The 141,983-nt window shown below is 44.8% G+C and overlaps 3 protein-coding genes across 4 annotated transcripts; all 3 read left to right on the forward strand.

The window, feature by feature from the left end:
* Positions 1-5,876: 5,876 nt before the first annotated feature.
* On the forward strand, positions 5,877-32,199 carry LOC146599308 (alpha-2-macroglobulin-like protein 1). The gene is made up of 36 exons (XM_085298874.1): positions 5,877-5,935; positions 6,541-6,727; positions 7,730-7,892; positions 8,266-8,318; positions 8,577-8,594; positions 9,086-9,245; positions 9,839-9,923; positions 10,860-10,974; positions 12,298-12,412; positions 12,828-12,937; positions 13,449-13,616; positions 14,015-14,245; positions 15,135-15,198; positions 15,962-16,107; positions 17,083-17,232; positions 17,660-17,776; positions 18,336-18,483; positions 18,955-19,072; positions 20,787-21,012; positions 21,136-21,262; positions 21,546-21,667; positions 22,200-22,254; positions 22,965-23,048; positions 23,453-23,629; positions 23,824-23,905; positions 24,271-24,427; positions 24,661-24,735; positions 28,185-28,347; positions 29,007-29,221; positions 29,436-29,651; positions 30,161-30,285; positions 30,558-30,648; positions 31,087-31,149; positions 31,378-31,480; positions 31,573-31,614; positions 32,176-32,199. The coding sequence occupies exons 1-35, from the start codon at positions 5,877-5,879 to the stop codon at positions 31,611-31,613; spliced, it is 4,329 nt and encodes a 1,442-aa protein (XP_085155000.1). The 3' UTR covers position 31,614; positions 32,176-32,199.
* A 3,922-nt stretch (positions 32,200-36,121) lies between these two features.
* On the forward strand, positions 36,122-61,000 carry LOC146599309 (alpha-2-macroglobulin-like protein 1). Of its 2 annotated transcripts, none has more exons than XM_085298880.1 (36): positions 36,122-36,413; positions 38,407-38,590; positions 39,613-39,775; positions 40,762-40,814; positions 42,593-42,613; positions 43,020-43,179; positions 43,222-43,223; positions 43,603-43,685; positions 45,576-45,687; positions 46,693-46,807; positions 47,169-47,278; positions 47,821-47,988; positions 48,241-48,471; positions 49,146-49,209; positions 49,614-49,759; positions 50,060-50,209; positions 50,463-50,615; positions 51,178-51,262; positions 52,098-52,197; positions 52,370-52,595; positions 52,725-52,851; positions 53,417-53,538; positions 53,995-54,049; positions 54,630-54,713; positions 55,754-55,930; positions 56,074-56,155; positions 56,896-57,052; positions 57,385-57,459; positions 57,856-58,018; positions 58,482-58,696; positions 58,833-59,048; positions 59,150-59,274; positions 59,579-59,669; positions 60,353-60,421; positions 60,709-60,811; positions 60,960-61,000. In XM_085298880.1, the coding sequence occupies exons 1-36, from the start codon at positions 36,349-36,351 to the stop codon at positions 60,998-61,000; spliced, it is 4,293 nt and encodes a 1,430-aa protein (XP_085155006.1). In that variant the 5' UTR covers positions 36,122-36,348. The 2 variants fall into 2 exon arrangements, with proteins under 2 accessions (XP_085155006.1, XP_085155005.1); XM_085298879.1 differs by having other exon boundaries at positions 36,355-36,413; positions 52,083-52,197.
* A 28,166-nt stretch (positions 61,001-89,166) lies between these two features.
* Positions 89,167-121,494, forward strand: LOC146599310 (alpha-2-macroglobulin-like protein 1). The gene is given in 37 exon segments (XM_085298897.1): positions 89,167-89,234; positions 89,833-90,010; positions 91,942-92,086; positions 92,756-92,808; positions 93,176-93,196; positions 93,686-93,845; positions 94,459-94,547; positions 94,934-95,047; positions 96,377-96,503; positions 97,339-97,445; positions 98,293-98,457; positions 99,279-99,512; positions 100,764-100,827; positions 101,363-101,508; positions 102,040-102,192; positions 103,328-103,504; positions 104,805-104,910; positions 105,442-105,550; positions 105,645-105,858; positions 106,060-106,186; positions 106,331-106,452; positions 106,633-106,684; positions 106,995-107,078; positions 107,683-107,856; positions 109,033-109,114; positions 109,212-109,368; positions 110,785-110,859; positions 111,619-111,772; positions 115,548-115,741; positions 116,099-116,258; positions 116,261-116,301; positions 117,547-117,668; positions 118,487-118,577; positions 119,290-119,358; positions 119,608-119,710; positions 120,966-121,007; positions 121,469-121,494. Coding segments are annotated over 37 exon segments (4,305 nt in total).
* Positions 121,495-141,983: the final 20,489 nt, after the last annotated feature.

Genomic DNA, 141,983 nt, shown 5'->3' on the forward strand with positions numbered 1-141,983 from the left:
ATTCCTACTGCCTTAATCTGCACAGTTATGTTAATCTCTTCTGCAAGGCATCACTGACAGAACAAGAGCAAAAAGCTATGTGACAATTCTTTGAACAAAGCAAATGCTAGAACCGCAGGAATGGTGAAGAGTACACCAGCCAGCTCTCTGCAGAAGCTGTAGAAACAGATACTAGAGTAACTGCTTCCTAAGAAATGCCTGTAAATAAATGCTTCTAAAAGCTGGAATTTGAATCATGCTGCTTTCTCAACAGTCACATCTGTCCACACTTGCAGAACAAACTGAAGCCAAAACTCAGGTGCTCTAGGGATTATAACAGTAGGGCATGCTAAGACTGTCTCAACAAGTGACAGATCCGCAAAACTGCAGAACCAAGGACTGAAACTGGTGCCAGAAGGCACAAGTAAATGAATCTTAAGGTCCCTTCAGAGCCTGGTTCTGTATCTCTTCCTCCTCTCCATCTGAASAAGCAGACTCAGACAACTTCACCATAATCCAAGATGTTCCAGTCAAGAACCTGAAGCCAGCAGTGGTCAGAGTCTACGATTACTACCAGCCAACTGAGTTATGGTTCTATATATGTCAAACAGTAGGCAGCCTAGGCCTCCAGCCTGATGTGAAGAGCTCCTGTGTTGTGGGAGATGTGGCATTTGGGCTGAAATAGAAGGAGGAGAAACTCAGCAGTCTGCGTAACTGAATAGTAATGTGAATCTTGCTCCTGGAATGTGATTTCCCTTCTACATTTGGTGTGCTGTTTCACTTAAACAATTGACAACTCTTGCTAGGGGTGACCCCGAGCATCCTCTGGTGCAGAGCCTCCATCAGAATGAAAGCAGGGGACAGAAATATATGAACTCATTTTTTCCTCTTTCAGGAGATGAAATGAGAAGAAACAACTTATCACAAAAAAATCCTATTTATTCCATTGYATGGACTTCTTAGGTCAAAGGGAAAGAGAATTGTCATATCCGGACTGCTCTTACATGTCTCTGGATCAGAGGACTAATATTGTCTTGCCTGATAGTTAAGAGGAAGAGAAAGGATTGAAGAGACCCTCTTTGATTCCTGTATAGAAAAGAGAGAGCTAGTGAGCTGTGAGTGAGAACTTGGGGAGTTCTTGGGGAGCCAACTGGTCAGGGTGAGCCCTTTAGATGTTACCTGTTTGAGAGTTATGAGCATTATGAAGAGAAGAATCAGGAGCATGTACCCAGTGAGGGGAAAAAAGAAAAGAATTTTAGTTCATATACAATCTCCTTGCCAAGGCTGACTTGGGGAATGCCCTTGAGAATTATGCTGAGGGGGTGGAAAGTAATAAGTGCAGGGGTAGAATTCAGAAAGGGGTATATTGGTCAAGTGGAATTCTGCACTGTGTCTTAACATTCAATATCTATTTTACAATGATGCTTGGCGATGTGCCTTTTATTTTTAAATTTCTAGGCTTTTGTTCAGTAATCATACGCATGTCCCTATTACTTGCTGTGTGGTTACTGCCCAGTCTATATGCTCAGTCTTACATTAGATGGAAATGGCATGGTAACAAGAATTTTAGGAAATATCTTGACTTTGGCCTCCTGCCCATGTCTGGCAGTATCCAAGGTATTCCACAAATGTCAGTCCTACCAAGCTGCTGCAATGTGTCAGATTAGTTTACTAGAACTGTTTTCCTATACAATGACATTTGATTTGTGATGCCACCAAGAAGGAGCTGCTTGGGTAAACAGTCTAAGATGCCACTTAATTGAAAAAGTAGATGGCTTTCACAAAACAAAGGATCTCACATAACATATGAAAAATATATTACAAGTTGTGTCTGCAAGGCAGGCAAGACAGAGTTGGATACCATTGTAGAGAGACACTGAAGGTTCATAAAAGGTTAAACAAGGTAGATTTAAAGGACTTGCACTCCAAGCTGTGCGGGGAGCCTAGGGAGCTCTCCCCTGTGGAGGAGTTGCAGATGGGAGGCTGCTGGACTCAAAAGTTGGATGGATGGGTCACACATCCAGGTGGTACTTGACTCATATCCTTACATCTACTAGAGCTCTTTCCTTATCTCAGCTGTGATAACCTCGAGTAGCAACTGTCTGGGAAGCAGTTCAGACATTGTTGACAAAATGGAATATGCGTGCCTGGTCCTGATGGGAATTCGGTCAGTGTGTAATTTCACATGCTGGGCCTGCTGTCATGTACTCTGCCAGTCAGTGACTCCTCTACAGATCTTCTGTAGGAGAGCTTCCAGGTAGTGGAAGCTCTCCACCACAATTATTTTAACAGAACTTGCTTTATGTAGGACCTAAAACTTTCTCACTAGGTTCTGGTTTGGGTTTTGATTCTTTGTTAGCACTAGTGATGATTCGTAAGCCAGAATTTTCAGACTGGACATCTTTAGTGGTTTCTAAATCTTGTGGTTTTGGTTGCTAGAGCTTACCAGCTTACATCCCGTTCTCAACTTCCATGAGTGTCAGTCATTTGACACCTAGATTTGAATTTATAAGTCAGAATGTTGTAATTCAAAGAAGTCACCATGCTTGGAGTGCTGGTGAGACTTCTCATATTAATAAGATGAAAGGGAGAGATGAGGCAAGAACCAAAACTTTGGTACTGAACTGAGAAAGTTCTGGAGGTAAACTGTTTTTCTGGTGTGTGTGGGTCTCTGGATTCTTTGGCTAGAACTGAGCTGTGCTAGTTATTTGTGTTCTTTTGTGAAAAATATGCTCCATAGCAAAGCTGCAGCCTTCAGCATTCACACCTGTTCTTTTGGAGAGAGATTCATGGTTTGTCCATGGTTTGGGAGCCTTCTTGTGAAGGTTTCCACACTTGCTTGCAATCTTTATACAAGTTTATTAATTTGGGCCTAGTTTCATAATTCTTCAAAGTTCAATTCCAGTTAAAGAATTCTAAACCTGCAAGCTAAAGGCTTATACTAACATGCTGGGCAAAGTTTTCAGAACATGGGATTAATCCTGATAAAGGCTTCTGGATTTGTCTCCAAAATTCAGCTGTTTGAATGGTCTCAGCATAGGTGCCAAGCACTGACAGGACAATTTGCTCTATACTGCCTTTAAACTCTCTGACTGAATCTGTTCCTATTTCTTTTGCTGTGTTTGTCCAGGTGTGCTCTCAAATTCTTGCTTGGTTTTGGGGCAGTGGATGGATTCTGCTGTCAAAACAACAGAAAGTGGGGGCAGCGCTCTACCTCAGGATTATGGAGACATACTTTGAAGGCACTCCATTATGTTAGGTATACTGTGTAGGCTGCAGAAGCATAATGGCCCCTGCAGGTATTACAAACCCTGAATGGATTCTAACATAGCCTTTCAAGCAGAAGGAGGCCCTAGGCCTGCTAGAAGCAGTTGGTGACTGTCTAGAGGAGAATGAAGACTGTTACTGTTTCTTTGATGACTTTTTCTGCCCTCCAAGCTCTTTAACAGGGTGCATTCTTTAAAGAAAATGATGGCTTCTTCCTTTCTTCATAGTCTCCTGTCAAAGCACTCAGCAGACATCCGTTTTTCCCCAGTACCTCTCACAGGAAACATTAATGTTATTGCCTCTTTATTTTCTTCAAAGAGATTAACACATAAGAGTGGTCTGCTGTGATGCTGTTGCTCCTGCCCCTGATTCTTAATTACAGCATATGTCTTCCTTGATCATAGTACTAAGTGTCCTCATTTTCAGTTCTATTTTTGCTTCAAGTCCTCTGTGGAGAACAGGAATCTATCTGTTCCTGCTTTGTCAGCATGTAGTATTTCCTTTGCTCCAGCTTGACGGCATCTTTTCATGAGGGACAGATCCCTTCCTTCTCATGGGTTTCTTGGGTGAGGACACAAAGGCACTCTTTTAGTCCATTTACAGAAAGAAACTGCAGAGCTAGAAACTGTGCTCAGCCTTGATCAACTTTGTCTAGTTCAGAGACACTGTTCAGATCTGTGACACCTGTGCAGCTGTCAGCCACTGCCTTCAGCAGGTATCCTTCAAACCCATCCTGCTGTGACCAAGAGCTAGATTTGCCTATGTCAAGCAAGGAATAGAGAACGCACCTGGGCAAACAGGGTAGGAGAAGCATGATGGGGCAGGGTCAGAGAGCTCTGTCCAGTGCCAGCCTAGGTAGGTGCAACTCCTGTCACTCACAAGCAGTGACAAGCAGCAGCTGGTTCTTTCTGGCTATGGTTTATTGATTTCAGGTCTGGCTGGTGCTTTTTGTAGGAAAGTCCCATATTTTAGGCAAAGGGGCAGTTTAAAGGAGTTCCTGCAGTTCTCACTAACATGATCCTCTTTCATGAAGAGACAGGAACAAGGAGAATGTGTTCATCAAAAGACAGTAGCCAGTCTTTCTCACCTAATAGCATAGCACTGATTTAAACTAACTCAACAAACCAACTTTTCTGAAATCAGTTCAGAAAAAATACCCAGAAGACAGAATGAGCAGTGAAGTATACATCCAAGACTAAAGCAGTGCTAGCACTAACTACACCCATGTATAGTATATACACTATAATGTATAGTCTTTATGATGTTCTCTTGCTCTAGAGTGGTCCAATGTTAGAAACAAAATGGAGATCAGTCTTTCCAAATCCATCTGGAAAAGAATATGGAGAGCTTTGGGAATGGTGATCCCAAGGATACGTGGAAATTCCTAAGCATCTTGGAACATGGTTTTACTGGACAAAGAAATCCTAACCACTTGCTTGAGAAATACCAGGTTAGGAACTTTATATGGAAAGCTTAAGCCACATCAACCCTATTACATTAAACAGTGCTGGGAAATATTTCCAGGCACAGAACCTTAGCTCTCTGTATTATTAGGACAGTCCCTGGTACATCTGAGCCTGGGCTATCTAACACTCTCACACAAATCTCTGACACAAATCTCTGACATGATTCAGGAGTTAATGCAATTTGTGGACAATACAGAACAGACAGTTTACATATGGCCATACTGTTTTGGAGGCCACGATGGTTTAGCAGCATGATTGACTATCCTTCTGTATAGGTTGTCCTCAGTGCTAGGGAACAGTATTTAGTATTTAATTTATGATATATAAATAGATTCTCATGTTCAAAAAACCCTAGATCATTCAGACTCAAAAATGAACAAAGAAGAACTGGAACCAGCTCCTGAAATTGTTGAAGAAATGAGAGACCTCTCCTTGCAGATGTTGCCATTGCTAATGGATGTGGCAGGGAGCTGGTGGAGAGCTCTCTTGGCCAGTAAGTGTTTCATTTTTCTTTGAATGGGTGCAGAGAAGGAAACGTTAGAGTACAATCATCATAAACTAATTAGCGGGTGCTGGCTGGTGGCAGTGTTGATACTGTACTATCCTGYGCATGAGCAAGGAACTGCTCCATGTTCTCAAGTCTAACAGGATCTCTAAATCCCCAGGGAGATCCATAAATCCATAATCTGACCTCATGAAGCTGTTGAGCCCTCTGACCTGAACAACAGCACTACCATCTGTGTACTGCTGGCTGCACAGCAGCAATCCATTTTCAGCTGAAACAAAGGGACATGAATGACAGGTGATCAGGACCTGGCCTGGGTCACTGAGCAGCAAAGTTCTCTCTGTTTTTTTCCATGAAAATGGAGAAAGGTCTCCATAGGGGCCTTGTAGAAGGGGATGTTCTGAACTACCAGTACTACCAGTAGGTGAATGACAGCCTAGACAGGCTTCTATTGGCTACGGGATTTTGGCACAGTGTGCCAATCTCTACTGCTGTGAGTATAATTTCAGGAGAGAGAAAGAGGTGGGGAGAAGCTGGCTCCTCCCTCATCTTATCTCTCCATTTAGGCTGTCCTAGAAAGAAATTATCCCCCCCAAAACAGCCACAGTGATCTAAGAGGAAGAGGACCATTGGAAGTTGGGCAGCAAGAGTCCCCAAGGATGTGGATAGTCATCCACCTGAGCTTTCTGCTCCACCTTGCAGCTGCTTTTCATCAACTGTGAGTGATGCTGAACTTCTGTTTTAGTCTCCTTCATAAAGGCATCAGTTTAGGTAGATAACCACATTCCATGTAGTCAGCTATCCTGCTTCCTGCTCTATCAGATCAGCCCAAAGGGCAGCTGAGTTTCTTACCATGTCTTCCATGACTTGAATCAACTCTTGTGAGTTTAAATATAAGCTTTTCTGAGAGGAGGAAGGTGGGCGGAGGCTTCCATGTCAACTCTTAGACCCAGGTACATTTGTTTCTCCAATTGCTATGCAGATCATATTACTCGTATCTAGACGGCAGTGCTATGAGGCCAACTCTACCCGAAGACTTTAGATGCCAAGGAATTTTTGGGAGGAGTTCTGGAGATGACTAAAGTAAAGAGATTGAATAGAACATAAGGCTTTAGATCAAGCAGAAACTATTTCTTGAGTAGGCAGTAAAGCAATCTTCTCAGTGGGATCACTTGCTTTTGAATATTTACTGCAGTCTTGGCATAGTGCTGAGGAATTCTCCAGTGGTGGGCTGCCAGTCACTGTGCAGCTGGGAAGCACTTTAGCATCTCTGAGCCCTCATATTAGTGTCACTGCTTGTGTCTTCTTCTCCCCCTGCCCCAGACATTACCTGGTGGTGATTCCTGCAGATCTCCGCTACCCATCCACCCAAGTTGCCTGCCTCCATATCACCTGTTATAAAGCAAAGCTTCAAGTGAATCTGGTCCTGGAGCGCTCTACAGGACGTGATTTGTTAGTGCAAGAAACCATCCAGAATGAGAAGAAGACCTTCATGTGCACTAAGTTCTGGGTGAGCCATCCTAGACAAATGCTATTGTTGATTCTCTTTACAAGAACTATAAATACACCATAGTTTTCTCCCAATCAGGTTCCACTTTGCCATAGAATGAGTCTGCTAGGAGAAGAGTGGGTGGTACCTATGAAGAGGTAGCCCAGTACAGCATCCCTTGGTCAACACTGATGTCCTCCTCTGAATCTAACTTTTGATTTCATTTGTTAAACTCTACCATCCTTCTAAATACACAAGAAGAACCTATCTTTTTCTTCTCCCTCTGCTCCAGACTAGATGAAGTAGCTTTGGCTCTTCTGTGAAGGATTTACACAACTCCATAGCTAGAGAATGGGGAAATGGTGACTTGCATATCTCTTTGGAGAGAAACAGCAACAAGAGCAGTTGGATGGGAAGGAATGTGCTTGTTATTTATAAATAGAGTCTTAGAACTGATTCACTGTTGTTGAGAATTTAATTAAGATCTAAGATAAGACAGGCGTGCCCAAGCAATAAACTTTCTATTACACAACATTTTCTGTGCTGAGGCTGCTGGACTCAGGAAAACCCTGTGGTTTGCTCTGGCCTTGTAATCTGGCTTTCATACTCATAAATGCTGGGTAAGTCCTGAAGGCCTAGCATTTGAGGCTGTATTATAGACTGATTTCTCTCCTACCACTTTGTACTACTACCTCCCACCTTTCTGGCACCTGCCAATCTTCCTCACTATGTCTGGAGGACCAACGGTWTCAGTTACCTCCTTGTCCCCAGAAGCAAAATTCCTGAGCCAGTGGGAAGAGGGAGGGAGTCCACGACATGCAGGGTCTGCTGCTATACTGTAATTTATACTGTTGACTGAGTGGGAGCTGGATGTGATATGGATCTGGATATTGGAAGGGATATCCTGGGGAATGAGAGGAGGGATTGGGGACTGGTTAGCTCTTCCTCTTCCAGCTTACTCTGAATTCTAGCTGAGGGCCCTCAGAATATTATTTGGGGGCCACATGCTCTCTGTCTGTATAGGTTGCACCTCCAGTTGATGGCACAGAGGAAATTGCCACTGTAATTCTGACCATCACAGGCCAAGAGGTCAGTATGGAAGAGAAGACAAAGGTCCTGATACGCAAGGCAAACAGTGGCACTTTCATCCAGACGGACAAGCCCATCTATCAGCCAGGGCAGACAGGTGAGAGCAGTAGATAGGAGCAAGCATGGCCTAGACTCTTGAGGGCTAATAACACTTCATGGAAAGACTGCTGTCTCTCTACTGGAGAGGCTTGAGATTCATGAACAGTCCTAGCAGAAGGTTTTGAAAAGGTGTCTCTTGTGCAGTGATGTTTTCAATGTTTGTGACGTCCAGCTTGTGGTGACTATGAAGTTGCAGGAGGATGCATTGTCCATGACATCTTACATGTGTGAATGTCTGTGTCAGGTGTTACCACAAGTACATGTGTGGAATGGAGATAGAACCAAGGAGAAAGGCATAGTAGAAGTGTGCAAGGAAGAAGTGAGATCTGATATGGTCAGTTCAAAATATTCCCTGATTTTCTTACCTTCAGTGAAATTTCGTATCGTGACTCTGGACGAGGATTTCTTTGGACTCAATGATTCGGTAAGCCAGACCTGTTGGGCTGTAGAAGAGGCTACCCTATTCCATGCTTAGATCCTACTCCCTTTCTCTCCTGTTCCTCTGTCACAATCCTAACTTTTCCCTACCCCCAACACCTGGGCCAGGCCTGTTGAGTGTCCAGAGGAAAGTCACAGCTAGAGTAAGAGATGATAGCTCAGAAAGATGACAAAGTTATCTCAAGTATGTTATGTGTGTTGCTGACATGTTTTTCTAATATTTTTGCTTTTTTTTTCTCCCCAGTTTTCCCTGTTTCTTCAGGTGAGTGATGCTGAAATCTAGTGTTATATTAATGCTGATTGCCACCATTTCATTATGCTATTCATATTCTAATCTGGGTAGATTTTAGATCTGTAATTGGACTGGTAGAGCTTCAAGTTTTCTTAAACTAATATACTCCCTACAGCTTCTGTGTCTTTTGTAAGACTTACATGAGGTTATGTTCTCAGTTGCTTCAATATAAATGTGAGTTATTCCAGACTTGCAAGAGTATAGATATGAGATCAATTTAGACCATTATGATAAGAGGTTAGAATTGTAAAGGATCATTTCTTGAGATCTGAATTTAAAGTGTAGAAAGAAAACAAAATGCTAGGAGAAGAATCTAGTATTACATTATCTTCAGCATTTCTTGACTAGACTATACTGACCTTATAGCACTTGATAGTCTGCTGCACTGAAATACTAAAACAGGRTTTCTGTGCAGTCTGATGCTGGAGAAAACTGTTTCTTCCTCTCTTTTGTGGGTGTAGGACCCTAAGAACAACCGGATAGGACAGTGGCTGGATGTGACGCCCCAAGACGGCATTGCAGATATGTCTTTCCAGCTAACTGACGAACCTCTGCTGGGGACATATGTCATCAACGTATCCAAAAAGGAAGCATATGGCAGCTTCTCCGTTCAGGAGTATGGTATGAGTTGGGGAGAGTATATCTGAGCTGCAAAGAAGAACTCACACTTTGATGCAGGAAAATGGATAGTTATCCCAAGATAACCATCCCAGGAGCAGATGGGAAAAATAATAACATCTGTTACAGAAAAGAGTCCGAACTGAGGCTCAGAAGAAAGACTGCTTTTGGACTTTGGGTCAGTTTGTGGGAGGAGTGCTGTGCAAGGCCCTAGACTTTTGATACAGCTGACTTTTGCAGATCTCTGTGTCAGACAAGACAAGGTCATAAGAATTGGCTTTTCAAGAAAATCAGAAGTGTGGTACCATCCCACTTCTCTTTCATCTAATTAATTGCACTGGGAGGCTAATTTCTTCTCAGAAAGAAGTGGAGGGTCATGGACATGTTTGAGTTTTAGTTTGGGAAGGGCAATCAACCAAGGACCGCACACAAATCTCTGAGAGAACCAAGGGCCACATTCCCTTTCCACTTCTTATCACCACCTTCCCCCTCCATTTCCCGTCTCTTGTTCTACTACAGTCTGTCTTCATGTTGATTCTTTGGACAGGCTGTCCATGGACATTTTTTTCTTACAGTTTTCTATCTTTTCCTTTCAGGGCTACCAAAATTTGAAGTGATCTTTGAAGGGCCAGTTAAGATTTATGCACTAGATAAAACCTTCCCACTCCGGGTTTGTGGCAGGTGAGAATTCTGCTTGGAAAGATGGGCCCTGTGTTAATTTTTGCCCTAATGATGAGCATAAGCTGGTCATGTAAAACTGTGGATCTCCGGGGAAATTTACTACAGTTCAATTACAGGAGGCCAGAATCTTCCAAGGCAGGTGTTTCAGCACCCTGATGTAACATGAACATTCTTGAGAACATCCTTCTGTTACTATAATGCCCCTACTCTAAAAATATCCCAGAAGTCACTACAGACAAGATATAGGAACAGCTTACCCTTTGATAAGCGGCCATTTGTAGGGCAGAATGTGGCATATGTTTGGTGTTCATTTTACTGCAGAACAAATTCATGGAAAATGAAGGGAAGCCTTTCTAGATTATTTTCTAGGGGAAGTTACAGAGAAGTAAAAAGTAATCACCCTAGTTATTGTCAAAGGACAGCACTAGGCTTAACAACCTTAACAGTAAATGCATGTTCTTAATGAATCACCTATGCTTCTGCTTATAGCATGATGCCTCCAGTGTGTTCTGGGAGTATCACAATTGATGCTGACTGAAAGTGTAGCACTCTATGCTAAGTCAGCACCTATAACATTACTCTTTCTCAGAACAGATTAGTTTTGCACTAATTTTCTTACAAAGCCCTTGGATACCATACCACAGACCTAAACAGACTGATAGACAATGGGAAAGGGCACTGGTGGAGCTCTGGAAAGTTGTAGCATATCATCCAGTTATGATGTTTAATTTGAAGTTCTCACATCATTTCAATGTCCAAGCCTGTCCCTGTTTAGGGACAGTGCTTCAGTGCTTCAGGGCTCTTGTGCTTGCTTTACAGCTGCTATCTTGTTCTAGATTGTGAATATCCATGAATAAATTGTTTCTGGGGATGTGCAAACCAAGTCCCTGTGTTCTCTCACTGTGTAAATGTCTCTTCCTCTTCTCTCCCAAACAGATACATTTATGGCAAAGGCATTCAGGGGATGGTTCATGTGATCCTTTGTCAGAAGATAGCCTCATTCTTGTATAATACTTCAAAATCTGATCTCTGTCAGGAATTCAACAACCAGGTATGCTGCTTTGCAGGGGCTGAGTCCCATTCAGTGACATTTATGCTCAGTCCCAGGGTGAGGCAAGACAATGCTGGAGGTTTCAGCTGAAAAAATAGTGATGTTGTCCTATGGTTTTGGCTGCTTGGCCATGGAGTCTACTGATGCTACCTCTTAGTAACTGTCTGGTGACTATGACTTGGTGTATATTACATGCCTGTTCTACATTGCTGACTGCTGTCTGTACCATCTGTTATTTTCCTATTAAGTTGCAGCTTTTTAAATTCAGTCTATAATAATATCTGGGAGCCCAGGACCAGAGTAAAAAATGTACTTCTTCAAAGAAATCTCTACCCTGAGGGCAGCATCCTGATGGTGCTGATTCCTCTGTTGCACACAAAAGCCGATGACCCTTCCCCACCTCGCAAAGCTATGTGATGCTCCAGAAGTCCTTGTTCTGCCCAAAGACAGAAATGTCGTAGATTCTGTACAGTCTGCTTAGAGTTTTACTTCTTGCTGTTTGCTTTGCGGAGAAGGGTCATGTCCTGTATCCCTGAACAGCAGCTAACCCCCAAAATAACAACACCACAAGACTGTTAGGGTGTGAGGGTTGCATCTTTCTGTAGTCCTTCACGCCTCATCCTTCCCCCTTCTCTTGTTCCATTTCGTGTTTCACTCCACAATAGGCTCTTTTGTGGTTGTCAGTTGTTTGACAGCTTACCTGAATCTTTTGAGGGAAGCTGGACCTTGATGTCATTAGTCTAGTGTTTATTTTCTCAGCAGAGTCCCTTGCCTCAAGGAACACCTGCTTTTTTTAAAAAAAGGAATGGCTTTGACTTACATATCTGCCAGTGTAATAAGGTGCACCCTAGAAAGAATTAAGGAATACAATTACTTTTGTCTTCTCTGTGCACTGGACTGTTTCTTGTGGTGTTCTGGCTTCTTGGAAGGGCCACTTTCCTATGTTTTTTTAAATGAGTATTTGTGCAAATTCTTCTCACTCAGTGAGGAAGAGAAATAATTCAGTTCTGTGCAACGGCACAAAAAAGGTAAAAAGAATTAGTATGAGGAGTCCTCAGAGGGGAGGAAGACAGCTTCCCTCCACCTCCGACATCTCTCTGATGCTGTGCCATGTATGACCTGGTGCAGATGAGTGGCAGAGGCATATCAGCCTGTGGGTGCAGCAGTAATCCCTGAGTCAGAATAGCTCTTATAGGGTCCTTTACAGAGTAGGCAAACTCCTTCTGAGCAGGAATTTTGTGCTACTATTTCTCTCACCTTTGGATAATTTCTAACATAATTGCCTTGTGCAGACTTTGTTCCCTCTCTCTCTGTGTTTTTCAGACAGACAAGATGGGTTGCTTCTTCACAAGTGTGACCCTGTCCTCCTTTAGCCAAGACTTCTGGTATTATCAGGACAGCATACTTGTAGAGGCCTCACTGGTGGAAAGTGGCACAGGTAACTGGCAATGTCTCTAGGGGCTGAGAAAAAAGCATGTGAAGATGCACATATCTTATCAGGAACACCATAGACTTTCAGGCTAGCAAGGGCTCTGTCACTGGGTCTTTAAGCCCACTGAGGACACAGATATGGACAGAGCCACTGATGCCTGAAGTCATGACGCTCTCTCTCTGAGTGCCTGTGGTCCAGTTTCAGGCAGGGATGCTTAGGGAACCTTTCTAAGGGCTAGAAACAACTGGGAGAATCACCAGATACCCACTGCTCTGGGCAAATCATCTCCCTGGTATGAAATGTGTGTGCAGCCAAATATGTACAACATTATTACTAGTAGGTCATTCTACAGGGTAATTGCTGACTGCTTGTTTTCCTATCTCTCTCTCTCTTACATTTCTGTCTTTTTGCTTTTACTTAGAAATACAGGTCAATGCTTCCCACAAATTATTCATCTCTAAAGTTGGTGGCATGGCCTTGTTTGAGGATGTGAATTCTTACTACCATGCTGGAGAGATGTACAGGGGAAAGGTAATTCTCAGCTACAGCCCTTTGGAGAAGAGAGCAAAAGCAATGTGTTGACAGTGACCATTATCTAACAATGTCTTGTTGTGTTCCACCTCCAGCCAAGGCCTTGGGAGGGCATGACTCCCAGAAAAAAATCTTGAATCATCAAAAGTGAGAAAAAATCCCCAAATAAGCCTTGAGGGAGTAGGTATTATGGGGATACATTTGTGTGGCGTAAACGCCAATCATCTGAAATTTCAGCATCTGAGAGGCCTTCTGCTGGGGAGGGGTAGGGTTGTCTCATGAATGTGGGAGTTTCATCACAGCTAGATCACACAGATGAATTAACAGAATAACATAAATTAAATATAGGAGGTGACCAGCAGCAATGTTGATAATACTGTTAGTGCTGGAAGGATGACCTTGCCGACCTTGGAAATGCTGCTGTTGACTTGCTATTGACTTGGAGAAGTAGGATATTCCAGCCACTAATTAGACTGTTCTGGGATCCTCTCTTTCCCCCCGGTGTTCTCAGATTAAAGTCATCGATTACCAAGGCAAATCACTGCAGTACAAGAAAGTCCTCCTCATAGAAAACAATGGTGAGCAGCAGTTTCAGCGAGAGTACATCACTGGAGACTCTGGGACAGCTTCATTTAGCCTGAACACAACTGCTTGGAACAGTGCCTCAGTCTCCCTGGAGGTGGGTGGGGAAGGCTCTGTCTCAACTGACTGTGCAAGGCAGAGATAAGCCTACAYGCTGGAGCTAGTTACTGCCCTATTGACATCTCCACTTTGCCCTCTTGAAGGACCATAAATCAAACCAGAAACACCTCAGCATGGTCTGGATATCTGCTTCTCCTGAGACCTTATTTTCTGGATCCCGGTTGCTCTTTTGCTGAACTCTTCACACAGAGACCTGTGTTGCTCAGCCCTGCCCCAGGCTTCTTATCAAGCCACAGCTAGGGTCATCTGCAGCCTGGGAATATCTGATCTTGCTTCTCGTTCCCTAGCTGAAATGCTTAACTAGAGTTTAACCATTTTATTTTATTTTATTTTATTTTATTTTATTTTATTTTATTTTATTTTATGTCTCATCAGGCAAGTGTCCTACATCAAGATTCTGATAGAAAGCCTGGGGCAGTTGATTTGAATTATCAGAGAGCCACTTATTTCATACGTCCATTCTACAGCACCACCAGGAGTTTTCTCACTATTGGCCGTGTGCCAGAAATGATACCCTGTGGTAAAAAGAAGGCTGTCCAGGTGGACTTCAGAATTTACCAGGAAGACCTGGAACATGGACCTAAGCGTGTCATTTTCTCCTACTTTGTGAGTTTCTGGGGAACTGCTGGTGGATCAGCTTAAGACACAAGAGCAGCATCCTCTACAAATTCAAGCCTAATATTCAATAAATTTGTCTCAGCCCAGGAAAAGTAGTTCATTCTCAGCCATCATGAGGTTCGATTCTGGTTTTGATCCTAGGGCTACAGTGATAGCAGGAAAAGCAGCACCCTTTACTTGGGCCCTGTACAGATTCAGAGCAGGTATGTGGCTTACCTGTCCTTCTCCAAGTGGTATTTGTTGCAGCAGCAGCTATCTACCCCAGGAGCAGTGGTAGGCCAAGGGTATTTGTAGGTGCAAGAGCTTTTAGCTATTTGGAGAGTATTTGATGCCTGAGCAGCTGGTCTCCATCTCCCCTTGGGGTTAATGGCAGATGAATAGAAATATTTCAGGCACTAGGCAAGTTACTATGCCTATGCAGTAGCACTCAGCTTCACAAGCACTGTTTTCTGTCAGTGGATCCTAGCCCTGTATTTAACAAAGCCCCTTCAGTAGCCTAGAGATCTCAAAAGGTGTATTCAGTTCCTCTGCACCAAGATGACTGATGTCAAATCCATTTATTACAGGTTTTGCTTCACTCAGTATGTGGGCTATTGTTACTAGGAGCTGGACCATGTGAAGAACTTTCCCCAAAGATCATCAGTCATTTCATAGGACTTTTGCATATACCAGATTTAGTGCCTTTTAAAAGATCTTTATATTCTAGTTCATTGATGTTATGAGCTTCCTGTGATCCCTGAAAGTGAGTTAACCACTGTATCTCCTTTGTCTTCTCTTTTCTCCATTTAATCTCCAAGTTCAGTGACAGTTTGATCTGCATAGTGATTTAAAAAATTGTGTGACTGGCATTCCCTTCTCTTTCTCTCTTTTTTCTTAGGTTGTGGGGAAAGGAGGGATAGTCCACGCAGGTCAGAAGACTGTTTGGGTTGGGCTACCAAGAAGTAAGTTTTGTGTCTAGCAAGCACTTACTGTTCTGTGACAGCCCCACTTTGTGGATACATGGTATATGCCTCTGCAATACTGAAATGGCTCCTGTTTTTTCTATTGCATCAGAGCATCTTGTGTTTCTAGCTTGCATATTTCCCTTAGCCTTTTGCTTGGCAATGAGAGGTCAACGCTCAGCATTTCCCAGCCTATAGGTTCAACCTCTATTGCCTTTGTTTTCAAATAAGTTTCTTTTCATTGCCCCTGCAAGRGACATGAGCTACAGACTTACCCTCTTTCAAAACCATCCTCCTTTGATTTGCAGTCAAATAACCTTTGAGTAGTTAGGATGCTGCAGCTTATCATCTTGATGGGTGTTGACTCACTGTCTTCTGCTTCTCCATCTCTCCTTTCTTTACCTAAAAGTACTTAGGGACAAAGATCACCTTTTATTTGGTGATACAATGGGTGATTTTTGGTGATGGGAGGCTCTGAATGATGTCCAAGACTCTCACGCTTTGTAGAGCTAAGCTGGAATTCCAAAGAGCTGTTTCATCTCCTTGAGGTGGTGAATAGAACCAGGAAGATCCCTTTGCTGATCTTGAATAGCAGGTCCAGAGACACGCTGACTACTTCAGTGATCTTCAGAAATCTCCTTGAATTTGAGAGACCTGAGGAGAGGAACTAAAACAGGCACATACAGAATGATGGTAAAAGCTGATCAGAGTCCATTTCCATTATCAAAACTACTTTCTCTCCTTCCATCTCCCCTCCATCTAGCACTGAAAAGCTTCTTCTCCATCCCTCTTACCTTTGACTCGATCTATGCCCCAACTCCAACACTTGTGGTTTATGTCATCTTCCCTAATGGAAAAATCATCGCTGATTTTGCTGTCTTCAGTGTCTCCATGTGTTTCAGAAATAAGGTAGGAGTCATGTCTGAGAGTATAACTGAATGTGTGAAGGTGTATGTGTCTGTTACAATCCATGAAGAGACTGTGAAGAATACCTGTTATGTGTAGTCCTGGGTGGCTTATACTGTGTGGAGTGCTGTGTCAGGTAGACTGCTTTATGGGAATGGTGAAGGATGCTGTAATGTATGGAGCAAGCATGTGCTGAACGTTGTGGGGCATGCTGCACTGTCTTGGAAGAGGCAGAGAATTACTGTGTTTTTCCATCTCCATAGGCTTGTTAGCAAGTACAGCCCAGCAGGATCACAGCCCAGCACACTTAGTGCATTAGTCTCCTGGGAGACCTCAGGGCTACTCTACTGCTTCAGCAGGCACTTGGACTTGCTGGTATTTGATGCTGGACAGACAGCCTTGAATGGGTGATGGAAGAAGTAGATTTTACCAGCCATTCAGAAAGGGCTGAAGTTCTGTGGTCATTGTGAAATCGCTGGGAATCTGCTCCTTGGCTAGGCCTTGCATTCCAAAGACTAACGTCTGAGGACTGGAATCAGCCTTACTCCACAGCTGCATATCTGCTATATATCATATTCAAACAAGAACAAGAAATGTTTCAGAAAACTGAGACTAAACTCACAGAAAATATTGAGATAAAAACTAGACCTGTTTTTTATTTGAGACTCCAAAAGGAGCAGAAAGAAGGCTGTGGGGATGGCTCATTTGCTGGGTAGAGAAAGTGCTGTGTTCTGACACAGTAATATCTCCAGTATTGCTAGTTGCTATATCTGTCTTTCATGTAATATGTCATCTTTCCTTTTAGAACTCCAACATTTTCTTAAATATACCTGGGGATACTTAGCAGATTCTTTGGATCCTTGGAAACTTTCTTCATGTAGACTTCTCCCTGCTCAGGAAGTGGTAGAATGGTCAATAGTAGAGATCTCACTCATGTTCTGCCTGGCTCACTTGCATTTTTACGTTGTTCCCTTCCAGGTGAAGCTGGGCTTCTCAAAGACTGAGACCCTTCCTAATTCAGAAGTCAATCTCCACCTGCTGGCAGCTCCTGGGTCCATGTGTGCTGTCAGGGTTGTGGATCAGAGTGTTCTTCTACTAAAGCCAGAAAAAGAGCTCAGCAACTCCATGGTGAGTGAAACTGCTCTGACTTCTCCTTCCATTATATTAACATGAAGATGGAGAGAGAAAGGTGGGCTATTGCATCTGTGCAGAATTTACCTCTCAAAGAACTCAAAGCACTGCCTAGAGGGATCATTATTGCTCTCACTGTGGCATGAGTAAGGATTAGGGGATGTGTGTGAGGAAAAAGGTTAAAGGTCACTCTGCATCAGTGGCAAAACCAGATTCAGGTTCTGCTGTCTGATCTCATGTTTAGTTCAGCAGGTCATGCTAGCTCTCTCAGAGGAGAACCAGAGAAGAGTGACTGTGAGTCTGTGCTTTTTGGCATGATTTTATACATGGTAGCCAGGAACAATTTAGATTTGGGTGTACTAGAGGAATGAATGTCAGGTTTTACTTGCACTGACTGGTAGTTTGCTGTCTCTTGCTTTCCCAGATCTATGGGCTGTTCCCATCTATTTATAACTCCAGGTATCCTCGCCAAGTGTCTGAAGATGATCATTTGTGTGGGTTCTCAGATTCTGATCAGCCTGATGTGTTTACAGCATTCAGGGTAATAATAATTGATTATTTGGGGTAATCCATGAATTGAGAGAAGTGTGATGATGCCCTTACTTTACCAATATCCTAGGATGGCATTACAGATATTGTAGGGAACAGGTCCTGTTCCTTGAATAAGCTACTTGAAATTGTTGGTTGAAAAGAAACTTGTATGGTTACTGCACATTAGCTGGATGATCCAGGATGCCATGTATTATTTGTTACTTGAATTTGATTTTACATATATTTAATCTCCATAGAATGAGAGATTTGAATTGCCCAGGATTAATTTTGCAGTAGGAACTGAACTGTGCAGGCTGATAAGACTTAGTACCTAAACAACTTTGTGTTTGAAAAAGAATAAATTTGGCTAATTCAGGACAGATAAATGAACTCAGAAAACCTTGTTTCCCCATTGCCAGGGATCTAAATGATTTCCTCTTAAACTGAAGCAAGACTATAATTTATCAAGCCAGAAGGACAGCTGAGTCCCCACTGTATGAGGGAACAGGTAAAGGGTGGAGAGGGGAGGACAAGCTTCTGGTGCATCAATTCTTTCTTTTTTTCTATAGGAAATGGGGTTTAAAATTCTGTCCAACACCAATATCAAGAAACCAAGAGCATGTCTAACTACTCCATCAACAACTATATTGAAGGGAACAGGAATGTTTATTTCCAAGCCCATGTTAATGTTTGCCCAGCCCTATAAAGCATATAACAGTAAGCACTTGCCAGCTGTTCTTTCTTATATATGGGATGCTTAGTCTTTCAGGGGAAAGCAGTCCTGTATTTGAGACAAGATGCTATAGTTGCTGTATTTGCAAATAGAAGAGAGAAAAATGTTTCCTGTCTCTAAACCTGTCATATTAGTATGAAGCTGTCTGGGACTAATGGCTTCCAGCTCTAAAATGTTAGTGATTTGCCCGGAGACCAAATCTCATCTTTGAGATGAGGAAATATTTGTCCTTCCTGTGATGCCTACAAACACAGTAAGTCCCAAAGCACATGAGTACTATCAAATGAGGCAAGTGATTTTAAACTTTAGACTAGCACCTTAGGTTCCAGTGCAGTGCTTCTTCTCATGAGCTGATTGGATGACCTGCAGCCTGACCATCCTGAGCTAAGCTGGGGCTCATCTGCTCTAAACTAGAGCTGAGGATCCTGTGCTAACTGAATCTTTGTTGTTTCCAGCTGGGCACCTGACAACAACTGCCTATCAGCCCACTAAGTATTTGCCTATTTCTCAAGCTGAAGAGAAATTTCACAAGTATTTCCCAGAAACCTGGATATGGGATTTGTATTCTGTGGGGTAAGTAAAATGAGCAGAAGTACCTAGTCTGAGTGGCTTAGTGTAACCTGGATTGCAGATGCAGTAGGTTTAGACTACAAGCTGCTGAGGAAGATACCTAAGAACACTTGTCATGGGGCTTATTACTGCCAGACTATTTCTCATTAGAGCTGATATCTGCATCCAGTGCATTTTTCTTTGCTAGATGATAATACAGAAGTAGTATCTATTCATGGGAGCAGGCTGCATGCATTTATAGGAAAGCAGATGTGGTGCAGTGAAAAGGTTTGGTATACTGTCTATAGGCAGTTTGTAGTAGCCCTGTGGGCCAGCAGTTGTCAAACTGGGCACGAGGGATGTATCTTGGGGTGTAAGAGAAGCTGATCCATACAGGAGCCTGTTGCATGACTGTGAATTCTGTCCTGAGAGAAAGGCTGAAGCCTCAGTGAGTGGGCAGGGTCCCTTGAGGGAGGGGACCAGTACTAGTGAGGAAGAGAAGGTGCTTGGGTCTGGAGGGGGTTTGAGATGAAGTGCTGACAGGGCAGCATGAAGCATATTCTAGATGGCTTTTAAGTGCTTTTTGTCCCAGAGAAGGAATTTCTATCCGGAGTTTCTGCTGCCCTTCTTCCTTGCTGTTCCATCTACTTCCAAGATTCCCCATATGAGCAGGGAGCAAACTCTTTTTCAAACAAATGTTTTCAAAATAGGAAGGGTGTGCAGTGAATCACAGAGGAGAGGGAGTAAAATACTGCTGTGGGAGGTCATTGTTTACTGAGCCTCAGGAGAGGGACTTTTGGAGATTTTTCACTTCTAACTTTTAAAGAATTTCTTGTTTGGAGTCTACTTAGACAAGCCTCTCCTCCCACCTCTGCCCTCCTCATCTCCCTTATAATTCCAACAACATCCATCATTTCACCCACTGACTACCAGAAGATATCTCCTACACAATTTGTCTACCAGCCTGATTTGAGCAACCAATGATGTCACTGATCACATGTGCCTGGCAAAAGGATTCTTTAGGGGAAAGTAAATGCCTCTCATTATTGGAGACAAATATCATTAGCTTATGTGAGGGCTGCTTTAATTTCTGCTGTAGTAGCAGCTATGGAACAGTCTAGAGCTATCAGAAGCTGTGATCTGGAAGCTGTGAGCTGTAAGCCAAGTCTCTGCTTTGTCTTCAGATTGGACTTTAATCTGCTATTATTTCACAGAAACAAGAATGGCTAGATTTGTCCCTTCTGCTGAGTGCTGTTCTTGGGCCAGTTCTGTTGCTCTTCTGTTTCCTGGTTCTTCATTCCTAGGCCGAGCAAAATAAAACTGCTGACAATTGTAAAGCAATTTTAGATAAGAAAAGTGCAAGTGCTGCCTGAGGAAAGTGATGACTATGACTGATGGCATCTTCCAGGCTTGTAACCCCCTGTAATATTGTTATTCTGTTGATACAAGCATCTGAGGCAGAGGTGGAACTGAGCTGCCAATTTGGACATCTGAAATGGATACTGTGAATATTTTTCCTCTCAGCTGCTCATGGGATGGTGTGTATTGGCACATCTAATTCATCTAAGTGATGTGTCCCTGGGTGCTTTTTTTATACTCTGAGGGCTTCAGGTTCAGTAGAGTTCTGAATTAGTTTAGCAGACTGGATGTACTGGGGAGAAGGATGCAGACCAGGTCACCTGTTGCTGTGTACAATGGGATTCTGTTAAAGTTTCTATTACTATCCACTTCTCCTCAGTCCCAGTGGGAAGAAGAATATCACTGTAACTGTGCCTGACACTGTCACAGAATGGAAGGCAGGGATGTTCTGCACAGGGCGTCATGGCTTTGGACTTGCACCTACTTCCAGTCTGCTTGTTTTCAAGCCTTTTCTTGTGGACCTCACATTGCCATCTTCTGTGATCCAGTGGGAGACTTTCATGTTGAAGGCTGCAGTCTTCAACTATTTGCAGACGTGCATGAAGGTGAGCCTTATCAGGGGCTCTGCAAGGAAAGCAGAGCATAGGTGGGTAGGAAATGGCTAAGGTCCATGGCCTATTTTAGGAAAGGTGAGATGTCACAATCTGCCATTCCTGCTGCCCCTTCAGATCCAAGTGACCTTAGAGGAGTCCACACACTTCCAGCTGAAGCCATGCAAAGGCTGTGTCTACAGCAGCTGCTTGTGCGCCAATGAAGCTAAGACATTTCAATGGAGTGTTACAGCTAAGCAACTGGGTGAGGATAACAGGGAATTGGGGTGGTGGAGCTGGGAAGGGAGATGCTTTGTAAGAGCTGACAGGAAGTGAAGAAACTGGGATATGTATCTTGTTAACTTGAGGGTTCTAGTTTGCATTCATCCTAAGCACTTAAATACTCACAACTATGGTAAGAGGTACACAGCCTCCCGTATTTAGGGCTTTGATCCAACACTTTGCTGCTAACAGGTGACTTCAACTGTGTTAGTGGAAAGCTCTTTCTTATAAGATACTTGCTGCACTAAATGTTTCTTTATTTTCAGGGCTAATGAACATCACCCTGAGCACAGAGGCTGTGGCTACCAAAGAGCTCTGTGGCAAACAGATACCATTTGTCCCAGCCCAAGGACAGAAAGATACAATCATCAAACTACTTCTAGTCCGGGTCAGACAAGCTCTTCTGTTACCTGGATATACAAGTGGGCTTTGTGCAATCCCCAGATGCTATGCAGATTAATTTGGGGAGTTATCCCTTGTTATTCAAGGCATGTAATTAGAGACTCAAGGCCTGAGCTGGGCCCAGTTGTGAGGGCTGATGGATGTGGGAGGAATGGGGTTATCCTCCACTTCATGCCAACCTCTGTTCTTTTGCTTGTGATCAGGCTTCTAAATGGAAAACTTTAAATATACACCCTCTTTCAGGCCCTCCTTCTTCAGTTGAGCCTCCTCAGCTCTCCACTGAATCTTAAAGCATCTGTTTCATATACATTCAGAATTCAGGTCATTCAAAAATTCATATTGTTTTCTTATCTAGAATTAAAATAATTGTCAATAATTTTAATTTTATGTGACAATGATATTACTCCAGCTGGCAATTAAGCCTGAACCAGGGTTTTGTCCATACCTATTTCTAATCCACATGTAATTCTGCTTCTCTCTTATCTGCTCATTAATGTTACTTTTATATGCTCCAACAGCCAGAGGGAGTGTTGGTAGAGAAGGCTCACAGCTTCATCCTGTGTCCCAAAAAAGGTATATAAATTTTTGCATTTCAGTGTACTCATCTCCTTTCTCCCTGGCTAGCTACCTTCTGAGTTTTTCCATTTACTGGAATATTTTCCTCTGTCAGACTGGTCAAGCTGCAAAGGCATACTCTAATTCTGATGCCTCCAGGAGCTTCTCCTGGTTAGAACAGAGGGATCCAATCCTTTAGCATAAACATCCCTGTTAGTAATGTGACAGTCCAAGGTCTTTCAATATGTGGAAATGAAGCCAGACTACTGAACATGGCCAGGCTGGAGGACATGACTTTGGATTTCTGCTGCTGCCCTGAAGTTTGTGGTATATGATGGAACCAATAGCAGATTTTGAGAGCGCTAGGAGCATGGAGAAGACATATCCCTGCAACTGAAATCTGAAATGAAATGCAGTGACTTATGTAGAGAAAAGCAGGAATGTGGCTTTGGCTACAGAGGTTTCTGGTCTTCTGATCAGATCTTCTGATCCTCTCACCCTCTCGAGAAGGAAGGCTGAAGGACAGTACAGTCATGATGAGGTGGACAGAGGAAGCTCAGGGTGAGATGGGACAGAATTTGTTGGGTGATTTGGAAGCTCTGTGACAGGAAAATGGATGTTAGCACACAACAGTCATGATCAGAGAGATTCTGGGTATTTTGAAGGCTGTTTTTATCAAAATCTCTTTCTTTCTGCTTCCCCACACATCTTGCCCCTTCTGGTACCAGAGAATCCAGCACAGGAATCTGTGTCCCTGATGTTGCCTCTAAATGTCATTGAAGGTTCAGTCAGAGCCACCATCTCAGTCACTGGTAAGGAATTCAGCTTTGATAATACCTTTCCAAATCCTGTATATCTGAGTTTATCCCAGGAAAGCCCAAACCCAGAACCCCTCAAACCCTTTCCAAGATTTTGAGGCTCCACTGCCTTTTGTATCCCATTTATGTGACTGTGTTTCTGGTTCCAGATGGGCTAAAACACATAAGAGGAGAGAGGTCATTCTTTTTAAGGGCTTCCCCTGGCAGAATAGGAATGTCTTCAGCTGATATGCAGGGCACAGCAGAGCTAATACACCGACTGGACAGAGCTGTACCTGCTCTGCTGTGCTGGGGCTGTGTTGCGTGGTGCACTGCCAGGAACTAGTCACAGATTTCTACAGGTAAATAGCCAACTACCTGGCCCAGCAAGTGGTCAGGGTGCCTATGCTCTGTTCCAGGTGACCTCATGGGGACAGCACTGCAGAACCTGGACCACCTGGTGCAGATGCCCCATGGCTGTGGAGAGCAGAACATGGTGCTGTTTGCCCCTGTTGTCTATATGCTGCAGTATCTGGAAAAGACAAGGCAGCTGACTCCAGAGATCAAGGAGAGGGCTACAGGATTCCTGAGCAATGGCAAGGACTGCAGGCCTGTCTTCCTCCTCTCTCTCCCGCTCTGTGTTCACCCTACTAATAATCTCTGGTGCATACTCCCCTTCCCCCAGGCAACTCTACCACTTATACACTTACACCCCCAATTCCCTGCCCAGTCATCTCATTGCAAATACCATTCTGAGATCTGAGTACTAATTTCCTGTTCTTCTTCCTAGGGTACCAGATACAGCTGCAGTATCAGCACCCTGATGGTTCCTACAGTGAATTTGGTACCAGGGATGAGTATGGTAATACTTGGTAAGACCTAGGTTCTCTCCTTACAATACCTGCTGTCTAACAGCCTGGAGGGTGGGTAGCTTCCTGCACTGAAACCTTTCTGTCATATTGGACCCAAAGTGTTTCAAATGCTTTACAGGCCAGGGCACTCTAGGGGTGTGCAACTGTCCTTGGGATGAAGAGTGACACTGGACAGGCAAATTAGGAGTAACACTACAATAGGAGAGAAGATACTTGTCAGTTTCAAACTCCCAGTTTTCTTTCTCAGTTTCTCTSTAGAGTCCTTCTTTCTGCTTATTCTCCCCTCTCTTTCTTATTCATTCTATCTCATTCTGCTTGTGTTCCCTTTCACATGCCTTTTTTTTTTCTGTTTTCTCCTCAACCAGGCTGACTGCATTTGTAATCAAATGCTTTGCCCAAGCCAAACCATACATATTCCTGGACAACAGGGGCATCCAAGCAGCTCTCACCTGGCTGGAGTTCCATCAGCTTCCCAATGGTTGCTTCAGAAATATGGGCCAACTTTTCCATACAACCATGAGGGTAGGGACCAGAGCACCTTCAAGGACATACTAAAAGCAGTTCTTGCCAAATGTACAAGCAAGACTTTTTTTTTTTTTTTTTTAGTTCAGTTTTGTGTGTTTTCTGCTCTCTTGCATGCAACTAAACCAGAGAAGGGCAGGGCCTTTGCTGAAAAACTTCAGGCCTTTGTGTATTATCCTTCCCAGCTTTTTGGATATTTGTGCATGTTTTTGCATATGATTATATTTATGCAGGGAGGTGTGGATGGAGAAGTCCCCTTGGCTGCCTACATCACTGCTGCATACTTAGAGACAGGAGAGACACCAAAGGTAAATATTGGGATTCTTTCCCATGGTCTTCCTTCAGATTTGAATCCTGAAGACCTCAGTAGGGATACTGAGGCACACAACAGAGCATCTTGGAGAGGTTCAGGGACAAAGTAATGGGATGGGGGAGGAAGGGCTTATCATTTCTTAGAAAAAGGCCTTGACCACCCCTTCACAAGGGCATTGTTGGCAGGGGAGAGAAGGTAGGGTTAGGTTACCAGGAACTGTTGGGGTTCATGGCTAGATAGCAAGCCTACGTCCCTGGCCTTGCTAATTCCTGTTTCTTCCCCCCTGTGCCTTGCTTCCCCATGCTCTATACAGGTCAGTTAGCAGTGATGTGTTTGGGAGCAATGGTGGGCATTGCTGCTCTTGCAGCCAAATAAATAGACATCATAATATTTTTAATGTGTTTTATCTACCAGACCATGGGAGTCTGGGGAAGGAGTGTTGCAGAGAGGTACATATTATGAAATAAAGGAAACTAGAATTGCCTACCCAAATRATAATGAGGGGGATCTCTTACAAGTGCTGAGGATCATAGCTATTTATGAAACTCTGTGGTACTGGCAATTAAAAAAATATAATCAACTAAAATGCTAAAGACATTGAGAAGCAAAACTTTCTGAAAATATGAAAAGTGAAAGAGTGGTGCTTTTCATTGTGGTGGCAAGCAATGGGCATAGAAAAAAGGGAGACAACTGTAAATTAACCTTCATCCTCACAACAGACATCATTTAGATCATCTTTTTTTCACCATAAGGACAATCAAGTATTGGAACAGGTTGCCTAGAGAGGTTTAACAATCTCCGTCCTTGGAGGTTTTCAAAACCCAACAGGATATATCTCTGAACTACCTAGTCAGATCTCATAAGTGACCATGCTCTGAGCAAGAGGTTGGATTAGAGACCTCCTGAGATCTCTTCAAACTTGAGTTATTTGATTTCCTGATTCTGTGAAGTGTCTGAGTTTCAGCTGACTTGCGTGAAGGAGGCTTTTTATGAAACTGAATCACAAATATTTGACATGTATTGTGCTCCATAGCAGAATGAAACACAAGGACAAGAACTTTTATCCTAGTAGTGGAAAAACAAAATTAAGGAGTTCGTAGTAGATCTTTGTGGCCAGTTTTGTAATTTGAGGAGGAAAGCAGGAAGTTCCTGAGAAGAAACCAAATTGTGCTCCAGATCCGTGAGAAATATCTCCAAAGAGAGACAAATGGAACCTCAAAGCATTTTGCATGATGAATCAGTGGTAACTGCTGTGTCCAGAGTGAATCCACTGAGGCTGACCAGTGTTTTGATCTTTGTGATGTTAGAAAACCTAAGCTGCCAGAGAATACCTCGTGGAATTCCTCATGCTGCAGAGAAGTTGACAAGAATATTTTTATCTCAGAAAGAATTGTCCACGGAGTGAGGAACACTTTGTTACAGCAGAAGTTAAAGAAATTGTTGGTCTGAAAGCAACCAGATAGTTATTCAGTTGCACACACATGCACAAACCATTGCTTTCAGATAAAATGTTCATGATAATGAAAAGTCAGTCACAAGTGATGACAGAGAAGCAGTTTAAAACGTATCTTACAGTGGTCATCTTGGTCCAAGTAAAGGAATTTGCTGAGTAGATCTGTGGGTGATAAAGTGGGAAAGATAAAGCCTGTAATAGCACTCAGGAAATTTCACTGATTGGATTATAAATGGTTTTAGGAAGAATATGCAATCTCTGGAGGTCAAAATCCTGAAAAAAAGTTTGAGGATGTCCTCCAAAAGTTCAGGCTCAGTATGGTTCAGAACAGAACTTACTTTCCCCTACAAACATAATCAAAAGATTCATGAAAGTCATTTAGGTATTGAAATATTGGAAAAAAGTTGGAGATGTTTTACATAGTCATGAATAAGTTTATATTAAGGCATGCTTTGCATGACAAAAATCAAGACAGACTCAAAGAAGCCTCCACCCTCACCCCATGTTGGAAATTGTTCCAAGAGATCAAACTAGATTGTTTATGTTGGCTGGGAAAAAACAGCTTGTTATAGAAAAGCAGATCCTTAGCTGGCACATGACTGCTCACAGGGTAGCTGAATGCTTCTATACAGTGTACAGTTAGGACTGTACTGTCAACACCACAGTGAGTGCAGTAAGTGTGAAAATACTTCCACTTCAGTTCTTGTGTTAACTTCACCAGGAGACATGAGAGCCAGAAGGATAATAATACATATCAGACTGTTCCTAGACAAGGTATTAAGATGTAGGATAATAATTGGTATTAAGATGTATTGTAATAAATCATAGTTAGTATTTCAACTGCTTTCACTAGAATTTTGGCAGTTGTATAAAGACTAGTGCTGTTACCTCCATTTTAACCATCTGGGAAAGTGATTTAAAAAACAAAATGATTAATAAGGGAGCCTTTGAACAAATGCCATGGACTTACTCTAATCCATTTTTAGCTCTAGTCATTTACAGAATACAGACTTTACTGTGCTACCTGTAGATATTACATTTAACAGCAGAAAATTTGGATTTTTTTTAAAAACAATGGGAGCTTAGCTTAGCTATCCTGCTTTGTTTTACTGGAAGAGGGCAAACAAAAAAGCAACAGTTTGATCCTGGGAACTTTTGATGCTTCATGTGTAGATACAATGAGTATCTCTGGGAATCAGTGGCTGTATCCAGTGGTTCTACTACACTGTCTAGAAAGCACCCACATGACAGAGACATTACCTTTTTTCCCTTCTAGAAGGAAAAGAGATGAGGAGTATATCACGTATCAGACCAAATTTTAAATATAGTCCTTGTTTGGTCCTCACTGTACTTGAGAAGAGGCCACTGGAAGAGGAGGACCTCAAAGTGCTGGAGATGCACAAAGACAGGGCAGGCAACCACTGTGAGCCTTTGGCTCATGCTTGGAACAGTATAGCAGAATGCTGGAACACAATGTCACTGAGACCAGTGGATTTGCTCCTTCCTGCTAACAACATACTGATGTTCCAAGGAAACTGGAAAATCCAAGTGACCTCGTAAGGCATTGTAGAGGTAAATTGAACATGGTAATCTTGGTTACCAGGCTAGGTATAAGCATTTGGAATTGTTTTTTGTTGCTTTTGTTATATTTTGACTTGGAAAGTAAGATGTGGTGGTGACATTCCAGCAGTGAGAGGGTTTATTTCACTGACTGAGCATTGCTGAAGCCTGTGACTAACTAAGAAAAGGTAGCCAGGAGATCTACGTCAAGCACTTTCAGCATAGAATTGGAGACACTTTGCTTAGTGGTACTGCAGTGAAATAAAGGGAAGAGTGCAGGTTCGACCTCACCAAGATACACAATTGAATGTAGGAGGTGCTTTCTATGCCTACATATGCTAATGCATTCTTTTGCTTGAGTGTCCCTTGAGTTTGCTTGCCACATGTATGTGAATCTGAGTGACCAATGTCAATGTATGTCTTCTCTGTAGAGCAAAGTGGTGCGCAAGGCTCTGGGCTGTATCACTCCTTCTCTTCCCAAAGCTACCAACACTTACACACAGGCCCTGCTGGCCTACACCTTCGCCCTGGCTAAGGACACTCGTCACACACAAGAACTACTCGCTGTACTTGATCAAAAGGCAATCAGAGCAGGTATGGGAGCCTCAGTGCCAGGTGAACATCAGAGAAGGGACAGTTAGTCTTTATGAGGCCTTGGTCACATACAGACTGAAGGGACCATAGCCTTACTCTTGATCTTAATTCCTGTCTGGTGTTCCAGAAAAACATTTTGAAAACTTAAAGTATGTGCTGGCAGTACTGTGGTGTGGGCATTGATTTATTTCAAATCTATAGCCCTTTTTTGGTTGCTGAATTGGAGGTTGGGCTCTGAGAAAAATGGGGTTTCTTATGCAGGATTGCCAAGTGACAGAATAGTAGGCAAGCTGCCCCACCTGTTGTAGTGCCTGACCCTTAGGACTAGCTAGTGCATAGCTAGCTAGTCTCAGGTAGCTAGCAGACCTGGCAAACAAGGTAGTGGAGGAGCGAGATATCTAGGAGTTACCGTGTATGTAGATTATCGGCTTATTAGTTTTTGGTCATCACCCTGAAAAATGGATTTTTAATATGTAATATGGATTGCTGAGTATTACAGAACAGATACTGCATACATGGGATTGGGGTTCACCTGGTGATGTATGTACCCAAGAGGTATTTACTCAATGATCTGTGTGTACTCTAGTCATTGTGCCTCCTAGGCCTGAGGATTTCTTTCCTGATAGTCCTCAGTGTTATCCACTCTCTTCCTTTTTCAGATGGGCAGATCCATTGGAGTCAGACTCCATCCAAGGCACCCAGCCCTGGCCCTTGGTCACAACCACTTTCTGTAGATGTGGAGTTGACAGCCTATGTCCTCTTGGCTCTGCTCTCCAAACCAAATGTCACAGGGGCTGATCTCATCACAGCGTCCGGCATTGTGTCCTGGCTAAATAGGCAGCAGAATGCATATGGAGGGTTTGCCTCAACACAGGTAACACAGGGTTGAGGAAGATAGTATTGCTTGAGAAAGAATTTCTGCAGGATATGTGCAAATGTGATTTTTAACAGTGTGAATGCTTTGAGGAAAAGGTCCTTATTCACAGAGACCCTCAGGAAGGCAAGTTCAAGGGTCTTTGGGTCTCAGAGCTGTAGATCTGTCCTAAAACGGCAAATGTGCAAACATGGAATTGTTTCTTCTTCTTCAGGACACAGTAGTTGCTCTGCAGGCCTTGGCCAAGTATGCAGCGCTGACATACAGCACAAAAGGGGTTGCAGAAGTGAGGGTGAAGTCCCAAAGAGGCTTTGGGAGGAAGTTTCAAATCTCCCATCAGAACCGGCTATTGGTGCAGGAGGTGGCACTGACAGAAATCCCAGGAAAGTTCTCTGTGCAGGCCCATGGCAGCTGTTGCGTCTTTACCCGGGTAGGTTGCCTCCTTGCTGCAGACTGTGCTATGTCAGCTTGTTGCTCATTATCTTATCAAATAAGAGTCTCTCTTGCAACTTCATATAAGGAAATGTGCATTAGCTAGGCTTCAGTCTCAGCCTGTCCACACTGCAGTAAGCCTGCATGGCATGGGAAACTCTGAGATACAATGTGTCCAAATGTGAGGACAGTGATGCTTTCATGGCTCCCAGGGTATCAGTAAATGTAAATCTTGCACAGTGGTTCCAGTGCTGTGTGCTTGACTAGTTTCAAGTGGAAGGGAGGGGAGAAGGAACCCCAACTGGAAGGATCATGGAAGTTTTCCACTCTGAAGGATCTTTAGTTCTGGTACTGGAAGGAGTGCTAGTCCTGTTCATTGTATATAGTTTATCCAGTAACTGTCTGTGGTCCATAGCTTAAAGATTAGAGTAGTCAGTGAAGAGTCATGATAGGTGATATTAAACTAATTATCCATGTTTTATTCTCTCTTTTTATCTCTCCTTGCAGATGGTGCTGAGATACAACACACCCTCCCCACAGGCCTCCACATCCTTTGCCTTGCGAGTGAAAACTAAGCCAGTCAATTGCACCAAGGAAGATAAACACTCTGTTACTCTCTATGTCAATGTCAGGTGACTCCAAAGACACCGCCCCAATTTGGAAGGAAGGCCAGACATGGCTGGAGAGCTGTGGGGATTAGGGGAAGGTAGCTTATTGGCTGCAATGGAGGCACCAGAAACTTTAAGCAGAAGGTTCAGAGGGTGAATTTGGCMCATGGAAGGGGAGTGTGGGTTTGGTCCCAGTCCCAGCTAGGCTGTCTGGCTCAAGGTCCTACACACGATATGGTTGTGGAGGAGAGGGAGAGCTGGCAGGGATGCTCTGACTGTTTGATTTTCTTCCCCAGCTACACTGGGAGAAGAGCCACTTCTAACATGGTGATCGTGGAGGTCTCCCTGCTCTCTGGATTCATCCTCGCTCCAGGATCCAGGACATCTGTAAGAAGCCTGGAATCAGGATAATCATGTGGTGTCAGTCATTCATGCCCCAAGGGAGAGGGAGGTTATGTAGAAAGTGGTTGCCTGTCTCTCCCTTGAGCAATCTCACCATCTCTTCCCCTCTGCCACTGAACTAAGCATGAACATTTATTGTCAGCTCCTTCCTTGTGCCTTGAGGATGGTGATCCTTCTGGCCCAATTGGCTCAGCAAATTCTTGACAGCTCTCTAGGCTATGTTCCTGTACTTAGGTCTTGCAAGAGATGAGCGGCCTGCAGGAAGCTCAGCCTGCAAGGAGTGAGAGCCCAGAATAAGTTTGGAAATGACTGGATGGGAACCTACCTATTTAGGCCTAGATAAACTTTGCTGGGATGTCTCACACTTGCCTTTCCAAAAGACCCAGGTTAGTTTATTTCTTTACTCTCCTGTCCCAGTTGCAGCACTGGCACCTTGTGAGAAGAACTGAAGAAACCCAAGCAGGTGTTGCCATCTACTTGGACAAGGTATGTGTGCTGCTAGAAAAGCTGCAGGACAGAAGTGGAGGACATTAGCAGAGCTGTGTGGAGAATCTAGGGCTGGGATAGCAGGGGGAATTGTAGAATATTCAAGATTCATCTTGAAGTCCTGTCTTTGACTCACAGAGTTGTTACTGCCTACATTTAGGATGAAATTTAGGTAAGGAAAAATGGACACAGTTGCTAAGTGAACTGTCATTTGCCCTTCTCCTCCAGCTGAGCCATAAGTCTGAGACATATGTCCTACATCTGGAACAAGAGATTGGGGTGACCAACCTGAAACCAGGGCATGTCAGGGTCTATGACTACTACCATCCAGGTGAGTGTGGGACCATAGAGCATTAGGGCTGGCTTGGACTTTATGCTTGGCTCAATGCAAAGGTAACTTAGATCTTTCCTGTCCTGTTGCAGAGGAGCAGGCCCTGGCTGATTATAATGTTTTCTGCAGCTAAGGTAGGTGTGAACCCCACCAAGATTTTTGCTGTTTCCTTCCTCAACCCCTCTACTGACCTAGCAGCCTTGTGAAGTTTTCTCTACAGTCCACCCATCTCTTCCTGCTCTAGAGGAGCCCTGTGTATCTCTGATTTAGCATATCCCTTCATGTAGGAGTGCATCAGAATTCCTTAGGCCTCCAGGGACTTTACTCTCTGCCCTCTGTTTTCTGGACTTTGTAGTGTCATCTTTGCTGGATTACCCTGTGGGTCAGACATGAAGTGATTGCCACATATCGTTGCTATGAAAAGTTATGTGCTCTTTCTGGGACTCTCCACAGGGATATTTGGGCTGGTATAGTGCATGGGTCTGCCTGCTAACAGAGCGACAGTGCTTCTATGCAGTTTGCACTGTTCTGGAAAAACTTCCAAGCAGAATTCATGGTCCTAGTTTCAGCTTATACAATTTGGCTATAGAGAGTTTCACATCTTCTTGGGGGGAGGCTGGGATACTCCTTCTCCCTGCCCTCATTCCTCCAACCATCTGGTCTGCTCTCTTACTGTCCACTGTTTCAACCCACAGGGATTCCAGTAGTGGGAGATGCGCCAGATCAGCAGCGCTGCTGCATTGTTGCTTCTGGGATGATGGATCATATGTCTCCTGAAAAGTCACATTGGTGCTTGGGATATTGGTGCTGGGGCAGATCTCTAGCTGGATTTCAGGATTAAACCCAGCCCAAACCTTATTCCTCATCCTGACATTCTGACATCACATTTCCTGGTGAATTTTTTGGGGTGTCTGATTAATTCTGATTGTTTTAATCCAGGGATTTTCCAGCTTGTAAAAAGAATGAAAATAAAAAATAAATCAAGAGTTTGGGTACTCTGGTATGTCTTTGGGCTCCATAGCAGAGTGGTTATCTTGGGTGAGAGTGCAGAAGCAAACTGTTATAGAAACAGTGTAACTGAACTATGCACCTGGCATTCACTTTTCCCAGCACTGAATTCCACTCTAGTAGCATTGTGCAGTCACTATATAGGATGTGGACCCTAGTCTTGCTTGGAGGCTGATCCTACTGAGCAACATCTACCACCATCTAGTAGAGATGTAGCTGAGCAATAAGTATTGCGAATTGAGGGAGTCCAGCTTATGGTCTAGGATCTTTCAAGACTGACAGAGCTAGGTCTTTGTATAGACACATCTCCACAGAACCTTGCTGACTGTAAGAATGTGAAAACAGTGTGTGAAGAGTTGGGGGGGAGGGAATGGAGGAAGAGTAGGGAAGGATGAAGGGTCTGGATTTGGCTACAGCCCTGAAAGTTTTTTTAGATGAGGCCCTGAGGTATGGCTGGGATCTGTGAGGGTTTGGACATGGGGTATTTGGATTTAAATTTCAAGTTCAAGGTTCCAGAGTAATCGTAAAGTCTCAGCAACTCTTCAGTGCGAGGCAAAGCTAGAAGCATTGCCAAGTTCTTTTGCTTAAGAGTGAACAATCTCCGTATGCACTGAGGAGATCTGCTCACAAGGCAGGCTGCTGAAAGCCTACTCCATGTTTCATATGCAGATTAGTAGGACCAGAATGACTGAGCAGATTCAGCTCAGCATCTAGGTGTTACTGGTGTCCTGTGCAGTGCCATAAATGGCTGCAGCGAGGTTGGCTTGCTCCAGGAGTCACTTGCTCCCTGTTTCTGTGCCTTTGTTTAGCCAGGTGTTTTTCTTCTGTTTCCTCAGCAGTCCATAAACAGTGGAGAGTTCAACTCAGTAGGACAGGATTTTCCTGAGGACACCGTTTTCTCTGAAATGTTTTAAAAACTGTTTCACAAGTACTGCAGCTTTCCTTGCAAATGCCTTCTCTCCTCCAGCCGTTGTCTCTAGCCATGTCTGTGCCCTGGCTGACATCAAAAAACCCTCCAGAATTGGAGCCAGTCAGACGGGCACCTRCTATTTATATTTGGACTTGAGAGCATCATTAGTAGAGCTTGGGCTTTTATGGAGAGGGAGGAACTCCACTTAGTATTGACAATGCCACAACATTCTGATTGTCTGTTTTGTAGAGCTTAGCAAAGCTCAGGCAACAGATCTGACAAAATTCCTTGTGTTTTGAAATAGGTATTTTGGGGGGAAAGTAATTACTGTAGTAGTCATGCAGACACATGCATTCCATCTATTCCTTGTTGAACTCAGGAGGTATCAGCTGATACCTCAGCCCATTATTTCAGGAGGAGTTTACACAATCCCTTTTCCCCTGCCCCCATATGTGTATGTGTACACACACTGTATAAAAGTTGAATGTAGTGACAATTTTGACTCAGTATCCACTGCAATTTCTATGCCCATTTTTTTTAACAACTTCTCTGGTTCTCTCAAAATGTTCTTTCTCTGCCTTAAACTTTAGTACCTGTGGTGTCTGGCTACTAGAGAATATTCGGAGGGAAGTGGCTGCATTCCAGAGAGAATTTAAAGACAGAGAAATAGCACTCTAGTGCTATTAGAAGCACTAAGAAGAAGTGCAAAACCCACTGATTTCTTTGTGGCCTAAACATCCCCCTCCCTACCTAGAACAGGAGTAGGTTGATGTTGAATATCAAACTTGTCTTTATAGCCTTCAAAAAATTGGGACATGAAGGTGATTCATCCTGCAGACTTCATAGTGTGCATGCTTCCATCTAGCTTGGAATCAGGTCCACTACTTCAATGTCAAGGACTGACTCTCTGCCTCCAGAGACATAAATCCAGCTTCAATTGCTTGCAGGTCTCTTGCCTGTTCCTTGGCCTAGTGGTCAGTTTTTCCACAGATTGGAGGAGGATCACAACACAAGGCAGAAGCCGGGTACAGTGCACCTTCCCACAGGTTTTAGTAAGTGCAGAACCTTGCTAAGAGGCTCTCACTTTCTGGCCCTCTCCCTCTGGTTTTCACATCTGAGCATTGTTATCATAATGGGAGATACAAACAGGGCTGAGCTGACTGAACGGGTCACACAAAGCCTACAACTTTGTTTTAGCTGTTCCAACTTTTTTTTTTTTTTTTAATTAATTAATTTATTTTTTTTATTGTGCTGCATTGTCTGGGCTTGATTGCTCAGGCTCAGGCTTCCAATAACTGCTAAGTCCAGAACTTCAAAAGTGTTTGGAGTCTGTTCTTACAAAACAATTACTGGAGTCAGTAGGAGGAAGGATTTTAAATGCCTTTGTCATTGTGAGCCTGTGTGTTGTTATAAAAGATCCTGCCTGTACCAAAGAACTGTTTTAGATCCACTGTGGGCAAACAAATGTCAGCTGGGGCTGTCCAGTAGGCACTGCCTGTACTTTTTGAGAACCATGAAAAGAAATCAAAGGCAGCTCAGTGCGGCAGAGAATGATTCATGCTCCTGCTGCAGTTCCTGCTCATTTGTTTATCCAGGTGCACTTTCACCTTTTGAGGAAAAAACTGTTGGCACCAGAATTTCAGAGCTGAACAAAGYCCAGAGGGGGGAAAAGAAAAAGACATGCAGTTTATGTCTGCTCACTATTTGAAAAGAAGTTCCTCAGAAAGCCGATTTCTTTACCATGCATCAGTCTTTCCTAAAGAAAAAGAAAATAATCCCAGGACCTAAATAGTTAAGAGTTCTGTTTGGTACCTGAGGATGAACCAGTGATGTATTTTGATATGAAATGGCTGTTACACTAAAATAGAAGAGCTTCCTTACTTGAGGAAGAGTTTCAAGGACAAGATTTTCGTGTCAGTTACGTTAGGATAAATCAGGGAAAAGTTCAGTGCCATCGCTAGTGTAACAGGTTTAAAAGTAGCATGTGGAAAGTAGCTCCCAAATTAGATAGATAGAGTGTGTTGACATTATCTAGGGCTAGAACCACACCCCCTTCCTCTAAGAAAGAAGACCCCTTAGAACTCAAGCCATCCAGCTGGTGACCTGCCTGACCATTTCCTCCCAGTGTATGTATGTAATTTGGCCCTGTAGTAGAACACACAGGAATATGTTTTATGGCTGGAGTTAATTGTGGTTGTTAGATTTCCTATTCAGATTAAAATATCTGTAGGGAAAAGATAGGATTAGAATTCCTGCTCTTCCTGCTTTCTGTGCTCTCCTTCTGGATGAGGGAACACTTTATAAAGAGGAGAACACTGCCTTCCTTTGCTCATCTTCCAGAATGACCAAAAAGGTAGTTTGGGGCTATTTTGGAATTCAGTAGGCACCTTCTCTATATATGCTTATTTTGTACAAAGCCCAGTCTCCCACTGAAGACAAATCTGCCTAGGGAGCAACAGACTTAAAAACGTGGGGACAGTGTGACCACAAGACTTGTAAGATCCAGTTGAGTGCACTGCCAAGAGGCCGTGAGACAATCCATCTAAAGGCAAAACAATGGGATTGGGGCTGCAAGTGGGACAAGAAGTGGGGTCAGCACACTGAACAGGAAACAGACTGCTGCTCAGCAAAATAATAATAACAAAAAAAATTGCCTAAATGATGCTAGTTGATCCATGGCAGGGAGGAGGGCACAAGTGAGCAGAGAAACTGGAGTCCAAAAAGGCTTGGATTGGCTGGGGAGCATCCTGAAAGGTACAACCCTGTGCCTGGAGCACTATAAACACAGGAACAAGGTAGAAGAAAAGAAACTTTGGGGCTTCTCCTTGTCTGCTTCCTGGGAGAAACGGCAACAACAGCAGGTGGCCTAGAGGCCTTGGAAGAAGCAAGCACCCACCTTCTTCTTTCCTGACTTGATCTTAAGAGAAATCCACCTCCCAGGGGCTGTCCCATGAAAATGTGGACTCCCTTCCTCCTGAGCTGCCTGCTTTACACCCTGGAGATAGTGGCACAACCGTAAGTGACATTTCAAGATCTGGTGAGGGAGGGGCCAGGATGGCAGGAAGAGACATGGGATCCTGTTAGGCAACTTCTAAAAAGAACAGACAGGGGGTGGCTTACAGCATGCTATAAGCTCTGTTATGAACACTGCACGCCACAAGCCCCATTATGAACACAGGTTCCTCCTGAAGGCGGGAACCTGGCCCATGAATATTTCTGCAATACAAGAGCTGGGTAAGGACTGAGAATGGGAACAATAAGAGTGAAGGACTCTAGTTTGAGGCAAGCTGGAGGGAAAGGCATAGGATAAAGAGAAGGGCAAATGAGAAGTAGTGAAGGGCTGGGGGTCATTAAGTAGGAATCAGTCTGTTGCCAAGATAGTTGAGGAGCCCTCTCAAAGCAAGAGGGGGGATCCTTTTTTTTATTGAGGAGTTGGAGTAAAGCTGTAGAGAACCTGCACTTCTGATGTGGGACCAAAACAGACCCTGAGTCATAGAGAGTATTGGGATCAGGATTATACAGCTGCAACCTCAGCTCTGAAAGAATACAGCCACATGGAGGGTTTGGATCCCAGCCTGAAATTTGCAGCCCAACCCATCTCTCAGCCGATACCACTATTCCCTTTTCTATACATAGTGGGAACTCCTGGACAGTTCCCTTTGCAGAGACAGTCTTTACTATGTGTGTTTCCCTGCACTGCTGTAGCATGTTCCAAAACCACATACACACCAGTGTGACATGAGCTGCAGGCACTGCCATGCCCTGAGTTTTAATGAGAAACACCAAGCACCTCTGGCAAAGGTTGATGTTTGGGTGATGTGGACTGTGTGAGCAGTAAGACCCCTTCCTGGGACGCCTATGCAGAATCAGGCCTCAGTGTGGAGAAGTTTGTTCTTCCCTGGCTTTTCCAGAATGCTGGGTTCTAGTAATGCCCAGCTAGCAGTATCCATTATTTTGGGAGGAGCAACTGGCTTGTTCTGTAGTTAATATACAGGATATGGAGTGAGAATGAGTGGAGGAGGTTAGTCTAAGCCTAGTGATCTGTGTGGGGTGTGAGACTAAAGATATTGTTTGCTCCAGGGATCTTGATGACAAAATCCCAGAGTACTTAGCTGGAGGAAAACTCCCAGTAGATTCAAAACTCCTGGTATCTGAGTGCAAAGGCAGTGAGGGACATTGGCACGTATCTGTTGGAACAGTGGTTCCTGTCCCATTGAAAAGAAGGGGCTATACCAACTTGCAGACTAGAAGGGGTAAATTCTTTCTCCATGCTCTATCTCTGGGGGTTTTCATTGCCTGTTAGTCAGGCCTTACAGTGTGGCACTTCAGTAAGCCTGCCATCAAAAGACGGGGGGGCAGGGGCTAAGTGCCAGTCTTCTAGGAAAAGGGGTCTCCAGAGCCCTTCTCCTCCATTCCCGGAGCTTTCAGCAAGGGAATATGGTAAGTATGTTGCAGAAAGCATTTGCCTGAGTGTAACTTTACTTGGGAGAGTTCAGAACTGCTCATGCACTTCCTCTCTCATCCCTTCCTCCTGCTGGATGGTGGAGGTAATGCATCTTTCCCCTGGAGAGCTGACTTTATAACAGTGTAATCTCTCATGAAGAAAGTGTGTCATCCTGACACACTCTGTCTGATGACATGTCTTGATCTCAGCCATTGTTGTAAGTACAGCTACATAGCTGGCATTAACTTGGGCATGGTGAGCAGTATTTTTGCAGCAGCATGAAGCTAGCATGAGCTGCAGACCCACCCAAGACTCAACTACACTAAAAGTATCCCTTTCAAGCATTTCTCATATATGTCCCAAAAGATTCTCCCAGATTTACCATATCCCTTCTACCACCTCTGTAACTGGTTCATACTTTCATGATTAATCTGTTCCTCTCACCCCAGCAGAGCAGTTGTACTCAACAGCAGTGGTAAACCCCTCTGCTTCCTCAGACCTTAGAGAATTTGTTCCAAGAAAGCATAACACTGTGTGATGTGATGTCTTGTTTCCCCATTACAGGAAGTACCTGATTATCCTCCCAGCTGAACTGCCCTTCCCCTCTTCCCAGAGGGTGTGCTTGGACCTTCGTGGGGTGGAGAAGTCTATTCGTGTGTCCTTAACTCTTGTGCAGGCATCTAGCAGCCTCAGCCTCTTTCACAAGGTTGTCCGAAACAACTGGATCTTTGAATGCTCCAGATTTCAGGTCAGGGTCATTCTTGGAAAGCAGCTGTAGCTGGCAACTCCCAGTACGCTCTTTCAGCTCATGACTCTTCTCACCAGAGAAATAAAGTAAAAAAGGAGAAAAAGCGTGGAAAGGAGTGAATACATATTCAGGAAGGGTATTTAATGGGAGCCTAGCGTCTCTGCTCCCTAGCATTGTCAGTCTGTGTGATACTGTTCCTCCTGGGCCTTTCACAATCCATCCTTCTGGCACAATTCACTGAGGGAAGAGCTGCCTGGCCAGGCACCCAGAGACTGACAAAGATGGAGGAGCTTAGAAGCACCCAGATGGCAGCTGTGTATCTCATGTGTAGCTCATTCTCTTCCCCGAGAAGAAAGCACTGTCACGGGGTGCATCTGTGAATCAATCAACTCCAATGCTTCACTTGGAGAAGAACCAAGCCTCACATTTCAGATAGCCTCCCCTCACATGTAATTCTCTCCAAGATTCTCTTTAATTACTTTAAAATGTGCTGGAGGCCTAGGAAGGGCATGGGAATGTGTCCTCRGAGATTCAGCACAGGGCTCTTCAATCTGTCAAACCCTTGAATCCTTTTTTTCTTTTTTTTTGGCTTGCCATGAGGAGTGAGAGTATATTTCATTCTCCATTACATATACAGCCCTGAAATTGGCCAGAAAACAGATTTCTCACGAGCATAGACCTCTTATTCCCTTGGTTTGAGTCTTCCCCAGCTTACTCCATGCAGACTGTAACAGTGGCCCTTTGAAGGGGACAGGTACAATTTCTGTGCCAGAACAGGCTTCCGCTTCCTCTTCTTCAAGGTCTGCCCCTGAGCACAAGCTAGTGTTCCCTGTTCTTCCATGCACACAGCCCTTCAGTCACTGAAGGAATACCCTGTGCTGGTAGCAGGCAGCCTTCAGAATACAGTGGGGAAGGAGATGGCCTCACAGAGCAGGAGGAGCAAGGAGAAGAGCAGCTACTTTGATAGAATCTTGTCCTCTGCTGTTCTCTGCTAACCTGGTGACTCCTGTTTCCTGTTCTAGGTCCCCCAACCTGCAGGTTCCCAAGAAGTGGTCACTGTACAGCTGCATATCTCCAATGGCCACTATTTCAGTGCCAAAGAAGAGAAGAAAGTCCTGATCCGCAGAACTGGCACAGGCACCTTCATCCAGTTGGATAAACCCACTTATAAGCCAGGACAGACAGGTGAGCACTCTGCACGGAGCAGTACTCCTGACAGTTCCCCTACACTGACCTATCTGGGATTTGTTCCCATCTTTTCCTTGAGTAAAAAGCTGAGTACTATGTGTCGTATTATATCTGAGGGCTGGAGGGGAAAGCTATGCATGACTGAGGCCTATGCTGCCTCCTGGGGTGATGTATCTGTGCATCATTTCATCATATTTTAGGTGAGGGAGGAGACTGGCAATGTCAGCCTCAAAAGCTGTAGCAGCAGAGCAGGCTCAGAAGAGTGAACAGTCCTGAATTTTCTTTTCTTTTCTTTTCTTTTCTTTTCTTTTCTTTTCTTTTCTTTTCTTTTCTTTTCTTTTCTTTTCTTTTTTCTTTTTTCTTTTTTCTTTTTAATAAAATGAAGGGTCCCAGTCAGTGCCAGGTAGGACTGACCTGCTCACACTGCAGATGAAGAAACATAAGGGTAACTCAGGGTGTAACCTATGAGAAAGATCCCAAATGTTAAGTCAGCTGCTGTGGTGCTGTGACAGGGCTGAAAAACCAGGGCTGAAAGCACAGGTATTGATTGCTGCTGCTATCAGGAGATGCAGCACAAAAAACCACTCTGTACACTTCCATCTTTCTTCTGGCAGCATATTCTCCAGATTCCTCTCAAGACCTGTGGCACAGGTGAGGAAGCAAGTACGACTTTTTTGTCCCCTTTTTTTGTCTATGGCTCTAAGCAACTGCCTAAGCTGTTCATAAATGGAGCCAGTTTTAGGTGGGAAAAGACAATCAAAATGTGAGACAAGAACATAATATTTTTATGCATATAGGGAGGAAAGAAAGCTGTATGAAAGACTAAGCAAATGATATGATGGTGTCTACAGGGCAGGACTGGGGAGTACTAGCAGAGTTGGTGGGGAGTTGTGTTTTTCAGGGTGAGGTAAGTACAAGGCAGGTCCATTTCTGAATGTAGTCCATCTTTAGAATGTGCTCTTTTCTTCGATTTTTTCCTTCAGTGAAATTTCGAATAGTGACATTGACTGAAGATTTTGTTCCTGTTAATAGCAAGGTAAAGCCCATCTGAGTGGACATGAGGAATTTTCCAGATTTGGTCTATCAATTCTGTCTCTTCTGCCAATTCCAAGCTGTGAATACTGAAACAGTCTGAGTGTTTGTAATATTCAAGGTAGTAGACACTCACCTGTTACTGAATTAAATTAAAAAATAACATTTAAAAAACATTCACCCATTTCCTGAGTGCTAAAGCCAGGCCGTATTGTTATCCTCACAGGGTTGCTGTTGGCTGGTGGGAGGATTGAAATTGCTACTTGTATTTGGAGAGTGTGCCAGCACTTGCTGCTAGCTGAGTTAGTTTAGGGTAGTCCAGAAGTTGCAAGCACCTGTTCCCCCTCCCATAAAAAGTCGGCAGGGCTTCTGGGGGAATCTGCAGGCTGCTGGCTGTACGTGCAATTACTAGACAAATTGCATGGAGACTTGGCTAGAACCAAAACTCTTTTTTCTTTTCAGCTCTGAAAAGACCAACCCTGAATTTGAAAAGCCCTGAATTTGAAGCAATTAAAGGAGAGCCAACAGGAATTTATGCTATGACTAAATACTAAAAGCCACACAAGGGCAGGGAGTTAAATCGAATCCCTCTAGACGAATTTCCTCCTTCTGGAGCTCCTGATGAGAGTGTAGGATCATGCACTCACTTTCTCCCCTGACAGAGAAGGCATCTATCTTAGATCAGTTAGATATCAGGGTAGTAATCTGGTTATTTGCCAGAGTATGAATGTGTTCATAGTAAACAATACATTTGGTACCATGCCCACAATTGGTAAGATGGTTTATGATATTTGACCATAAATATTTGATATCTGTTTGTGAGTATAATACAGTTAGCATTATAAATGTTAATAATGCTGTGAGGAAAATTCAAAAAAGGTAATGCTTAATCAAAGCAATATTGCAGCATTAGAGCCATAACATATAATTTACAAATTAGATTGGTTGGAGGTAGGAGAGGTACTATTCACTGGCATATTTTGTTCTTAGTGCTGACTTTGGATTGCAGTTAGGAAAATAATTAACCTGCACTTTTTTTTAGTTTCAGTGCAGAGCTGCCTATAATAACTTGTATAAAAGCTTAGAATGATGAATAATGTGAATTAAAAATGACCTTCTGTTTACAGACCAGTAACAGTCTTCAGTTCCCTACCCCTGCCTATGTGTGCATCGCTCTCTCAGGTCCCAAGCCCTTCACATCTGTTGCCTGCTGGCAGTGACATCAGTACAAACACAAAGTTAGTAAGCCTAGAAAGGCTGATGAAGTATGTCCTGCTTTCTGCCTCCCTGTTACTGTCAACCAAAGACAGCAGTAGTCCAAATCTCTAAACCTTGTCTTTTAGGCCAGGGGTTTTACAGAAAAGTATAGGGTGTATTCTCCCAGCAGTTAAGGCAGTGTTACTAATTCTTGGGATCTCTATTACAAAACTGATACCTTTTAATATTTATTGTCTTCAAGTGATTTTGTGAGACTCTCTGCTTTCTCCCTTTTTTAAAAAGTAAATTATAACTGTTATGATCATAAAGTTTGAAAATGTGAGCCAAAGTGCATCTTAAAAATTCAGGGATCAAAAAGGAAATCCAAAGAATAGAAAAGATTTTTATGTTATTTTTTTCTTTATTATTTCAAAGACATTCTCCTGGTCTCTGTAGAATTAAGGTCCTTATACTGTAGTGTTTGGGAGAGGCAGTATTGTCACAGTGCTTGGGTTGTGCATGATAAGTTTGTATGTAGGTTCTATATCATGACAGTTTCTAATATCCATTCTGTTTACTTTGCAGTACTCGGTGGTGGAGGTCCAGGTGGGTGTATCAACTATTATACGGAAAGGTGCTTCAAGATGGATAGATATGCAGTTTTCTTACTAAGCATAAGTTACTTTTCTTAGGATTTATGCATGCATATTATCCAAATGTCTATTCAAATATTTCTGGAAACAAGCCTTTATTCTAAAATAAGACTAGAGCATTTAAAAGTCAGGAGCTTTCGTAGTTTCTTTTTAGATGGCAGTATAAAACAGTAATCCTTGATGTCTACCTGTTTTACCTCTGTGTGTGTACAGAGTGACTCTAGTCACCTTATGAGTAAACCCAGCAAGAGTCTGTGGAATTTTGAAATCTCTGAAACTCTAAGAATCCTGTGAGCTCTGGATACAGATTAGTAGATGTTGCTGAAGACTGTCTTTTATTTCCTTCCCTCTGACTACAGGATCCAAACCGAAACCGAATTGGCCAATGGCTGGATGTAAGACCGAAACAGGGCATTGTAGATCTCTCATTCCAGTTAGCTGCTGAACTTTCCTTGGGGACTTACACCATCAATGTTATGAACCTAAAAGTGTCCAGTACATTTCAAGTGGAGGAACATGGTAAGATGGAGGACAAAGAAAGAATTGGGTGGGAAAAGTTAGTTGTGTCTGTATAACAGAAGAGGTAACTGTAGGATTACTGTCTGAGAGCTAGGTAGTTCACTAGTGGGCAATATCAAAAATGCACACAAGGGAGATTGTACTGGAGAGCCCTGAAGAAGGTATATAGTAACAACTAGGCTGGCATGGAGTGAGAATTCACTAAAAACCTCTGTGACACTGCTTATATGGTAGTGAACAGAAGAGGATTCTCTCTTTGCTTTCCATGTTTTCAATTAGTCCTAGCATTAATCTTGTTAGCATGTTCCTTCATGGCATTCCAGTCTTATATGAGTGCACTTGTCACTTTCTTGATCTCATGTCTAAGTAGTCTGCTGCTTTTGAGGAAGTAATACTGTGATTTTTGTTCCAGAGTTGCCACAGTTGCCAAGATTTGATGTTTTCCTTGAGAGACCAGCTCAGATTTATGCTTCAGATAAAACTTTCCTACTGCGTGTGTGTGGCAGGTGAGGAGGCTGTTCAGTGGAAAGAAACAGCTTATCAAAACTTTATGTGTCTTTCCATGTCTCCTCTCTTGAACACATGAAGAAGGGGAAATGGCTCAAGAGGAGTCAAATACAAGTGCTTCCCTTTTGAAGAATCCCAACTGGGGTCAAACTTTTGTACTTGAGGTATATGAGCTGCTCTTGACAGCTACTGCCTTGCTCTCCTGGGCAAGAGATACCCTGCTCTGGAGGCCATGTGCTGGCCTTGAACGATCTTAGGCATAGTAAAATGCATGTCTGACACTGGATTGATCTGCTGAGGTAGGAGCAGGAGCAGAAAGTTGTGTTTTCTTTGGAAAGTTGAGCTGTTCCTTCTCATTTACATGCTGCTGAACTTATTACCTTCGCAGAAGTAGTAGGTAGGTTTCTTTAGTTTTGTAATCATTAGCAAAAACTGAGTAGAAGAGGGTGTGAAGGAAGATGTCCTCAGAAGCTGTAAGCACCAAAAAGCAAAGGAGAATAATCTAGGAAGCATTTTCTGGACAGAAAAAGGGGCTGAACTGAGCCCTTTTTGAGGTTGGGCTGTCTGGAAACTTTTGTTGCCTCTTTGCTGTTGCACTGATATTTCTCATTAATTTAAAACAAGATCCTATGAAGCTCTAGCAGAAAACAGTATAGCACTTCACATGCCCAGGGTGGGTCATTGGTATCTTCCTGTCACTGATACTGCCAGGCAGCAGTAAAAATGCATTATTCCATAAGGGAAGGCCAGATCAGATCCAAGCATGACAGTAAGGAAGGCAGGAGGAATGGCGTCACTGGTAATGGTACAGCCCTACAATACCTGAGCAAGAAAAGTAGAGCAGGCCTGGTGATGGAAACAGGCTTAGAGAAGAGTCCAAATCACCAGATGAGTCCCTAATGATGAGGCAAATCTGAGTCAATCCAGGAAGTTAATTCAGTGAGTCCGTGTGAGGATCAGTGAAGTATATGGACTGGCACAGGCTTACCTACAAGTAATTCAAAGTCTGGAGCTTAAATATAGTGAAGTGGGGGAAGCCTTAATGAGGCTTCTCACAACTCTTGCTGCAAGGTTACACAGTTCCAGTATATCAGAGCTGGCTTTTATTAGCATGGGCAGCCAAACTGCTGTGAATGGGGGAAGGAGGCTGCAGATCCGCCTAGTCTACCCAAGGCTCCAGTGGCTACTTCTGCAGAGGTTTGTTCACTTCTGCAATTAAAAGGACCTGTTAATTGTCACATGGAAAACTGTGTTCCAGTAAGTCACAGCTCTTCAGACCTTAGAGCATGAGTTCCATCCTGGCTCAGCCAACTAGCCTCACTGTCTCCTGAATTACAGTGACCAAGGAGTCAATGTGACAGTGAAATATGGCTTCTGATTTGGTGATGGATAGGGTGTCTGCACTGTGATGGCAGAGGCACCTGAGCTGGCTCTGCTAAGGCTAGCACCAGCAGGGAAAACAATGAAGCTGTATCACTGCCATACACTTACTATTCGTGTCTATAGAGAAACTGTTTTCTTCTGCTTTCACATTTGAGCTAGTATCTCTACTGGGTGCTGTTATGTGCTATGTGGACACATCAGCTCAGGTCACCTCTCTTCTTCTGCCTGCACTTCCAGGACAGCAGGCATCCAAAACTGGGAGAGCTTTGGAGTATGTGGGTCCTTTCCTGTTGGTGATTTGTTTCTCCCTCTGCTGGATGCAGGACTGTGCTATTGAACTCCTCAAGTGCAGTGTGTTGTAATTTTGCTTGTGACTGCTTACTAACTGCATTGATACTTTTATCAGGAAGGCTACTTTTGAGTAGCAATGGATTCAGCACAATACACAAAAATTATCTTTCTCTGTTTTTCTCTGCTTGGTTGCTCCTCTGGTGTTCTCCTTGCAGGTATCACTATGGGAAAGCAGTGCAAGGGACCATGCAGGTCACATTGTGCCAGAAAGCGAGAAGGCGTCCTCAAAATGCCAGCAAGGATATCTGTAGGGAGTATAGTGGTCCGGTGAGTAAGATTCTGGAAGATACAGAGGTAGTGGAGGAACACCACAAAGAAGAATGTGTCAAGGGATTAGAGAAACAGAACAGACTGCAACCCAACTATTCATTGTGGGATATTTAGCTAAGGCAGCCAACCTCTGTATCTGTAGACCATGCTATGCTATGAATTGTTACAGTGTAAGAAACAACAATTCATAGAGCTTTTGCAGGTTCAGAAATACCTTGTTAAGGTGAACCCATCCTGGAGCTACACAAGGATGCTGATGTATGGTGGTTAACATGGTTAATTCCACAGCCAGATCACACAGTCATTTTTATATCTTATTTCTCCCCCCTCTACCCCTAAAAAACAGCATTTCATAGCTGGGTTCTTTGCTTCTACAATATATTTGGAAACATTCTATATTTTATGATTTGTCGTTATGACCTCTTATGGTGATTGTAATCTTCTGCTTCTAGAGCTTAAGAGTCAGTTTCAGTATTCATTTGATTCTGCAGTTCTCATTGCTAGAATTCTTAAAATACAGCTATATTTGCTCTGTAATCCAGACAGTGAAGTTTTAAATTTTCTGCAGAAGCTGGAAAGTCAACAACATTGTGTGATACATGATTTGTTTTATACTTATGCAATATGAATTATATGTATATTTATAATAGAGAGAGGATAATAAATATATTTTCAATATATATATTGAAAATGAGTTATATATGTTGATTATATGTGTGTGTGTATATACACACATGCATATATATGTATGTGCATATATATACATGCACACATATAGTATAAAGTTTATGTATATATTTGGGAAAGAAGAGAGACAACACACAGGAAAAAAAATATCTATACATTGTTAATTTCAGCATCCTAAATCAGGCTAAGACTAGACTCTGAGGCTTCATTATAACTGTTGCAATCAAGAGTTATGACAGAATGACTAATATGGTGTACTTGTAATACATTCTCTTCTCACCAGTTTCAAATAACATCTACCACTTTCTATTGCAGACAGTGAGCAAGGGCTGCTTCACTACTTCTGTAAGCATGACGATCTTTAACCTGGCACACAGTGAGGAAGACAGCAAGCTCTATGTAGAGGCCTCTCTTCTGGAGGCTGGCACAGGTACCTGGGAGCTCAGCTTATAATCACATCACGGACAGAAAGTGCAAGGATGACAGGGACCATCACAGGACAGTGAATGCTCTTGTGCAGGGAACTTGCTGTACCCACATGCAGTAATTCTACCAACAGCAGGTAGAGGAAGTGTGGCTGGGACATGGTAAATGAGGCCATAAAAGGGTTTGAAAACATGTTTGCTGAGGGAAGAGCTGCCACAGGAACAGCTTCTAGATCTTTTGTAGGGTGCTGACATCAGGGAAAAAGTTTGAGTCACTTCAGTTAGAGGACCTGAGAAGAACAAAGTGAAATTAAACTAAGATGGAGTAATCTAACCTTGCTTCCCTTACACTCTATGTTCCAACAGGGGTGCAAATCAATGCCTCCAGCCAAATCCCCATCTCTAGGAAAACTGCAAGGGCCATGTTTGAGACACCAAATGCTTACTACATTCCTGGAGTACCCTACAGAGGGAAGGTGATTTTTCCATTGCTTCCTCTCTACCCCATAAATTGCCAGTGAATTTAATGTCTAGTAAATTTTGCTGACCTACACCATTTCTGACTGAAGCTATTAGACAGAGTCAGAAGTAGAGGGCATGTTTCCCCATCCCAAGACTTTGTTGCAGAACTTTACTTTACAGTGTGTCACATTACTTGACAGCACAGTGGAACAGTATTGGTCCAGCTGCAGCACTTCAAATTTCCTGATGTAATTTCACCTTCGGCTTCCACTGGGAGCAATAAGTGATTTTGTGGGAATCTTTCTGCTGTTGGCTAGGACCTGAATTCTGCATGGTCTAGCCACACACATTTTCAGGAAAGGAGAGTTTTCAGCCTCTCCCAGTTTATTTTTAGAGATGAGGAAGTTTTATAGGCCTCCTGCCTTCTTGGGGACCAGACTGAAGCTAAGCCACCTAAACAGGAGTTGCTCTGTTTGTCAGAGGAGGGAAGGTTTTAGGTAGGATACTGGAAAGGACATCTGACTTGGGCTTTTCTGCTCTTCCCTGTTGTCATCAGATAAAGCTTCAGGATCACCATGGAAATGGCATGAAAAACAAAAAAGTTTATCTCGTGATAAGGTTCATGAAGCGTCGGTTTATCAAAATATATATCACAGATGACAATGGAAGAGCATCATTCAGCCTGGACACAAATGCTTGGAACAACTCCTCAGTCTATTTGGAGGTAAATCCTACACTGACATACACGAACGTGGAGGCCTGAGAACCCTGAAGCTCTGCCACCATCCCCCACTCCTGCCCTGTAGCCTCCCTGCCAGTTCAGCTTTGGGTTTTCCACATAGCTCTGACAGGGCAGAGCTGTGAGGAAGACATCGTGCAATAATCTTTCTCAAAGAAAGTTGAAGACAACCTAACAAAGCACTGAAGCAGAAAACTCTTCTGTCCTGATTTCTGTATGTCTCTGGTCCCCTCTCAGGGAAGGTTCACTCTGGAGGATCTTACTCACACACCTCGGAAAACTGGCATCAATTACACAAATGCTTACCATCACCTGCAGCCCTTCCATGTCACAACAAAGAGCTTCTTGGACATACACCCCCTCATGGGAACATTGCCCTGTGGGCTGAAGCAGAGTGTCCAGGTGACATTCACACTCAATCGAGATGACCTGGGAGAAGATACCAGCCGTATAGGCTTTGCATATTATGTGAGTGAGGGTCATAGAGAACAGGGGGGAAATACAGAACAGACAGGACAAGTTCCCAATGAAATGCTGAGGGTGTAATTTAGATCATCCCTGTAGAGATGTTCTCTCCAGTGGTGCAAGACAAACCTGCACTTGGAGAACCTGGTGAATTCTAAATGGACAGTTCAGCCAGCTTGATCCTGKTAGTGGGAGCTCTAACTCCATGGGTGGAAGGAGCATTCTATCTCTGCAGCCCWTTGGCCCCTTAGCCTCTGCCAAAGCTGCAGTGGGAACTGAGAGCATGTTGTATGTTGTCAGACTATTTTTGCTTCTGGAAACTGAATGGTGGGTCTGCTTTTCACACTGTTATCAAACACCCACTCAGTGGAAAAGGCTTCTGATCTGCTCTGGATATCTGCCTACTAGAGATGAAATGCCTTAGATCTTTTTCCCCTTTCTCTGGGGAGCCCACTACCTACCTGTTGTCCTGACAGGACAGATCAGAATCTGATGTGTTTAATCTCCTCCTCCTATACTGTAAAGTCTGCAAATCTGCCAGGCCCTAGGTGTGGAGCTAGACTGGACCCACAGTTTATTTCTTTGGTTGCTTGAGAGTGTGACATGCTCACAGGGTGAGCATTACTGTACTCTGATGACAATAACAGTTTGCCCATCCAGTGTCTGTCCTCCCTCAGGTCACTGGGAAGGCTGGAATTGTTGTCAGGGGCCAAAGGAGTGTCCAGGTTGGGAAGCTGAACAGTAAGTCTGCAGTAATCTGGTTCTATGGCCGATTAAAGGAGAACAGTTGGAGCTGTTGGGTTTCTAGTTAGGACAGTGAAAGTTACTTGAGTTTCTCTTGAATTCTCTCAAGCTGTAGCCCCTGGGTAGTCAAAGAAGAAGATAGAAAGAGACTTGGAAAGCAATTTTATCAGTCAGGAAAGGGTGGAAAGATGGAGTGAAGAAAAAAATAAAGAAAAGAGAGACTGGGGAAGAATTGTGGCGTGATGAAGCACGTGGGCTTAAAGAGTGGAGGGAGAGAAAAGACAGACAAAAACAGAAGATGTTAGTTTGATAGTATAGGATTATAAAACAGGAAAAAGAAGCAGGTCAGAAGGAGATCTTAGTAGGACAGTGATGAAAACACTTTATCTTTGCCTCCTCAGTGTTGAAGGGCTCATTCTCCATCCCTTTGACCTTTACTGCTGACTTCACCCCATCACCTTCCTTAGTGGTGTATGCCATCTTCCCCAATGGAGGGGTGACAGCTGACAGCATCCAGTTTGATGTTGCCTTGTGCTTTGAAAACCAGGTGAGACTCGTATCTATGGCTGGGGAATTGCTGACAAGGAGGAATCAGCAGGCCTGTGGAAAGAGTCCCAAATACTTTAGAGACACATGGGAAAAAGAGAAGAAGAAGATGTCTGCAGCGTAGTGCCCAGGAACGGGGAGAATTTCCATTCAGTAGTGACTTCTATTTATAGGAATGATTAAGCAGAGAAGATTTAACTCTAGTCTCCCTCTTTCTGCTTGCTGCATCTGTGCTGCATGTACCTCATGACATCTCCCTCTCTTTTTCTCTCATATTTGCTTTCCTGATGTGTTGCTCAAGGCGAAGGTGAGTTTCTCAGCTAAAGAAACTCACCCAGGGTCAACAGTGCAGCTTCAACTGCAGGCAGCCCCTGGATCCATCTGTGCGATACAGGCAGTGGATGAAAGCAAGTTTCTCATGAAGCCAGACAGAGAGCTGACAAGCCAAATGGTGAGTGTCTCTGCAGCCAGGCAAAAAACAGGACTGATTATCTGAGTTGGAGAGAGGAGCAGCAGTTATGGCAAAGGGAGTCAGAGGCTAGTGGATGAGGAGTGGTCTCTCTGTGAAGAAGGGGTGGATGTCGTGGGGGTGGGGCAGCCTAGAGAAATAGGTGAGAATAGGTATCTGTGCTGGGGGATGGTGAAGGGAAGCATCTGGAGGTGTGTTCTCTGCCTGATTCTTCTTTGTCTGTGAGTTTCCCTAGGTGTATAGTTTGTTTCCTGCTATCTACCGACATGGATATCCTGCCCAGGTAGAAGAGCATTCAAATCACTGCATTCAGTCTCAGTCCATGTCACCTCTTCTGCAAGGAAAATCACAGCATTCCATTCAGTCTGATATCTTTAACCTCTTCCAGGTAATTATCTCTGACTTTTCCCAGAGCTCTGGAAATTATTAGAACTTGAGATATTTTTCTCCCCAAACAGTCTGAGAAAGCCTTGCCTTCCCCAGGCAACTCCTTTGTCCTGACTCATCTGTGCTGGTTCAAGACAAGTACAATCCCATTATGAGTATGAGCACCTGTGTGGGCATTCACCTCTTCCCTGAGGCGGAAAGCAAGGTGATGAGATTCTGGACCAGCAGAACCCAATGTTTTAGATTAGCGAACGAAGTCCTGAGCACTTACCCCGATATGTATGTCTACACTGTTAAAGCAAATAGACGCGGGAAGTGATCCCAGGCAATGAAACACTGATTGTTCACATGACTTAATTGTTAGCATTCTCTCTGGCATGCTGTTTTGGGCTGTTAGATGTCTTGAAGGCTGTGCCCTACCTCCCTGAACACYATGTCTATTTGGGCCAGTGCTACTATGGACTGCAGTACTTGTCTTCAGAGTTATTTTGAAGAGCAGTAGCTGCTCTTCCTCATTCACAGACATTTTTCTTCTTCCCTTGCCCTCCTTCTTTTTCTAACAGAACATGGGTCTGAAAATCTTCTCAAACCTTGTAATCAAGAAACCCGCTAAGTGCTCTCACTGGGCAGATAGGAAGCCCACCATGGGTGAGCCACACTTTCAGTCTGCCTGGCTTCCAGGACTTGAGGTCACCAGAGTGGAAGATCCTTTTGATCTCTGGGGTTTGCCAGTGGTGGATATTGACACTCTTAATGGTAATGGATGTTGCTGCCAAAGCATAGCTGCTAGATCCATCAACCCTCAGCAGAAATGACTGAGTCCCTATAAAAAAACTCTGAAGAATGTCACTACTTAGATGTTCCCTGAGGCTAAAGGATATATTTCCCTTTCCTTATATAGACAAATCCACGCATAGGCCAAGATCTTCAGGGGAATGTTTCTCAGTGGTTATACCACAGGTTGAGACCTGGCTTCTATTTCCACCTGTTCCCCTTTACTTCCTGTTTCTGTTTGTACTAGATAATCATACCAAAATGGCTTATGTGACTACTGATATTTAAACCACTACTGTTCACAGAGGGCTGGGATTTTTCTGCAGAAAAGTAAATGGGAGTATTATTATTCCTAGAATCACAGAAATGTTAGTTAGAAGGGCCCTCTGGAGGTCTCTGCTCTCTCTGATGATGACTCTGGATCAGATCAGTGGAGATTTTGCCTAGCCAAGTCTTGGAAATCTTCTACCAATGGTCAGCTTACTGCAAGTTCATTCTCCTGCTACCGCTCCCTATTTCTTTCCCCTTTTCCTTCTCCCACGAACTCAGCCCATTGGCTTGTGTATTCCCATGTCAGACTCCTTCCAGGACCCTACCCACTGTTTGCTCTGCCACTTTCTCTAGTGCTGGGCTATCTATTGTTCACAGGTTTCATCTGTCCTACCCTGATGCGAATCATTACTCTTTCTTTCAGGGGAGCCTTCTACAGAAGAGCAAAGGGTCTTTAAGGAACAACCTCAATCCACAGTTCAAGGTAGACTTCATGAATATTTCCCTGAAACTTGGATCTGGAGTCTGTTCTCTGTTGGGTGAGTGATGCCAGACTGTAAGGTGTTTAGAAAGATAAACCCTTTGTTATTAAGTCTTGACTGACTTGCATCTGAATGAAAGCTACCTATCAGTGGTACCTGGGGCCATGAGCCCTTCCTATTGTAGTGGAGTGGACTGATTTGCTTCATGCTAGAGATCTCTTTCTTTCAGCTCCAATGGCACCAGGGATGCCATAGTCACAGTGCCTGATACTGTCGCTGAGTGGAAAGTCAGGATGTTCTGCTTGACTGGGAGGGGCTTTGGCCTTGCTCCGATTGCAAGCCTCAGGACTGCCCAGCCCTTCTTTGTGGATGTGACATTGCCATATTCTGTGATCCAGGGAGAGACCTTCACGCTAAAGGCTACAGTGTTCAACTATCTGCAGCAGTGCATACAGGTGTGTAACTGTGATACAGGTAACAGTGTATGGTACAGGCCTCTCATGCCCTGCAGTTTTACAAACACATGTGGCAAATTATCTCTCCTGCATTGCCCATTTACTCACCTGCATCTGTCACTCCCTCAGATCCATGTGGCCCTTACTAAATCCCTAGACTTCCAGGTGGAGCAGTGCAGGACCTGCAGAGACAAAGAATGCTTGTGTGTGGAGGAGTCCAAGATCTTCATGTGGAATGTGACAGCAATCCAGCTGGGTATGGCAGCAGACATGGATGTGGTTTTGGCAAATCCTAAAACTAAAGTGAGAGAGGGAGTGGTAGGTCCAATGAAACTAACAGGAGTTTATGTCCTCTGGATACCAAAGTTTGTTTTTAATGGTCCAAGACCCTTGACTATCACATCTGCTTTCTTTCTCCCCTCTTGGATTGGCCCATCATAGAGGGCAGGAACTAAATGTGGAGAACCTTTTGAGGAGGTGTGTTACCAGGTGGGGGAGAGGGCTACATTGATGTATATATCTTGTGCTGTGCCCTAGGTGCAATAGGAAGGGGACACTGTGGACCAAGAGACTGCCGAACTTTCTGTTGTTACAAACCCATGTATTGGACCAGAGTCACTGCTGGTGAAGCATTACCCAGTTCTCTCATGCTTAGGGTGTTGGGACAAGCCATCAGCACTGGCTGGTTCACCCTTACCTGCCAAACCACTAAGGCTATGAAGACTAGCCTCCTGAAGCATCTCAGATCACTATCAGTTAAAGCAAATGAGGTCCATTTGGCCAAAAGCATAAGAAATAGGCTGTGTTAATTTATTTGGCAGGGACTCTGAATATCACAGTCAGRATTGAGGTACTGGATGCCACACCACGCTGTGGGGACAAGACGCTCTTGCCATCGAACATGAGGCGGAGGTACACTGTGGTCAAACGCTTGCTGGTCCAGGTCAGCATGAGAGCAATCTCACTTCTCTGCCTGAGTATGAGGGGTCAGGTGATCCCTATTCCTCCACAAGGAGAGACAGGGCTAGGCTAAATACTTTTCTCTCACTTTTTGGCCACGATTAGCATATCAAGGCCTTGACTCAGTTTGCTGTGGTCTCTCCAGGATCTAGCCAAGCCTGTTCCCTTACAGTACTGTTTCTTGAGTTGCACCCGTATGTCGTATTTGTACCATTCCCTATACCTTTCTCTGCCCAGTCATCCATGTACATGGGCTTTCTTGAACAGTGCAGCAGACAACTTCATTGCAGCCCTGCAAAAGGTGATGAGGATGGAATCTCTGAGCACTTGGGCAGTAACTAGTTAATTTAGACCTGAAATCGCTTTTAAATTTTGATACTGTTCGGAAAATTTTTGTGTAACTATGTTTCTCGTGTCCCATGTTGGTGTTCCTGTGCAGCCAGAAGGTGTGCTAGTGGAGAAGACTTACAGCTCCCTGCTGTGCCCGAGAGGAGGTTTGTGGGCAGCTTGGATGGGTCCTGTAGCCTGAAATCAATAAACATGAGAGTATGATTGAACTGGGGGGAGGGGAGGAGCTCACGAATGAATGCTTTCAAATGAGTTTTCACAAAGAAAATTTTGCAAAAAAGGATAAAAAATTACTTCCCTACTTGATGTCCTATTGAGTTTGCCACTGAGTATAGGTGGAGAACTCCTGCTCTATAGTCTTTTTCCACACTGTAGTCCCTGACACTCTGCTGGGGCTTGGCAGTCTCCAGGAAGAGCACCTCCTACCATACCACCCTGACCTTGCAACATTGCAGGTCTTTAGGATGTTCCCCTAATGTGAACCTAATAGTTTGGTAAGCCCTCAGTCCAGCTGCTAGCTGTCATGTAATTTCTAATCTGAAAAGTTCCCAAGCAATGGAGCTTTATGCAATGCTGGGGACAGGCTTTAGGAAGTAACCTGCATCACGAGGATGTAGGCAAGCAGGATGTAGGCAGCATCCCATATGCCTGTTGCCAGCATCGTCCCTCTGGTTAAATGCATTTGGCTTGTTTTTTCATCTAACTTCTCTCTTCTGTGGTTATTAGGAAACATAGCTCAAGACTCTGTGTCCCTTTACCTCCCTGCCAATGTAGTAAAGGGATCTACCAGGGCTTCCATTTCCATCTTAGGTAAGTCATTTCTGTAGTGGGCTTCTGTTACACATGAACATGGATTGACTTGGTGATGATGTCAGAGATCCATTTGACATAAGACTGGTCAAAAGAGAAGATGCTAAGTTTCTATCCTCTGTAAGGTTTACCAACAGGTGATTTTCAGATTTTTGGATTAGCAATTAGGCTTTAATGGTGAAGAAATCTGCAGAGTAAGATGAAGCCTCATTTTCCTGGCTAGGACACTGGAATAGAGATTCTAAGCTAAGGTTTAACTGAGACTTTGGAAATTCGGCTAGCCCTGTATAGATACAATCATCAAAGATAATAACCATCTATCTGCCTGTTAAGTTTCACTGCTATAATAGAAGCTCCTAGAGAGATGAAATCCACCTCAGCATTACTCAGTTGCAAACGGATTCCTTGGAGAAGCTGCTGGGCGTAGACATACTTACTATTCAGTCCACTTCTTTGTAATAGGCCCATTTGTCCCCATGCTAGAATTGATACAAAGTGATGCCTGACATAAATGGCCGTAGATATTACACAAGAGGGCTCAAAGGAGGGAGGGGATTACAAGTCTTTCCTGGCTGGATGGGAGACAGCTTCATGGCATCTGACTAGCACCACCACTGTCTTACTAACGTTTTGGTACTTGACATATGGCCATGTAGAACAGGCTTCATAGCCTTTCATGTTAAAGACCAGAAACGTTTCAACCTTTTCCTAAGTGCTTCTATGTTCATCCTAACAGCAGCACTGCTCATAGTCATTTACAAATAGTACTTATTATGGTAGGAATCCTTTGGAAGACAAAATCTAATAAGGGAAAATTCCTCAGGGACTCCATTCTAGGGCCACCCTTTATCACTTCCCCCAGACTGGAAGGAGGCAGAGCAGTCACAGCTCTCCATTCTGCACTCTGTTGTTTCCTCCTCTTTCTTCTGCTTTCCAATATATTTCTCCTGTGCAGAAATAAAGCCTGAATGTCCAGTGTCTGACTGAGGAGAAATTCAAATAATGTTAAGACTTACTTTGATTCTTAAACCCTTGTGTAGGTGACCTCATGGGGATGGCACTGCAGAACCTGGGCCACCTGGTGCAAATGCCCCATGGCTGTGGGGAGCAGAATATGGTGTTGTTTGCCCCCATTGTCTATGTGCTGCAGTACCTGGAGAAGACAAGGCAGCTGACCCCAGAGATCAGGGAGAGGGCAGTGGGATTCCTGCACAATGGCAAGTACAACAGACCTGCCTTGCTCCTCTGCCTTCTCCTGTGTCCACCCTACTAATAGCCTCTACTCTTACTCTCACTCTGTCACAGTGTTGGCCCCTTCCATGTTACTGTGCTACATTAATCACTGTTCCCATCTCCCCAGGGTACCAGATGCAGCTTCTTTATAAGCATAGAGATGGATCCTACAGTGTTTTTGGGCATCAGGATGGGGAAGGGAATACTTGGTAAGCACTGAGGACATCCCTTGCTCCTGATTTTATTCTGTCTTGGCCAGAGCAGCTGATGTGTCTGCGAATAGCTCATAGAATATGATATGTGTTCCTTCTTTTGGATAGAGCCTCTCAGGAACTCTGACATGGAGATAGATTGAGGAGAGTCACTTAGAAAAAGACTGAGGCAGGTCAGCAGAGATTCTGGGAAAGTAGAATATAATGATGTGATCCCATAGAGATGTGAGGTCTCTTTTTCCCTCTGTGGGCATGCTGCTGCCCCATGCAGAACATTAGATTCAACTGTTGCTCTTATTAGCCAAGAGGTGCATGTATTGACAGGGGGAAGATCAGGGAAGAGTGATTAAAGTCATCTGCCAAGGGAGGGAGTTACTTGGGAGATTCTGAAAGATCTGCATTGTCCTGGCTTGGCCCTGTGATATCTGGGCTGGGAGTAATGAAGAAAAGAAGGAAGAAAATGGGGGATCCTGAAGGACTTCAAGATTGTCTCTAGGTATTTGAGAGAAATGATGAAATGACGGGATAAAATACTAGTGCCTGACTTTGTGGAACTAGGCTGAGGGAGAAGAGCCACTTGGGTCCCAAGGCCCATTTCCATGTTAAGTTTGCCTTTCTGTCTGAAACTAACTCTTTCTAAGCTCCCCACTATGTTGATGTTAACTTCAGGGTCAAGCATGGGGAAAGCATTTCACTTTGTCCTTGTGTGTTTCTCTCACAACTCATCCTCTTCCTAGGCTGACAGCTTTTGTAGTCAAGAGTTTCGGCCAAGCCAGGAAATACATCTACATAGATGACAAGAATGTCCAGGATGCCTTGCATTGGCTAGAGCAAAACCAGCTCCCCAGTGGCTGCTTTGCCACCAAAGGGAATCTTTTTCATTCCTCCTTGAAGGTAAATGAGGAATTTACCTTAGGCAGCACATCTGGGGACTGGCTGGCTGGATGTTGTGGCAACAAAGGATTATGGGGATCACAAAGGATACTGGAAAGTCAGTCCTGCAATCCATGTAGTCAGCCCTATAGAAAACAGGGCATGGGGCAGTTACAGGGAGCCACCGCATGAGGCCTTGAAATGCCACCCAGTGAAATATGCTTCAGATCCCAGGCTGATCTGGAAGAATGCACCTGAGAGCCTTAGAGACCCACTTCTAAGAGTCTCAAGTGCTGTAGTGTGTCTGTGTCAGGCTGGAAACCTGCATCTCTGGTGACTAATTCTCTTCACAGGGTGGGACAAATGATGAAATCTCCTTAGGGGCATATGTTGCTATAGCACTGCTGGAATTGGGTCAGCCACTTAAGGTGAGCACACTCCATTCATTTCCTGCTCTCATTTACTCTCCTACACCTGGGCCCTGTATGAGGAAGAAGTCCATAATGGTGTCGTTCTCTAGGCCTAAGTAGGGCATTGCTGTGAGAAAGTAAGTGTTTGATGAAACTGTGAAGTAATTCCTCAAAAATGGTACCACACTGGCATGGAGTCATAGGGGTTGGTTACGAAACAGTTGTGGCTATTTCTCACGGTGCACAGTGGGGCTGCACTGCCTGTTTTACCAAGTGAAAGTGTTTAATTTAGGGGATTTCTCTGAAGCTACATCAACAAAATGTAATCTGGTTCCCTGGAATAAGCCCCATGAAATTAGAGAGCCTGTCCCGCACTTTGTATAAACTTGGCATATGTTTCTTCTTCCAATGCAGGGCAAGCTGATGCAGAATACCTTTGGCTGCCTGCAGCAGGCAGTTCACAACATTACAAACATCTACACAGAAGCTGTCTTGGCCTATGCCTTTGCTTTATCTGGAGATTATGAGACAACCCAGGAGTTGCTGTACAAGTTGGAGGAACAGGCCATCAAATCAGGTGCTGACTGTTTGTTGGGGTCGGGCCTCTCATTCAGCTGCTGGGATCTGGAGTAATGTATCCAAGCAAGATATCCCAACTGCACCTAAGGTGGCCAAACCTGGAGTATATTTGTTAACCTATGCAAGAGGCTTGCTAAGGAAAAAAATGCACCTGCTGTTCTTTCTCCTGTTTGTGCAGTAATTGCACTGCGTGACTGCAGATACAATATGTTATTAAGCAAGCTATGAAAAGGACTTACAAGCATGTTTCCCCAGCCTAGAGGATTTCAGRATCCTCCTGAGGATCCTGAGAGCTAGGACTGGGTGAAGCTCTGCAGAATAAACTGAAGAAAGCAATCCTGGCCTGAGTCCAGAGAATTAGCTGAAAGAGCCATGAAAACACAGCATTTCTTCTTTTCTGTTTCTAATATCCCAAATTTCATTCTCTCCACATAGAATAAATGTTTTTTTTTCTTTCCCAGGAGGACAAATCCACTGGAGCCCTAAACGAAGCTCCCCAGCTTCCACAGACTTCTGGCCTAGGACTCAGTCAGTGGACATAGAATTGACAGCCTATGTGCTCCTGGCCTATCTCTCAAAGCCACGAGTGCGTGCAGGTGACATGACAATTGCAGCTAGTATCGTGGCATGGCTGATCCAGCAGCAGAATGCCTACGGGGGCTTTGCTTCCACTCAGGTAACAAATAGCTCCCGGTGTTTCATATCCTGTTGCATCTGAAGTTGGCGGAATGAATTCTCTTAGGGTCTTCCCTTTTAGAGTTGGTTCCACAGAATTGATCCTCACAGAGAGGTGACTGTCTCTCCATCTCTAGGACACAGTTGTTGCCTTGCAAGCCTTGGCAAAATATGCAGCAAGGACATTCAGCACATCAGGCCAAGCACTTGTGAGGGTGAAGTCCCAGAGGGGCTTTGGGAAGACATTTCAAGTCACCCGCCAGAAACGACTGCTGTTGCAGCAGGCAGCAGTGTCAGAAATCCCAGGTGATTTCTTGGTGCAGGTTCATGGCAGCAGCTGTGTCTTTACTCAGGTAAGGTGGTGGGATGAGAGAGGAGAGGTGGAGGATTATTCCTCTTCTCCTCACGTCTCATATCTGGCCTATCTTTTGCACTTCTAATGCTCACTCTGCAGACAGTGCTGAGGTACCATGAGCCTCCCCCACGGACCACCACAACCTTCACTCTGCGTGTCAACACACAGCTGACCAACTGTAGCCAGACCAATATGCATGTCCTCACCGTTCATATCCTTGTCAGGTGACCCCAAGGATCCTGAACTTCTCCAGCAAGCGCACAAGTCTACTGGGGGACAGCAACTGGGAAAACCTCAAGGCTGAAATGAAGGAATTGTACACTTGGGGCAGACAGGCTGGAGGGGGAATTTGGCAGGTGGAAGGGGTGATGAAAAAATGTGCTGACTACCTCCTGTGAGAGTGAACAGTCCTGTTTTGGCCCTGGTCCCAGCTGGGCAGCCTGGCTTAGGGTCCTGAACACAGGGTATGGTGGTAGAGGGAAGGGAGAACTGGGAAGGACTCTCTGACAGTTTGATCTTCTTCCTCAGCTATGTTGGCAGCAGAGTCACTTCTAACATGGTGATTGTAGAAGTCTCCCTGTTGTCTGGCTTCATCCTGCCTCCAGGATCCAGGATGTTGGTAAGGACCCTTGATCAGAAAAGGAGAAACTGTAGTAGATGGATCACACTGCTTACTACTGTTGGAAATTGCCCATTTCAGGCTGTGAGGCAACTATTAAGATGAACCCTTTTACTACTGAAATTGAACCAAAGTCTCTCACTTCCCTGCAGAACCCACTAGAGTGGGCTATGGAAGTTCAAAGGTGGTTTGGGTTCTCCCACTGACACTGTTATACCTTGCGACAGGAAGATGTGCTCTTAAGTGTGCTAAACATGAGGATTTGTTTATCAGAAATTCTAAGGAAAGAATCATTTCAATTCGAGCCAAGAAGATTTTTTTCAATTTAGTGATAAAACTGAAAGCTGAATTATTTGCACAACCCCCAGGCAGGTCTTTAAGAGCAGTCTGGCAGACAGTACTCTAAGATAATGACAGTCTTTACTGGTGCCTCTACCTGTTAGCTGACTATATTTTATTCGTATGGCCTTGTGTCCCCAGAGTGGGACACTCTTCTTTAACAGAGAAGGGACAGCATAATTCACCCCTGAGACGAGGCTCATGAGGGATATTCCAGGAAGGACTACCAAATGTATAACCACTAAAACCTTTGTGCAAGAGAAAGACACACTGTGTCTTCAGTCCAACTGGAAGCCCTAAGAAAAGAGCTACAAATTTCTTTATGTTATTGTTTCCTGTCCCAGCTGCAGCGCAACACCATCATTAAGAAAATAGAAGTAAAAGCTGATGTGGTCTACATTTATCTGGAAAAGGTAAATGGAAACAACAGCAGTAAGTCAAGCATGGTGGGAGCAAGAGGCCAGAGGATAGGAGCTGTGTGGGAAGACCAAGACTGGGCTAACAGTTAGGCAAGGACTCTGGTAGAAAGGCATGTAGAGGAACCTTGACTAAATTAACTGTTAATTGGTTAGTATTTTCTATTGCTAACATACATACATTTCTAAAATTTGGAATTTATAATGGATTAGAGAGATCTAGTGCAGGAAAGATAAAGATTAATGTATGATTAACTTTGCTGATTTCTTTCCACCTCTACAAGCTCAGTGATGAATCTCAGATTTTCATTCTGCAACTGGAACAAATAATTGAGATGAAGAACCTGAAACCAGCCATCATTAAAGTCTACGATTACTACCAGCCAGGTTGGCCTGCAGTAGCAGATTCTCCTGCTTCTCTGGGGCTAGGAGCTGGGTTCCTTAGATCTCTGGCTTTTGCTGGGAAAAGGCATTGTGCACTCTTCTCTGTGCACATGCATGTGTGTGTAACTGTCTTCCTCATTTCCTTTTGCAGAGGAGCGAGCCTTGGCTGACTACAATGCTGTCTGCAGTTGAGGTAGGCAGCAGGTCCCTGTGACATACTGTGATAGAAACAACGGTGTTCGGAAATTATGAGTCTTGAGTGGGAGAGAGGGAATATCTTTTAGTCACATAAGCAGTAAAAGGCAGAAGAAGGATCGCTATTATTGAGGAGCATATATCCAGCAAGAATGAGGAACAGTGAGTTACCTGTGGCTGGATGTGTGGAGCTAGGCTCAGGGGTCTTTTGAAGTCAGGAAGGAAGCTAAAAGGCTCTAGTCGACAGCAGAGATAGGCACAGCCTCTGTCTAAATTGGAGTGAAGAAAGAATTGCTAACCTAGCGACTATCATCTCATATGGAATGAGAATGCAGAGCTACAATGACCTGTGTGACAAGGGGCCTCAGACCTAAATGGTGTCCCATTTCCCTCCTCCCACTACATTCATTGCAGGGTGGGAGATAAGTGATTCAGGGAGCCAAAGGAGCAAGCTACACCTGGAAAGATGTAATGTTTTGTTTTGTGGAGCAACATGCCCAGCTGTCAGAAAGGGGATGGCCTGTTAGTACCAGCCTGAAGCCAGGACAAGTCTGGAGAAGTCCCCTCTGAAAGGATAAAACAAAATCTTGATACGGCAAGTGCTGCATCCTGGCATATCCCTCAGACAGAGCACTGCCTGGGGACCTGCCTAGAAAGCCAGTCCCACTACCAGCCAAGATAGGGCTTGTTTCACAGCCTGGTGATAGCCATGAGAAGGGATGAATCATGCCCTCCTAGTATCTTAGCTTGTGTTCTCCACAGTGCCACATGTCTCCTCAGAAAGGGGAGCCCAAGTTCCCACAGTTGTGACAAAGAAGAGGAGAGGAACTACCACCCAGTGACTCCTGCCTTTGCCCAATGTTTCAGGTTGGGCACCGAATGGAAGGGGATGCTGCAGCTGGGATACTGCCCACATTAAAGTTGAGTGCATGTGGTCTTGTGCCTCAGTGGATGGACTTAGGAATCACCACAATCCAGCAGCTATGCCTGTACTGTGGAAGTCCGGGGGGGGGGATGGGGGAGTGGGAGGAAGCGTTACATATCTGGGATATGCCTGAGAAGAAGAATTAAAATAAGCATCACCCCTGACCCTGCTGTCATTGTGCCAGTTGTTGATGAACAACAAACTCGGCCCATGGGGATACCGTTTCTACTGCTACTAATGTACAAACCCGGAAGCTCCTCTATTACTTTTCCTCGCACTTCTCATGGTTTCTCCTATCACTCCTTGCRAAGTACCTGCAAGATTGCTGAAACTTTGGGGAAAAAGGTGCAAATGAATATGCTGTGATAGATGCATCTCCTGCATCCTTTCTGCAAGCTCCCTTGCCTTCAACCCTGCTTTGAAGTTGTCTCCAAATAGTAATACAATGTTATTGAGACTGTAACCCTTCATCCCTTCTCAACAATAGCTCCTTGTCAACTGCACTTAGTAAGTATCTCTAAATGCAGTTGTCGGCTAAGGGAGCTGTTGATCATCTCCCAGGATTCCCCTGCCTCAGCTCAGGCTGGTGGGATGATCACCTTCTCCCACTATCAAATCTACCTTGGTGAGTGCTCTACCTTCTCCCGTGTAAGTCCACATTGGAAGGCAGTCCAGTATTGGAAGGACAGAGTTTTAGTCTTGTATATGCTCACAGAACAGAGCTGAGGTGGTCCTGGGTGCTCTTAAGCATGATTTTCCTGGTTTTAGAGAAGAACACTAAGCCTGGATAATCATTCAACCAGACAATTGTCTCCTGACTTTTAATAAGATGCCAGGCATAATCTGAATCTTCATGAAACTAACTGCTTAGGAGGCAATTTTAAGCATTTTCTCTCTCTGCTTCTCTCTTTGCACATTTCCATGTGGTGGCTGGAGCAGAGATGACAAAGGATCGAGGGATAATGGCTGCAGAGGATGGGTCTGCCCCTGTTCCTGTGGAGACAACAAAGGACAAAAGTCTGTGTTGCTGAAGTATTAAAATTAGCCACTAGGAACTTTTTGTGCCTCATGACTAAACAGAACTGCCAAGCCATCAAGGATAGGGTTCTCTCTAACTGGCCCCTTAGCACATTTCAGCCCCATGTGCAAAGTCTAAAGCAGAATCTCCACTAAGATAGTGGGGCTTGTGGCAGGCATCCTAGATGCAACACTAGGCATCAGTGTTGCGTGTATACCTACTATCCACAACCGTGAGATGCCCTCAGCAGTGTCTTTCATCCACACGACTCCATATGTTCCACATATTAGATGCCTCATGAAGCAGATGTTTTTCTGCAGCTCATGGACTGCAAATAAGGAAAAATGTGCTTATATCAAAGTTTATGACAAGACCAGACACACAGAATTCAAGCTTTGACTTTGAGAGGCAGCGGGCACAAACTGAAACACAGGAAGTGCTGCCTGAATATGAGGGGGAATTTCTTTCCCCTGAGAGTGACAGAGCCCTGAAACAGGTTGCCCAGAGAGGTTGTGGAGTCTCCTTCTCTGGAGATGTTAAAAACCCACCTGAATGCAACCCTGTCTAACATGCTCTAGGTGACCCTGCTTGAGCAGGGAGGTTGGACTCCAGAGGTTCCTTCCAACCTCAACCACTCTGATTCTGTGATTTGCTCGTCCAGGAAATAGAATGAGACAGGCGCTCATTTCCTGGTAAGGATCAGAACCTAGGCTTGGTTCTGTGATTCTGTGATTCCAAAAGACCTAGCAATGAAAAGGAGTCAGGCTCTGCAATGAAGGTGAACATGGAGTATTGCATGCACAGGGCTGGAAGGTTTTGGAATGGCAGTGAAAGTGGCCAGTATAGGAACTGTATTGACTTGAGGAAAGTATATTCAATCCTCAATTGCAGGATTGGTGGTAGGACTTGGGAGAGGCAGCCTTTGTTTTCTGAAGCATACCTCCAACTCTGTCATGAGCTGGGCACCTCAAGTGTTCAAGCACAGTTCTCTCTTTTCCTTGTTTTAACCACTGAGATATGGGAATGCACCCTTTGCCCTGCTAACCACTTAACACCCTCAACCTGCCATGTGGCAAGTTTCTTGATTAAGGACCTTAATCTTCATCTCCCTCCCTCTTTATCATCCTCAGGACCACCCCTGTGATGGCAAAAGATGTGCTGGGCCCTCACCTTATTTGAAAGGGGCATTGTAGTTCATCACTGTAGTTTTTTTCTGTAAAAGGAGAGGAAAAAATGCCCATGAGATACGCTCACCAAAAAATCACAACTCAGCATTGTGTCTGTGCATCTAGAACTGGTGTGCCCTCAGTTTACAAGCCATGACTCCTGCCACTGTGACAACTGAAATCACTTGTATATGTCAAAGTTTCTGTGTGCAGTTAGCCTAGATTCATCCAAGTCATACAGTCTGCGACCTTTTGAAGCACTGTTACAGGATTCTTCACTTTCTGAAGAAATAACAATCCCTGACACATTTTTAGCTTTTCCTCCTATTAGGGACCCCAGAAAACACAGGTCAAATTATTGTCACTGTCATTATCCCAAGCTATCTCCTCACTTTTCTGACGCCCACAAAATGAATGTCCAAATACACAGCTCTGAACTCCTAGCTTCCTTCTTGTTGGAAGAGTTAGACACTAAGTGGTGCCACCTGCCAGCTTCAAGCTTGCAAGTTTTAGGGGCAAGAGGAAGAAAGATCCACCATCTTGAAGCCCAAGAAGGTAAGTCCACTACTAAAGAGTTTTTAAGGGGAGGTTAGATGAATGTGTCTGAGATGGTATCGGCTTGGACTTGGCAGTTTCAGAAAGTTCCTTCTAGTGTTACATTTTTGAAATTTCTGAAGTCCAGCATCTGAGCTCACCTGGCATGTAGTAATCATAGACCTTGATATTAGCAGGCTTAAGATCCTTCATCCATGTGTCCTGCTGCACCAGCAAGGTGTAGACCTGAAGCTGCTGAGTCAGCTAAAGCCAAGAGATGCAAAGATTACAGCCAGAACCASAGTCTTGTAAGACAGTCCCTTCAACCTGCTTTCACACAAACTTCTGTGAGGCCTTAACATTGTAATAGATCTGTTCTGCCTTTCAGTCTGTCTCAGTGGTACCTTTTACTCAACCTCTGTGATCATACACCATTTGGGGGCACTAAATTTAACTTAGTTCATGAAAGATATCAAATTCACGGAGGCAATGAGCACATTCCTATTCATTTTTGCTCTGAACTCCTTCATGAAGGGCTTCTTTTCCTGCGTCAGGCCTCATTTTCTACTTGTTCCTATATAATCACTTTAGATTAGCTTTTATTCTGTAAACTCACACAACCTGTTAGATTAGACAAATACAAGGTGCAGGTGAACATCTGCTGGATGGTGATAGTTACATGAGCTGCTGTTCAGTGGATTCCATTCTCTGCCACTTGGCAGCCTAAGCTGAAATCTTTCTCTGCACTGCCTTTCTGCTCTGTGCTGTAGACACAGCAAAAAGAGCCCTTCTGCAAGGCTGATGGAGCCATGCTAAAATAACCTGTTCACTCTCAGGCTATCTTAGCTCAGCTGATACACAGGTGGAGATAAAGAGTCAAATCCCAGAGAAATGTAGAAGTTCTCCTTGAAAATTCAGAGGTTTTCAAATTCATGCCACCTGTTGTTTCTGGTATTATTTGGCTATGAGTGTGGCTAGTGAAAGGCTGGAGTTAATCTGCTAATCTATTGACTAATGAGGCTGTAGAGTGAGCATTGCTACTCACAAAGACATCTGGTTTGATATTGACTAATCCTGGCAAACTCCATGAGCAATTTTAGATGCTTCCTACTACATTTAGGCTGCTTACAGCTGGGCAACAATAGCACTTGCTGCTTAAAATAACTCGTGGAAACAAGATATATAAGAGCCTTAAAAATATCCGTTAACTTGCAGTCCTCTTAATGATTAGATTAGGCTAAATTCCACTCACTTCATCCAGACAGAGAATAATTTGGTCAGCTTCACGTTGAACTTTCTTCATTAAATGCATTTTATTTAGCTGAAAATAGATAAACAAAATAAAAAAGCCTATCAGAAAGGCTATATCAGGAAGCAGAAGTATTCAGGGGGATTTGTCATTGTGAGAGCATGGACAAAATTTTAATGGGGACAAAGAAGTGCTTGGGGTGGAGAAAGGCAAAGTGAAGATCTTCTTGTGGCATAGAAGAGACACTAAGTGTAAAGACCTCTTGGGAAGAGAAGAACTGTATTTACCTGCCCACAGGAATGCTTATGATCATGCTTACAATCTGGCATGATTGCTTACAATCCTGCATCACAGACATCTGTCACCATTCCCACCCCAGCTGGACACAAACTCACAGTCTCACCTCTTCCAGTGAACCTGCTATGGGGCTRTGTCCAGTCAGCAGCTCCACTTGGATCAGGATGATGTTGGTGAACAGATGATTTCTTGTACAGCTGCAGCAGGAACCCAGAGAAGAGCACTGAACCATGATCTCCACAGGTACTCCAGCCCGTCTTTGCCACTCTAGTGGAGGGATCTGTGGTTCCTTCCAGTGCTCCTCCTGTAAGCATACTTGTTTCTGTACTGTAATAAATACTTGTGCTTCCCCAGATCTCTCTCAACTATTCTGTGCCAAGGTGAACAAATTCCTTGGAAGGTTTCTGGAGTTTCCTTCTATAGGCAGGACTCGGAGTATCATATTCTCCTGTTTTGTTGGTAGTTCTGGACCAAATCAGGCAGAGGTAAAGCAGAGGAGGGTGATGTGACAAGCAGCCAGGAGCAAAGAAGGGAAGACTTTGGAATGAAGTCAGCAATCAGTCCCTCAAGGCCTTCACAATACTGGTGTTTTGAGAGCGCATTGTGTAATGAAGGTGAGACTCAAAGGCCTTGGGAGAAATTGTGATGACTGATGCAATGAAGAGATAGGACTAGAGCCTATACCATCCTTCCAGGGCCTGGCACCTTCCAGTTAGCTGAGGAGAGCACAGTTAAAAGAATAGGGAAGTCTTAACAATCGGACCTTATGAGGGAAGGGAAATCTTGGCCATCTAGAGGCTGGTGCAGGCCAGTAGCCTCTCAGCACAGAGGAAAAGGACAGTTGAGTGTCTCCTACTGAGCACGGACAGTGACAGGAAACTGGGTGRCATGGGGCAAGGTGCATTCTGTCTGCACAGACATGGCAAAGGTGAGGTTGCTTTTCTGTGGAGGGATATGGTATGGCCTATCAGGAGAGAAAGAAAGAAGCTAGTCAGCAGCTTTTTTGCTGCCAAACATCCTTGTCTAGGATTTGGCTGCTGTTTGCTGTCTTGCATTGATATAAGAGAAAATGATGTTGTGGAAGTAGAGGTTGTGCTACTGCACTGTTCCTAGTGGTTGTCACACGGGCTCTTAGAGGAGAGGTATAGCTTTAACTAGGTGATGACAATCCAAACTTCATATGGGAAACTGCTATTCCTTTTCCATTGAATCCCAGCTACTCCTGCCAGCCCTGAGGCCCTCGATTTCTGCAAGTCACTACAGTCTATTTTCAGTCCTGGCTAAACAGTAGAGTGAGATTTTCTCTGGCTTTGCAGGGCTTTTCCCCAGGCAGATCTTGCTTTCCTTGCAGAAAGAAGCACCCATGGCCCTGCACATGTGCACTGTACTCTTTGAGAGCGYCTGCCAGCTCTGCTGTCTGTAACAGGAGCCAATTAGTGTTGTTTACCTGGATGTTTTGGCTGAAGCCCTCAGAGGAGAGAGAAGTCTGAAGATCAGGGCCCTCCTTGCTAAAGGTCTTGGTTGCATACAGAGCTAGGGCTTCTAGGGCAACCACCATGTCCCATGGGAAAAGACACATATTGAAMAAAATAGGGTCCCTGATTCCTCCGCATGCATAGTCCTTAGCCTTTCCCTTCCTTGTACTACAGCTACAGCCCAAAACAGGGGTGAACATTCCCCTTGGAAACTTAGCATGGAACTAGCTCAGAAGAATGCAAGTACTAGGATTCGCCCTTTCAATTCCTAGGAGCACACATCCTCTCTCTCTCTCTCTCTCTCCCTCTCTCTCTCTCTTTTTTTTCCTGCAGGCATTGCTAGAACCTATTGCTCTCACAAGCCCCAGCTAACAGCAGGTTATCTGCTGCTGATGGCTTCAGTGGATTGCCTGAGTTGAAATAAAATACCCATAGGGGTTTTGCTGCTTGGTAAGCCAAGATAAAATCTGTGATACTTTTCTGACATTATCTGAAGACAAACTTGACTTTGAAAGGCGAGCCTTTCATCACCACCAACAGATGGTGCCTGATATCAGCATAGGAATCCCCTTCCTTTTTGGACTGTTGACTCCAGAACATTTGGTTATCTAAGGGAAGAATAGGAAGACTTACGGAGTATGTAGTTGTACCTAAAGACCCTGGAGTCCTCCTCAACCCGTGTGCTTAGATACTGAGACAACATATAGATGCATATCTTCTTCCTTATCCTCCACTCCTTGCTTTTGCTACCCCTCCCCCCAAAAAATAAAAAAAATAAAAAGCAGCTGCAGGCTGAAGGAGCTCTAGAATATGCATGAAGCTCCATAGAGCAAGTCTGTCTTGCTCACATTAAGTATATAGCTTGTTTCTACTTGGTAAACAGAGAATATCCAAGCCTTGAGCTCCCCACGCAGCTCTGACAGTGTTCCTTACTCCTGTTCTGCAGTTCCATCACATTGTATTCCTAGGGTCTCCACACAGTTCTGCCCATGTCCCTCACTCCTACCTCTTAGAGTCTAGTACGTGATTTTATGGCTACCTTATCTAATCTTTTGAGGATTTTCTGCACCGGTGCCTTATCACCTGCTACTGCAAAGGCATTTGCTGCTAGTGCCAGGCTATAAAGGCTGGAACTGCCAGTATTCATATTGACCAAGTCTTTTATACATTTCAGAGCTTTCCACAAAACTGAGTCCTCAAATACAAATAAAAGTTGCTGGTAAGGTGTCTCAGGGAGGAACTACAGCTTTGGTATGTGCAGAGGAGGTAGGAACAGGGACAAAATAAATATGGAAAAAAATGGTAATGCACTCCTATGTATGTAAACATAGGCAGACCTTAAATTTACTTGTCTGCAAAGAGGTTGTACATACAGCATGACCTTGCTGCTGATACTCTCAGAGCGTGGCATCCCTGAGTATGTGAGAGCTATGATGATCACAGAGCTCAGCTGTAGTCCTTCCTCCACTGCACCCTGCAGTCAGTACAAAACAAAGAAGAGGAGGGCTGCCATAAGGAGAGAGAGAGAGAAGTTTTCTAGTGCTTTCTGCTTTCCAAGTCAATTCCAAGTCTGCACAGACAACAGTGCTGATCCTTTACTTCTGCTAGGGAAGTGCCAGGGCTGGTATCTGCTCATGCAACTACCACTGCCAGGACATTTCTCAATCATAGGACACCAAGCTCATTTGTGTAGCTCATTGTCTCCCTCCATTGGAAACTAAGCGCCTTTCTTTTTCCTCTCTCCTTCAAAAGGATTTTCAGTAGCAGATTATAGCACTAGAGGAAAGTAATGTTCTCACAGCCCAAGTACCACATTATATCTCACTTGAGGGCTGGAACAGTGGCAACATGTGGAGGAGCAAAGAAAAATGTAGCTTTTGTGAGGGAAAGTAAAAAGTACCTTTCTCTACACTTGGAGGAGTGATTCTCTGAGGACACTTGCCTGTGCAGTGAACTTAGTGGCACTGCCTTGCTGGTTTTCTGTATGTGTCTGTGCGTGTACAAGTGTTGCGTTTCTCAGTGCATACGGTGCACTCCTGGAAAAGTGAATCTCACTAGTGGCTTCCATCAATCCCATTCATTCTTTACACAGTGAGGGGCTCAGATTGAAGGAGGAAAAGGTAGCTTATTAGTAGGGAAGGAAACTAGTGCAGTGTACTAAGGAATAATGGAGAGCTTGAAAACCTTTTTAGTTTTAGGGAGTGTGTTTGGATTTGAGTGCATTGGTGCAGTTCCTGTATGGGTATCATCAAATGCAAGCCTCCATCATCCACAACCTGAAGAAGCACCAACATGGCTAAGCACGACCCCGAGCATCCACCAAGGTAGACCTTGGGCCCTTCAGGGCCTTCCTCCTGCAGTGAGATTGGGTTTGTTCTTGGCATCCAGGCTGGGCCAGATGCGGAAGTGCTTAATGAGTGACCAAGCATATCATACAATCAAGCCATTGTTGAAGAGCTTCCCCACACTCTTGAAGCACCTAGAAAGAGTCTGACATTTTACCAGGACACTAGCATCCTTTATATTTTGTTCATCTATGTGGATGAAGTCCTGGGCTTGGCTGAAGGTCTTGAGGACAAGGGTAGTCAGCCTAGAGCCAAGGAAGAGAGAAGAAAACCAGACTGAACCAGTCACTGATGCTAATCTCTAGAGGGATACAGAAGTCTCTGTATCTTCTTCTATCTCATCCCTGCAGAAATACTAGCAGGCCAGAGCCTTTTGAAATACTTGGAACTGGAAGCAATAGGCATGAGATAGATACTTCTGAAGTCTGTAGCTCAAGCTCATATTTTTCCATTTGCAGCAAGAGAATATTTGAGAAAGAAAATTCACTGAGAATTCAGTGTTTCCCCCATGTCTCTGTCAGCCCCAAGATGATGCCTGTGTGTGAGGTAAACCCAGAAGGGCTGATATTTGATGACCATAAAGGTTGCTCACTCAACTCCTCTCACACACCTCCCTGGGAACAATGCACCACAGAAATCTTGGGAAGAACAAAGCTTTGAAGCTAAGTCTTCAGAAGCAGACTCTCAGTTGAGGCTGCCCAAACACAAACACTCAAGAAGGGGTATCCTAAATCAGTTCACTGGTGTGTTTCTTTTCTGAAATGTCTTAGAAGTGCTTTATGTTTGAAATAACTTTACATCTCCAGACTCACTCAAGTTCCCCAGTGGTCAACATTCAGGCCAGCTTGAGCAAGACCAGATCCAGTTGTTGCCCCTCAACTGTTTCTGGAGATCTCTCCTTCCCATGTGTTCCCTGGCTCACTTCCTTTCCCAAAGGCACTATATGAGCCATCTGCATGCTTATATAAGAGTTACTGTTGATAGTCTGTGGAAAGAGGTAGGAGACAGTGAAGACATTCTGTCTGTCACATTCTCAAGGTGACAGCCTCTCCCTTCAATAATTATAATGATAATGATAGTTACAGAAAGCATTGTCTCTAAGGAATGCCACAAAGGGTTTTCAGAGGGTATCTTTTACCCTATGTTTAGCTGAGATGTAGAAGCCTGATTACACCACTGTAATTCCCAAGATATCAGGCAAGTGATACTGGATAAATCCTGCTCATCCCCAAGATGTCTGCTGAGATCTTCATCAAACAACCCAGTTTAGTGAACATCACCACTTAATAAAACAACATGAAGAGAAATCAGTTTACCACTTTCCAGATAGTCAGTTGCTTTCTGTTAGATTTCTGGAGTCAGTTGTCCTGTCTCTTCAAGGTATCACGTGATGAAGACATTGGGAGCAAAATGAACAGTGTTCTGCTCTCCACAGTCATTGGGCATTTGGAGGAGCTCCTCTATGTTGTCCAGTGTTGTTCCCAAAATATCTGCTGTGGGACAGAATCACAGCTTAAAGAGCTTTACATATTCTTGCATACTAAAAACTTCTGTGCTCATTGATTCTCTAAATAATCCACTAACCCAGTTCGCCTCTGCTCACACTGGGTAGATATTAATGTCAACAGACCTGTGGCAGTGTAGAACTAAGTGGTCAAAGGAGTAGACTGGCAGAAACATAGATAAGGTACTCCTCCTGTCTTGCCCTTGGTTGGGTGAAGTTACAAGTCCATCTGGCTCAGTGTCACTTGTATAAAAGAGGCCAGAATAGGATGCCTTCCTGGAAGACCTAGGGGCCCTGGCGGTACTACACCTCATTGTGTACATTTCTTTTTGCTACTTGCATTACTATAGAAGATATGGTAGTGAAGAAGTGAAGAAAAGCCTCTTGCAGGGAAAAATCTTAATTTCTAAGACTCTCTAGAGCTCACCTAAGAAAGAGATATGGGCTCTCGCTGATCCTAGGACCACTTTCTCTGACATAGTGAAGGTGATTGTCTCTGAGACAAAAGTTCCTGCAAATGGCAAAAGCATCAGTACAACAACAGCCAAGAAGCAGATGGCAGACCCACAGACACTCTCTGTGGATAGCATAAACAAGATTGGGATCACCTGGCCACGGAACTGAAGTCAGAAATCAACTGACAGGATGACAGGGTGATGAGGTCACCCACAGATGTGTGACTATGATGTGGTTATGCAATGGCTTGGTGCTGTCAGGAGGTTGTGATACTGGGGAGAGTTGAATGGCTTTGTCTTCTCATAAACTTCCTGAGAATGCTCCAAAATTCCCAATTTTCCCCTCTCCATGCCTCTCCAGACAGTACTGGAGATGTTCAAAGATGACATTGCTTCTGCTTGGGCTTCTTGATTCGTGCACATATGCAGGCCCAGTGACTCCTGTCTCACAGGTTTCCACATCGACCTTCTGGGTGGAGAAGGGGTATGTGTCACAAAATCACAGAACGGTTGAGGTTGGAAGGGACCTCTGGAGATCATCTAGTCCAACCCCCCTACTCAAGCGCGGGGTCACCTAGAGTGCATTAGATAGGATAACGTCCAGATGGGTTTTGAATATCTCCAGAGAAGGAGACTCCACAACCTCTCTGGGCAACCTCTTCCAGGGCTCTCTCACTCTCAGAGGAAAGAAATTCCTCCTCTCATTCAGTCGGAACTTCCTGTGGTTGAGTTTGTACCCATTGTGTCTTGTCCTGTTGCTTGGCACCACTGAAAAGAGTTTGTCCCCATCCCCTTGACACCCTCCCTTCAGGTACTTGTACACATCGATAAGATCCCCCCTCAGTCTTCTCTTCCCCAGGTTAAACAGGCCCAGCTCTCGCAGCCATTCTTCATAGGGGAGATACTTCAGTCCTCTGATCATCTTTGTAGCCCTATGCTGGACTCTCTCCAGTAGCTCCATGGCTCTCTTGTACTGGGGAGCCTAGAACTGGACACAGCACTCGAGATGAGGCCTCACTGGGGCTGTATAGAGGGACAGGATCACCTCCCTCAACCTGCTGGCAACACTCTTCGTAATGCACCCAGGGATACCATTGGCCTTCCTGGCCACAAGGGCCCATTGCTGGCTCATGGTCAACTTGTTATCCACCAGCACTCCCAGGTCCTTCTCTGCAGAGCTGCTTTCCGACACATCATCCCCCAGGCTATACTGGTGTCTACGGTTATTTCTCCTTAGGTTCAGGACCCTGCACTTGCTCTTGTTGAACTTCTTGAGGTTTCTCTCTGCCCAACTCTTCAGCCTGTTCAGTTCTATCTGAAGGGCAACACAGCTTTCTAATGCACTCCCCTCCATTTGCTATCATCAGCAAACTTGCTGAGAAAGCACTCTGTCCCTTCATTCAGGTCATTGATGAATAAGTTGAACAGAACTGGCCCCAGTAATGAGCCCTGGGGAACTTCACTAGCTACAGCCCTCCAGTTAGACTCTGTACTGCTGATGACAACCCTTTGAGCTCTGCCTTTCAGCCAGTTCTCAATCCACCCCACAGTCCACTTGTCTAACAAACACTTCGTCAGTTTACCTAGTAGGATGTTATGGGAGACATAACATCCTGTGTCGAAAGCCTTGCTGAAGTCAAGGTACACAACAGCCACTGCTCTTCCCTCATCTATCCAGCCAGCCATGCCATCATAGAAGGCTCTCAGATTTGTTAAGCAGGATTTTTCCCTTTGGTGAATCCATGTTGACTACTCCTGATCACCTTCTTTTCCTCCACATGCTTAGAGATGCCATCCAAGATGAGCTGTTCCATCACCTTTCCAGGGATGGAAGTGAAGCTGACTGGCCCGTACTTCCGTGGGTCTCCTTCTTGCCCTTTTTGAAGACTGGAGTGACAYTGGCTTTCTTCCAGTCCTCAGGCACCTCTCCTGTTTTCCATGACCTTTCAAAGATGATGGAGAGCAGCCTAGCAATAATATTCTCCAGCTCCCTCAATACTTGTGGGTGCATCCCATCAGGGCCCATGGATTTGTGGGTGTCACATTTGCCTAAAAGATCTCTTGATCCTCCTCAACCAAGGGCAAGTCTTTCTTTCTCCAGACTTGCTCTCTTGTCTCCAGGCTCTAGGACTCCCGAAGGCTGCCCTTAGCAGTGAAGACTGAAGCAAAGAAGGCATTCAGTAACTCTGCTTTCTCTGTATTCTTCACAGGTTCCCACCCCATTCAGTAGTGGTCTCATATTTTMCTTTGTCTTCTTTTTCCTACTGATATACTTGAAGAACCTCTTCTTGCTGTCCTTGACATCCCCTGCCAGATTTAACTAGAAATAGGCCTTAGCCTTCCTCATCACATCCCTTCCTATTCTGACAACATTCCTATATTCCTTCCAAGTGACCTGTTCCCTCTTCCACATTCTGTAGACTTTCTTATTCTGTTTCAGTTTTGCCAGGAGCTCCTTGGTCATCCATGCAGGTCTCCTGCGCCCTTTGCTGGCCTTCTTTCTCCTTGGGATGCACTGCTCTTGAGCTTGGAGGAAGTGATGTTTGAATACTAGCCAGCTCTCTTGGACCCCTTTTCCTTCTAGAGCCCTAACCCATGGGATTCCTCCAAGTAGTTCCCTGAAGAGGCTGTCCTCCTGAAGTCCAAGTTTGTAATCCTACTTATTGCCTTGCTTTTTCCACACATGATCGTGAACTCCATTATCTCATGGTCACTGCAGACAAGGCTGCCCCCAACCTTCACATCTCCAATAGCCCATCGGTCTTCCTTTCCAACAGCCCCCCCACCCAGTGGGAAGAAGTCTAATTAGCTCAGAAGGCAGAGCAGTAAAATGAGATGTCAGTCGGGCACCCCATCACCTTTGTCAGAGCAACTTCTGCAAATGGCCTCACATGAACAGCAGGGATATGTCTGTTACTGATAAATTTTGCTGGGAAATAGGTTTCTAAGTTTTTATACTAACATGATCCCCAAGGCCCTGATAGCAAGCAATTCAGATAGCTCCGACACACACAGCATGTCCTGAGCTGCTGTCTTCAGCATATGCCTTTATTCAATCTCACTTGCAGAATCACGCTTCTTCTAGCCTCTCTGAGAAAGGTGTTTACCCTACTGGTGAACTCTCTAAGAGGCACTCCATCAGGCTGCCTTAAGTCTGAGAAACTAGTTCTGTAACCACTTCCCTCCATTCTCTGGCACAAAAACTGTACTCTCAGTGCAAACATCATCCTGCTCAATCACCTCAGCAGTGACAGTGAAATTCACCTTCTATTCTTTAGGAACAAAACATAAAAAGACCAGATTGCTCATGTGCACCAAAATTTCAGTTTGCTTAGCCTAAGGCCACTCATTCATACTTTGCATGGTAGGACACCTTCCCTTCCACCCCAGCTCTGGACTCTTCAAACAGCTTTGCCACTGCCTCCTGCTTCTGTCTTAGACCCTACTCCTCCTTTGCCCCTCTTACCTAGTTTTATTGCCTTCACATCTCAGAAAAATGTTTTTGCTGAATCAGGGCACAGACAAATAGCGAACCTGACATTGTTGTGCACAAATTCAAAATCCGTGACATCCATTAGGCTAAGCTGGAGCTAGAGATGGAATAAAAGGGAGTAGGGGTCAAGTGCAGAAGCCCATGGTAAGCAAGACAATGGCACAGTTGCCAGAGTTGTGGGCCACCATTAGTCCATGACCCTCACTATCCTGTGGGGTTATGTCACAGCACAGCTGAGCCTATGCAGAAGCAAAACTTGGAGATGGCTGTGCATGGAGCTTTTTTGAAGGGCTTCCTTGGTGTCTTTTACCCAGTTTCTGAGGGGACAGCCCTTCTTCTGGGCCTCCATCAGTGAAATAAATAATGTTACCATACACCCCTCTGCCCAACACTCATCTTGGAAGGAGCTACTTACTACCATGCACTGCTTCAGGTAGTTGAAGAGTTTGGTTGTGAGAGAGAATGACTCTCCACAGAAGATGGACTTGGGCAAGGTGAGTTCCACAAAGAAGGGCTTGAAGCTCCACAAGCTGATGGTCTCTGAGATTCCCAATCCATAGCTCTCTGAGGTGCAGGAAGTCATGGACTTCCAGTCTGTGATAGTGTCGGGTGGTGTAACAGGTAGCTCAGCAGACCCTGAACCACTGAGGAGAAAACAGAGAGGAAGGTGTTGCTCCCATTCCTGTGAAGATTTCTCTTGAGTTGTATGGAAGGCTCTCTGGGTAATTTGTGGGAGGAGAAGGGCTGGAGAAATGCATTTTGTAGTGACAGTGACCCCCCCCCCCCAAAAAAAAAAAAAAAAAAAAAAGGATTCCTGTTGCTGATTTTGAATCATGGCCTTAACTTTTATATATTTACTCTATTCTAAAAGTGATCAGTTGCCCAATTTAGTTACTATATTAAGAGGAGATATATTTTAGTATTGATTGGGCTGTAAGGGTCGGGGGTTTGGAGAGGAAATTACAGAAATGTGCAAATAGCTGGTGTCAGGCAAAGATGGCTGAGGGAAAAGGCAGTACTACAGATACATTTCAGATATATTCTTGACTTAGGGAGGGACTAACCTGAGCAGGGATATAGAGAAATGACCCAGGAATAATGGGCATGGGAGAGTCCCATCCCTGTTCTCCCAGGACTGCCACACATGAACTGTGATTGAACCCAACTGTATTCCTACAAAAATGATTTTTCTTGATGTTGTTTGGAAACTCTGTACACTCAGCCCTGCAAGTGTTTATGGTAGTGCTACTACTTTTCGTAGGATAACAAGAGGTGAAGTTGCAAACAGAGGAATGGAGATGGAAAAAATGAAGAAGGAGTATGAGTTGGGAATGTATGTATGTGAAGGGTTCTTAGGCAGTGAGACAGAAGTATGGAAAAGATAGCAAGAGAGTGGGCAAGGAATGACTGAGAGACTCTTGCAAATCAAAATTTGTTTCTGGACAATATTGCACCTCAAATTCCTGTTTTGTGTGGGCATATTGGGCCCCCCACGAAACCATGTTATACATCCAGCCTGAGCCATAGAGTACTGTATCACATTTCTACCACTCTAATACCCAAACTCTCAATCACAGCTAGGAAGTCATTATGAGAGTCACTTACTGATCTGTATGCAAGCAACAGAAGACAGTCCATGGCCTGAAATATGCACAATCTATCTAGATAAGATGGAGAGGTAGAAATCCCATTTTACAGATGAAGAACATTAATACATGGGAGAAAGAAGAAAGCTGAGATGATTGTCTGTGTAAATGAGGGGAGAACTGTGGATCTTGCATGCCTTGACTATAGCAATATCTTTGACACAGTCTCCAATAGTGTCCTTGTAGCCAAGTTAGTGAAATGTGGACTGGATAAGTGGATGGTAAGGATGAAAAATTGGCTAGGCCATCAAACTTAGAGAGTGATGCTCAGTGAAATAAAGTCCAGTTGGTGGATGTTTACCTGTGGCATCCCTCAGGGATTGATAATCAGGCTGATACTGCTTAATAGCTTCATTGATGACCTGGAAGAAGTGTTAGAGTGCATCTCTACTAAGTTATCAGACTATATCTAATTGAGGGAGGTGGTTGATACAACATGCAACAATACAGGCTGGCACCAAATGCCTAGAAAACAACTATTCAGAGAGAGATTTCTCATGTATGATAAGTTGAGTATGAATCAGTTGTGTGCTCTTGCAATAAGGAAGGCATCTACATCTGGGATGTATAAGGAAGACTGCAGCCAGCAGGTTGAGGGAAGTGATTATTTCCTTCTGTGGAATCTCCATCCTTGGAGATATTCAGAATTTGACTATAGCAGTGTGATCTAATTGCCTTGTGCAGGATGTTGAGCTAAAGACTTCTGGAGAGATCCTTTCTATCCTACAAGATTCTGTGATTCTGAGCTGTCTGAGATCATTTGGAAAATCTCAAATAGAGCCAGGAATTGAACCAAACTTCCATTGTCCTTATCCATTTCTTCTGGCTTTCCTTGTCTCTGTGGGCACAAAGGCAATGATGCCCTGGCTCTACTCCTGCCCATTCCCTTTCAGATCTCGTTGGCAGGAGGTTGGGATCATGTGGGGTCACAACCCATGATTAGTCTCTTGACAGTGACCAGACTCCAGGTAAATCTTTCTGGAAACCAGGTACATACTGGCTTTGCTTTGCTGCCCATTTCAACATGCTTTAACTAAGCATCTTCAATAGCAGTATCTACCTGTGTACCCAGGTTGTCTGAGTTGCCCACTCATCATAAGCAATTAGGAATATAAGCATTCATTCAAACACAGAGTATCTCTGAGATTAGAATAGAGTTCAGGTGGGCAAAGCTCAACTCCTTACCCTCCTGTTGGAGAGATGCTGTTAAAAATCCTGCAAATAGTTAACAAGACTTGAGGACAAGAGAGAGGGAAAACAGTGTTGCAAAGGATAACCAGCTCCAGCCCAATAATCTTGATGAAACCACAGCACTTTGAAGAATGTGAGAGGTTGGCAAGACAAAAACAGCAGAATAATCCAGAAGTGACCTTAGGTTCATTAAGGCTTATTAACATATTATACTACACACTCACTATGAATAATGAGATGGAAATGACATGATAATGATATTACTGCCTCTTCTCCGCTTCCTATGCTAATTAACAGGAAAGTTAAAGCGCAAGCACAGAGCAAACATCTGATGCAACGAAACTGTAACCAGTAGAAAAATTTGTATAAAGCACTTCCTGAAAAGTGTGTATAAATAAAGAATGAGAAGGGGAGAACGTGTGCTAGCTTTGTGGATTTACCACCTACCATCCATCTCTGTGCAGAAATGAAATAATATCTCAACCCTGTGTGTAGAGAATTGGCTGTCTGAGCATGGATATCAGGCTGTGCAAATGAGCAACCCTGACTTGCTGATATGGACTAACCTTGGAGACACCTTGAAGGACAAATAATGAGGGAGTAAGAATGAATGCTGTGTAAAAACAGGATGAAGGGGTTGGCGAGACGGGACAGTGAATATGTGGATAGCCAATAGCACAGAGCTTTGCRGCGTGAACTATAGTAGTAAGCCRATTAGATATAGCCAGCTGGATGCTTGAGCGTGTGAACAGCATACGATGGTATATAAGCAGGTTAAGTTGCTGAAATAAACGGATCATATTGCTAGCTCATATTGGGTCGTCTTATGATTCCGCAAGCCTGCCTCCGACACCTGTGTGTCTATGGGTTGCTTGCACACCGGGTAACAGAATCCAGTTTTGGGAAAACACTCCTACTCCCATTTTGATCCCCCCCACATTCCTTGTCCTCTTCAAGATGCCCTCAAAGTTCTTCAATGTTAGTCTCCTACAGTAAGACATCCCAAGTGAGCATGTGAATCTCAGCTATATGTATGTGCTCCTCCAGAAGGAACTCAGCCTGCTTGTAGACACTTCTTGCTCTTTCAGCCCCTGCATAAAGGCCTCGATACCCCCATGTGCCAGTATTGGCTGATTCTCTTGTTTTCAGCAAAACTTCTCCCAGTCTTACAAACAGATCCTCCTTCTTGAGGTAGCTGTCTCACCCTCCCTCTTGACCAAATTGTCTTCCTATCTGCCAGCAGAAACTTCCAAGTAGGTTCTTCCTAAGTAACCAATATTCCACCCCTCCATTGCCCTGTGCATTCACACTGCCAAGGTCTTTCTCCTCTTCCTGTGTTCATCTCCTGTTTAACTTCTGACTCACTCATCACTTCTGGGAAGCAATCCCCAGTTCCTCAGTGCACTGCATGTGCAGCTGCCCTTGTGTGCCCACGGGTGTATGTCACCCATGATTTTCAAAGAAACAGGATAAATCAAGATGTAGACATACAGTCATAGCAGAAAGTGGTCTGGGAGTGGCACTCAATCACAGTCTTGATTTTAAGGCTGGTTAAAAATGTTAGACCTGAATTTTGTCAGAAAGAAGGGGGAGAAAAGAAGGCAGAGCTCCATGGAGGGGACAGCATGTCTGAGGGTCTATCTCTGACCCAGTCTCCCAGCTTATCAGCATGTTGCTGCACCTCTGACTCACGTAAAAGCTTCACAAGGAGAGAATGCAGAATCAGTCTGCTCCCAGAGCCCAGATTCTGAACCCTCACATCAAAGGCAAATCTTTACTGCCAGGGGTGTGGGGATGACTACTCACATGTGCATGCACACAAAGTCACTACAGTGGTATCATAGTTTGCTCCTCAGCCCAATGTAGACTTGTTCTCATTTCAACCTTGTTTGACCTCTTTACTCCTCCCAGGTTTTACCCTTCTTTCTCCCATGCCCCCTTCCCTTCTTCTCAGGTGCTTTGCTTTTTCAGCCTCCTCTCACTCAGACTGACATTCTCCACTCCCTCCAATTCCTAAAAAGTCTGGGAGTCTACAGTTTGGCAAAAGTGTGTGTGTGGGGGGGCTGTGCTTTAGGGATCTGTCTGATCAATGGGAATTCAGCAAGCTAGAGCATCTTGTGTCAGAGAACTCTCAGTTCAGAAGCATAACAAATTCAGAACCTAAAGTGGTTATTGTTTACAAAAAAGATGATTTGTGAAGCTGCACTGGGGTACAGAAGGGCTTAGCTCTGATATTTCGAGGATTATAGAAATTAGATTTACTTTCAGAAGTCCATAAATGTCTAGTTGGAAAACTGCATAAGAATAGCTGTTGCACATGAAGAGTTACATTGTTCCTGATAGAAGAGTAGTCTGAGAGGAACTGATGGTTCCTGAGCCCTTGTGGATAGTACAGTAGTCACTGTAAGTGTCTGTGATCACACTGCGGTACTCTTGAGGATAGCTGAGCATACTGTATATCTGTAGGCAGAGAATGAAAACAATACAGGTTAGTGTGAGAGGGAGAAAGTTTTTCATTTCTATCCAGAGATTCTCTATGACTGCAGAAGCACAGCTCAGATCCTGCCTGCAACAAAAGCCCAGCTCCAGAGATTTTTGAGTTTCATGGACAGCCTCCAAAGGTTTCAGTTGCACAGCACTAGAGATGAACCCCTTTTGGGCACAGGTACCTGGCTGTGGCCACAGCTAGTTTACAGTTTTAACCTGAGAGCTTAATGCAAACTGAGAGGAGACCCTCTCTGTAAGAGTCCTTAGGGGAGCATCTTGTCTGACTGAGAGCACATCCTAGATACACCAAGAGGCATTTCAAGGGTCCTCAGACCCAGTAAATCACAGGTCTAGAGGAGAGAGGGCCTTCCACTGCCAAGCCTCCATTGCTTGTTCAGTCTGTGAATGGAAGGACTGGCTGGTTCTTGTGAGTTGAGACAAAGATATGGAGCCTATCACACACTGGACATTTCTTCTAACAGCTCTTATTTCAGAGCACTGTGATGGATTGGTTCAGGAGATGGAAGTCTCTTGCCACTTGGTTGCCGTTGTGGCAAAAAGTGTTCTAAGTTTAACAAGGATGGTCTTTGGCCTGTAGTGGGGGTAATGGTGTACTCTACTAGATCCCTCAATATAGACTGAGAATTTGGGCTGAGGGTTGATACTGGGCTGAGGGTTGATACTGGCCTTCATTTCTTTCTCATGAACCCATCTCTGGTCCCTATGCAAATGTTTGTTAACGTATCTACTGTGACTGCTTACCCAGTGCCTGCAACTAGAGTCTCAAAAACACATATATTTAATGCTGATACAGGTGGTCCCTCTCAAAGATGCCCTGTGGTGATTTGAGCTGGCATAGCCTCCTGGGTCACTGTGGAGAGTTTCAATCCTGGCAGCACATACTGCCTAAGGCATGAGCAACTTAGAAGCAATTACAGTGGTGTCTGGTATCTTGAATCCGTGGGAAAGTCTGTGGAATTAGTTTAGGAGTTCATGTAGGGAACTACGAGGCCTCTCTGTGTAATGCAGGATGTAAAGCATGGAGATGCTGAGCAGGGGCTGTGGGACTGCAGGGGCATTTGGAGGCATTATTGATTGTGATGGTCAGTCCATGGCGGACAGAACTCTGGCTACAGTTGCACTGTCCAGCCAAAAAAGGACTTAGTGATGAGTTGATGGGCCTTTATAAACATACAAAATAAATGGGAACTGTTGTCTGAAATGGTGAAGCTGGATCACAGCACTACATTTGTATAAACTGGCATAAAGTATTTCAATAGGTGTCTGAGAAACTCTGTTTCTGTATTAATTGCTTGGTGGGTGGGATGTACAAATCTGCATTAGCTACTGTCCATTGCTAATTTGAACTGGGACCTTCCTGTGTGGGTTATTACAAATCCTTCACTGCTTTCAGGCATCTTTCCTCAGCTCAGGTGATTGAATTCTGTATTTTACCTATAATATTAAAACTAAACTAAGAGATTACAGAGGAAAAAAACAAACAAACAAACAAACAAAAAAAAACCCCTCAGAGCTCTTTTGGGAAGTTTCCCTAGGTTTGTGGCCACATTAACTGCTTAAGCTTTTATTTTCTGTATGTTTAATATAAAAATGTGCTTAAAGAATAGTTTAAGATATTCACAAATCTCCATTTTGAAGCCTGCAGGGACTAAAAGTCCTGTGCTACTCCAGAAAAGTTGATGGAGAGGTATTTACAGCTCAGTGACAGCCACCATTTGTTGCAGGAACCCCCTATTTGATAGACATCATGACACTGTACTGCAAAACTTGTGTGGATATTAACGGAAAGAAGGACAAGAAGTCAAGGGCTGTTCTCACTCATTCTGAGATAAATGGCTTTCTGCACCCATTTCTCCCCACCATCGTTTTACACCTTTTGTTTTCCCCAAGGCAAGAGGAGATCACCACTTTTTATAAAGTAAGTGTTTTACCTCAGTTCCACCAGGTGGTGCTGTGGGAAGGAAAAAAACAGAGCTATTGGCTGTATGGTTTGATGTAAGTTACCATTCACCTCCCTGAGTTATTTGTCTCTCAGACATACATGAGTTTCCCTAAAAAATTCACAGGTGCTGTCCCAGCATCATGAGCAGCATCTGTATAGTAGGTCATGCTCAATGCTGCTTTCAAGCAGCCAAAACAAGAGTGAGATTAGATGTCCACAGATGATCTCCTGGCTGTGCCAAGAATTGATCCAGATATCCTGGAGGCAGCTCATACCATTTTCAGACTTATTAAGGTTTCTCCAGTCTTGACTTACTGGTTCATTGCTTGCAATAAAGTTCTGATCCAAGATTACAATTCGCAACTTGACTATAGAGCAAAAGAAAAACAGGGCTGGCTGAATCAAGTCCATTAATTATAATAGGGATGGAAACATCTAAGAAAGATGTGCTGATGATGTGCTTTATTCAGAAGGTATGGGCAGAATTCAGAGCCAGCCATTCTTGGCCCCATGTTCAAAGATTTGTTACGAGATCTCAACTCTGCTAGAAAAGAGGGGTGGAAGTGGTAATGTGGGGTTTTGGGGAAGGCTGGCTGTGCTTCTGAGAAACAGCACTTTTTTTAAATATTGGACCTATGATGGGGCAGTCAGTCTTGCTTGCAGTGAGAGTCAGGCCAGCAGAGATGACGGAGAGACACAAGGAAAATAGTTGTGCCCTGTGGCAATCTGAACTGTCTTAGAGTGGTGATGAGGCCTGCAGGGCTATGATCCTCTGAGGCAGACAGTCTATGAGAGAGAGAAGAATTTAGGCACACTCTGGATCTACAGAAGCACTCAGGAATGTAACATACTATTGTATGAACCTTTCCTCATAAATCAGCCAAAACACACAAACCATGCTCACACTGACACACTGTCCGAGCTTAGCTAGTACTGGAGAAAAAATGTGCCATGCTGGCATGGGTGGGAACTATCCCTAAATCCTTCACAATAGGCATAGCCAAGAATGGTAGAGGGAGATGAGGGCTGTGGCCTGTCTTCCTTGCAGAGCAGGCACCACTCAGCTAGCTGCCTGCTCCAAGAGATAGCGGCTACCCCATATGTCGAGGTCTGTGCTATGGAAAATAATGCTCACCAGCCACCATAACAGGGTCCAGCCTTAGGTTCCCACTGATTCCAGAAGGTCAGAGACAACTAAAGCAAAATAAAGTTTAATGGCATATGTACAGTAATTACAGCTTGAGCTGGGTGCCTCCAAGGAGGGACCCCCAAACACAGAAATTCCTGGGCAATTATACCTTACAATCTAAATCCTCCCCTCTTGTCATGTGATAGTTTGGAACTAACAGTAATATTAGAGTTTGGGGGTCTTCCAGCTCCCAGTTGTTCCTTTCCATAGTTTCCAGGTGTGTTCTTTACTTGTTATCTCACTTCTGCATAGTTGTGGATGGCTCTTTTGCTCCTTTATCTTGTGGTTCCTTTGTTTCTTTTTTCTGTGTCCTAGGTTAAAGTCCATCTCCCTGCTGGCGCTCATTAATGCTAAACTGCTTATCTTTCTCTACATCTTTCTTTATCTCATAGGACATGGAATTCTACCATACCAACCTGTCCAGGTTTGTACATAGGTTTGTCTGTCTGGATAAAAGTCTTTTTGTCTACATGCTTGATTAGGACTTTCTGTTTCTTCTGAAAGAACTGAAGAATAACTCTGAGATAGCTTCTTGGAACATGATGACAATAAAAGTCACTTCATCTGTGTTTCCAACAAGAGCAGGGACCTTCAGACATAGCTGTAAATTAACCATTATTCAGGATTTTGTATCCGTAGGCTTTCGAAATAATGATTTTGATACTGATTTTATATTTTGCTCCCTTCTACTTGCCCTAAAAGATCTCAGAGCACTTTTCAGAATGTTTTCTAAAGAAAAAATAATAAAAAAAATCTAGAAGAGTAAAATATCAGTGAGGCTTCAGAGCATTGTCAGCCCTACATATGCTGAAGTAGAAGATTCAGTGCCTGATTAAAAGGTGCCCAAGGGAAGGCACAGTCCTTGGCCTTCCTATCCAGCAACAGCAGAACTCATATGGCATACACTCTGCTGACAACCCTTGAGAATCTCCTTCTCACCTGGAAGCTTGTGCAATGAAAAAAGGTGAGGTGAAAGATAGGATGAATGATCAGAGTCTGATTCTCAGCTTTGCTTTGCAAGGTTACTGTCACACAGATTGGGACTGCTTCTTTTCTCCTGAGCTGGAGGCACACTTTCTCTGAGAAGGGGTAGTAGAGCTGAGATGGTATTGCCACAGCATAATTCCTACAAGAAGAAAAAGAACGCATATGAAGCTGACTTCTTAGGAGGATTGATTTTGACCCTGGGATTTGGATACTTCTTAATAAGACTCCTGGTCCCTCCATTCCRGTGTCATGATGCCAGTGAGACTAGATTACACTGCTCTTTCCATCTATCAGTACTGCAGCATGACCACTGAGTCTGTGCTACATGCTGCATGCACATACAATAAGAGGTAGTCACTGGTTTTAAGACTGAATGTCAAGATAAAGTGGAGAAAATGAAATAAGTTTGGCCTAAGGTGAAAAGGCTTGCTCATTTCACACAAGGGATTAGCAGCAGGGCTTAGACTACACTGCAAGTTTCCTGAAACTTTGGTCTTTTCACTGCACCACACCATGACTCCTCAGCAGCTCACTTGGTTGATTATCTGCTTTCTGTCTTATGAGCTATTCTTGGGCTCAGAACCAATGTTACACATTGTATGAGTCTCACTGTCATAACTTCATGTCCTGAACACAAAATCTCATGAGCATCTGCTCTTCAGCTCCTGAAACACTTATTCTCCTTGCTTTCTCAATCCACATCTCAGATGTCTGTGGCTATTAGCATATCTGTGCACATGGATAAGACCGAGAAGCTGTATTGGTTCGTATCACCTTATAAAGTACTGCAGCAGCTAGGACCAAAGAAGAGCCAACATTCAAGAAGCAGTTGGTTTCTTTAAATCATCAAAATGTGTTCTCCAGAACAGATTTTAGGATCCTCTGTTTGATGGAGCCCTATATCCTTCAGCCAGGTGTAACTGCTGGCCCTTACCTCCCAGAGGCATATTCATGGTAGTTTCCACTTCCTGCCACACCAGGAGAAAAACATACTACACAGCAGGCTTGGCAATGGGAACAGTACTAGGTAGCAGACAAAATTTGTTTTTGTTTTTGGCTTTTGGTGAAAACAGAGGTTTGATTAACTTGAAAAGTCTTATCACTGATTCCTTGTGCTTACTGCTGCTAGATAGGGTCAGCCAGTGGCACCTTTTGYGGTATCAGGAGGACAGGACCTGGAATGATCAGAACAGCTAGAGGCAGGGACATGAATTGTTGAAAGTTCTTTGCTGGGGCTCAACACCCTGGCAGGAGAGAGTCAAAGTCCAGCTGGCAGCAGCCTTGAGGGTCGTCACGCTTAAAGGCTGTCAAGCTGCCTTGAGCAGCTTGTCTGCTGCTAATATCAGGGGAGCTGATAATATATGTCAACTCTGTCTTGATTTTTCTTCTTAGCACGTCTCATGGCACCTCCTCCCTGTCATTGGACAATAAGGATTGGAGGTACACTAAAGACCTAATTGAACTTACCAGATATCCCTTGCTTCTAGTGATCCCTGAGTGTACTCTCTACTCTGGAAAATTTTCTTTCACATTCCCCCTTTATTGCAGTTCACCCCTTGTTTTTGCTTTATGAGCTATAAAAGTATGAGACATCATCTCCAAGATTATCTTACAGGGATCCCAAAAGCCAGGCTAGATTATTTTATGAGGAAGCTACAGCAAGCATTGGCACACGGGCAGGACAGCAGATACCGAAGCAAGCAGTATTACCACAAAGCAAAGCTCTGTGCTAAGAGAAATGGTAGGAAACACACAGCAGTAAAACCTTATCTCAGAGTGAGCTATATCAGCCTATATAACATGTCCAGGAGGAAGAAACTGCACTGCCCCCTGGAAGAAGCTTTTAAAACTAGACAAGTTTTTAAAACTAGACTTGAAACAAGACATTCCTGCAGATATTGGCAGGTCAGAATTAAACACATGCAGAACCTTGGCAGGGCTTATCTGACCTGACTCCTTGCAGAAATACAYGGTCTACATCAAAGGCACTAGAAGAAGAGCCAAGGAACCTTGCAGGGTGGGCAGGCAGGTGCATATGAGAAGGAAGTGAAACCTATGACATACAGGCAATGATACTCCTCTAGAAAAACTTGCCTTGTCTCAGAACTTTTGATCTGTTTCTGTCACCCCCTGCCTTGAGGAGTCCCCACAGACCAGCATGTGGATATGAAGCAACAGAGGTTCTTACAGCATTGCAGATGTTCCAGCCACTCTAGGCAGGAGAAGGATGCTGCCCCACAGGATAGTGTGGCTCCACATAGCTGACTGCAGGTCAAATCCCTCCATAGAAAGATGAGCCTCTCTTTTGTCCTCCCTTCACCCCTGCTTCTGCTGCTTTCTTTCTTTCCTCTCCCCCCTCTTCCAGAGCTTAAAGACTATGCAGCTCCTTCTCTGATAGGGTGGCTGTCTCTCTCTTTGCTTTAAAAGCAAAAAGACAGAAGTCAAACTATGCATGGCTGGGGCTGGGATGTGGGCAGGTGGAAGGAGTGGAGACAATTTTTATTTGACCAGACACAAGAGACACTTGTCTCAACGTCTACCAAGGTTTGTTACTACTTCCCTGAGAAATGTCTGCTCTGCCTTCTTCTCTTATGCAACACAGCTGATGGCAGCAGGAGTGCCAAGTTATTCTATTTGGTATGAGGCACAATTTGCAATCATCTTCAGGAGCTTCTTTACTAGGATTTCACTGGAAACATCCTAGTACAAATTCGTTCTTTGTGATATCATTGGGTTGAGTTTTTTCTTTTATGTATTATTTACTTCTTACTAAAACTTCACTCCTGCCTTGCAGCCTCCTGCGAGACAAACCCGGGGCTCCCCATACAGTTCTACCAGTGCTCTTACACCTGCCTGGAAGAAGGGAAGTTTAGCATGTTACTATATTTTTGTTGCCTTTCTTTCACACCCAACTTCAGAGATGGCCAGCTTGACCATTCAGAGATGCAAAGCCTAGGTAATGTTTCTGAAATCAAACAGAAGTCTGATTGTTTTATTCTCCCAGTAGTTTAACTTGAACTCGAAAACCTGTTGATTTCAGAGAATCAAATATGCTCACAGATCAGTGATATACAATGCTTTAAACTTGCACATTATCTTCTTGTCAGTGCTAGGTTAAAGGCTAGTTTGTTCCTGTTACATCACACTGTGTATTAAGAGAGTGGATGCTGAGCCCATTCAGAGGCTGTGCCAAAATAAATCCAGAGGATTACTTCAGCTGGGAGCAAAGGAGACAGATAGCAAATCCCTTCTATGTTGTGTACCTTAGGTTATTCTCTGCAAAAACACAACTGGGGCCAGGGCAAGATGAGGACACCCACCTTCAAACAAGGTCATAAGTGGAGGGCAAATATGTCCAAACCACACTCACATCAGCTGCAGTTGCTGCCATCCAATAAAACTATATGAAAGGTTGTAGTGCCTGGGAGGATTCTGGAAGAGATGGCTGGTCATGTGAGGTAGAAATACCTTATGGGTGGATGAATCTGGCAGAAGGTTGGACAATGGAGTGAGGGGGTGTAAGGTAGATATTAGCTATAAGTGTGTGAGGTGCTTGGACCTTAAAATGTCTTGATATATGTGGAAAGGCCTTTCAGTGGAGCAATGAGGGGAATCTGATGCTGGATATGCAGGAACAGCCCTGGAGAAGGTTCTGTACCCAGGAGGATCAGACATAATTACGTTGAATGAGTGAACAGAGAAAGTGATGCAGGGAATGAAGGTGAATTGAAAAGTTTTGACTCTAAGCTCTAACTAAAAGCTGAATGAGGGAAAGATCACTAATGATTCAAAGAGTACTGAAAAGATGCGTTCTTCAAACTGAGGATAGGAGCTTGTGCATAGCTTTGGTTGTCATGGGGTGTCACAGCTAGGACACAGACCAGCCACAGCTGAGGTGGGTTTCTCTCATGAATCCACTTCAACCTGGATTACAGCTCACCCACCCCACATCTTTTCTTTAGTGCTTTGACACCCCATGGCCTGGAAAACCACGGGCATCTGAGTTTGGATGTGGGTGGGGAATTGTGCTGCATGGCCTTTACTCTGTTGTTATTGAAGTAAGTAAATATTAGTTAATGTCATTAGCCTGGGAGAGATGCAGTCTCCATACTGCAACTCTCCCACTCTTTGGACTCAGAAGTATCAAAGTGAGGGTATTTAGGACTGCACCAGTCCATGAATACAGGCTGTTCTCTGCTCCTGTGTGGATCTTGTCAGCTGTCTGTCCCAGCCCAAGCAATGGGAGCACAAGTGCTCCTCTTAGCTCTGATCCTATTCCCAACCACAGCTGCAGCAAACTTGGAATCGTGAGATTATTTCCTTTTGATTTTGGTGGGCTTGATGGAAGGGGCTATCATTGAAGGGTGTGGTGGTGAAATGCTGCATTATTTAGCACTATAGAGATGAATGGCCTTGTTCTCAAGGCAGGCTGAGCTAGAGCTGGGGATGTCCAGTATCACTGCAGATGAAGACCCTTGTGTTTGTTAGTGCAGGACTAACACTGAAAAGCAACAAAAGCAATAATTTTTGTGTTTTTCATCTCATGTCTTGCTAGTGGCAGAGTAAAATTTGGTGCGGGATCTGAAGCCTTATGCCTCAGTCATTGAGTCTTTGTCTTCATTCCTCACACAGGCTCACTGCTCTTGCTGTACTTGCAATCCTGCACTGGGCAGACTGGTCCTGGCTGCTGTCAGGGTGCTGGCAAGCATATGACAGGAGCCCTCTGGTTTTACATGAAGCACAATATCTCTTCCTGATGTGGGAAGGGAGCTGCCCCACAGTTCCTTCAGGCCTCCAGACCTCCCTAATCCATGGTCTACATATTCATGAGTGCAGTAGAGATGGATTCTGGCCTGTCTACCTCAGCCTCTGAATTATCATTGAATGTCTCCTGTTTTCTTCTAGTCACTGTGTGGTGGTGTTCCCTGCTGTCATTCACCATTCTCAAGAGGAGAAGCTTTGTGTGCACCTCAAGTATCTCCCTGAGGCTGTCCACCTGGCTGTCACCTTAGAGGCAGAAGCCCGGAATCACACACTAGTGGAACAGAATGTGGAGAAGCCAGGCACTTTTGAACGCTTCCAGGTGAATGTAGCTGTGATTGTTGATTTGGCAGAGGATGCTCTCACTGTCACTTCAGGCAGAAGCCCAGCACCATTCTGGGCACACTAGCCTTCTCTGCCTTGTTACACATGGCATCAGTAAGCGTCTGTGCAAACAGGTTAAGTTTATTCCCCTACCAGTGCAAAACAAAATATAGCAGGGTCCTGCAACCAAGCAAAGTGAAGAATCCTTCTCTGTGCAGATGTAAGCCTTGACTTTTCATTTATATTCATCCGTTTTATCCCACTTAAAACCTGCTGGAAAAAAAAATGTCTGTTTCCTCGTCAGTGTTTTGTTCATGCAAATGCTTGTATGTCAGAGTGCAAACCATTGCCTGGGGAATTCTTTCTATCTTTGCTTCTTCTGAGGTCTGACCCTCCAGCTCTGAGAGAGTGATTCTACTCTAAAGCTTTATCTGTATTGCAAGATGTGGTTGCAGCCTGCATAGACATTGACTTGGCTTTAATTTAGCTGTGTTGGATAGTGATGGTGCTGAACTCTTAATGAACTGGATTTCACCTAAGTAGTCTGGATATTTCCTGGGTATTTTGAGCATCATTCCTGCTGTAGTTAGCTGAGTTAGCCATATTGAGACTACTACATGAGGCTATGTGACTACAGAAACTTCAGTTACATCTTTGGAGAGATGGACATGTGTCTAACACTGAGACTCTCCAAACTGCCATTGTCTTCCTCAGCACTATACTAAATCTCTGTGTCATTCTTACAGATTTTTACACATGTTTATRCCCCACTTGCCCTTGAGATTCAGCACAGCTCAAGAAGGGGCTGTAGTCATTTCTGGTTCTTGCATCAACAAGATAACGATTAACCAAGTCTTCAGTGCCAAGCCTCAGTGCTCTCTCTTTGGAGAGAGCCAGTCTTGACTCTAGAAACTCAGGAAGCCTGGAGTTAGCAAAAAGGAACCTTTCTCCTGGTGAGCTGAGTGCCTAGGATGGCTGGTCTCTGGCTGATGGAGTTCATTACAACATTTGGCAGAACTGTTTTTTTGAAACAGAGCTACACTTCAGCTGTTTGCTGTGATCTTCTCTACTTATATCTAGACTCTCTTAATATCTTTCTGGAATGCTGAAATATCCAAAGTTTTCATCTGATCACTATCTCATTTTCCTTTGCTATCTTAGTCATCTCCAGCTCTGATTTTTCTTATTGTTTTCCTTTGTTTGGCCACAATCTTTCATTACTGTGAAGTGGAAGAATCACACGTCAGATTGATCACTCTTACGTTCATGAATCAGGGAAAGGAAGTGATTTCTCTGATTCTCCTTGTAGTGTCAAGTGGATAAGAGATAGAATCATACAGTGGAGTTGAGACTCTAAAGTTTGGGGATTGTTGAACAGTGAGGCTCTTTCTCACATTTGAGATAAGATTTAAACTCTCTGATAAATTTGTTTTCTATTTCCTTATCCCAACCAATCCAGGTGCCGGAATTCATTCCCAAGAAAATGGATGATTCCACTTTACACGTAAGACTCATGTTTCTCAGTTGCCTTTCTTACAAACCAGAGGGCTTCAGCTCCTCCTGTCTGAGCCATGTTAAAGGGAGGAGATGTAGGATGGAGAAATAACAAAGGGAACAGGGAAATGTTGAAAAGGCAAACATGAGAAGGAGAAAAGAGGGGAAAAAGAAGGAGGAATGTGGGAAGCATAGAGAAGACTACGACTAGTAAAAGGAGTGAAAAAACTCAAAGGAGGAGAATGAAAAAGAGGGAAGTTGAAGGGGATAATAAAGATGATTATTTCTGAATGCTGTTTTGGGAATATAACAACAAACATTGGAGCAAAGGAAGGCCCACCCTCCCAGCATTGCCCAGTTTGGTAGGAGAGGTGCCTCTGTTTTCCCATCAAGCTGTTTACAGTCTCAGGTACTTTTAAATTTTTCATCTGACAGACAGATGAGGTGGTTTTTATGCATGCCCTGATCCACAGTGGGGACAGTGTGCTCTTTGAAGGTCGCAAGAAAGTTCTGGTAAAGACACAGAAGAATGTAATTCTAGTAGAGACAGACAAAGCCTTGTACAAACCTGGAGAAACAGGTAAGGCAAACAGTTGAAATGTAGATATATAGAGGGCAGAATCAGGGTAGCAGCCACATCTGGGGTGATTATTTCATCAAGTGCAGCAAGTTAAGCCTGTTGCAGCTGGAAGAAAGCAGATCTTTGTTATCAGGTGTTTCACGGAATGGTGAGAGTCAGGATGCCATACTGCACCAAATGCCCCGCATGCTGCTCTTGGGTGTTGCTTTGGTGAGGTATCTCAAATGAGTTCTAAAAGGAAAAACAGAACTCTCCAGGACACTGGGTAATCTTGTTGTTTTTTAAAGACTGTTGTTTGTATTTGAGGAACACCTAGAATCATTGCATAAATAGTGGCTTGAGTGTGCTTGGAGCTGAACAAATATATAAAATCCTTACTCCACAGATCTCACCATATGAATAGACTACATATAGACCAAACCCACTGTTCTATCCATCAGAACAATCTTGGAAGGTAAAGACAACAAGTTTTTGGAACATTCAGCTGTGTATAAACCTCCCACAYAAAGTCAATTTGTGTTTGAAGGGAGTTGTTTGAGGAAAGACTTGAATATCTCTGAGCTAATCAAAGAAAGAAAAAGATACTAGACCACAAAAAGGAAGAAGCAGACTTATGCACAGGTGTATTGCAGCCAGAACATTTTACTGTTCTCTTCTTTTCTTCTGCAGTGAAGTTTCGAATTGTGAACCTTGATGAAGATCTTAAGGTCATTAAAAATACGGTGAGTATCACCCTGTGCTTTTCAACAAGAAGGAGCCTCAACATGATACACATTGAAAAGGCTCTTAAAAGGAACACCTCCCTACATGCCTGTTAAACCACAAGAATAAGTGATTTTTGAAAGGAAACAACTCATCTGTTGGTTCCCTGGAGAAAGACTACTTTTCTAGCTAGCACAGAGGAGGAGACCTAGTATGGGGTCTGGATAGGGCAGAATTTTCTGACCAAGAGCCCATGCCAGTTAGTGTTATTAATACTGGACCACATGCATGCTATTTTGCCCTGTACATTATTGAAGTTCTCTCTCTCTCTCCCTTTCCCTCTCTCTCTCTCTCAATCTCTCTCTCTCTTTTTTTTTTCTTTTACAGTATCCCCAGATATGGCTGGAGGTGAGTAACAAAGACCTGACTACAGGGAGATCTCTATCTTCTCCCATGCCCTTTCAATCTTGGACTGAGCTGTGCCACAATTATTACCTCAGACATAAGACAGCTAAAGTGTTTTCTCCTTTGCCAGCCAGGGCGAGGCAGGGCAATATTGCACCTTTGTCTAACATCTTGCCTGCAAAGAGCACAAAGCACAAGGCAAAGTGCTCCACAGATGAAAGAGACGCTTCTTCTTCCAACAGTGTCCTGGCATTATCACTTCACTTGTAGCTTTAATGTCCTTGCTAAGCTTCACAACTCATACATTCCCTAGAAGAATAATGGGAAGGGGAAAAAGAACTTCCCTTGGTGGTCTATCATCCTCTCTACTGGGGCAAAGGTAAGCTCCGGTAGTGCCTTCTGCACTCACTTTGTGCCTGAATATGGCTGGACCTACCAGGTACCCCCATTCACAGTGTGACTTGGTGGCTCTGCATGTTCTTTCCCAAACAGGATTCTGAACACAATTGTATTGCTGAGTGGCTGAATGTAAAGTCAAGACACGGTATAGTGGATTTATCCTTCCCCCTGGCTTCTGAAGCAACCCTTGGGGTGTATACCATCTCAGTGCAATGAGGCAGGGCTGAAAAATCCTTCAGAGTTGATGAATATGGTGAGACTTGGCAGAGAGAGACAATGAAGAAATAACTTGAGTAGCTAGAGAAGACAGCAGGGTGATTTGGCCATGTTCATCAGACCTTTTGTTCTGGAAACAACAGTCTGGGGCGGGGACAGAGGGGTCTGTGTGCACATCTCATGCTGGGCTCATTTTTCTGCAGGTGTGTAGGGTACAAGCGTGAAGTTGTGGTCTGACATCTTGTTCTAGCTGTAGCCGAGTCCTGTAATGAGCATTTTCTGCTGCTCATTGTCACCCTCTTCTAGGCTAAATTTACTGTCCTTTCCAGTCACCTCCCAAAACGGGAACTGGCATCATGCCTTAGCCCAGTTCAGTAGCAGCAATATGGGTTAGGAGAAAATCCTGTGCTGTTTAAAATGATTATGCTTGACTGAGTGACAGTTCTATGAGGAATTGTAATAGCAAATATAAGGAGGTGGGGACAAAGGGAGTAACCTGTATTACACCATTGTGATAGGCAACTGAGGCCATTATTGCCTTCTTTCCATCTGAACTGCAGCTATAACAGAACTTCCAGTCACTGCCCATGCTTACTGTGGCCTTTTTTCATTTCTTCATATCCTTCCCCCTTCCATGCCTCTATCTGCAGAGCTGATGAAATTTGAAATGAAGCTTGAGCACCCTCCGTTCATTTCTACACTGGATGAGGAATTTCAGGTGAAGGTCTGTGGCAAGTGAGTACCTGATACCATCGTGATTTCTGTCCTTTGGCTTCACAATCACTTCTAGATTACCAATAGCAGAGAATTAGCATTCCAGTGTGATGTTCTCTCTTTACCCAATGGTTGGGGAAGCCAGACCTGTGAAAATGGCTCCTTTGTGCACCTGGTCATTTACTGTGTGGCTGAAGGACACTAAGGGTTCTGGTGTAGGGGGCAGTTGAGATGATAGTTTGAGAAGGCGAAGTGAAACCAAGGGACAAGCTGAAGTTTCTGAGCTATCAAGGTACAGAGTTCTCCCAGTCTCCACCTCCTCCCTGATGGCGAGGTGGCCTGGTCTCATTGTTTACTCTTTCTGCTGAAGGGGCTCATCTTCAGGTGGATGTTTTTCCCCTTCAACACAAGTATACTTACGACAAGCCCATTCAGGGAAAAATAGATGTTTCTTTTATTCTGAGCTCACATTCTTCTGAAGAAGAAAGTTCAAATTCTACTGAGATGAAGAAGCACAAGAGCTGGGTAAGTAAACAAATAGAAGAGTGGAAAATATCACCTGCTGGAAACATCTGTCTGTCCACTTAATCTGCCTGGATGCACCTCAGATGTGCATCAGTCTATTTAGTTTGGTATCTTCCCATTTGATAGACCTGATCAGACCATTTATTCCTGTTCCTGTGACTCTGCTGCTTGAATTACCATTCTGGCTGCTATATGTAATGCAGTATTTCAAAAGAAGGTGCAAACTCTGTATAAGTAGTGATGGCCAACATCTCTCCAAATTGTATCATATTGTACAGAATCAGACCACTGGTCCTTTCAGTCATGTGATTTCTCTCACTGATGAATAGGATATCAGAGCATCAGATGTTCTCTGTTGCTTAGTGCCCTTTTGCTGCTGTAACCACACAGTTAATGCATCATTTTAAGCTTGCTAGTGTCCTGGCTCAGTGTGTCTAGCACTGGTTACACTTTCAGAACATTTGTATTCCTTATGTGTTTGTGGTTAAGCCCCACATTAAGTTTTTCCCAGAGATTTCAGATACATCTCATTCAGCTTACAAGTCACAACAAAGTATTTTCATGTGTCAGGTCTTCTGGCTCCAAACAGAATGTGAAAATCCAGCTGGATGTCTGCATCTTTTAAAATGCATCCAGTAGCAAAACAACTCCAGCCGGAACGCTGTAAGCTCTTAGCTGTGCAAAATACCAACTGTATGTCAGCTCCCTCTCACATGAGTTTTAAGAGGCCCTGTAGGATTATTTGGAGAAGAACTTACGGGTGCAACTAGAAACAGTTTGTCTTCCCCCTCTTGGCAGACTGGCTATTTCCACCTTGATGCTTGGAACAGTGCTTGGAATTTGGAACTAGTTGGATGCACTTGTTTAACATAACCATGATACAGAGATGAAAAGGAATGCCACAGAACTCTTAGTGGCAGGCTTTATTCCACTGGGCTGTATAGTTTCATGGAATAAGTTACCTGTTATTCAGGCAAAGACATCCATGTTCTTTCAGCTGCAGGAGCTGGGCTTAATCCAGTCTCCTTCTGAGTTTGTGTAACATAATTATCAGATCTGCCTGAAGCACATGGTTGTGCCACTTTTTTTGGTGACAGTTTGATCCAAACATGTTCAATTTCTCCTCTGAGGTATCCCTGATGGTTTTCTGCAGAAGTATAGGTCTTTGACCTCCCAAAGTATTTGGAGAAACTTATTTAGAATTATTTAATATTATTTACCCCCCCCGCTCTCCCTCCCCCTTCCCCTCTCCTTCTCCCTCTCCCTCTCTTCCCCTCTTTCTCTCTCTCTCTCTCTCTCTTCCTTTGTTCATATCTGTTTCTCCTCCAGACGGACAAGAACGGCTGTGCTACTTTTACAATGAAGATGGAGACTCTGGAATTAACTAAATCTGACAGCTATATAGCTGTGATAGGAACAATAGAAGATGAAACAGGTACTGGAGGACATGGGAAGTGTCTTCCTCTATTTGCAGTCAACTTCTTCTCCTTTCTTTCCTTGATGTTTTTGTTTCTATTCTCTCTTTGGCAATTACATTCCTTTTGGAAATGTAACTTGAGAGTTCCCTACTCTCCTGTTAAGACAATGGTCTCTGTTCTAGTATCTCCTCCTCTTCCATGTATTGTTACCACATTTCCTAATTGTCCCCCCTCTCCATCTTCAATAGCAAGTAGAGGTCATTTTAGTTTTTGCCTGGACACTTAGGTGTCCCTCAGCCAGCAGCAAAGCCCTAGCTAGTTGTGGAAAGGTCTGCAACAAACCACCGCAGTTCTTGCTAATTGTAGCGTACCAGCCTGAGAGGAAGTCCCTGTGCACAGACTCTCTTGTCATCTCCTTTCCTAAGCCTGAGGCAGGACTGCTTATGTATAGTCCTACTGTTAGGAATCCCGTGCTGCTCCCTTTTAGTCTGCCACAACTCCAACTGTAAGGAATCAGGTTTTCAGCTTTAGTGTCAATGTGTGCATAGCTCCGTTTAAACTGCCATCTACTTTTCCAAAGCAAGACAATGGGGATGTGGTTCTTCAGGTCATTTTTAGGACCTAAGGTGTAGCTGTCTATAACTAAGCAGTCATCTAGTTTCTCTTAATCTTTCTTAAAGAGAAATGGATGCTTATAGGGCCTAATGTATCTTGTCTGAGGGCTCAAACAGATTGGAGGAATCATACCCTAAAAGTACATTCCCTCTCTTCTTGATTTAGATGCTCTAAATAATGGAGGAGGATCTTCTAATTTTCTGCTTCCCTAAGATCACTGCTAGTGTTTGACAGATTCCTCTTCTCTCCATCCAGGAGTGAAGACTAGCAAAGTGGCTAAAATTCCTATTGTTACGAGAACGAAGTCTATAGAGTTTATCAATCTCCATCCATTCTACAAATGTGGACTACCATACACAGGGAAGGTAATACCCCTGGGCCCCTTCTCTGCTGAGAATACATCATAGGTCTAACCTTCTGTTGACAGAAAACAGTGGTCTCTGGGAAAGTAAGCACTGCCCTGCTGATACTCAGCAACTGTGAGGGAAGCCTCCTTGAGAAGCAAATTCTTCTTTTCCCCTTAACCTATCACATAACTTCCCTGGACAGGAATTCTGGGGCCAGCTGCAGTCTCTGGAGGCTTCCTCAGGAACAGTTCCTGCAACTAGTCTATGTGATTGAAGGTATATGGGTTGGGGGCTGGGGGTGAGGGGCTGGGGAACGGTATTCACCAAATGCTCATGGCAACTTGGCAGAAATCACTAAAGCCTTTTATATATCTGTTCACTGGTAGTCATTTCTGACCCAGGTACCCTGGGTGATGTTGGGAGTGCTGCGCTACTGGGATTAGATATACTTCCACCTGGGCCAGTACTAATCTCAGCACAGGGGAGGGCAGGGAACAGAAGGAGTTAATCTGCTGGAGATAAGACTGCTTCTGATTTTCAGGGGATTTGCAGCATTGTCATCTCCAGATCCATAGAAGTTACTTTTTTTTTTTTTTTTTTTTTTTTTTTCCAGTATGGGTTTCTCATTTGGTTGTACTACTCTTTTTTTCTGGTCCTGAACTGCTACACACTGGTATTCTTGTATATTTATTCAGTTTGTACCGGGATCCAACACATCTGAAAGCTGGAATGATAGAAAGAATCAGTATTAAGCACTGGCATTTAAAAGTAGTCTCCAGGAAATGGGATTTTTTTTATCTCCCAGGATGCCATGCCCTAAGAGTGTGATAAAAGCAAGACATTAATTTTCTCCCCCTCTCTGCAGATATATTGCTATAGTGGTGACTCTCCTCTCAGAAATGAAACAATCTACCTAACAGTTGACATCAATGATAAGGAGACCCATCTGTCATTCCTCACAGATGAAAAAGGGGAAGCCCACTTCTCGCTGGATACCACCAGCCGGAATAGCACTCTGGTTTCTTTGAAGGTAAGTATGGGCCACAGAAAAAGGAGAATACAGTGATGGGAGACTGAGGAATGGGACCAGACCAGGCCTGGAAGCACTTGTCTTCTGCTCCTTCCAATTTATGATCATACACCTGAAAATTGTTGTTGTCAGTCTGGTAAAACACCCACATTCCCACTATCTGCATTTCTGCAGCTGACATGCAATTCATGGCCAAGCAATATGATCTTCTATTGCCACCCATTCCCCACAGACTGGAGCAGTTGCTCCAGCTGCTTTCCCTAGTGTCTCAATTTGAGATATGGGATGGGATAATTTGGGTTGGGTTAGATTTGATGATTAGAGGATCTGTAATCTGGGATATAGATTTCTGTCCACAGGGAACCATGGGAACTGTAGTTCTCTAGTGCTTGTTCCTCGGCCTATGGCTATTGTCCAGAGAGCCCTAAACTTGCTGCAGAGTAGTAGAACTTCACTATGCAAAAGCTACTTTGGCTCTTGCTGTACTTCAGGGCATTTAACGAGAAGTGCAGATTGAAAATATGGGTGCAGTTTACATGGTAGTGGTTTAAAGTCTAGTGTGGAGTGTGTTCCCATGGAAAGAGAGAGTAGGCAAATGGGATTGTGGCCAAACCTACTAGACTTAGACTTTTGCTAAGGCTTCAGCAGAGAAAGTATTGTTGCCTTTAAAGTGCTATTTAAACAAAAGAACTTTTTAAACTACAGATATGTGTTCTGCCCACCAGCTCCGGTAATAATTTAGTGTTCTCAGCAGACACAAGGTATGCAAGCTCCCTTGTCACTTGATTCTGATGGTTCAGCCATGCTTTTGTGCTTTGAAGGGTACCTACTCCCTTGCAAATGACACTGAGAAGAATCCTTCCGACTCGAGCACAGAAATCAAGGAGAGTTTACACTGGCTGAAACCCTTCTATTCTGAGAGCAACAGCTTTCTGGAGATCCAGGCCAGGAATGACATACTGCTCTGTGATCAAGAGCAGGAGGTGCAGGTGGATTATATCCTTGACCAGAATAAACTCAACTCTGAAGCAGATCACATGGATTTCTACTACTTGGTGAGCACAAAACAGTTGAATCTGAGGGCAAGATCATGCCTACTGGTATTTTATCCTTTTCACAACAGCACACATATACCCATGGTAAAGGGTGAACAACCAGTAGAAGTCAGTTTGAGAATTCTTTTCTGCCCTAGTCTTGTCTTTCTGTTTGCCAGCTCCTTGTACTTCTCCTAGTTTACAGCTGCCTTGTCTTGTTAGGAATGCTTTGATTTAAACTTGGGTGATAGATGACTGTCATTGACCCTAGTTTCTAATACATACACATGGGTGGCACTGGAGGGCTTGTTTGCTTTCTGCCCAGCAGGTGTGCCACAGACTTCCATCTAAGTGAACTTTGAGAGTATTTCTGGGGCAGCTGGCCTTCCCCATCCTTTATCTGTACAGGAAAGAGCTTGAATTGCTCAGGGCCTAGATGCATGCCAGGGGTACATAAGTATGTGTTGGTGAAGTCCACATTCAAAGACAGAAGTCTAAAGGAAGAGTGTGACTACAGCCTAGTTGAGAAGTTATGAGTATCTGGGTTACTTAAATGGGCTCATTCATAAGAGCAAAAAGTACTGTATCCTAGTAAGCTAAAGATCACAATTCAGTGGTGCTTAAGCTAGCTAAAGACTCAGATGCATCTCCGTCTTTGTCAGTGGCCACTTTTTATTGCCTAATAGTTACCTTTCAGGTCCCTTCCCAGCTGTGCTATCACCATCTCTGACTGCAGAATTCTTTATGTCAGGGCTGGAGCATCTGCCCTATGAGGAACAGCTGCGAGAGCTGGGCCTGTTCAGCCTGGGGTAGAGAAGACTGAAGAGGGGATCTTATCAATGTGTATAAGTACCTGAAGGGAGGGTGTCAAGGGGATGGGGACAAACTCTTTTCAGTTGTCCCATGTGACAGGACAAGAGGCAATGGGCAGAAATTGAACCACAGGAAGTTCCCCTTGAACGTGAGGGAGAATTTCTTCACTGTGAGAGTGACAGAGCCCTGGAACAGGTTGCCCAGAGAGGTTATGGAGTCTCCTCCTCTGGAGACTTCAAGGCCTGCCTGGATGCAGCCCTGTCTAACATGCTCTAGGTGACCCTGCTTGAGTAGGGAGGTTGGACCAGATGATCTCCAGAGGTCCCTTCCAACCTTACTGATTCTATGATTCTAGATTTATGTCTTGCCATGTGACAACATCTGTCACAAGTTTCCTTCTCTCTTCTCTTATTTCTTTCGCACTCATGCCCTTGAATGGCTCTTCTCTTTGCTCTTCAGGTGATAGCAAAAGGCAGGATCCTCTTCAGTGGAGAGAAGCAGGTGCCAATTCTCCAGCATGAGAGTAAGTAGAATTATCTGAAGTGCATTATAACACATCCCAGAAAAGTGTTACTGCTATCCAGTGACAAGCTCTGCAAGCGTTATTCTTATCCATAGGCAGGAACTAATGATTGAATTCTTGGTGTGTGTTCTACCTCATTAGACCAACACAGTCTCCATGCAAATCAGTTCAGGAGCCATCTAGGCAAGTGTCCTTCTTCTGCCTAGTCTGATTAGTTAAAACCTAATGTTATGACTTGATTGCTAGCTTATATTTTTGAAGAAATAAAATTTGTTGTAGTTTGCCTGCTTATCTAAAGTGCAAAAGGAAAGAAGAATATTTTTTCCAAGTTTGAGCCAAAGAAGTGGCCAGTGTCCTGAGGTTATTGTTAATCTGTGACAGTGTCTGTTTGAAATATTCTTATCTGCAGGTATAAACCGTTGAATTCCCTTTCTTGATTTTCATTGAGTATCCTGCCCCAGAGACCTGATTCTGTGTAATGTAGATTAAAATGAATGCTTTTCCATCTCCTTTTCCTTGCTGCTACCTTGTGCAGACCTGAAGGGCTCTTTCTCACTGACATTTAATATTGGTTATGACTTTCTGCCTGACATCAAGCTTCTAGTATATGCTATCTTCTTGGACGGAGAAGTGGTGGCTGATGTGGAACAGTTTGAAGTCGCAAAGTGCTTCAGACACAAGGTGAGTGGGAATACAAAACACAGTGAATGTGAAGGGAGAGGATAACATCTTAGATAAGCTGTGTTCTATCTTATCCTCTGCCAAGAGATATAACCTAGACACAGGCCAAGCCAGATATCTAGTAATCTCCTTCCTTCCTGAATTGCTAGTCCTGGCCTTGCCGACACTGAGTGATGGTCCTCTCCCAAGGCACCTTGAACTCTGTTTTCTCCCTCTATTCCCCATGAGTGGCTTGGGAATACACTATTTCCCTACCCTCTCCTTAATGCAAAGGGGAACCCAACCTGTCTAGCTACTCATGGTAGCCCTGGATTAGAGAGATGGGGCTATGTGATGGTAGGGGAATTCTGGCTGGGCTGCATGCACAGTAATTCCAGTTACATCCCCACTGGATTTCTATAAGGGCCTGTCTCAGCATCTTAATGCTCTTTCCTACCTTACTCTCTGACTTTCTCTCAGCTGCCTAGACACCTATGAGTCCCAGGATTCTATTCCCCAGTGTTAAGCCCCTGATCTTGTCTCATTTTGTAGGTGGCACTGAACTTCTCACATAAGGAGGAAGTCCCAGGGTCGGAAGTCACTCTGAACCTTAAGGCTGCTCCAGGGTCCCTGTGCTCTGTTCAAGCTGTTGAGGAGAGTGTACTCCTTTTGGAGAACCATACCCTGACAGCAACGACTGAGAGTGCAGCCTGCCATGACTCACTCCCTAGTGTCTGTCTGCCCTCTGTCTCCCTGTCTTGGCAGGAGGCTTCTGGCAGGGGGAAGACCACAGTCCATCTCAAGACAATGCTGTGGTGTTACGTGGCTACCCTAGCATTTCCCCGTCCTATGCCTCTTCTGAGCAGTTATGCGGTGCTCATGTTTGTAGTGCATCTGCCCTGCACTGTATGCCTCTGCCTGGAGAGTGCTGRATGCTGCAGGGCAGTGCATGGGTGGGTGGGAAGAGCAGCTTTGAAGAGCTGCTGTTGTTCTCTGCATTGAGGTAGAGTCCTTAAGAGCATCCTTTATATCCACATACCTCTCCGCGCTCTCATCTTCCACACAGCAGCGAGGTCAAGTTTTGAAAAATGAATATTGTCCCAGTATATTCTTCCTGTCCCTCCGTCCCAAACACTGCTGCATTATATCTATGTGATAGATCAGGCTGAGTACCTGAGTAGTTGCTGTTCTTTAGGGAAAAGTAGCCAGGGAAGACTGAACTCAGTGTGGCCCCAAGGGGCACACAGTGGTTGATGAAAAGCAGCTAGGATTTTGTTGACATCCAGGTGCATATTGATAATCAAGAGGGGTTCAGGGAAGTTATATTAAATCAGCTGTGTGTTTCAGAGGCCCTTCAGAGGTCTTCAATTTAAGACTTTTTAGTTAGTACAAAAATACTGCAAGAATTCAAAATCATGACACAATTCCAAAATACGTGCCACAGAAAATACATAAGTATATGTCTCATACAAAGCATCTTGCATCATCTAATAACATATATAAAGTATAAGTTAAATAGGTATCATTAAATAGGCAAATCAGATACACCAGTGCCTTGTGCTCAGACTGAATCATGTGTGCTATCCTAATCTTGCACTATGTGAATTGACACAGTAAAAGTCCACAGACTAAAGACTTCTCATCTATGTCCACTCTTTTGGTTTTAAGGTCTTTAGTGTAAGTTGGGCTTGTGCCACCTCCTTCAACTGTAAAGCTTTAAAAAGTACAACTACGAAGATTTATGAAGTATAATAGAGGTCTACAATCCAAATGATTCACCCATACACATGCTTGTTGGCCAGCTCCTTATAATGAAATGACCTCTGTTTTTCCATTGAAGCTGTATGAACAGATATTTCATGACAGTTTTATAATTGGAGGTCGAGGGTTCCCTTATCACTTGGAAGACTTTGAGGCATATCCTTGCCTGCCTCTGCAATCCAGTCCCCAAAAGAAAAAGACCTGGATGGGAGCACCATGGTACCAAAGTGATGCTGATGTCTTTAATTTATTTAAGGTGAGTCTCTACACTTTCAACAAGATTTTTCTGAGCCAGTGGTTGGTTGCCAGTATGCCATCTTGAATGCATAGAAGAATTTCCTCTTAGCAAACTTCACCTGCCCTGACTTTCCCTGCTACAAGTCCTTTCTGCCTTGTTCTTCTCCAGTGCAGCTACACTTGTTTGGGAACTCTGTGGAAGGATGGAACTTCTGAGTAAACATAGTGTAAACTCCTTGATTAGAGAAAGACAGCATAAACTCTTAGTTTAGACTACAGTGTCTATGGGACGGGGGGGAGGGGCTGGCAAGAATGCCCCAGTAAGACTGTAGCGCCTCACTGTATTTTAATTGATCACTGTTTGGCTTTATTATATTTGTAAACTTCTTTAGTTTGTGTTTCATTAAGTCTGTTCTTACTTCTCTTCCAATGTTTTGATAAAATGAAGTTCTTTACACACCTTGGTTTTATAGACAACTGCAAACACTAATGACAAAATAAACCAATACACTAACAATCATAATATCCATAAAAAGAGTAACAGTCCCTTTGCAAACATAAACCCAACCAGTGCTGCTCTGGATAGAATGCTGCTTAAAGAACCATACACAAGGTGAAAACCTATCCTTTCCATAAAGGGTTGTGGTACTCCAGGAAGGTAGAAGAGTTCTCAGTGACTTGCAGTCCATTAAATCACAGCAAAGACTGTTCACAGGACCAAATGCATTCTTTTTGTGATGATGAATTCTCTCTTTTTCAGTGCAAGCACACAAGGGTGCATTCAGCACAATATTCCTGCCCTTAGGAAGCACAGGTCCTGGAATTCTTATTTATATGAAAGTAAAATCCGTACTAAGTTGTGATTGAGGTCCTTATCGGTTTTCTAAGTCAGGACTGTGTAGTAACTTCCATAAGAATGTTTGCGTGTGAACAGTAAGTCAGAAATATCTGTTCTAAACTTGTGCATAGACTTAAAAGATAGGTTTTTTTTCTATTTTTTTCATGAGAGATATGGCATCTGACTCTAACCTCATTGTTAGAGACAGGTCTCAGATATATGAGGAACAGAAGTGGTTGGAATTTACTTTTATGAGAGACAAGAATTGGCCCTGGTATTCCTCATAAGTTGATTTCCACTCCTCCCACACTGCCCAGAGTCTGAGCCTGTGAATCTATGCGTACGTATCCAAAGAAGCAGCCCTTTTAAGAGTTTCAGCTGCCATCAGCCCACTGATTAATACTTGGTATTGTGAGACTTTTTTCAACATTCCTTTTTTCTTCTATTTACCACTGATTTATTGTCTTCACTGTTTTCCCAGCTATTGCGCATGAAAATATTAACCAACACTAAAATCAAGAAACCAGTTTCCTGTATGCAAAGAGGTTTTGAGAAAAAGATGTATTCTAGCAGGGACAATATTGCTGGTAAGGAACGGACATGCCCATCTCCTTGACTGAAGTGACCAGTCTGCAGCTGAAATGGCTGACTTCCATCCTATTGTATTTCTTGTTTGTGTGTATATAAAGGAAGGCAACTTGTGTCCAGCTCGAAGTCCTCATTTTATAAATTGTAGATGCATGCTCTAATCTCTGAGCGTCATTGGCTTTCCCTGGGTTGCACAGTCTTCATATAAAATGTAGTAAGCTCTGCTACTACTTTTGCAGGCTACTTAAAGGAATACAACTCCAATTGAATATACTGCTTCTCCTTGGATCCAGAACAAACCTGATGGATCTATCAAGACTGAGCATTAGGCTAAACTTCATCTAACTCTCTCCCTAAAGCCATATCCCCCAAAGACTCTGCATCAGACTTACTGAAAAACTAACACTGCAGACTTTCCTTTTATATCACAAAGCATTTATTTATTTTTTGTCAGATCGCCTGTGAATGAAAGAACTAATTTCAAATGTAACTACACGTTATTTTTTGATGTACCATTTCCTTTTCTGCAGGTAATCTTGTTGATTATGCTGATCTTGTGCCTCACTCTGATAACTCAGAGAAGCCAAAACCACGGACATATTTTCCAGAGACCTGGATTTGGGATCTAGTCTCTGTTGAGTGAGTAAGAGCCTCTGCCTGTCTACCCCAGAAGGATTCCTGGATACTTCTGACCATTTCTGAAAAAATGCTTCTCTCTCTTTTCCTTCTGTAGTGAAGAAGGGAAAGCATCTCTCCAAGTAACTGTACCTCACACTATTACCGAATGGAATGCCAACACCTTCTGTGTTGCTGATACCGGCTTTGGGCTGTCTCCTCTGACCACTCTTAGGGTCTTCCAGCCTTTCTTTGTGGATCTGACACTGCCATACTCAGTGACCTTCAGCCTAAAAGCCACTGTATTCAACTACCTGAAGGCTTGTATACAGGCAAGTATTCTCCCATTCACCAGCCTCTGTTGCAGCAAGATGTTGAGCCCAAACACAACTGTAAGTTTTTGAGGAGCCCTTGATATTTGCATTTGGCCACAAAGCAGTCTCATACTTCATGATCTATGGAGTTTGCTCCTTTTGGCAGTGTCTGGTACTAATATTACRCCAATACGTGTTTGTATACCCCACCATACTCAGGTGCACATCACCCTTACAGAAACCCCAGAAATAAAGGTGGATGCCTGTCCAGGCTGCCAGTTCACCAGCTGCCTCTGTGCCAATGAAGCAAAAACCTTTGTGTGGAATGTGACGGCTACCATCCTGGGTGAGCCTGGATGATGTTGGGCAGAGGGATATGTGGCAGTTAGCAGRAGGAGGGGTAGAATCTGCCTGCCTCTGTGTAGTGTTCCCCTGTCCTGTATATCAAGATCTCTCACTGCTTAGTGATGTGCCTCTGTGTTCCCTGCAGGCAAAGTGAATATCACTGTGAACAGTGTGGCACAAGATACACACAAACTGTGTGGTAGTAGGATTACTGTGACACCTTTGCAAGGAGAGATGGACACAGTCACAAAATCTCTGCTTGTCAAGGTTAGTTGGACCTTGGGATGGAGAATATTCCAGGACAGTGGGTTGTTCCCCAAGGCACTTAGCAAGATATTAAGAGAAAGCTTAGCCTCTCCATCTTGGAAACAGTCAGGCCTGCTGATGGACGATGACCTCCTTTTCTGTTTTCTTTCCTCTCTGAATTACTCTTTTTTCCACATGCAGCCAGGAGGTGTCCTTCAAGAGAACACCCAGAATGCTTTTCTGTGTGCTACAGGTATGTGACATAAATCCCTAACTGCTGTCCTTCATCAGAGCAGGGTGGAAAGGACAGGGATACTGCAAACATCCACAGGTGAAGGGGATTGTTTAGAGAGGAAGCACTCTTTGCAATAAACTTGATTTGGAGCACAACCACTGTAGTTTATATATGTCTGTCTTCTACTTGGCAAAGCTCCTGTATTAAAGCATTTGTTTGCAGGGTCTGGGCTGCTGTGATTCAGTGTCACACTGAGCTGTAGCTAGGTCTCCTTGGGATGTTACTCTTAGGTGTRATATGGATAAATTTCTGGGTTTTGTTTTCTTAGAAAACACAGTCTCTCAAGAATTCTCCCTGACTCTGCCTGAAGAAGTCTTAGAGGGATCTGGCAGAGCCACTTTCTCTGTGATTGGTGAGAAAGGTTTTCCCTGTTCTTGGGTTCCAGTGGGAACAGTTTGCACAATGTTTTGGCTTTAATGTCGTATTAACCCAATTCATCTACTATATAAGTTGTGAAGGGTATGATACGGGCCTCTGAAATGTGTATAAAGTTATCTTTTTCAGGAGTTATTCCTCCCACGAGGAATGATCCTGAGTAATCCCCAAGTGGCTGGAGAAGGCAAAAACTAGGCTATCTTCTCTGATGACTGTCATTGCCACCCAGCTAACAGACCCCAAAACATCCCTCCAGGTTTCCACCTAGTTTGCCTCTATAATTCTTTTTCCTCCTTAAAACCATCTCAGAAATGATGGTTCTCTTAATCTTCCTTCAGATTCCTTCAAGCACCACATTTCCTCTCTCTTCTCAGAATTATGCAGTCTTTCCGTTTGGTGCTGGACTGATCCAGGAAGGGTTAGAAGAAATCTAGGTCAGGAATATTAATCACTCCAGTTCCATGATGAGTGGGCTCTTTTCCTGGATCCTAGTAGTGTTTAGAAAAAGCAGAAATCCCTTTGTTTCATATTGCTGCATGTCTGTGTTTTTCCTTTCTCCCACTCCCCACTTCAAACCTAAGGGGATATCACGGGCCCAGCACTTCAAAACTTAGACCAGCTACTTGAGATGCCCTTTGGCTGCGGTGAACAGAACATGATTAAGTTTGCAAACATCTTTATACTCCAGTACTTGAAGAAGATAAAACAGTTGGTGCCAGAAATTGAAGATAAAGCACTGAAATTCCTGAGAACAGGTAAATATTATCCTCCTCCTTTCTGCTGGAATAAGAAGATGTTATAAATCAAAAGTGAGGAGCATTGGTAGAACTGTGAAAGAGAAAGATATTGCAAAGAATGACAGAATTATATATCAAGGAAGGAAAATCATGTTTTTGAAGAAGAAGGATTTCTTCCTCTGTCTACTTACTGAGGCCTTAAGCTTTTCTGAGAGGGGGTGTGGGTAATTCAAAATTTCTTTTATAATAACGATGACTTTGGCTTGTTGCCTTGTCAGAGGTAGAGGAAAGTTCCTTGTGGCAACAGGGCATCAGCTACTATTAATTGGAATAAAATGTGGTCCTTAGGGAACAGATAGTAACCTGGTAGCTTAGTGTTTCCTTATGTTTTAGGACATGAGTTCTACGGCATGTCAGTTCAGTCCAAATACAATCTGAATTAATACAGTGCTAGTGTCTGTGTCTCATTTTCCAATAAACTTGCAAGAATCTGAGAACTTGAACAGGTTCCTTATCTTGCTATTCTGCATGCTCAGAAACCTTCCCTGGATAGAATATGTCTGCTGGCAGTTTGCTCCCTACCTTCCTCTCCTTCTCCCTTTCTCTCCTGTACCACAAGTGGAGAGAAAGGAGCTTCTCAAAAAGAATATTAGCAGCAGAGAAGCAAGGCAGAGGGTGAACAGTGAGGCCATATGGAGGGAGGAGGAAAAGAAAACAGATACAGACAGCATTCTGCCTCAGAGCTTGAAGGCAGGGTCTTGTCCATTTCTGTGTGTCCTATAAAAAACATTCTCCTGATTTCCAACACCACTAGAAGAAGTATTGAAAAACAAATGGGATTTCATATTTGTCCTCCCTAGGGAAAACCTTCCTCCTCAGTCTTACAGTTCTTTTTATTCACAGCAAGGTGCCAGTGAGGGTTCTTGAGGGAACTGAGAGACATGAAATGGCTGAGTGTAACCATTCTGTAAAACCAGTAGGGCACTCACAGCACTTTCTCGTAACTGCTTTAGTAATGTAAAGCAGTCATGTAGTGCACTTCAGTGATGCTGCACAACTGTCCCTTTTCACTCTGATGCTCTGGGAGACTGGTGAGGTTTCTTGCTGTGGACCCTTCTTCCCACAGCAAGGATACAGTTTGAGATACTACAGGCCTTCATACTAAGCGTTGTGTCTCTGCACCCATCTTTATAGGTTACCAACGTCAGCTGCTTTACAAACATGATGATGGCTGCTACAGTGCTTTTGGGAAGGCTGACACCTGGGGCAACACATGGTGAGTAAACAGAGTTGGAGCTATCATCTCAAACTTATTGTCCTTGCTGTTTCTGTTGCTGGTATTGACATGGGATTTCTCTGTGCTCTGTCCACAGGCTGACAGCATTTGTAGCCAAGTCCTTTGGGCAGGCCAGTTCTCATATTTATATCAATAGGGATCATGTGCAGGATGCTCTGCTCTGGCTGCAGAAACACCAACTACCCAGTGGCTGCTTCCAGAGTGTAGGAAAGCTCTTCAACAATGACCTGAAGGTATGGCTGCTGGCCACAGGTTAAAGAGTAGGAGGAATACAATGTGGGGAGAGAGTTGTTCCCCTATGTTCTTCTACTGTGCACCATAGCAGAGAGCAGTGTCTCCATGGCCCAGCACAACCAAGGCAGTTTCCCAGAGCAGAATGAAAGAGCATGGCCTAAGACAACAGGCATTTTGTCTACATCAGGTTTTAATCTCTGCTAGGTCTTCATTTTTACTCTAGCCAAATAGCATCATGGCTGATTGTGACATGGTACATTAGGGGCAAAGGGAGAAACTTTATTTTCCAGCGCTTGTCTATAACACCCTGTCTGGATTCTCTCTCTTCTCATACCTTATGACCCAGAATACAGACCTTCCAGGCCTGTCCATGTGCCCTAATATGGAATTATCTGAAGTTACAACTGTTCCTCCACTTCCAGAGAGGTGCTGATCACTGCCCAGCTAGTATGACTTATCCTTGATCTTGATACCCCTGAAATGATCCTTGCAGTCTAGCTGGAAGTGCAACAAACTCTTGCTCTGGTGCTCAGGTACAAACAGTCTGCATGCAGTATAGTAATATTTGGGCTCACTGTCTTTGTAAAAGTAAGAATAATCCAGACTGGGCAGATTCCAAAAGTACCCATATTAAACACACAGCAAGTTTATGAAAGATAACAGGCTGATATTTTAGCAAAGTAAAGGTCTACATTCTTTTTCTTAAAATTTTCAAGCAGTACAAAATAAAACCAGAATGCACTTGTAGTTTGCTCACCCTTCTCTGACTTTCATTCTCTCCTCAGCTCAGAGTTTCTGCCTGCACACAATTTTTTGGAATAGGTTTTGCCCTCCCCATTGCACTCCAGAGAGTTTCCTCTATTAGATGTAAATGATGCTTCACAGCATTCCAGCTCCAATTTCTTCTCATTTAAGACACACTGTCTCATTCTGAGCATGCAAGTGGGATCACCTGAGAACAAATAACCTTTGATGGGTGAAGAGGCTCCTTGGAACCTGTTTACCCAGCTGAACTTGTGGCTTCTCACAGTCAGCTGATTTGTATATAAACTTACATTGTTTCTTGCATGCAATCCTGTATCATAAAGCTTTATTACAGTTTCCAGTTGCAACATCTTTAATAAAATAAACAGCTTAACATCATCCTTCATGCCCTTCTATGAGTGTATATGTTGAGGCCGCATGCAAAGAGCCCTGAGGCTGCCCTTGAGACTAAGCTTTTGTGATATTCCGTGACTGTAGAGTGCTCTCTTGTAATCCCCTCATGCCCAAGAATGGCCAGTGGTAAGCTACTGTACTTTCTCAGGTAGGTTAGCCTTAGTTAATTTTAATGGCTAAACAATGACAGTCGACACTGTTTGCAGGCAAGCAAGTTGTTTTTATCCCTTTCTGACGTCTCTCTGTGTGCCTTGTAGGGTGATGTGGAYGATTCACTCTCATTAACAGCCTATGTCACTGCTGCACTTCTGGAGCTCCACCTGGAGAAGAATGTAAGTTGCACTTGAACTTTTGCGGGGCTAATAAGCATGTTCCACTCACCCTTCTTCCCTGGGTCTGTGCTTTCAGGGAGTGCCCAGCTTGAGTTAATGAAAGGTTCTGTCATGCGCCATGTTTGTACATAAGTTCAAAAGGAAATTTTAAACCCGGGTAATGAGTTCTTAATATAAATGGCCTGACCTACAGCAAAACAGCGAATCTCCCATTCTTCACTGGTCTCAGGAGAAACAATTGTCTCTGACAATGATTCAGGGTTTGCTGGGAGAACATCTAACTGACTGATACTGCTAGGGGGGAAAAAAAACACTCAAGGTTTCAGGTATGCAACCTCYGTTTTCAGACTTGAAATAAAAGCAGAGGTCTTCAAACAGAATGTACGTTGTTCTAGTYTGGATGGGCTGACATCCCAGCCTTATTAGTACAATTTTGAAAACAATGTTGTATTCTCTTGGGAGTGCAGACTTACAGTATACAGGTTTGACAGTTCTGAGCCAGCATGTTACCAGAGACTTCCTAGAACTGGATTCTCCAGTGTAATGAAAATTCCATGTCAAAGTGAACTGTTCTGTCACCTGTTTATTCTCAATACACAGTGATACTTTGTCTGCTCTACCTCATGTTCCACAGCCATGAGAGAGAGGCTAGCACTGAAATACATTGATGTTGCAGCTGGGAAAACTGAGAGCTGTGGATACATTTTCACAGTGAAAACTGGCCAAGGGAAACTCACTGGGTTTGGATTCCTTTTGCAGGACACCATGCTAGATAACGCCTTACACTGCCTCAAAGATGTAACACTTGATGAGACCAGCCTTTATGTCAAGGCCTTGATGGCTTATGTCTACACACTGACCAAAAACATGGAGATGAGACAGCAGCTTCTCGATAAGCTAGAAAAGGAAATTGGTAGGTTGTTACTTTTAAGAAGACTTTGGGTTCTAGTGATAATAACTGTATTTAAAGCCTGACATTGTTAGGATTTAGTTGGAGTGGGTCGGGAGATATAACTTCTATTAAATTGGCTTTTGTGTCAGAAAACAGTGATTTATCAAAGCTGTGAAAAGTCTCTAGTTGCAGCGAAACTGTTCTCTAAGGACCAGGAGAAAATTTCTGGTCAAAAGCAGAGCAAGAGATCCATATTTAATCCTTGTGGTCAAAGCACTCCCTTGAATTATGGAAGAGTTTGATCCAAATGTTGCCTTCATCATCCTTCAGCAATTCACTCAAAGTACAAGAGAGCCCACAGAGGAAACTTGTCTCATTTTATCTATTCAACTGCTGGTCAGGACATTTATTTGCAGAGTGGAAGATCTAAATTCAAGCTTTTTGCCTGTTTCCCCATTGCTGCTCTGCTCAATTCAGACCTCTCTGGTGCCTGCATCTGCATTGCTACCCCATTATGAATTAGGTTCTTCTTTTTATCTCATATGGCAGTATGGTGAAGTGCACTAGAAACTGAAAAATAACAGAATTAAAAAAAAAAAAAAGGCAATTTTTCAGCTGGACCAGTTACCACTATGGTTCACTGCAGAGTTACACAGGCTGCCAAGCTGGCTTCATGGGGTGGCTGGTGAGCAAACAGGAAGGAGTAGAACTGCATATACTAAGGCTGCAGGTGAGGAAGTGCATATGATGTGAACACAGCCCCATTGACCAGTTAGACTGATGCTTTTAACTCACTAAGCGCTTTGGAAAATGTTACCCTAAGACCCTAGGGTGACATGACATGACAAATGCCTATGACTCAGGTGACAGTTATCTTTGGGTCTTGCTTCCACTGGTATAGTTAGTGATAACTTGGCAAGAAGAATGGACTTGTAAGTGAGAGAAAGTTGTACTCATGTACATCTAAATCTGTCTATATTCTGCCTGATGTGTCCTATCATGTGAGTGCAACAAACAGCTGCAGATAGTTTGTCTGCTGGAGAATCTCATTTGGAAAGGATTACCTTCTGTTGCCTAGAGATATATCTTCCTTGGCCTGGTGACTGGAATTCTGCTAACTTTGCTAACGGTTTTACAGTTGCACCCCAAAGAGAAATTTGGTGCTTCTTAAAGAATCAGGGTTAACCTGTAGGTCATTTGTGGACACATCTCCAAGATATATTCTATGACTTCATGAAAAAAAAATCTCCTTATATCACCTTGGAAGTAACAAATCATAAATGCTTCCTGCAAAAACCTTCTGTTGTGATAAACATGATGAATATTACTATTACTAGTCCATAGAGACCCTGAGCTAAATTCTAAAGTCTTTATGCTGTTTTTATGCAAATCAATAATTTTGTGATTCTTTTTTTTTCCCAAAAGTTCTGTAAACTGACTTTGAATTTAAAAGTATTACAGGTTTCCACATTTGTACAGTCCCAGAAGATGTTTACACTGCACAATTAACCTAGCTTTTTGGTTGGATTTTGACTTGCCACTACTATTGCTACAGTAATGCCTCCAAAGAGATTCAGATGCATCCAGTACCCGTGAACTTAGATCACAAGTGGGAGCCCAACTCTGGTTTAAGTTGACCCAGCCCATCCACTCTGTAGTGAGGATGTCACCAAAATCACTTGGGTAGTGTTGCTCCTCTGGATAACCTGCCAGTAATTCTCCATAATGGAGTGACCAGTTCTTGTACAACAGATACAACTGACTGGAAAAAGGCCTAAAGCTTCTCAGCACAGTGAGCCCTGTTGGATTAACCTAGGTGAATGCAGAAGCAGCAAAAATGTTCTAGTTTGGGGAGGATTTTGCCCTGGAAATTTTTACAAGAGTGTGAAACTAGGTTCCAAAGCACAGGGTAGTTGTCTCTACACACCAGAATTCTAAAATATCCTCAGGATCTCAAAGCCAAGCTAGATTACTTAATTAGCTTTATGAACAACAGTAACAATCCAGGAGCATAAGCTCTCCTCATGGAATATCACTGGTGAAACAGATCCTGGATGCAAAGAAAAAAAAAGATGTGACTTCCTTTGCTAGGCTGGGCTGAGGGGAATGAAAAATAGTTCATCATTGCCATCACAAACAGAGAATAGCTTTGAATATACACAGAACTGACTGAGACTACGGCTATACTTCAAACAAAAAGCCTCTGTTCAGAGTCAGCCAGTTCCTGGGTTTGGCTGAGGATCTGTGGCCAACATCTGTAGCCTGGATCTCTCTGCTTGTATATTCAGAACGCGAAATAGAGCCTAACATAGCTGGCTGGCCTTTTAGAGTACAAAAACAACAGGAGGGTTGACTTCTGCACTCTGAGGTGCTCGAGAAAGACACAGCCATTTCTGATGATGTAAAGCAAACTGTCAGCCTTGCAAGTAGGAAAAGAAGGTGATCGGGAGTAGCCAGCATGGATTCACCAAGGGGAAATCATGCTTAACCAATCTGATAGCCTTCTATGATGGAATGAATGGCCAGGTAGATGAGGGGAGAGCAGTGGATGTTGTGTACCTTGACTTCACCAAGGCTTTTGACACTRTCTCCCATAACATCCTCCTAGGTAAGCTCAGGAAGTGTGGATTAGACGAGTGGACAGTGAGGTGGATGGAGAACTGGCTGAAAGAAAGAGCTCAGAGGGTTGTCATCAGTGGTGTGGAGTCCAGCTGGAGGCCTGTAGCTAGTGTAATTCCCCAGGGCTCAGTACTGGGTTCCATCCCTGTTCCACTTCTTCATTAAAGACCTGGATGAGGGGACAAGAGTGCCACCTCAGCAAGTTTGCTGATGATACCAAGCTGGGAGGAGTGGCTGACACACCGGAGGGCTGTGCTGCCATTCAGAGAGACYTGGACAGGCTGGAGAGCTGGGCAGAAAGGAACCTCAACAGAGATCAACAAGGGCAGGTGCAGAGTCCTGCACCTAGGGAGAAATAACCCTAGGCACCAGTACAAGCTGGGGGCTGACCTTCTGGAGAGCAGCTCTGCAGAGAAGGACCTGGGAGTGCTGGTGGATGACAGGTTGGCCATGAGCCAGCAATGTGCCCTTGTGGCCAGGAAGGCCAATGGTATCCTGGGGTGCATTAGGCACAGTGTTGCTAGCAGGTCGCGGGAGGTGATCCTGCCACTCTACTCAGTCCTGCTGAGGCCTCATCTCGAGTATTGCCTCCAGTTCTGGGCTCCCCAGTCCAAGAGAGATACGGAGCTACTGGAGAGAGTCCAGCACAGGGCTACAAAGATGATCAGAGGGCTGGAGCATGTGCCCTACGAGGAACTGCTGTGAGAACTTGGCCTGTTTAGCCTGGAGAAGAGAAGACTGAGGGGAGAATTTTATCAATGTGTGTAAGTACCTGAAGGGAGGGTGTCAAGGGGATGGGGACAAACTCTTTTCAGTTGTCCCATGTGACAGGAGGAGAGGCAATGGGCAGAAATTGAACCACAGGAAGTTCCGCCTGAATGCGAGGAGGAATTTCTTCACTGTGAGAATGACAGAGCCCTGGAACAGGTTGCCCAGAGAGATTGTGGAATCTCCTTTTCTGGAGATCTTTAAGGCCTGCCTGGATGTAGCCCTGTCTAACATGCTCTAGGTGACCCTGCTTGAGTAGGGAGGTTGGACTAGATGATCTCCAGAGGTCCCTTCCAACCTTACTGATTCTATTATTTTATGATTCTAAGGGCTGCAAGGGAGGATGGGCTAATGTTTGTTCACAAAAGAGTTAATGTCCTTCTCTTCTGCATGTTTCTACCACCATCAGCACAGCAGTTGTCATCTCCATTGAGTGGGAAAGAATCTTATTCCTCTTCTTCTTCTATGATTGAGATAATAGCCTACATGCTCCTAGCTCATGTCTCTAAACCAAACTTGGCAGCCAATGAAACTACAGTGAGCAAACTTGTACACTGGCTCAGCAGACAAAGAAATGCCTTCGGGGGCTTTGCGTCCACCCAGGTAACAAGCTGGGGAAAGGTATGGGGGAAGGAGAGGGATGTGCCTTACATGTGCATGTCACTCCAGATCTAGCCTTTGAAGAGAGGTATGCATGGGCCCTGCTTGTGAAGGGGAATGCCATGACGGACTTCTGTTCAGTGGTGTAAATAGCATCAACTAAGACCTGGGACTGCTAAGCCCAGAGTTCTGAAGCCACCCCTGCCAGATGTCATCCTGTTGCTTGTGCACTTAGTGGCACTTACCCTACTTGTGTTAGAATGGGAATCAGGCCCACGGTTCTTCACACAGTGCCTGACTTAGTGTGATGTATCTTGTACCCACTGCTCCACAGCAAAGTGACTCTCTCTTTGTCTTCAGGACACAGTTGTTAGCCTGCAGGCCCTGGCTCAGTATGCAGCCCTGATTCCTCATGAGATCAGAGATGTAACGGTGATGGTGAAAGGCAAGGATGCTTCTCCACTGGAGTTCCATGTGCACAGGAACAACAAATTGGTTCTGCATCAGGCATCTCTCCTTACAGGTTATACACAGTGCAGGCAACTGGGAGTGTCTATGTACAAGTGAGTGTATGTACCACAAAGCTATAGGGTATTGCCATTCATTCCGCAAGTGAGAATTTGGCTCTAAGTAGGCACCATAGTGTCAAATTCTCAGTAGGACTTGGCTTTCTAGGCGGAATCATGTCGAGCTTGAAGGAGCTCTGGTATACTCAGCTGACATGGTTTTAGTGCAAACATCCATGGTATCTTCTCAGAAATGTCTCAACTTTGCTGGTGCCATACCACAGAGCCAAATACTATTAAGAAATGAGTAGATCTGAGGGCAGATTAGGCACAGAACTGTACCTGCTTCTACATCAAGCATGTGTTGATGATGTCAGGAGCTGAGAATTGTAAATTTCTTCTGACATGCTATTCTTTGGGTTGTTGCCTCATGCAGAGATGAGGAGTGATGGAGGATCAGGATCTTCTTATCCCAGTACACGAACACAACTGAGCCATCTGGTGGAGTCATCATAGTGGCTTGCTTATGAACCATTCATACAGCAAAAATACTGCAGAGTCAGGTCACTCCCTGTGTAAATCTCCTGCCTGGGTTACGTCTTCAGACAAGTTTGCAGAGAATCTACAAGCAGTGTATAGACAATAGGACATAAAATTTATTTATTGCTAATGCATGTAGGAGGTAGCCAGGACTAACAAGCTACTTGACAACACTTGAATATTGTCACTAAATGTGGCAAGACACCTGATGAGTCTCTGCTGCCCAGGCAGTCAGTTACCAGGCAGGTGGTGGGAGACTGGCCTCCGTTGATCCTTGGAATGGGATGATCCTCTCTCTTGCAGGGTGATCCTCTTCTGATTCTCTGCTCTTTCTTTTTTCTTGCTTTCTTTCTTTTTTTTTAGAGTTTTATACTTTTTTGTTAGTGTTTTTCATCTTGAGTCTTAGACCATGTCAACAATTATATTTCTTCTTTCAACTTATGGGCAGGGCTTTAGCTGATGTACTCTCTCACACCTTAACAATAATTTTCTTTGTAAGACTGAGGCAAAGGTCACCGAGCTGTTCTGTACTGAATGAGACCTTGGATCACTGACAATTGACCCTCTAGGCTGAGGATTACTCTTGGATGATRTATCTGACCCTATTTGCTAATTACAACAGCTCTGAACAGGAAGTAGACGCAGGGCCTGCTCTGTTAGCCATTGGTTACTAATTTGTTAAAGGATGGATGCACAGACAGTCCTTTAGCTCATACAGAGATGTTCTGGGGCACTTCACAGATATGTTCTCTCCTCCATCAGACTACTCTGTACTACAACATCCCACCATCAAAAGCAGAAGAGGTCTTTGTTCTGGATGTAGGAACAGTGCCAAGGAATTGTGATAGTGCCAGGAAACAACTTGACATCCACATGTCTGTCAGGTATGAGATCCCTTTGGACTCTTTCTTCAGTGGAAAGATGTGGGAGCCAGCAGAAGTATAACCCCCTAAAAGCCTATAGAATAGAGCTCCCTGTCTGTGGTGACAAAAGGCATTGGTGGATACCATCTCCTTCTTCATAGGTCTTAAAGAGATCACAAGGTGAGAACTAAGGCCTGAGGAAGCTAAGTAACACATTGTTTCTGTGGCTATTTAAGGCACTGCTAATCTCAGGCAGCACAAGCAGCTCAGTGGTCCTCAGAGAACTAACAGGAGATGGTAGAATTCCCAAGAGCCAGAGCTTCCCATTTGCTGGAGGCTTGGCAGTCTAGACTGAACTAGCCCTGGGGTACGTACTCCTACAGTGTGAACCTCTACTGGAACCAGATGGCAGAAAATCTAGTCCCTACCCATGCCTCATTTTTGTCTAGCATGAGTGTCTTCATTCATATTCTCTACACTCTCCTGGCCTGAAAGAGGATAATGCCACCATTTTCCTTTCTTAGATGTAAAGGCAAGAGAACAGGAGACAATGCATTTCAATCTGTAACAATGAAGACTACTTGTACCTGTTATAGAGTGCAGCATGAACTCTAACCATTTTACCTTTTGCTGCACAATCTCCCTCCATATTAAGCAAGATGTTACATGTGTGTGCAAGGGGGATTTCTTTCCCTTTCTCCCATCACCTAGACAAGCTGCTGAGCTTTCACATCTGTGTAAAGAATGCTAGAGTTTGGGAACATTCACCACTATCTTTCTTACAGAAATGCTGTGATGTCTTCTACATCCAATGTGTTTCTCTCCTGCCTTTTTTTCAGTTATGTTGGGGACCGTGAGACCACTAATATGGCCCTGGTAGAAGTGGAGATGCTGTCAGGGTTCATTCCTGTGAAGAGCTCCCTGACAGTGGTAAGGGACCCTTCTCTCTGTCCTTCCATGAAGATGTAAAGGTCTATTCTCCAGATGTAGCTCAGAAATATCCAAACCCCTATGAATTCCTGCTGGAGGGCAGTAGCTACAGGAGGTGGTGGGTTCAGATAACTAAACTAAGGAAGTGTCGATACACTACTGGGCTATATCACAAGGCAACTTTCCACCTATAGAATTGAGTGTGCAGTTTTTCATGCTTAATAGTGAGGATCACACAGTGAGGTAAGAGATTAGATAGGAGCTGAAAAACACCTAGATTGAACCACTAGGGGAGCCCTGAAACCTTTGGCTGTTGCCTGTGCCATTTTTAGGGATACTCCATTAGGCAATGTTGAATCCCATAAAATTGTTCAATGACAAGCTCCATCCATGAGATAGCTGGGAATATCTGTCATATCTTTGTACTAAATAGATTGTCCTTTGCTACATGTGCTGAAAGTATGAATGTGACTCAAGGAAATTTGTTCCTAATTGGATAAAAATATTTTCTATTTTTTTTGTGCACTCACAACAAAACCCATTGCCTGCCTTATAGGTAGGGAACACAGCCCTCCCTGAATTAGGCTTATTAAGCTTGACTGCTGTCTAACTCAAGGCAGTAGTGCACTGAGAAACACCTAAATCTGCGTTAAACAACAAGCAAGGCTGATGAGCTAATGCTAACTCATGCTCTTCCCTTGTCTTCCCATAGCTGGAGGAGATATTCCTGGTGAAAAAGATAGAGATGAAACCAGACAAAATCACAATCTACTTGGAAGAGGTAAGAGGAAGATCACTGGGGTTTACCTATTCAAGGAATAGCAACAACAGTACTTTGCACTGGGATTCTTAAAGATCAGAAATACAAAGCTCTAGGCTGATGAAGCAAGCTACAATTTTGGCAAAAGAGGAGCGTGGAGGGACCTGAAGAGGTGGAGATGAAAGAAGAAAATCTCTGTCGCAGAGAGAATAAAGCTGGGATGTGGGTGATTTTGAAGAGGCCAATGCATTTCTGCTTGCTTCTCTCCAGTTGGATAAGACTTCTGTGAACCTCACCATCTCAGTAGAACAAGATATTGAAGTTCAGAACCTGAAACCAGCAACAGTACATGTCTATGACTACTATAAGCCAGGTGGGATTTCACTGGCATAGGCAAAGAGTCTCTAACATTCCTTTGATTTCACTCAGACGCAACTCTGTCTGTGCCCCTTATTCCAGTAAACTTCCTTCTGCACCTCCAGACTCGGGTTCCCTGTGTAGAAAACCTTCTACATAAAAAATACAGAATCATTTGCTTTTCTGTTCCTAGACCTTTCCTGAGGTAAGACTATCTTGCACTGTTTTGTGGCATGGGTGTGTTCAAAATGACTTGCTCTTGCTTCAAGTCAGTCTCTGTAAGCAAGCTTCTCTGTCAACTTACTGTATCTTTTCCAGCTCCTTGACTCTCTTGAAAATATTTGTGCATTTATTCAACATCAATATTACATACTGACACTTGGATCCATTAGAAGGTAGAATTTAGTTCTATGTTTTTCAGGTATAATGTAATAATCCTGCCATTTGTTGGGTGTTTTTTTCATGTCCCATTTCTTATCCTTTAAAGCTCTAAATGAACTAWTAGCCCACAGAAGAGAGGCCTTGGAGTCACTGATAAACTGTGAGACAATTCAGTGCTCAGTATGAGCTAAAAAAGCAAATGGAATATTAGCAATTATTAGAAAGAATTTAAGAACAAAATGGAAAAAAATGTCACTGGGGACCTAGATAGTGGCATAATGTACCAAAATGTTGGATAATGAATTCCATTTTTGTTCCATCTCCCCACCTCATATCAAAAAGTGGAGGAGAATTCTTAATTCACTAGCAATTTCCCTCTAGGGAAGCATGGAAACACTTTGGCAGTGGCTTAAATAGCCACAGCAACAACAAAAATAGTAAAATAATGATAATAACAGTATTTAGGTATGTAAAGGCTTTTTTTATTATTATCTAATATGCTCTTCAGACCACCTTCTGTAAAAATGTTTTGTGCTCAAAAAAAACATTTGACATGAAAATACTAATTCTCAATTAACCCCCCCCAGCTACTAAAATGCCTTCTATTTTAAAAAAATGTCCTTGCATTAGAAGATATCACATTACATAACAAGACCTTTTGCTTATATGAGAGTTCAGACAGGTTAAACAGCTGTAGTGGAGACATGCTGGGGAGATGAACCTCTGGTCTGACCCACTGTAGATGGTTTTTCTGTTCCCACACTCACAGTCTGAGGAATGAAAAATCAAAGGCAGTGGGATTAAAGCGGATTAAAGGGGAAGAAGCTTGTCACTAGCCTACCATGCAGTTTGCAGCTCACTACCTATTCTCCTTTTTTAAAAAATTACAGATGACCGCACAGCAAGAGAATACACCTCCCCTTGCAGTTCAGGTTAGTGTCAGTACACCTTCAAGGTGGTAACACCTGAAACAGAGAAAAAGGCTGGGTGGTTTGCACAATTCCTTGCTCTGTAAGCAGCAAGACAGCCTACCTCTGCTCTGTATTTGGTTCCAGCATGTATTCCAACTTGCACTGTAGAGCCTTCCTGGGCTGCAGTTTGAATTGCAATCTGTACTGTACTACCTGTGGGTACTGTTTCTAATTTGGGTATGATCTCAATGCAGACCAAGACTTGAGCATACCATAGAGAGATAAAAGGATCTATTTTTATTCAATTTCCATATGTTTCTCAGATGTACAGTCCTCACAGCATCCAAATCTGAGTGCAACTGCAAATGACCATGCGGATGACAAAAGATGTTGCTGCTCATCCCCTAAGACCTCTTGACCTTCAGATTTGTTCCTAAAAAAGTCATCATGCACTATCCCTTTTCTTGTTCTTTCTTTTGCAGATGTCTGGATGAAGGATTCTTATTAGAACTTTCTGGCACCGGAACCAATAATCTGAGCTTTCTGCTTTTGTAAGGAAACCTTCAATGCCCTGACTCTCTATCCTGATGTATATGCTTCTTTGTTGGCTATATACATATACACTCTGCTTCTTTTGACTTATTGTTATTGTATTGCTCATTGTTTCTATGTGAAACCTAGTTTGATACGCACTAGTTTGGCATCAAGTGAAATAAAGCATGTAGAACATGAAAAGCAGATAGTGACTTGACAGATCATTAAATCTGCACAGAATTCATTCATTGGAAGAGAAAGAAAGAGAAAAAATCCTTAAGTAACAGTTACACATTTTTTGTTTAGTCTTTCTTTTGGCTTAGTATTCTCCTCTTGGAGTTCCATCCCTGGGCTACTCTCTCAATTGTGCTAACACAACAGTTTGTCCCTAACCAAACTCCAAATACAAAGGTATTTTTAGCCCTGTGGCATCACAGCTCTGTGACAAGCCTTAGTTTGGTTTACTACATGCCCCATGCCCCATCTTTCTATCACAAGTGAGGAGCAGGAACAGACAAGGGGATGCTAAGGGAGAGATACTTGATCAATTCTTCCATTTTCTTTCAAACTTTGCAGATTGTTTAATGTTCAGTACCTTAAGACAGGAGGCCACAAGACCAAAACATCATCATCCACAATATCATTTCTTGTGTCTTTTTTTTTTTTTTTTTTTTTTTTTATTGAAACTCCACAAAGCCATAATCCTGCACTTCTCAGGTTTGGATCCCTCTGCTCATCAAGTGCTCCAGGATTTTGCTTCAGTGCCTATTGCTTTAAAAATAAGCCTGCCAAGTAATATCAAAGAAGGACTAGATCTGGATGTATTTTTGGAAATGTTTTTTTAATAGCTTTTGCTTTCTTTTTTGGAGGCAACCACTTAAAATCTTCTCTTAGTGATTCTGTTCCTTGTCATAAAATGTATGAAATAACAGTATGGGGCAGTGACAAACTGCATTTGCACAGCATATATGCACAATCAGAAAAGCTGTAGGAGATGTTTCACAGAAATAAAAGACATAAATAGATGCTACCATACAGTGAGCTGTCCATGATCTTTCACTTATCTTTCACCTTCCTGATGATGTAGCAAATTGAGTACTGCTGTCCTCACAGATTCCACAGTACATCTGGCAGGCAGAACTGGATAAAGCAGCTAGCTAAGACAACCTCGGAAAGTTAACAGATGAAGATCACATGCAGGTGCTATGAATAACAAGGTAGACTAAGACTTATGTAAAAGACTGCAGTATGTCACCACCTTATGGTACCATGTTGGAGCAGTATTGCAGGATGGGAGAAAGGGTCACAGTTCTCTCATGTGTGGAGAATGCCGAGGAATGAGTAGACTGTGTCTGTCCCCAGCATGCTGAAAAAGTCCTGGCAGTCTTGATAGACAGAAAGCTGAACATGAACCAGCAGTTGCCCTGGCAGCAAAACCAGGAGCATAGACAGCAGATCAAGGAAAGTTATTATCCTCTTCTACTCAGCACTCACTAGGCCACATCTAGAATACTGAGCCCAGTTTTGACACACATCTCCAGTACAGGAAAGATGTTGATAAACTGGAGTGAGTTCATCAGAGGTACACCAAGACAGTCAGGGGGGCTGAAACATTTGCTTTATGAGCAAATGCTTTATGATTTGTCTGTATGAGGAGAGGGTGAGGAAACCAGGGTTGTTCAGCCTAGAAAAGGGAAAGCTTTGTAGGGGACCTGATAGAAGCCTTCCAGTACCTATAAGGATGGGATGGTGAGAGAACAGATGTGAAATGAGAGGTTCAGCCTGGATATAGTGGAAAACTTGTTTACCACAAGTTGAGTCAAGCATTGGAACAGGCTGTCTAGAAAAGCTGTACAGTCTCCATTCTTGGAAGTTTTCAAGATCTGACTGGATAAAACCCTGTGCAACCTAGTCTGATTTTGTAGATGACTTGACTTGGAGCAGGTGTTTGCACAAGAGATCTTCTCAGGTCCCTTCCCAGCAGTAAGTGCCACCTCAGCCAGCACAGATAGAAGTTGGTGTCTCAGCACCATGTAAGAAAAGTTATTGATAGGCAGGCCAGCAGACAAAGGTGCTTCTCAGGAAAGCAGAAACTGCTGTAGGAGGCAAACGAACCCTCTGTCCTTCTCCCCAAAGCCGTAAGAGTGAGGGAAGTCTACATTGTTCTCATGCAGTGCATCACAAAAYGCTTAGGAGGTGCATAGGTGTCTCTATGCCCTCCCCTCCTCCTGTGACTTTGCCCCTGTCCTTCCTTAGGAAGGCTGTGAGGGTAATGCCAAGTCACAGATCATAAAGACTACCTCTGCTTGGCAGCTCCTAAGGGATTGAGGTACCTCTTGGGACAGAAGGTGAGAAATGAAAAAGGCCTCAGAAAGATCATGGCAGATGTCCCCCTACAACAACAGTCTCTACCCTTTCCTAGGGGCATGAGCAATCAGTTAGCCTCTTTACAGGGTCATACAGCATGGTCTCTACCCTAAGATGCCTTGGAGTGAAGAACAAACAATCTTCAGAATGGCAATTAGGTGTGATCCCAGGAAGTTGACCTAGGAAAGAGAARGTGAAGAGAGATAATCTGTAATAGAGGAAGTATTACTGGTGCAACACAATGGCATGGAGGAGTAACACTGAGACAACATTTTCAGCAGCAGATCAAGCAATCTCACAGCTTTCTGCTAACAAAGGGGAAAGTTCTGTTCATTTTCCTGCTTCTCCCTTGATTGCCATCCTCCTTTCAAATGGCATTTAGCAGCTCTGTTATCACCAGCGTTTCCCACCTCCCACCACAGGAGTAATTCAAGGATTTAAAATGGGATTGGTGAGGGAATGCAAGGAGCACAGAACAGAAAGCCTCCTGCCTGCTGCAGCTACTTCCCACTCCCTTGCGCCAAGGGAGAGCCTCATCACACGGCCCAGCTGCGCCTCTGAGTGACAGCTCTCCCCCTCCCAACCCTCGAGCCTTCTGGTTGCCGTGACACCAGCGCGATGCTGACGTCACCAGCGTCCTTCGTTTCCACGGCATTCCTAACGTACGACACCGGCTCCTCCCTCTCGCACTCTCCGACTGGGCGGTGCCTGGATTCCCAGATACCAACCTTGGGGAGCCCCACCCTGCCCAGCAAGATAACCCCTCTCTGCGAACTCTTATCCTCCGACACCCGCAGCCCCACCTGTGCCTCCAAACTTCCCCACTTCCACTCCTCCACCCCAATAACTCCTGCAGCTCCCTCCAAACTCTCTCAATCCCCTGCCTCTCATCCTCTGCTGGAAACCCTCCTGGCTTCCCTCCTTTCCCCTCCCCCTTCCGCCCCCCCCAAACTGCTGCACCTCAGACCCTCTTTCCCCTCAACCTCTCTGCTGGTGCCAGAAGCAGAACTAGGCATGCCTCAGTTGCCATACTGCAGAACAGATAGCTCCCTGTGCATGGAAGACTTAAAGCAGTATTGGTCCTGCACTGCAGGCATCCTCCAGCTTTACTCAGGGTACAGACTAATCAACAAATGCTGCCCAGGAGACAGGAACCTAGATGAAGAAAGATGAGCTTGTGTGTCTGAAAGAGTCCTGGGCCTGGAGAAGAGCTACTGGGCTCATACAGTCTAATTTAGGAGGTTGAAACTGTTAGAGACCTTTCAACCCACATCCTATCTGAAGGATTCTTCCAGTCAACCCCCAGTGCTCACATGACTTTCCTAACTGCTGTCAGAGCTACTTATCCGAAGTACTAGTGTCCTCCAAAAGGCTCTTACCTCTTCTCCAGGTGACCTGCGCTCCTGCCATGCAAATGCCACTTTTATTTTTTCTTCCCACTTCCCTCTTGTGTAGGATCACATCCAGGTAGGTTTTGAATATCTCTAGAGGAGACTCCACAACCTCTCTGGACAGCCTGTAATATGTGAGCCTCAATGGCCAGATATTTTCTAAAGGAAGATTATCCTACAGTATAGAGTGACTACAACACAGGAATACAGTGGGCTTAACAGTTTGGCTTTTGCAGGTTCCACTGATAGTCTTTGACAAGGAAAATCTTGGATGCACCCCAGAAGTCCATCTGGAGCAAAAAGAAACAGAACCATAGAAAGAACAGGAACTACAATGTACATCCAAGCAGTCTATCCAGTCAATAAAGTTTATAGTACATAGAGTCCTAGTTGATTCATGTGACATAGTAAAGGTAGGCATGGAGAAAAAATATAGCTACAACATTTCCTAGACAAGGCCTGAAAGTTGAGGCTTAAGCTTAAATAGTGCTCCTTGACCAAAGGGCAGAGCATCATGGTGGAGGCTCCAGCAAAGGCTTATCAGGGCCATTAAGCTAACTGGTGCACTCAGGTCCCTGTTACATACCTCTTCCTTTCTTACTCTCATTTTCTCTGTGATGTACCACTAACATTTCTGCATTGAGGGAGGAGGGGAACAGGAGTGGTACAAGGGGGAATAGGGTAGAAGGGAGGCACTCGGAGTGGGCATAGACCAGAAAGAAGAATATTCTTGGGGATATCTCAAATAAGGATAGTGGACTGTGGGGATAGTCAGGAGCCAGTGGGAAGAGAAAGAGAAAGGTTTGTGGTGCCTTTGTCAGCCCTTTTCTGGTCCCATTCCAAAAGTGCATCTAGCCTTTCTCTTTCTCCAAACCCATAGCCTGAACCCTAAAACATTTTTCAGGCCAATGCTGTTATTAAGACCCCCATGTCTGGCCCATAGCAGAAACTCCTAACAGCACAGCTTTCCTGGCAACACACGTCTTTCCTTGCTAGCCCCTTTCTGGTTCCATTCCAAGGGAAGGTATATGGTGGCAACAGAGCTGCGCTATGTGGATTTTCCGTTGTGGGCCAGAAGTTAGGGATTTCAGAAAATCTAGAGGTGCCATTGGAGTGGGTCTGTGCAGGGCCTGGCAAAGGAAGGTGTGTTGTGGCAGGAGAGCTATGTTGTGAGGAATTTCTGCTGTAGGGCAGAAATGGAGGTCTCAGGACCAGCATTGCCCTGAAAAATAGGATTAAGGTTTTGAGAAAGAGAAAGCATAGAGGCACTGTTGGAGCGCATCTGTGTAGGAGCTAAGAAGTAAAGGTGTGTGATGGCAAGAGAGCTGTCCTGTGAGGAGTTTTGGTTGTGGGCTAGACATGGGGGTTATAGTGTCAGCTTTGGCCTGAAAAATGCTACAGGGTCAGTGTTAGGATTTGTGTAAAACAGAAAGGCTAGAGGTGCCATTGGGGTGGGTCTCAAAAGGGGCTGGCCAGGAAAGAGAAGTGGTGGCAAGAGAGCTGTGCTTTGAGGAGTTTTTGTTGTGGGCCAAAAAGACAACGGAAAATGGGTGGCTGCAAGCAAACTGTTTGTGAGGAGTTTCTGATATTGGCCAGACATGGGGATTTCAGTGCCAACTTGGAAAGTGCCAATTTTACTCGGAAAATGTTACAGGGTTAGCATTAGGTTTGGGGGGGAAAGAAAGAGAAAGGGTGGAGGCAGCATAGGAGTGGGTCTAGAAAGGGGCTGACTAGGAAAGTTGTATGTTCAAAGGAGAGCTGTCTGTGAGGCATTTCTGTTGTGGGCCAGATGTGGGAGTATCAATGCCAGTATGAGCCTACAAAATGTTTAATGGTTTGGGTAAGGGCTGTGAGAAAGAGAAAGGCTAGAGGCACTGTTAGAGTGGTTCTGGAAAGCAGCTGGCCAGGGTAAGTGTGTGGTGCCAAGAGCTGTCTTGTGAGGGATTTCTGTTGTGGGGCAGAAATGGGGGTCTCAATGCCAGCCTAAGAGAAAGGATAAAGGCACTAYTGGAGTGGGTCTGTGTAGGAGTTGAGATGGGAAGGTATGTTGTGACACAAGAGCTGTCCTATGTGGAATTTCTGTTATTGGCCTGAAATAGGGCTCTTAGTGCTAGCATTGGCCTGAAGAATGTTAGGTTTAGCTCAGTTGGTTAGAGCATGGTGCTAATAATGCCAGGGTTGCAGGTCCGATCCCCATACGGGCTTCTTGTTTGAGAGTTGGACTAGATGATCTCCAGAGGTCCTTTCCAACCTTACCAATTCTATGATTCTATGAATGTGTTAGGGTGAGGGTTGGTAGAGATGCCATAGGAGTGGGTATGGAGAGGGGCTAGTGAGGGAAGGTGTGTGGTAGCAAGAGAGCTGTTCTGTAGGAGGGTCTGTTGTGGGCTAGGCATGGGGGTCTTAGTGCCAGCATTGGCCTGAAAAATGTTTTAGGGTCAGGACTAAGGTTAGGGGAAAGAGAAAGGGTAAAGATGGCATAGGAGTAGTCTGGAAAGGGATCTGATAAAGGAAAGTGTATGGTGGCAAAAGAGCTTTGCTATGAGGAGGATCTGTTGTGGACCAGTTTATCTCCAAAATGAGGCTCTCAGTGCCAGCATTGGTCTAGAAAATGGGTTAAGGGTTGGGGTTAGGGTTTGCAGAAACAGAATGACTAGAGACAGCATAAGAGTAGGTCTGGAAAGGGGCTGACTGGGGAACTAAGAGAGCTGTGCTATGAGGAAGTTCTGTTGTGGGCCAAACTAGAGATCTCAGTGCTAGCATTGGCCTAAAAAGTGTTTTAGGGTTAGTGTAAGGGTTTTGAGAAAGTGGAAAGGCTAGCAGTGACATTGAATTGGATCTGGAAGGGGCTACCAAGGGAAGGGGTAGGGTGGCAAGAGAGCTGTTCTGTGAGGAAGTTCTGTGGTAGACCAGTCATGGGGCTCTGTGACAGCATTAGTCTAGAAAATGGTTTAGGTTTTGGTTTATGGTCAGGGGTTGGGTTTGGATTCAGATTTGGAGAAAAATAAAAGGGTAAATACTGCCTAGGAGTGTGTCTGGAAAGGGATCTGGCTGGGGATGGTGTGTGTTGTCACAAGTTTCTGTTGTGGGCTGGACATAGAGAACTTAATGACAACAATGGCCTGAAAAATTATTTCAGGTCAGGGTTAAGTTCAGGGGAAAGAGAAGGGCTAGAGGCACTGTAGGAATGGTTCTAGAAAGGGTCTAGTAAGAGAAGGTGTGTGGTGGCAAGAGAACTGTGCTGTAAGGTGGTTCTATTGTGGGCCAGACATGGGGTTTTCACTGCCAGCATTGGCCTAGCAAATGGGGTAGAAAGAGGATTTGGAGAAAGAGAAAAGCTAGAGACTGATTAGAGTTTGGAGAAAGAGGTGAGAGATGGAGAAAGTGAAAGGCTAGAGGCTGGTTAGGTGGAGGGGTAGGCAGAGGCTTTGGAGATGGGATGGTGATACCACAGGGTCGGTGGAGCGTCTGGAGAGGGATGGGGGCTCGGGATGGGAGCAGCAGAGGGCCAGAGAGCAGCAGGGGGGTGGAATGCAGAGCTGGAGGGTAGGTGGAGTCCCAGCTCTGGGTGGTGGGTCTGGGGAACAGCAGCAGCCTGGGTCTGCTGGCTCTGGGCTGTGGCAGCAGAGGGTAGGTGGAATAATGCTGGAGGGTCTGGGAAGTGATGGGGGCTTGGGCAGGCAGGGAGTCTGGGGAGTGACGGTGGCTCAGCATGGCAGAGGGTCTGGGGGACAACAGAGGCTTGGGATAGAGCTGGCAGAGGGTAGGCAGAGGGTCTTGGTGTTGGAACAATGCTGTGGAAACCCTGAAAACAGTTAGCAAAAATCTAGAAGGAAGAGAGGATATTGTAAAACACTAATGCAAAGGACAACCAATTCCAGCCAAATAACTCCAGGAAACCACAACTCTTTGAAGAATGTGAAGAGTTGACAAGACAAAGACAGCAGAAAAACCCAGAGTAACCTCTAAGTTCATTAAGTCTTATTAACATATTAAGTTACATTCTCTTAACTGAATAATGAGATGATAATGACATAATAATTATGTTACCGCCTTCCTCCTTGCTTCTTATGCTAATTAACAAAAATGTGAAAGTGTAAGTGCAGAGTAAATACATGATGTAACCAATAGAAAAATTTGTATAAAGTACCTCCTTCCCCCCCAAAAATGTATATATAAATAAAGAATGAGAAAAGGAGAAGGTGGATCTACCACCTTGCATTCATCTCTGCTCAGAAATGAAATAAACAAATATCTTGATCCTGTGTGTCTATTGTTTGCTTGCACACTGGGTAAAAGAACCGAATTTTGAGACAACACTGGGAACAACAGAGGCTTGGCATGGTGGAGGTGGAGGGCCTGGTGACCAACAGAGGCTCGGCATGGGGTAAGCAGAGGTTAAGTGGGGGGCCTAGGGAATGAGAGAGGCTCGGCATGGGGTAAGGTCTGGGGAACAGCAGAGGCTCTGGACGGGGCAGGCAGAGGGTCTGGGGAATGAGGGAGGCTCTGGACAGCAGAAAGTCTGGGGAACAACAGAGGCTCAGGATGGTAGAGAGTTTGGAAAATGACAGAGGCTCAGCACTACAGAGGGTAGGCGCAGTGGAGGGTCTGGGGAACAACAGAGGCTTGGGAGGGCAGACAGAGGGTCTGGGGAATGACACAGATTTGGCATGGCGGAGCTGGAGGGTCTGGGTAAAGACAGAGCCTTGGGAGGGCAGAGGTGGATGGACTAGCCAACCAGAGAYGCTTGGGACTGCAGAGGTGGAATATCTTGGGAGTGACAGAGACTCAATACTGCGGAGACTCAGGGTCTGGGAAATGATGGAGGCTCGAAAAGGGTCTGGGAACGAGGGAGACTCAGGAGTGTGGAGGGTCTGGGGAATGACAGAGACTTGAGACGTGCAGGGTCTAAGGAAAGGTAGAGTCCCAGGATGAGGAGACAGACAGTGGGTGGAGGGTCTGGGGAATGACAGAGACTTGGGACAGGGTAGGTAGAGGGGAGGCAGAGAGTCTGGGGAACAAGAGATGCTCGGCATGGCTGAGGGTCTGGGGGATGACAGGCTTGGGACAGTGGAGGGAGAATGCCTCAGGAATGCCAGAGGCTTGAGATGGTGTAAGCAGAGGGTAGGCTGAAGGTCTTGGGAACGACAGACACACAGCGCGGTGGAGGGTCTGAGAAATGACAGAGACTCGRCATGGTGGAGGTGGAGGCTCTGGAGAAAGACAGAGGCCCAGCGCAGCAAAGGCAGAATGTCTGGGGAATGACAGAGGTTTGGGATGAGGTAGGCAGAGTGTAGGTGGATGGTTTGGGGAATGACAGAGATGGGATGGGGTAGACAGAGGGAGGTGGAAGGTCTGGCGAACAACGGAGGTTTGGCACAGTGGAGGTGGAAGGTCTGTGGAGCGACAGAGGCTCGGCATGGCAGAGGTGGAAGGAGTAGGCAACCAGAGAAGCTTGAGATGGCGAACACGGAGTGTCTTGGCTTGACAGAGGCTCAGTATTGTGGAGGTGCAGGGTCTGGGGAACAACGGAGGCTCTGGACAGTGAAGGATCTGGGAACAATGGAGGCTTGGGACAGCAGAGGGTGTGGGGAATGATGGGGGCTTGGCACAGTGGAGGATCTGGGGAATGACAGAGGTTTGGGATGGCAGAGGGAGTGGAGAATGACAGAGGCTTGGCATGGCAGAGGTGGAGGATCTGTGGAGTGACAGAGGCTCAGCACGGTAGAGGCAAAAAGACTGGGCAACCAGAAAAGCTCAGGACATCGGCAGTGAAGTGTCTTGGGAGTGACAGAGACTCAGTACTGCGGAGGTTCAGTGTCTAGGGAACGATGGAGGCTCTGGACAGTGCAGAGTCTGGGCAATTAYGGAGGCTCAGAAAGGTGGAGGGGGAAGGTCTGAAGAATGAAAGAGGATCTGTAGGGCTGAAGAGGAGGGCCTGGAGAAAGAGAGAGTCCCAGGACAGGGTGACAGCAAGTAGGTAGAGGGTCTGGGGAACAATAGCGGCTCTGGACGAGGTAAGTAGAGGGTATGACTGAAGGTCTGGGGAACAACAGAGGCTTGGGATGGGGTAGAAAGAGGGTAGTCTAAGGGCCTTGGGAACAAGAGAGGCTCAGGACGGTGGAGGGTCTGGAGAATGACAGATGTTTGGGGCAGTGGAGGCATTCTGTCTGGGGAAAGACAGAGGCTTGGTAAAGCAGGGATTCTGGGAAATGATAGAGGCTCAGCATGGTGAAGGTGGAATGTCTGGGATAGACAGAGGGTCAGCAGAGGGTCTTGGGAATGACAGAGGCTTGGGGTGGGGTAGGCAGAAGGTAGATGGAAGGTATGGGGGACAAGAAAGACTCAGGATGGTGGAGGATTTGGGGAACAAGAGAGTCTCGGGGCAGCAGAGTGTATGGGGAATGAGAAAAGTTTGATATTCTCGAGATGAAGGGTCTGGGGAACAATAAAGGCTCAGCATGGCGAAGGAGAAATGCCTGAGGAATGGCAGAGGCTTGGAACAGGGTAGGCAGAGTGTAGGCAGAGGGTCTTGGGAATGACAGAGGCTTGGCATGGTGCAGTGTCTGGAGAATGACAGAGGCTCAACATGGTGGAGGCAGAGGGACTGGACAAGCCAAAAAGCTTGAGATACTGGTGACGGAGTATCTTGGGAGTGACAGAGACCCAATACTGTGGACACACAGGGTGTGGGGAACGATGGAGGCTTGACATAGTGGAAGGTCTGGGGAATGATAGAGGCTCAGGCTGACGGAGGCGAAGGGTCTGAGGAATGGTAGTAGCTCAGTATGGCTTAGGAACTGAGCAATGACAGAGTCACAGGACAGAGTAGATGGAGTGTCTGAGGAGTGATGGAGGCTTGGGGTGGCAGAGGCAGGGGGTCTGGGGAACAAGAGAGGCTTGGAACAGTGAAGACAGGTTTTGGGGAATGAGAGAGGCTTGGGATGGTGGAGGTGGAGGGTCTGTGGAAAAACAAGCTTGGGACTGCCAGTGTGGAGGGTCTGTGTAATAACAGATGCTCAGGGCAGCAGAAGGTCTTGGGAATGAGAGAGGCTTAGGATGGCAGAGAGTCTGGGGAATGACAGGCTTGAGGTGGCGGTGATGAAGAGTCTGAGGAATGACAAAAGCTCGGGATGGCGGAGATGATAGTCTGGGGATTGATAGATTCTGGACAGCAGAGGCCAAGGGTTAGGGCAATGATAGAGGCTGAGGATGATGGAGATGGATGGTTGAAGGAATGAGAGAGGCTCGGGACAGGGTAGATGGAAGGTCTGGGAAATGACAAAAGCTTGGCACAACCAAGGCAGAGAGTCTGGGCAATGACAGAGTCTTGGGACAAGGGAGTTGGAGGCTATGAGGAACAACAGAGATTCGGGGCAGCAGAGGTGGAGAGTCCAGGCAATGACAGAGGCTCGGGATGAAGGAGGCGGAGAATTCGGAGAAGGAGACAGGCTTGGAATGGGGGAAGGTCTGGGGAATGAGAGGGACTCGGGACAGCGGGGGCGCAGGGTCTGGGCAATGACAGAGTCACAAAACAACGGAGGTAGAGTGTCGGAGAAATGAGAGAAGCTCGTGATGGCAGAGGGTCTGGAGAATGACAGAGGCTTGGGCTGGTGGAGGTGGAAGGTCTGCGAATGACAGAGGCTTGGGATGGCAGATGCGGAGGGTCTGGGGAATGACAGCCTTGGGATGGAGAAGGGTATGGGGAATGAGAGAGCATGAAATACCTGTACACCAATGCACACAGCATGGGGAATAAACAGGAGGAACTGGAGATCTGTGTGYGGTCACAGGACCATGATCTCACTGGAATTACAGAAACATGGTGACATAGTTCTCATGACTGGAATGTTGTCATGGATGGCTATGTGCTTTTTAGGAAAGATAGGCCAGGAAGGCGAGGTGGTGGAGTTGCTCTTTATGTGAGAGAGCAACTGGAACATGTTGAGCTCTGCCTAGGGGTGGATGAAGAATGAATCAAAAGCTTATGCATAAGGATTAAAGGGCAGGCTAACACGGGTGATACTGTTGTGGGTGTCTACTATAGTCCACCTGATTGGGAAGAGGAAATTGATGAGGCCTTCTACAAACAGCTGGAAGTAGCCTCACGATCACAGGCCCTGGTTCTCATGGGAGACTTCAACCGCCCTGACACCTGCTGGAAGGACAACACAGCCAGGCACAAACAGTCCAGAAGGCTCCTGCAGAGCATCAATGCTAACTTTGACATAGGTGGTGGAGGAGTCAATGAGGAGAGCTGTTCTGCTGGACCTTGTACTAACAAACAAAGAAGGGCTGGTTGGAGACGTGAAGGTTGGCCCAGCTTGGCTGCAGTGACCATGCGATGGTGGCGCTCAGGATCCTGCAAGGAAGAAGCAAGGCAATAAGTAGGATCACAACCATGGACTTCAGGAGAGCAAACTTTGGCCTCTTAAAGGCCTGCTTGGAGGAATTCCACGGGTTAGGGCTCTAGAAGGAAAAGGGGTCCAAGAGAGCTGGCTAGTATTCAAACATCACTTCCCCCAAGCTCAAGAGCAGTGCATCCCAAGGAGAAAGAAGTCCAGCAAAGGGGCAGGAGACCTGCATGGATGACCAAGGAGCTCCTGGCAAAACTGAAACAGAAGAAGAAAGTCCACAGAATGTGGAAGAGGGGACAGGCCACTTGGGAGGAATATAGGAATGTTGTCAGAGCAGGCAGGGATGTGATGAGGAAGGCTAAGGCCCATTTCGAATTAAATCTGTGGCAAGAGCTGTCAAGGACAACAGGAAGGGCTTCTTCAAATACATTGGTAGCAAGAGGAAGACCAGGGAAAATGTGGGCCCATTGCTGAATGGGGCAAGGGCCCTGGTGATGAAGGATACAGAGAAAGCAGAGTTACTGAATGCCTTCTTTGCTTCAGTCTTTACTGCTAAGGGCAGCCCTCAGTAATCCCAGAGCCCGGAGACGAGAGAGAAAGTCTGGAGAAAGGAAGACTTTCCTTTGCTCAAGGAGGATCGAGTTAGAGATCTTTTAGGCAAATGTGACACCCACAAATCCAATGGGCCATGATAGGATCATGGAATCATAGAATTGGTAAGGTTGGAAGGGACCTCTGGAGATCATCTACTCCAATCCCCGTGCTCAGTAGGGTCACCTAGAGCATGTTAGACAGAGTTGCATCCAGGCAGGCCTTGAATATCTCCAGGAAAGAAGACTCCACAACCTCTCTGGGCAACCTGTTCCAGGGCTCTGCCACTCTCACAAGGGAGAAGTKCTTCATCATATTCAGGTGGAACTTCCTGTGTTTCAGTTCGTGCCCCTTGCCTCGTATCCTGTCACTTGGCACCATTGAAAACAGTTTGGCTGCATCGTCTTGACATCCCCCCTTCAGGTACTTACACACATTGATAAGATCCCCCTTCAGTCTTCTCTTCCCCAGCCTAAAGAGGCCCCACTCTCGCAGCCATTCCTCACAGGGCACATGCTCCAGCCCTCTGATCATCTTTGTAGCCCTGTGCTGGACTCTCTCCAGTAGTTCCATGTCTCTCTTGGACTGGGGAGCCCAGAACTGGACACAGTACTTGAGATGAGGCCTCAGCAGGGCTGAGTAGAGGGGCAGGATCACCTCCCGCAACCTGCTGGCAACACTTCTGCCTAATGCACCCAAGGATACCAYTGGCCTTCCTGGCCACAAGGGCACATTGCTGGCTCATGGCCAACTTGTCATCCACCAGCACTCCCAGGTCCTTCTCTGCAGAGCTGCTCTCCAGAAGGTCAGCCCCCAGCTTGTACTGGTGCCTAGGGTTATTCCTCCCTAGGTGCAGGACTCTGCACCTGCCCTTGTTGAACTCTGTTGAGGTTCCTTTCTGCCCAGCTCTCCAGCCTGTCCAGGTCTCTCTGAATGGCAGCACAGCCCTCCAGTATATCAGCCACTCCTCCCAGCTTGGTTGGATGAGAGTTGGGCCTGTTTAGCCGGGAGAAGAGAAGACTGAGAGGGGATCTTATCGATATCTATAAATATCTTAAGGGAGTGTGTCAAGCGGATGGCACTGGACTCATTTCAGTGGTGTCAAGTGACAGGACAAGAGGCAAGAGGCACAAAGTGAAACACAGGAAGTTCCACCTGAATATGAGGAAGAACTTGCTTGTTGTGAGAGTGACAGAGCCATGGAACAGGTTACTAAGAGAGGTTGTTGAGTCTCCTTTTCTGGAGATTTCAAAACCCATCTGGATACATTCCTGTCTAACATGCTTTAGGTGATCCTGCTTGAGCAGGAGCATTGCACTAGTGATCTACAGAAGTCCCTTCCAATCTCAACCATTCTGTGATTCTGTGATTCTGTGACTGTGTCTCAGGACAGAGGAGGCGGAGGCTCTGAGGAACAAGAGACCCTCAGGACAGTGAAGGTCTGGGTGACAAGAGAGGCTCAGGACAGTGGAGGGTCTTGGGAACAACAGAGGCTTGGAATGAGGTAGGCAGAGGATCCAGGCAATGACAAAGGCTTGGCATCGTGGAGGCAGAGGTTCTGGGCAATGACAGTTTTGGGAAAACGGAAGTGGAAAGTATGGGGAATGAGACAGATTCGGGAAGGCAGAGGCGAAAGGTCTGAGGAATGATAGAGGCTCAGAAAGGTGAATGGTCTAGGGAATGAGAGAGGCTCGGGGTGGCGTAGGATCCGGGAAGTGAGAGAGGGTTGGGACAGCAGAGGTGAGTGTCTGGGAAGTAAGAGAGATTCCAGACAGCGGAATAGGGTCTAGGGAATGACAAAGGCTCAGGATGGCAGAAGGTCTGCACAACAACAGAGGCTTGGTACAGCAGAGGTGGAGGATCTGGGGAACACTAGGAGATTGGAGGACGGTGGAGTGTCTGAGTAATGACAGAGGGTCGTGATAGTGGAGGAGTAAGGTCTAGGGAATAACAGAGGTTCGGTATGGGAGAGATGGAGGGTCTCGGAAATGACAGAGGCTCAGGATAGGGGATGGTCTTGGAATGAGAGAGGCTCAGGATAGTGGAGAGTCTCAGGAACGAGAGGCTTGGGACAGTGGAAGGTTGGGGGAATGACAGAGACTTGGGACAGCAAAGGGTGTGGAGAAAGACAGAGACTTGGGACAGCAGAAGTGGAGGGCCTGGAGAACAACGGAGGCTTGGGGTGGCAGAGACAGAGTGTCTGGGGAATGACAGAGATCTGAGATGGCAGAGCTGGAGCGTCTAAGGAATAAGAGAGCCTCAGAAAGGCAAAGTGTTTCAGCAATAACAGAGGCGTGGGATGGTGGAGGTTCTGAGGAATGAGAAAAGCTCGCATGGTGGAGATGGATGGTCTGAGGAATGACAGAGGCTCGGAATGGCAGAGGGTCTTGGGAACGAGAGAGGCTTGGCATGACAAAGGGTCTGGGGAACAGCAGAGCTGTGGGCTGGGATACGCAGATGGTACATGGAGAGTCTGTAGAAGGACACAGGCTCAGGACAGTGGAGGCAGAGGGTCTGGGGCAACGACAGAGACTCAGGATGGGGAAGGTGGAAGGTCTTGGGAATGACAGAGGCTCGGGATGGCAGAGGGTCTGGAAAACAACAGAGGCTTGGGATGGCAGAGATGGAGGGTAGGCAGAGGGTCTGGGCAATGACAGAAACTCATAACAGCAGAGGCAGAGGGTCTGGGGAATGGCAAAGGCTCAGGATGGGGGAGGCTAAGATCTGGAAAATGGCAGAGATTCTGGATGATGAAGTCCAAAGGCTGGGGCAAGGACAGAGGTTGAGGATGGTGGAAGCGAATGGTTCAGGGAAAAACAGAGGCTTGGAATGGCAGAGATGGAGGGTAGGCATAGAGTCTGGGCAATGACAGAGGTTTGGCATGGTGGAGGAAGTGTGTCTGGTCAACGACAGAGGTTTTAGACAACAGAGATCGAGGGTATGGGGAACGACAGAAGCTCAGGATGGAGGAGGCAGAGGGTCTGGGGAACAACAGAGTCTTGGCATGGTGGAGGTGGATGATCAGGGAAACAACAGACCCTTGGGACTGTGATGGGTAGAGGGTCTGAGAAAAGACAGAGGCTGGGAATGGCAAAGGGTCTGTAGAATGGCATATGGGGAATGATAGAGGCTTCGGACAGCAGAGGCCAAGGGTCTGGGGAATGAYAGAGGCTCACGATGGCAGAGGTTCTGGAAAATGAGAGAGGCTCCAGATGGTGGAGGTTCTGAGGAATGAGAGAGGCTTGGGAGGGTGGAGGGTCTGGGAAACAACAGAGGATCGGGACAGAGGAGGCAGAGTGTCTGAGCTATAACAGAGGCTCCATATAGCAGAGGTGAAAGGTCTGGGCAATGACAGAGGTTCTGGATGGTGGAGGTGGAGGATCTGGGAAATGACAAAGGCTCTGGATGGTGGAGCCAGAAGGTCTGGGGAATGACATAGGCTCAAAATGGTGGAGACAGAGGGTCTGGGGAACAACAGAGGCTCGAGATAGCAAAGGCAGAAAGTCTGGGCAACTACAGAGTCTACACACGATGGAGGCAAAGAGTCTGGACAATGACAGAGGCTCCAAATGGTGAAGGTGCAGAGTCTGGACAATGACAGAGGCTAGGGACACCAGAGGCAGAGGGTTCGGGGAATGACAAAGGCTTGGTACGGTGGAGGCAGAGTCTAGGGAATGAGAGGCTCAGGATGGTAGAGAGTCTGGGGAACAACAAAGGTTCAAGACAGGATACGTGGAGTGTATGGAGAAGGACACAGGCTCAGGACAGTGGAGAAGGGCCTGGGCAAAGACAGAGACTTGGGACAGCAGAGGTGGAGGGTCTGGACAAGTACAGAGGATTGGCACAGCAGAGACGGAAGGTCGGGGCAATAACAGAGTTTTGACATGGCAGAGGCAGAAGCTCTAGGGAACAAGAAGGGCTTGGGACAGTGGAGGGTCTGGGTAATGACAGAGGCTCAGGACAGCAAAAGGGCTAGGGAGCGCAGCTCACAGAGGCAGTGAGCAGATGCAGCAGTTTGCGCAGCACTGTCTCGGCTCTGCCTTGAACTTCTGGGGCCCATGTTGGACACTGTGGTCTGCTAACCCTTGTGGGATGAGGGGACCAGAGAGTGACACTGCTAACAGGTAAAGGGAGCTGGGCAAGGGCAAGGGAAACTGCAGGAAGCCTTAGGCTCTCCTGGAAGAAGCCCCAGCAATTATCCCCCACTCTAGCTGGGTGTAGCTACTGCTAATGAGCAGTTTCCTGTTGCCCCTGCATATAGGGAGTTGGGGCTTTTGACACAGGTAGCCCTTGTTTAGGGTGGATCAAGTACCCTGTGGGTCGGTAGCAGAAAGAGGTCTATTTGAGAGCCAGGCCTGGAGCGCAGCTCCCAGAGGCAGCGAACAGACGCAGCAGTTTGTGCAGGAGGAACGCAGTTAGGTGCAAGAGGCCATCTTCGTCCAGCGCCAGTAGCGCCCACTCTTGCTAACATGGTTGTAACTCACTGTAAAGCATATTTGCCAGTAGCTGTGGGAATTGCTACATCAGCTGTGTCAGAAGCGTCAACCCAGACAGAGTCTCTTGCAGCAGATGCTGCCCTACCGGTCCCAGGCTTGAAGCCTCTTCAGAAGGCCTGGACTGATGGTCCGCCCTCCTGCAAGAGGTGTGCTGTTGTTGAGGATTTGTGTTGTCAAGTCAAAGAGTTGCAGGATGAAGTCAGTAGATTGCAAAACATGCGAGAAAGTGAGCAGGAGATAGACAGGGTGTTCTCAGAGACTGTGCTGCTCCCAGAGTCCCAATCCTCTGCAGCAGGGGAGTTGCTGGAGGACTCTATGAAGAGCGAAATATACAGCACACACAGTGCTATTGAAGAAGGCTGGAAGCTAGTTGATTCTTGAACAAAAAGAAGAAAGGCCCCTAATCCTCCTGTAGAGCTGGAGTTACAGTTGAAGAACAGGTTTAGTGCACTCCAGGATGAGGAGAACCTGGACCTGGCCTCAAGGGAAGCAACCGAGCTGCCTGAGCCTGTGCCTTGCGTGACCACTCGGAAGAGGCCATGAGTGGTTGTAGTGGGTGATTCCATACTGAGGGGGACAGAGGTGCCTATCTGCTGACCTGACCCCTCCTCTAGAGAGGTTTGCTGTCTGCTGGGGGCGAGGATACGAGATGTGTCTGAAAGGCTACTAAGACTTGTCCACTCATCAGACTACTACCTTCTGCTGCTCTTTCATGTGGGTGCTAAAGATACAGAGAGCAAACTAGAGACAATCAGGGAAGACTTCAAGGCCTTGGGCACAGTAGTTAAGGGTCTGGGAGCCCAGGTGGTCCTCTCATCGGTCCTAATGATCAGGGGGAGGCATGGGAGGAGGAATAGGAAGATTTCTCAAATCAACAACTGGCTACACTGCTGGTGTTGGCAACAGGGTTTTGGATTCTATGGAACATGGTTTGAAGACCAACAACTGGTGGGGAGAGATGGGATTCACCTCACCAAGCGGGGCACACTTGCCTTTGCAAATAGGTTAGCCAGTCTAGTAAAGAGGGCTTTAAACTAGGTAGGAGGGGGGAGGCAGGGTGTCATACAGACAGGGCAGACAACAAAACAGAAGTTGGGTTGGGGTCCTCCAACAGGTGCATGTAGCTGGGGATATGGGTGACGCCCCTACACCCTTCCTGGGAAAGCTGCAGGCATGACCACCTCTTTAAAATGCATGTATACCAATGCATGCAGCATGGGGAACAAATAGGAGGAGCTGGAGATCTGTGTGTGATCGCAGGACCATGATCTCATTGCAGTCACGGAGATATGGTGGGATAGCTCACATGACTGGAATGCTGCCATGGATGACTGTGCTTTTTAGGAAAGATAGGCCAGGAAGGCAAGGTGGTGGAGTTGCTCTTTATGTGAGAGAGCAACTGGAATGCATTGAGCTCTGCCTAGGGATGGAGGAGGAGGAGGCAGTTGAGAGCTTATGGGTAAAGATCAAAGGGCAGGCTAGCATGGGGGACACTGTTGTGGGTGTCTACTACAGGCCACCTGACAAGGAAGCGAAAGTTGATGAGGCCTTCTATAGACAGCTGGAGGTAGCCTCACGATCACAGGCCCTGTTTGTCATGGGGGACTTCAACCACCCTGACATCTGCTGGAAGGATTACATAGCAAGGCACAAACAGTCCAGCAGGCTCCCGCAATGCATTGATGATAGCTTCTTGTCACAAATGGTGGAGCAGCCTACGAAGAAGGGTGTCCTGCTGTACCTTGTCCTTACCAACAGAGAGGGACTGGTTAGAGATGTGAAGGCTGGGGGCAGCCTTGGCTGCAGTGACCATGAGATGGTGGAGTTCAGGATTCTGCAGGAAAGAACTAAGGCAACAACCAGGATTGCAACCCTGGATTCAGGAGAGCGGACTTTGGGCTCTTCAGAGACCTAATTGGTGGAGTCTCATGGGTTAAGGCCCTAGAAGGAAGGGGGGGTCCAGGRAAGTTGGTTAATATTCAAACATCACTTCCTCCAAGCTCAAGAGTAGTGCATCCCTATGAGTAAGAAGTGCAGCAAAAGGGGCAGGAGACCTGAATGGGTGAGCAAGGAGCTCTTGGCTGAATTCAGACAGAATAAGAAAGTACACAGCATGTGGAAGAGGGGACAGGCTACTTGGGAGAATTATAGGAATGCAGTCAGAGTACACAGAGATGCTGCGAGGAAGGCTAAGGCCCTGTTGGAATTGAGTCTGGCAAGGGATGTCAAGGACAATAGGAAGGGCTTCTTCAAATACATCAGCAGCAAGAGGAGGACGAGGCGAAATGTTGGCCCGCTACTGAATGGGGCAGTGGCCCTGGTGACAAGGGATACAGAGAAGGCAGAATTACTGAATGCCTTCTTTGCTTCAGTCTTCACTACCAAGGGCAGCCCTCAGGAATCCTGCAGCGTGGACACGAGGGAGAAAGTCCAGAGAAGACTTGCCTTTGGTTGAGGAGGATAGGATTAGAGACCTTCTGGACAGGCTAGACAGCCACAAATCCATGGGCCCAGATGGGATCCACCCACGGGTACTGAGGGAGTTGGCAGTTGTCATTGCCATGCCGCTCTCCATCATCTTTGAAAGGTCCTGGAGAACAGGAGAGGTGCCTGAGGACTAGAAGAAAAGCCAATGGCACTCCAGTCTTCAAAAAGGGCAAGAAGGATGAATCAGACAACTACAGGCAGTCAACCTCACCTCCATCCCTGGAAAGGTGATGGAACAGCTCATCCTGGATGGCATCTCCAGACATATGGAGGAAAAGAAGGTGATCAGGAGTAGCCAGTATGGATTCACCAAGGGGAAATCATGCTTAACCAACCTGATAGCCTTCTATGATGGCATGAATGGCTGGGTAGATGAGGGCAGAGGAGTGGACATTATGTACCTTGACTTCAGCAGGGCTTTTGACACTGTCTCCCATAACATCCTCCTAGGTAAGCTCAGGAAGTGTGGGTTAGATGAGTGGACAGTGAGGTGGATGGAGAACTGGCTGAAAGAAAGAGCTCAGAGGGTTGTCATCAGCGGCATGGAGTCCAGCTGGAGGCCTGTGGCTAGTGGTGTCCCCCGGGTCTCAGTACTGGGTCCCACCCTGTTCCACTTCTTCATCAGTGACCTGGATGAGGGGATGGAGTGCCACCTCAGCAAGTTTGCTGATGATACCAAGCTGGGAGGAGTGGCTGATACATCGGAGGGCTGTGCTGCCATTCAGAGAGACCTGGACAGGCTGGAGAGCTGGGCAGAAAGGAACCTCAACAGAG

Source organism: Rhea americana, unplaced genomic scaffold (genome assembly GCF_003343005.1).
Source record: "Rhea americana isolate MKP2758 unplaced genomic scaffold, rheAme1 scaffold_142, whole genome shotgun sequence".
NCBI lineage: Eukaryota > Metazoa > Chordata > Aves > Rheiformes > Rheidae > Rhea > Rhea americana.

Bases quoted from the DNA above. Each gene is read 5' to 3' on its own strand.
- LOC146599308 (XM_085298874.1), top strand. From the start codon at position 5,877: ATGTGGATAGTCATCCACCTGAGCTTTCTGCTCCACCTTGCAGCTGCT. The intron at 15,199-15,961 runs GTAAGTTTTGTG...CCCTCCATCTAG, and splicing joins TTGGGTTGGGCTACCAAGAA to CACTGAAAAGCTTCTTCTCC. The intron at 24,428-24,660 runs GTAGGGACCAGA...ATATTTATGCAG, and splicing joins TTTTCCATACAACCATGAGG to GGAGGTGTGGATGGAGAAGT.